General features: G+C 36.9%; 2 protein-coding genes and 1 pseudogene across 4 annotated transcripts; all 3 read right to left on the bottom strand.

The window, feature by feature from the left end:
- Positions 1–14,748: 14,748 nt before the first annotated feature.
- On the bottom strand, positions 14,749–21,850 carry LOC147388083 (oxygen-evolving enhancer protein 2, chloroplastic-like). Its single transcript, XM_086420787.1, has 4 exons — positions 21,527–21,850; positions 18,492–18,724; positions 16,995–17,045; positions 14,749–15,161 (listed from the first exon to the last, which is right to left on the bottom strand). Exons 1-4 carry the CDS (start codon positions 21,753–21,755, stop codon positions 14,901–14,903), a joined length of 774 nt encoding a protein of 257 aa, XP_086276913.1. The 5' UTR covers positions 21,756–21,850; the 3' UTR covers positions 14,749–14,900.
- Positions 21,851–30,847: 8,997 nt separating this feature from the next.
- LOC147388084 (protein FAR1-RELATED SEQUENCE 5 pseudogene) lies at positions 30,848–31,702 on the bottom strand (annotated as a pseudogene).
- A 5,197-nt stretch (positions 31,703–36,899) lies between these two features.
- Positions 36,900–99,039, bottom strand: RECA1 (recA DNA recombination family protein). 3 transcript variants are annotated; one of them, XM_086421074.1, is made up of 13 exons: positions 98,661–99,035; positions 93,624–93,715; positions 93,048–93,123; positions 90,251–90,313; positions 89,874–90,003; positions 68,401–68,486; positions 68,186–68,311; positions 67,533–67,637; positions 67,366–67,422; positions 64,178–64,240; positions 63,992–64,068; positions 41,775–41,847; positions 36,900–37,277 (listed from the first exon to the last, which is right to left on the bottom strand). In XM_086421074.1, the coding sequence occupies exons 1-13, from the start codon at positions 98,868–98,870 to the stop codon at positions 37,173–37,175; spliced, it is 1,263 nt and encodes a 420-aa protein (XP_086277200.1). In that variant the 5' UTR covers positions 98,871–99,035; the 3' UTR covers positions 36,900–37,172. The 3 variants fall into 3 exon arrangements, 2 of the variants coding, with proteins under 2 accessions (XP_086277200.1, XP_086277201.1); XR_015171328.1 differs by having other exon boundaries at positions 37,211–37,277; positions 63,992–64,073; positions 98,661–99,039; XM_086421075.1 differs by lacking the exons at positions 93,048–93,123; positions 93,624–93,715 and having other exon boundaries at positions 98,661–99,039.
- Between the last annotated feature and the right edge of the window lie 45,140 nt (positions 99,040–144,179).

Below are 144,179 nucleotides of genomic sequence, written 5' to 3' on the forward strand. Positions count from 1 at the left end.
TGATTTTGATCTAGTATGGAGGTAACCAACGGCTAAGCTTACTTTTGAGCCTGACCATAGGTTACCAATGGCTAGAAGGTTCTTTTTGCATGGTATTGTCGTAACCAATGGCCAGGCTTAATTTTTCACCTAGCTATAGGTCACCAATGGCTAGAAGGAATTGTCACAAGGTATGAAGGTGACCAACAGCCATAAGGAAATTTTACATTGGCCATTGGTCACCTAAAGCCAGTTCTGTTGGATAATTAGGAGGCCCATGTGCATTCAAATTTTTTAAGGGTTAATTATCCTTTAAACCTCATTTTAATTTCTTATTCCTAAAAAAAACCTTATTATTTTACTTTTCTATCCTTGTTTTACTTGCCTAAACAATATTTTGTCTTTCTTTGTAGTAATTAAACAAGTCATTTAACAAAGACCTTTGGTTAAATTGATCCCAACTTGAGGTCAATTACCCCACTAACCTTGGTTTGTTGAGACATATTAAATACAAATTACCCTTCTACCCCTTCTAAATTCTTCACCATTAAAAGAACTCCCATGGCATTCAATGTAATATGACCATTGTTCATAATTTTTGACTAATTTGTCTACAAAAAAAAAACTCTCTAAAACTTGTGCCTAATGACCAACCTATCCCTAATTTGTTAGAGATTTTCTTAAGAAAAATGACTAAAGAAATGAAAAACCTACTATCTAATTACATGTTATTTGGGCTGTTTCCTTCTCAATTGACTCAAGGTCAAGGTCTTAGGACATTTTTAACCTTCTTTAAGAATTTTCTATAACTTTTGAGATGTTTACCATCATACCCATTTATAATAAAGATTGGTAAGACCCAACAAGAGAATAAAGACCATCAAGGCCAAGGTTAGAAGATGAAAATGACTCTTTGCATGGAGATTTTATTGTAAATATTGACAACTTCAAGAATTGTGACAAGTTTATCCCCAAGGGTCTCCCAAATTCCTATAAATAAGACCCCTATTCAAGGCAAAAAAGAAAGGAAGAGGAGAAGAATCCAAATTTCTCTTCAAAAGAGAGAGGAGCTTAAGAAGCCAAAATTCTATCAAATACTCTCCTCTAAGCACTTTAGCCTAGCTAAACTTTTTTCAAATCCATTCCCAAACCTTCAAGAAACTCAAATCAAGAAGAAGAAGAAAAAAAAATCAAGTTGGGGTTAAACCCCCTTTCTCTCCTTCTAAACTCCCCCTTCTACTTATCCCCTTCTTTCATTTAAGCAAATTTATATTCATGTTTTCTTTAATTGTAATAATATAGATCTAAAGTTGTTTTGTAAGACTTTGAGGAAGAGAGTAAAATCTTCTAGAGGAAATTTCCTCCTATAAGCTCCTTAAGAGCACTAAAGTAGGTTTTATTTTCTTTCTTTGTTAATGCACTTTAAATTCATAGTGTAGATGTTCTAATTTACTTACTTTATTTGCACTTTATGTTTCCTAGAATAATAGTTCTTCTTGTTTTATCCACTTTGATGGCAATAGAGCTAGAGATAAAACCTTCCTTTGAGGTAATCTTATCTTGATAAAACCATTACATGCATATACCTTGGACACACTCACTTATAAAATGACTATATGCATGTAATGGTCTTATCAAGAGAAGATTAAACCAATAATAACATGTTCTCAAGTGAACACATAACCTTCAAAAAGAGCTTTGCATCCAAGAAGGTGAGATCCACATGGATTCTCACCAAATTCTTAGGCTCACAAAAAATTCTAACGAGCCACCTTCCCATTTTAGCTTGCTCATTGTCTCATTTTGTTATTTTTCTAAGATTAGACTATATATCTTTTAAAAATAGCCTTTGAATCCAAAATAAGGTGAAATCATCATGAATTCTCACCAAAATCCTAAGCTAACAAAAAATTCTAGCAAACACTTACTTTTAATAAAGGCTTGCTCATCATATCGATTTGTCCATTTTTCAAAATAAAATTATAGTTGATTTTTCTTAGTTTTCTTTCTTTTCAAAATCATGTTAATGTTTCAAAATCACACCTATGGTCATATATTGGTAACCATCTTATGATGGGTGGGACAAGGTGCCTAACACCTTCCTTATCTCTCAACCGAACCTCCTTACCATAGATTTCTAGAAAGACCATTCCACTTATCTTTTAGATATGTGAGTCACTACAAGCCAAAAATAGAATTTCAAAAAATCTTTTTCATAGTGTCCATTCACACTTTAATTGAATGGTGGCAACTCATAAACCTGTGTAGATGAACTCAAACTTTCTTACAGGTTTCGATGCCAACATATCTATAATGGCCCCACTAAGAAAATATGTCGCATTTCTGCTTCTATAGCTTCTGATTCATGTCCAAGCTCCAACCCCAAAAACCATTGAGATATCGAATGTAGCCTCAAGATTCAATATCTGACTTATACCAAGTAAAACGTTGCATGATTTTCTATACTAAACAAGTTATGGACAGTTTCAAGCCTGATCATGATAAGGAGAGTGACATAAAAATGGTTGACGCTCTGTATAAATCTCGTCTCCTAGGAGCACGCTAACTATTAAAGGATATTCACTTAAAGTTATCATATCTAGTGTTGTGTCCCTTTTTGTATCTTGTACTCTCAAAGGACCGATCATTGGTGTATGTACAACAAGTTTCAACCCTACAGATGGACTACTTTCTCTTCTTGAATGATCAATTATCATATATGGAGAAGCCAAAGTTACTTTCCCTTTTGAGAGAGATTTATAGGATAATCTACCTACCCTTCGTGCGATAAGCTCTTTTTGGAACGATGCATATTCCTTGAACCTTTGGGAAGAGTATCTTTGGTCATTCCTATGAAATAAAAAAATAATAATAAGGGTAAACATACTTATTTACAAATAATATGTCATGTCTCACTAAGTACTAGTGCCACATTGACTAAAAGTACATGCAAGTATGAAATGTAAATGTAAATCAAAAGGCATCATGCTCAATAGTGCTATGGTACCAATTGGCGTTGTTCGTCCCCAAGAACCACTAATAAACAACTATTTTGGAGACTGGCTAACCGGTGTACATATGTCTCTCATCATGTGGTTTCTTTAGCTAGATAGTGTTGTCCGTCCCTAAGTACCATTGATAAACAATTGTTTTGGAGATTGGCCAACCGAAGTGTACATATCTTTTATCATACAACATCTCTAGCCAATTGACATTGTTTGGCCCTAAACACCATTCATAACCAACTATTTTGGAGACTGGCTAACCAGTGTGTATATGTCTCTCATAGCACAACGTTTCTAACTAGTTGGTGTTGTTTGTCCCTAAGCACCATTGATAAATAGCTACTTTGGAGACTAGACAACCGGCATGTACATGTCACCCATCACACAACATTTCTAGCCAGTTGGCGTTGTCTATTCCCAAGCACCACTAATAATCAACTACTTTGGAGAGTATCCAATTGATATGTAATTACTATCATTACCTGGCATCTCTAGCTAGTTGACATTGTTCACCCTCGAGCACAACTGGTATACAACTGTTTCAAAGACTACTCAAATACTAGAAGAAGTGGCGAGTTGTAGCATTAATCTGTTGAAGAAGGGATGATTCATCCGACACACTATTGTGCATCAAATGCCACTTAAACTAGATGAAATTTATTGTTCAATTTTTTGATCCATTAAAAGTTTGGCACATTTGACGTAGATGATAGTGCATCACAGATCCTTGTGGTATTATGATGAAAATAATGGAAGTCATGAAAAGAAGCATATTAGAAAAATCTGGGTATTAAGAAACAAGAGTACCTAAAAAATTTTGACGGTCTTCTAAACAATAATGAAATTGAAATCTAAAATTATCTTTTTCGAGAAGTTCATGATCACGTAGTTATTCTCAAAGGCTCGAAGAAATTCACATATCCTACAAATCAAAATGTACTTAGAAACAAATTTTCCTTACAAAAAAAAAAAAGCAAAATTGCTTTGATTAAAAATAAAGTAGGTTCTCATATTTAATTACCAAATTATTTTAAGGAAGAGTTTCTCTAAAAAAACAAATTATATATTGAGGGGGCATGCTCTTGTTTTTGGTTAAAAACAAAAGTTTTAAAGTTTAGTCTCTGTTTTTGTTTTCAAAAATAAAAAATATATATATTTTAAAAAAACATTTTTTTCTTTTTAAGAACGAGGTATAGCCATATTTCTATTTTTAAATGAAAGAAAATCATAACGGGGTAGCCCTTATTTTATTTGCAAAAGAGTAAGGTTTCCCTTATTAACTTAATATGATGTCAAATCTTACTAAGGATTTTCTTTATCAAAGGTTTCATGATGGATGACTACCAAAACCCAAAATAAAAAACATTAGATTCTTAGAATTTATTCTCTACTTCTATATGGCTTCGGATCATGCTTTGGAAAACCACAATGTATGCTTGATGAGCCTATTATGTGCCTAATTGTAGATATGGGAGTGGAGTAGTTTTGAGTACATAAGATGTATAGAATATATCCCTGATAAGTGGTAGAATAGTTAAAATAGGTTGGGTGCATTGGATCATAATCTGTATTGTGGGAGAAGTTGAGCTGTGGGTTATGGGTAGTGTTTCTCTTGTATTTAAATTCATTGTGAGATTAATGAAAATAGGCAAAAAATTATTATTATTAAAAGTCCTTTGGGATTTGGAAACTAACCATCTCGAATCGGTTACTTTGGAGGTTCGATCACCCTCGAACAAGATCAATTTCTATTTTTTCTTCATCTTTTATTATTTTTGTGATTGGATCAAAGTATGTTCGTAACATTGGTATCAGAATGACAATCCTCACTTGGAAATTAAGTAGATGAATCATAAATTGAAGGAGTTTTGCGAGTTTATGTGTAAGGGTTTGAGGAAATGTTATCTCATAATCGAAGAATTTCCAAAAAATAATGAAGAAATTATTGGAAGCAGACAAACTATATTTTTTGTAGTCGATGACCCTATAAATGAGAACTTAGACGTAATTCAAGATCAACCTCCACAATCATTTTTTCAAAAATATGAGATAAATGCCAATGACAACCTCGTCAAAAATGCTGAAGATAATGAACATCAAAGATTTAATGAAAATGACAAAGGCGAAGTCAATATTCTTGAAAATATTCAAAAATTGACTTTATCCTCCCAATCGAATTCAAAACATATGTTATCAAGCCATTAATTATTTTCAAGAAGTGTCAAGACAACAACATCCAAAACAATCATTGCAAGGACATCATCAATTCCAAGAGATAAATAATTTGGGAGTTATGCATAAAGATGAATGTAACTAATTCCAATACCAATTGGGGTCCAGGAGGTTTCGACCTTGAGGACAAAGTCATTTTCAAGGAGGATGGAATGTTATGTGTCTAATTGTAGGGATGGGAGTAGAGTAGTATTAAGTACATATGATCTATAGAATATATTCCTGATAAGTGGCAGAATAGTAAAAATAGGTTTGGTGCCTGGGATCATTATCTCTATTGTGGGAGAAGTTGAGCTGTAGATTATAGGATAGTTCCCTGAATGAATAAGATAATGGGTAGTTAGGGTAGTGTTTCTCTTGTATTTAAATTCATTGTGAGATTAATGAAAATAGGTAGAGAATTATTAGTATTAAAAGTCCTTCAGGATTTAGAGACTAACCATCTCGAATCGGTTACTTTGGAGGTCCAATCTCCCTCGAAAGAGATCAATTTCTGATCTTTCTTCATGTTTTATTATTGTTGTGATTGGATCAAAGTAGGTTCGTAACATTGGTATCAGAGTGGTGATCCTCATATGGAAATTGAGTCGATGGATGATGAATTCATAGATTTTTGTGAATTTATGCGTGATGGTTTGAGGAAGTGTTGTTTCATAATCAGAGAATTTCTCAAAAAAATAAAGAAATTATTTGAAGAAGACATACTATATTTATTGGAGTCGACGACCTTATAAATAAAAATTTAGATGTGATCGAAAATCAACCTCCACAATCATTTTTCCAAAAATGTGAGATAAATGTCAATGACAACCTCGTTAAGTATGTTGAAGACAAAGAACATTAAAGATCTAATGAAGAGGACAAAAGGCGAAGTCAATATTCTTGAAAAATATTCAAAAATTGACTTTATCCTCCCTATCGAATTCAAAGCATATGTTATCAAGCCATTAATTATTTTCAAGAAGTGTCAAGACAACGACATCCAAAACGATTATCGTAAAAGCATCATCAATTCCAAGAGACAAATAGGCTGTGAGTTATGTGTAATGATGAAAGTAATTGATTCTGATATCAATTGGGATCCGGGAGGTTTCGACCTTGAGGACAAGGTCGTTTTCAAGGATGATGGAATGTTATATGCCTAATTGTAGGGATGTCAGTAGAGTAGTTTTGACTACAAATGATGTATAAAATATATTTCTGATAAGTAGTAGAAAAGTTAAAATAGGTTGGGTGCATGGGATCATAATCTGTATTATGAGAGAACCTGAGTTGTGGCTTACGGGAGTTCCTTGAATGAATAGGATAGTAGGTAGTTTGGAGAAGTGGGTAGTTAGGGTAGTGTTTCTCTTGTATTTAAATTCATTGTGAGATTAATGAAAATAGGCATAGAATTACTATTAGTAATAGTCCTTTTAGATTTGGAGACTAATCATCTCGAATCGGTTACTTTAGAGGTCCAATCTCCTTCAAATGAGATCAATTTCTATTCTTTCATCTTTTATTATTGTTGTGATTCGATCAAAGAAGGTTCGTAACATTGGTATCAAAGCGACGATCCTCATATGGAAATTGAGTCGATGGATGATGAATACAAGGAGTTTTGCGAGTTTATGCGTGATGGTTTGAGGAAATGTTGTCTCATAATCAAAGAATTTCTATAATAAAAAAATGAAGAAATTATTCGAAGAAGACAAACTATATTTATTGGAGTCGATGACCTTATAAATGAGAACTTAGATGTGATCGAAGATCAACCTCCACAATCATTTTTCCATAAATGTGAGATAAATGTCAATGACAACCTCATCAAGTATGCTAAAGATAAAGAACGTCAAAGATCAAATGGAGAGGACAAGGGCGAAGTCAATATTCTTGAAAAATATTCAAAATTTGACTTTATCCTCTCTATCGAATTCAAAGCATATGTCATCAAACCATTAATTATTTTCAAGAAGTGTCAAGACAATGACATCCAAAACGATAATTCAAGGACATCATCGATTCCAATAGACAAATAGTTTGGGAGTTATGTGTAAACATGAATGTAATTAATTCAAATATCAATTGGGATCCGGAAGATTTCGACCTTGAGGACAAAATCGTTTCCATAGTAGATCAGATCTTATCTAGGTAAAGCTACATCCTGGGATCTCGAGCTTCAAACATCCCATTGATGTGATTTATCACTAACTGCGAGTCACTGTAGACTATTGCCTTAAATACCCCCAGACTTGCTAAAGATTCAAGATCGAGTAGCATCGCCTCATATTTTTCCTCATTGTTCAAAGCTTCGAACCCCAATCTAACCACATTTTCTATTGTTGACCCATCTGGGGTGATCAACACTACTTCGACTTCTGATCCATTGAAATTGGACGATCCATCCACATAGGCCTTCCATCCTGGACCACCTTACAACTTTTGATCACCATCCACTTGTTCTAACTCTTCTACCAGTAGATCCGTTTTCTCTTCTACTGGGAAGTCTACCAAGAAATTAACTATCACTTGGCCCTTCAATGAGATTCTGGGTTTGAATTCAAACCCAAACTCTACTAGTTGCCTTGTCTATTTTGCCATTATTGTTCGATCCTTTCACTTTTCCTAATACAAACTTTAAGGAAAACTCTGTGATGACTTGCACTTGATGTACCTGAAAATACGATCGTAAGCGTAGCGCCATATAGACTATGGTTAATCCTACTTTCTCGAGTCTTGAGTAATGCATTTCTACATTCGTGGAAGTTTTGCTTAGAAAATAGATGGGTTGTTCTGTTGCTGTTCCGTTTTGGACCAAGATTGAGCTGAGTGCATGCTTTGAAGTGGCCAAGTACAATCCCAATTCTTCTCCTACTTTTGGCTTAGAAAGTATGGATGGTTTGCCGAGGTATCTCTTCAATTCTAAGAAAGTTTGCTCACATTCTTCTATCCATTCAAACTTGAAATTTTTTCGCAACAACTAGTACAAGGGCCTGCATCTATCAAAAGATTTGGCAATAAAAAGATTTAGGGCAGCTACTATCCTTGCCAGCTTTTGGACTTGCTTATGAGTCCTTGGGGAAGGCATTTTTAATGATGCTCTGATCTGATCTGTATTGACCTCGATTCCTCTCTTCGTGACTAGATAACCCAAGAATTTCCCTGAAGTTAATGCGAAAGTGTACTTCTCTGGGTTGAGCTTCATCCCCACTTTCCTTATTTGGGACAAGACTTCTTCTAAATCACTAACATGGTCTTCCTTCCTCTTGCTCTTGACCAGCAGGTCATCTATATATACTTCCGTTGTTCTTGCCCAACAGGTCTCTGAAAAGTTCTGTTACTAACCTTTGATTAGTAGCTCATGCATTCTTTAAGTAAAATGGCATCACTTTATAACAATAGAGCCCCTACTCTGTAATGAATGTTGTCTTCTCCTGATCTGCTGGGCTAAGTTATATCTAATTGTAACCTGAGTAGTCATCCATGAAGGACAACCTTTCGTGGTCGAAAATTACATCTACTAGCTGATCTATCTTTGGCATTGGAAAACTATCTTTGGGACAGTCCTTATTCAAGTTTGTGAAGTCTATAAAGACTCTAACCTTCCTATTCTTTCTAAGTACTACCACAATGTTCACTATCCATTTCGAGAACTGCACCTCCCTAATGAATCCAGCCTTGATCAATCTGCTCACCTTTTCATTCACCGCCTCATTGAACTATGGTACTAGTCTTATCGGTTTCTGTTTGACTGGTTTGAAAGTGGCCTCTACATTTAAGTGGTGGCAGATCACCTCCGGGATGATTCCTGGCATCTCTTCAATGGACTAGGCGAAAACATCCTGGTTCCTTTTCAAGTAGTCTGTTAACTCTTGCAACTCTCCTGACTCCAGCTCCACCTATACTCCAATCTGTTTTCCTTCTCCCACATCTATCATCTGAATGCCTTCTAGGCATAAGGGGTCCACCAAGCTTGATCTCCCCCCACTATAATTGCTATTGTTGGATTTTAGTCTCGGATGACTCTTCCCTGCCCAATGTGCACACTTGAGTTGTCACTTAATCGTCTCGCACGTCCCACATCCCTTGTGGCATGGGGAATCGAAAGACCTGGTAGTATGTAGATGGAACCGCCCGCATCTCATGGGTCCACCATCTTCCCAGAATGGTGATATATGGTGAACTCGCCTCAACAACCACAAACCTGGTCATCAGAGTTATGTTCCGCCTGCACAGGCAACATTATTTCCTCCCAAGGTTAATTGGATCTCTCATCAAATCCAATCAAAGGTGATCCCGTCGGGGTGAGCACATTCTTGCTGAGGCCCATTTTCAAGAAGGCCAAAGCATACAAAATATTTACAGAACTACCACTATCGATCAACACCCTTTTAAGTGTGAAACTACAGCTATACCACTAGCACGTCATAATGGGGCCTCACTACCCCTTCCAAGTCCTTCTTAGTGAACGCCAATGTTTGTTCCCTGTAGGGCCTATCTACTCTATAGGCCCATTCCTTGTTGTAAAGACATGTGCCAAGTGTTCAGTCCTTTTTCTTTTAATCCTTTCTCTAGCCCTATTCTGCCCTAATTTTCTATTCTTTCCTCTGAGGACAACATATATCACCACTGCCCTTCAGTAGCTAGCTAATCAACCCTATGGTTCCTGTCTCGAGGTGGATCCTCTAGTCTTCTGGGTAAATCTCTCAACCTGCCTTACTGCAAGCCTCTACAGGAATCTTCTCAAGGCTTGGCATCTATTGGTGGTGTGTGTCCGTGCTTTGTGATACTCACAGTACCTCTTGTCTCAGTTTACCTGATCTAGAGGAATAGGCGCAAGCCACTTAAAACATGGTTCATGTGCGAAGAGTGGGAAGATCTCGCTGGAAGGAAAACAAGATACGTCCTTCATTTTTTCCTCTCCCCATCTTGTTTGAACGGTCTTTTCTTGCCCTGCTACTGTGACTAATGCTATTTATTGGACTTTTCTACGGCATGTATGACCTTACTCTTCCTAATGAAACTCTGAGTGTTATCTTTTAAGCAAATGTACTTCTTATCTCTTTTGAACAATTCGCTCAGCGTTTCCGATCTTTTCTTCATAAGGGACCTATACAGCCCTGAGCCAGATGGTAAGGAATTTCTAAATGCCATCACAGCCGTTTTCTCATCACAACTCTCTAGGGACATCACTTCCTCTCTGAATCTCCTCGTGAACTCTCTGAGGCTCTTCCCAAATCTCAACTTCATGCTGAGAAGTGCATTGAATATCCACCACTCTTCCTATTGCCAATGTATCGTGTTATAAAGGCTATGCAAATCTCTTCGACCATATGGTAACTTGTGGAAGCACGTCAACGCGTTCCCCTACAAACTCGAAGGGAACAATCTACATAACAACATTTCCTTCTCTTCCCACAACGTGAGAATCTACCAGAAGTGGAAAAGATGTTCCACCAAGTCCTTCGTCCCTGAATAAGGGGTAAAACATGGCGGCACGAACTTCTTCGAGATCTCATTGGATAAGATTTCTACCATAAAGGGAGACTTCTGAATCTCCCGAACAGCTTGTGCTACCACCGTGCCTACATCGTCACTCCTCATCATCTCATTTTCCTTTCTAATCATCTCCCTGACCTCTTCTGGAGTCAAACCTATTATGGGCTTCGTACGAGTGGTTGCAGTAGCAACCTCTGTTTTGCCTTCTCCCGTAGGGATTAACAATAGTGGGCTCCCTTCCGTACTCGAGGCCTAATCATCCTTGCTTGCTGGCTAGGGTCTTTTGGTTAGCTATCTTGTCTCGCCGGTTATTGGTTATCGAGACGCTGACTCAAGTTTTGATTTTGTTCAACTAAGTCATCCATCTTCTTCTTATATCCTCTTGTTGTTTTCTCATGGCATTTAACATCGTCAAATGTTGTGCATCTTCATTTGTTCTTGTGGACCTCATTATTGTTTCAACTGAAATCAATCTGCTCTAGGTGTTCCCACAGACGGGGCCAGTTCTGTGCGGTTAGAATTCGGTGGACGACTTTAATGAATCCAACCACACTGATCCGAAGTCGTTTCTAGCACCTCCCCCCTACGGCAACGTGGTACTTGCCAAAATCACTCAGACGCTCAAGTTAAAGAAGTAAAGGAATTATCTAAGAAAACTGGTTAGACTCTAATCTTCCCAAAAAGATCCCCCTCAATAGTGCTTACTGTGTTATTTATCCTCCCTAGCTGTCCATAGGGTTTCCCTCTCTATAGGCTATAATCATAGGATATCTACTGACTCTACAAAACTGTTTACCTAATCGAGATCTCTTGGATTGATCGTACATAACTACACAGATCTCTTCCAGGATCTCTGGGATTGACATGCACGCATCAGTCTTACGGTTTCCGTATGATCTGGCCTGCCCTATTTGGCAGACCTAGTCTTGCTTAATGCTACGTTGCCTTGCTAGCCAGACTAGGGAAGTCCCCGCTCTAACCTGCGCTGCTTGTAAGGTAGCGTCTCGTATGCTAATCCATGCTTGGTACCATTTAACCGGTTTGGACACATGTACACTTTAGATTAATATGCAATTATTTCCCTTTACATTTATTATGGGGTGGGAGAATTGATTATGCGTTTGTTCAATTGTGTAGATCAAATATCAGAAGAAATAAACTGAACACCAAAAGACCAAGATAACTTTGCAATGGAAATAAGAGAGTCAAAGAAGGAACCCAACTAAGATTCAACCTCAAGTAAGCCAGCTTCACCGCAACGCAACAAGCACAGCTCACAACGCGGTAAAAGGTGATTGGTCCTAAAATTGCGTGAAAAAGTTACATGTGCGTGAAGCAATCCTCCAGTGGCGGTGTCTCAAAAAATGCCATTCCACAAGCTCTATTTTCGGTTTTAAATAGAACCTTTACCTAATGAGGAAAGGCCCCTTCCCCTTTAGTCTTTTGGTTCTTAGTCAATTATCTATTTTTTCCATTTTTAGAATAAGTTCTTCTTTATTTTTATGTAAGTTAATGTGAGAGTGTGTAATCCTAATTATATTTGATGGATACAAGTTTATTGCTTTTCATCTATCTTTATTTCTTACTTACAACGATCTTAGGCTAGTCTTCCTCCATTAAAGAGATGATAAGCATAGAGCAAGTCTGTGTTGCTGTTATTTATTTCATATCCTCTTGTTTTCAATTTAATGCTTATAGGTTCTCTTCAAGGCTTGTCCAACTCCAATGGATTAAGGATAGGGATGCCTTAATCTACAAAATATATTATCAAATAAATAAATTAAAATTATTAAAATGATATTATAAAAAATTAATAAAATGAGTTAACAAACCTGTAAGGCTATCGTGCATCCGTAAATGTAGTACACATCTTTACTTATTTGCTTGACAGTCATTTCAATCGAAAAAAGTAAATAATAAAAAATAACCCTTTCTAATGGATAGTTGTTAAATTTCACCATGTCATAAGAAAGGTGAACATACTTCCAATCTATGAAATTACTTGTATTCATCAATAAAAAGTCAACCAGAACATACAACATGGACAATTTAACAGACAAGTCGTTAGAGATATCACCCTCTATAACTTCTTCAATTTCGTTCATTTTTACCACTCTTCTAATCACAAGGAATATCCTTGAATACAATACTTCTTAAAGAAGAATCCCCATCATCAAAAGTAGAAGAAAGGGCTTTCAAGGTCTCCAAACGTAAGCCCTGGTATAAGGGTTATATCCATTTCAGATAGTGGAATCATAGTTTTTTCAATCTTAAACTTATCTGGAGCTAGATGAACCCTTAGTAGACCGTCGACAATATCTCCAACAAAAATAAGATTTTCGGGCATTTGAAAAAAATAAGAAAATCTTGATTGATTGAGCAACGACTTTCTTGCTTCGCTCAATCCGTTGTAGAATTTGACGATTTTTGTTATGCCACACTTACCATAGTCCTTGGGATTCTCTTTAGCAAAAAATATAGTTTATAACGAAGCGTAAAACAAATGCTTCAAAGTGCATTATTATTGTACAAAAGCACAAAGATATTATCAAAGTGCAACAATATTTTACAAAAGTCAAAACATTGTCCCAAAGCTTAAACGTCTCGGTCTAAATCCATTTAAATGTTGTACCAAAACACAAAAATATTTTTCCAAAGTGCAATAATATGTTCTCTTTGCTACTTCACATTAATGGAATAAACACTGAGGTATTGATTCAAACACTGATTTATTAATACTTTAATGGAAGATTAAATGTTTATAACAATAGTAAACCAAGAAAAACACAAAACATGGTTAACCCATAATACCCTAAACTCTACCTATTGATTTCTTTTTTTGGCGTCATCCTCCCCTGCTTCATCTTTTCCTTATCCATTTAAATGGTCCAGAAACACTCAAAAACCTTATTCAATCTAAGAAAATTTGAGTTCAAGCGGGAAAACAGAATGAAGAGAACATTGAAGATGAGAAGATGAGAAAATGAGATTAATTTGGGAGTTTTTTACCGAATGTGTAAAATATAGTGGGTAATGCACTTTCAGTAATTATTGGTAAAAAAAAATATAGTACACTTCGTTATAAAGGCACATTTCCATTTTTCAAATACATCTTCTTCTTTTTTGTATTTATGTTTTCAAACTTCTTCTGAAACATTTCTCCGTTTGAAACTCATTCTTTTCCATTTGAAATCTTCTCCTTCGTTTTCAATATTCTTCTTCGAAGTTACATCTTCTTCTCCTGTTGGTCTCAGTTCAGACCCCATCTCCTTTACACCTATGGGCTCCATTTCATTTAAGTCTTCTTTTATGTTTCTTTTTCAATGATTTCTTATTCTAATGAAAGCTTCAACGGAAATGGCGGTGAGGTGAGAAATATATTTTCTTTTGAAACAGTGTAATAATTACACCTTCAAAGAGTAGCAATAGCAATTTTAATGTCAAATCAAAGGTAAAAGGCATTTTAATCATAAGATATTATATTTTGTTAATGTGACAATTTTGGAGGGTAAAATGTCAATTTCAAAGAGATAGGGCTGAACTCTTAAGTTATGGCAGTTAAGAGCCCCAAACACTAAAAACCCCAAAATGATTGAAGAGTATGTTCTGATTTATCATGTGAAAATCTTTCAGCTATAGGATTCACTAACTCTTTAACTTTTAGGTTGGTCTAAAAAATCAGACATTAATCTTTGGTTACCGCTTTACCTCGGCAAGTGGAGCAATAATTTGGTGCAACGGGAATCCGAAAAGTATAAAAACATAATATATAACAGCTTCTAAATCTGAAAAAAAAAAAAATTAATAATAAAAAAAACCTAATTAAAATGATTTTTACTGATAATATGTTATTAGTTTTGAAAAAACCAATCAGAGGTTAAGATATACTTCCGCTTTGTTCATTAATATTGATTGAATTCCTTTTGTTCCTAGTTTTCATGTTTTTTTACAGCAAATAATTTCATAAATGTACCTTAGTTGTTAGATTTTTTTTATTCTCTTCATCAAGAAGCTTAAAGAAAGAGAATAAAGAATAAATAAAGCAAGAGAATGAGTTGTAAGTAATCTTATAAAATTCATAGAAGCTGCTACAAACCAACTCTTTCAAATTAAACATCCCTTAATTATATACTAACTAGCAGCTTAAGACAATTTTACATACAAAGGTTAAACATGCATACCCACATCTCTCTTAGCTCATTATTAAGCAACGTTAAAGGAAGTTGCAGCGCTTTCGACGAACTTCTTCGCTCCCTTGAACCATCTCTTGTCTCCGGCTTGTGCCTTGCAAATGTAGAGCTTTCCATCAGAAACAGTGGCTGTAATTAATTGATGTTTACCACCTTCGTCTCCATCCGCCGTCCTTGTCAAAACTGACAAATAGTAATATTGTTTCCCTCCCACCACTGGGGTTGAAGTCTCCAATATGTTTGCCGCAGCCACAATATTTGGATCAAAACCACCCTAAATATAATATATTTCCAATTTACAAACAGTACCATATCAATATAACATACGCACGTCTCAAGTCATGAAAAATAACTCAATAAAACATGCAGTCTCAACTGTTTAAATATGATGAAAATCCATTTATTTCACTCATCCCAGTTCAATTGTGAGTTTTGAACTTGGTGGGGATTCGACTTTTAAATTTATTATGTTTACTTGTTAAGATAATTTTAAAAGATAAAAACACTTTTATTTTATATTATTAATAGATAAATTAGTTCCAATGTATTAATACATCCAAAGAAAATTTTAAAATTTAAAAGATTTATTTAATATGCATTTTCTTCAAAAGTACAACACTCACATTTTTCTCATTATACTATCTATCTATATATATATGGGGGCGGATCATTGGACATTTGTAAAAACAATGGTTTTTTCAAAATATGGGTTAGAAGTTTTGGATTGAGCTGATTTTTTGTGAGGGTATGAGAAGTTCATCCTCACAAAAAATCAGTTCAATCTGAAACTTCCAAGTCCATCAAAAGTGGTTTACAAATTATTTGTAAAAAATCGACAATCCACATTCTAATTCACTTTTGATAGAGAAGTTTCAGATTGGAATGATTTTGTTTTAGGATGATTTTCTCATCATAGACAACATCCTCACAAAAAAATCAGCTCAATCCGAAACTTCTAACCCATATTTTGAAAAATTATTATTATTACATTGTTTTTACATATGTCCCATGATCCGTCCCCACACCCACACATACATATATGAGTTGTGCTGGGTGACAGTATTTACTATGATTCTCACAATCCTGACGTGGACATGCATACATAACCATAGATGGTTTTTACTCATATCGTGAGGAAACACATCAATGGTTATGTGTACATCCCACGTCAGACTTGTGAGAATCGCAGTAAATACTTTTTGTTATTTCAGCATTTTCCTACATCTATATATATATATATATATTTTTAAATCAAGTATTAAATATATTTTTCTACTTGAAAAATAAATAAATACAACTCCATAAGTGCAACTCCAACGTAGTGGCCATCCTATTCTCCATTCCCCCCTCAACTACTATTTTGGAGAGTCAAACCTCTTTTATGAGTCTCTAATGTAGCATCATCTCTCTCCCCATCTAAGAGAATGGTATTTTCAATAGTCATTTTGGAGGAGTTTGGGAATCTTCTTCATCCCTTCTCCACTTTTGAAAAGTCAATCCCCTTTTATAGGTCTCCAACCCACTATTCATCTCCTTCTCCATTTTGTGTTGAATTAAAAAAAAAATATTAATAGATAGTCATTTTGGATAGCATGGTTGGAGTGCATATTGTACGTATACCCCTTTGAATATCAAGATTGGCTATCCATAACACATGACTATCCATTATGGATAGTCATTTTAGATATTTCCCTTGGAGTTGCTCCAACACAACAGAGTTTCTAATCTTACTCGGTATAGTTATGAGTTGACTAGGCAAATATACTCATTGCCATTATAAGACCGCAATGGACTGAACATGGCAACATTTTGAGGGTTTTGTGGTGGTGGTTTCTACAATTTGTAAGGGCTTGAGAAGGCCAGTTTCTTCTCTATATGGGGTTTGGAAAGTCTATTAGGTTTCTCCAGTTAAAATTATTTTTCTAACCTAGGGTTAGGGTTAGGGTTATGGGGATGTTTATAATAAATCCCTCCTATCTGATCCCCATACCAATTTGGTATCAATCTTAACCAAACTCGATCCATTGATAATCCAATCCGATTTGATAAGGATCTGATTTAGTGCTCATATTTTTCTAGAATTAGATTGCTTGTATTTATAATTTACCTCAGACTCAGTCTTGCCAGAGTAAGCTTGTTTTCCGAGCAGATAATCCACCTGCATAGCACAAGGATTAATAAGCATAGTTAGCAATTCCGTGTATTTAAAACTTTGTTATTGAATAAATTTGAGTATGATTCGAAATACACATTCAACAATCCATTAAAAATTCAGCTAAAATGACACAAGAACAACAAAAATTTAATGTGAGAATGGTTCGAGGATAATTAGGATACTTTGAATATTAAATGATTAATGTTTTTAAATAATAAAAAAAGAATATTAATACTACACTAACTTCCTATAACAATGCCCCAAACACTCCATTGACATGGTGGTGTGCACAAGAGCAAGATGCTTTTCCTTCAAATACAATTGTTGTATGCTTGAGGAAAATCGATGATTCTCTGCATACAAAGTGCTATAGAAAGTGTTGTAGGATGTCAGCGTAGAACGGCTCAAATGGAAAAAAGTTAGGATCATTTTGATCTTTGGATATTAAGCAATAAAAGTTTGTGCAATAAATACCACAAACACTTTTATAGAAATGCCAATGAGATTTTCGATATTTACAAAAGTGATATTACACAGTACAAGTACTGAAGTACCCCTATCTCTTCAGCAAACGACATAACAACTAGGAATAAAATTGAAATAAAAAAGTATTGGAGTATGCTAACATCCCAATGACAAGATATATGGATTGCCAAAATGGCACTTCAACCCGCTAGTGTTCAGGGGTGGAGCCAGGATTTTACACACGTGGGCACAACTAAGTGGAAATATTTTTTGGGGAGCAATAATGACAGATTTTTTTATCCGCCATTGTAATCTATCGCAACAGCTCTTAAATCTATATGCAATTTAAAAATTCATGTGGGAGCAAGTGCCCCCATTGCCCCTATTGTAAATCTACTCCTACTAGTGTTTATAGTTTTGATCTAAGACTTTGAGAATGGATGATCATTAAGTCTCTATTATTATTATTATTATTATTTAAGTTCTTAAAATTTTATGATCTGTAACCATGTGGCACCCGATCATGTTTTTTGAGTGTCACATAGACATGTAGTCCATATAAATGGCTAGTCCCAATCCAATTTTCATTGGGACCTAAGATCCTCCAATACTTCATGTTAATATATACCATTTTTTTTAAAGGTATTTTGGTCTTTTTAGATATTTAACACTTGTCTCTTGCTAGAAGGGAAATGGTATTTTGATTTTTAAATATTAAACAATTGTTTGTAAAATAAATGTTAGAAATACTTTTGCAAACACTTTTGATATTTACAACAATGTCATGTACAAATACTAAAATATCCTTACCCTTTTTACAATAAGACAAAACAACATAATATCATTAGAAAAGAAAAAAAGTATTGGTGGATGCAAATGTGGTATTAAAGTATTAGATGTTACCATTTCCCTTCTTATTATGCAACATTATACATTATTGAAAAATAAATAAAATAATTAGGAAGAATGAAATTTTTTTTTTACCTTAGAAAGAAATTCCTCGGGTGAACCGAAGTCCGTGATGGATTTTTTGTCGGTTGGGGTGACCATGACACCAAGGTTACTGTTGGAGTCGAAGTTGTCCTCGTATCTGAGGACCTGCCCGGGGTACTCCACCTCCTTGCTTGGGTTCCATTTGGCCGGTATCAAAACCTTAAAACCGTTTCCATTATATGTCAAGAAGTCTGTATTCTCCTTCGGCTTACCAAAAACATTGGCTGCAATTCATTAAGGAGAGAACTTCAGCTTTGTGTGATTAGTGATAAAACCTGAACAATTGATTTCTTAAAATAATTTGCTTTGCATATGTATGATTTTAGAAAAATCGATTTTCTAAAAAGTCAAAATCCTAAGAAAATCTATTTTCTCACAAACTCTTTTTTGGTGTCTCATTTCACCTATCTATTTGCTTTGCATATATATATGTATGATAGTTAGATTTTAGTTTTGGTGGTGAGGATAATAGTGAGTCAATAATGAGGGGCATAAGATTCTGATTTCAAAATTCCCTTTTGATAGCAACATTAAAAGAATTAGGTCTTATTATGAGAAAATCAATTTTCTTACCTTAATGAGAAAATCATTTTTGGGAAAAAAATATGCAATTTTCGATTTTTTCAAAGGCCCACCCAAGAACTGGTCCCAAAATGAAAATTACAACGGTCTAAATCAACTGATCACTTAGTAATATTTATAATAAAAAAATTAATTTTGTGTCTTATATTTTTTCATTAATTTATTTATTTTATAAGAATTACTAGGAGTAAGGCTTGAAACACCTCAATGTTGGTATTTTATTTTAAAATATATTTTTAATAATAAAATAGAAGTTATGCCACAAAATGAAATCACAAACGTTAATCAACAATTTGTGACTAGGAAGATTCAACTAAATATATATTATTTATAAAAATTTAAGAAATATTTTAAATGAAAGAAAATATTTACTTTTCTCTCCACAGAAGTAGTATTAAAAAAATATCTTAAATTATTAAAATGCTCTTTTAAATTATTAGGGAAAATTATGAAAAAAATCCAAAAAAAAAAAAAATTATTTATCAAAAACAATCTAATTTTTATAAAATTAGAAAAAAGATACAAATCCGATTATTGAAAGACCGATTTTTCTCTCTCTTCACTTCTCTCTCCTCTTTCTCTCTTCTCTACATTTAAAAAAAAATCGAATTTTTTTTTAAATACCAGTCATTGAAAGATCGATTTTTCTCTCTCTTCACTTCTCTCTCCTCTTTCTCTCTCTTCTACATTTAAAAAAAAAAAACTTTCATTTATACAAGGAAACTTTAAATAAACTTTCATTTATACAATATTATATTATAAACATTTCCAATAAATATTGGTCCAGATATATATTCTAAATATTATTTATTTATTTATTTTAACAACATGTATATCCATTGTAGGGTAAATCCTCGGTTTGAATTTCTTTTCGAGTCCGGACTTACGTCCGATTAGGGGGACCGGATGAACCAGGGTCAGAGCCAAAGCATATGGGTCTCTCCCCTGGGCACGTGCAATACCCACACATCACCCTCACAGGTGGCCCTGATGAAATATTGCTCATATTGGATATCAAACACATAACCTACAGACTCTCATCGCTTTTTGGATCCGAAATTGTCATTTTAACAACACAGATATCTATTGTAGGGTAAATCCTTGGTTTGAATCTCGTTATGGAGTCCTGCCTTACATCCGACTAAGGGGACAGGATGAACCAAGGTCCGAGCCAAGGCATATGAGTCTCTCCCCTGGGCTGTCTATACATCACACATACTAGGTAAGTGAGGGGGAGCGCCTTCACAGGTGATCTTGAAGAAATATTGCTGACAATGGATATCAAAAACCTAACCTATAGACTGTCACCGCTTATTGGATCCAAAATTGCCATTGAATCCCCCCCATCGGAGTTAATGTATAAATGTTCTTGTACCAATAATTTCAGTAAAATATTCATCAATTTTGATAAAATAGCCTTATATAATGGATTTTACTAAAATAATTGAATATTTTATATAAAATATTGAATCAACTATAATTTTTTTATAATATATACTAGGAGTTGGCATGAACAAACGTACATGTATTATAAGAGTTTTTGATAATTAAAAAAGAGGGCTTCTATTGCCACATGAGCTTTTGTTAAATGTAGAGGAGAGAGAAAGAGGAAAGAGAAGTAAAGAAAGAGAAGAAACCGGTCTTTCAATGACCGGTATTTTAAAAAAAATCGATTTTTTTAAATGTAGAGGAGAGAGAAAGAGAGAGAGAGAAGTGAAGAGAGAGAAAAACCGATCTTTCAATAACTGCTATTTTAAAAAAATTCAATTTTTTCTTTTTAAATGTAGAGGAGAGAGAAAGAGGATAGAAAAGTGAAGAGAGAAAAAAACCTGTCTTTCAATGACCGGATTTGTATCTTTTTTCTAATTTTATAAAAATTAGATTGTTTTTTATAAATTTTTTTTTTTTTTTTTTTTTTTTTTTTCATAATTTTCCCAAATTATTATTAAGGCTCAGATTCTGAGAAGGGTATTTTTTGTAATTTAACCTTTTTCTAAAACTATTTCTTTAGGGGAATTTCACAATTTTTAACCAACGTTTTTATAAATCAGCCTAGTTTTTCAAAACATAAAAACACCAATGTCTACTCTGTTGAGTTAAGTCGACATTTTCCGAGTCAACTTGGTTGATTAAAAAAAATAATAATAAATTTATAAATATTTACTTTTCTTCCCCAGAAAAAATTAAATATCGGGATAACTCGGTCGAGTTTCTGAATGGACTCGGGACATTTTTTAACCTCATCCGAGTTGATCTAGGATCTGGTTCCATCGAACTTACGATGTCACTTGAAACCCCATCGATTAGCCTCAGAGAGAGAGAGAGAGAAATTCAATCTTGAATCCTATCTTTGTTATTAATTTATTATTAGAAATAAAATATCAAAAATAAATTATGGAGATTTTGATAATGTGTTTCCAGGTTAATTTAAGAAAATGAGTTACCAGCTTCTCCATAAGCCGCATCAGCAGGTGAGACCTTGGTGCCAATAGCTGCAGCCCCAATGAGTACTGTAAGAGCCAATCGACGAGAGATGACTTCATCATCCTCCTGCTTGTGGGCCCTAACAACTAGTTTAGTAGGCTTGATGCTTGACACGTATCGTGATGATGATGGCCTGGTGGCAGTAGTAGGTGCATGGTGGTGGAGAAAACATGCAGCAGTGGATGCCATTGAGCTTCTCTTCTCTCTCTCTCTCTGATTTTCTTTTGAGTCTAATAGTTTTGAGGGATTTTTGTGTGATTTGAGAGAAGGAAAATGTCTGGTTGGTTTTGGATTTGGATATAGATGTGGATGATGAAAAGATGACATTTTTGATTGGAGATAAGGTTTAACAGGTCTTCATTGGTACCACGTGGCACTATAGCACTTTATGTTCTAATTGCAATCTTTATGCTTTAAACTCGTTGAGTTCATTCAATTGTAAATTCAGTTGGATCGATGGGTTCAACTCAACTTAGTTGACTTGACTCAATTCATAGATAGAACCAATTTATTTATTTAGAAAATCTGGCCCAACCCGATGGGACAGTCGGTTTGGTCTAGATTTTAAAACAGAATAAATCATTTGAGTTAAATCACTTACTAGCCACCACCTAGAAATATATATATTATATATGGGAAGCGTTCGGCGCAAAACATTTTGACAAACATTTTGGCAAACATTTTAAAGCCGTAAGATTTAACGCAAATGAACGAATCAGATTCTATTTCACTGTTTTATAAAATTATACGTTAATTACAGCGTCGTCCCTAATTTTAAGCGTATTTAGTGCGACATCCCTCTTCCCTCTCAAACCGATCGAACGAGGGTCTGTTCCTTTCTCCTCTGTCGAACCCTCTCTCATTCTCACTCTCGAGTCTCTCTCTCTCTCTCTCTCTATCTCTATCTCACTCACTCTCTGTCACTCTCGTTCGAGCTCTCTTATTCTCGCAAACCCTCGCTCGAGCTCTCTTTCACGAACTCTCTCGATTTGATCTCGCTCTCGTTCTCACTCTCTCATCATCGCTCTCACGAATGACGAAGACTCCATCTCCCTCGCACAGGTACTCTCTCTCTCTCTCTCTCTGTTGGATTAATTTGAGTTTCGATTTAAGTTTTATCTCCTTGGATTAATTTGAGTTTCGATTTGATGAAGACAAAAAATCCGAAATTATTTAGGACTTTTTTTTATCTTCACTTTGGTAAATTAACAATAGACTGTGAACCTGATTGAATAACAATTTTTGTATTAATTTGAGTTTCTATTCTTTGATTTGAGAATATTTCAACTGTGAAATATTTCACATAAAAAATTCTGATTAATTGTTGTGTTTCTTGATTTTAATCGAGTGAGCAAGTGAAATTTGTTAGGTTCTCTATTGGTCCCAAGTAACCAACCAACAAGATCACAAACCCACAAACATAAATTTGAATTTAGTTTATCTACCAAACTCATAAATTTGAATTTAGGACTTTTTTTTATCTGATTTGAGAATATTTCATCTGTGAAATATTTCACATAAAAAATTATAAGGACTTGTTGTTGTGTTTCTTGATTTTAATCTCGTGAGCAGGCCTAGTATAAAAATTCCAGTTTTTTTTATTCTGATTTGAGAATTTTTTATTCCGATTTTTCATTCTAATTGTATATTTGTGATTTGTATATTCCGATTTCTCATTCACTTTGGTAAACTAATTCTACGAATCCATACTTGTACCTGGACGAATCACTTATTATTGAGAGATTAAGGTTTTGATTGTTATTTGGGGTTTATTTGATGCATCTGTTCTCACAGTGATCCACGTCATTTGTTAATGCATTTGATACACATTGATTTCTTTATCAATTTGAGGATCTATATTTTCTTGGTTGATTCTATTGATGATCTACATGTATTATCTGAACTAAAACTCTTAAATTTATGATTTTGATGTTTTTGACCCTTAATCGTGCAAAATTATGGTGTTTTTTATTTTTTTATTTTATATATTTGATTTTGAAAAGTTGGATTACTTTTCCTATTTCAAGGTTTGTTAGAAATAGCTGAAGCAAAGCCAGGTATGATGAAACCAGTGTTCAATTGAACATTCTTCAATTGTATATCACAACTGATTTTTTTCACAAATTCAATGAACTTTCCCTCAAAGTTGATATATTCGTTCCTACATTATATATAGAGCCTCAATGCCTTCATCTTCCTCAACCATCCCAAAAATACTTCATTAACCCTCAATGCGTAGAGAGATCAGGGATCATTTGGCAATTGGTAGAGTTATAGGGGATGTTATTGACCCTTTTAATAGAACTCTACCTATTAGAATCACTTATGGGACAAGAGAAGTTAACAATGGATGTGAGTTTAGACCCTCCGTTGTTGTGAACCAACCAAGAGTTGAGATTGGAGGGGAAGGCCTAATAACCTTTTACACACTAGTAAGGTTTCAGTTCCGATCCTCCCTCGACATGTGCCTGAATATACTTGTGATTTTGATAATTTGATCTGAATTTATTATTACATTCAGAGAATTACAATTCTCACATGGATATATAGTTGAGACTTTTTGAAGAGAATATATAGCAGCTCTTATATATCTTCCCTATTGTAATTATTGTTTGTGTTGAACCATATGTTATTGTCGTTTGAAGTGTTATAGAAATTATTATAATAATTCTTAAAATTTTGTGAAACCAATTTGTTTTGTCAGGTTTGCTATCAAAATGGGCAAATTTTATATTGTCTTTGTAGGGAGAAAGACCGGTTTATTTTCCACTTGGGAAGAATGTCACCAGTATGTGGATAGATATCCGTCAGCTTGTCACAAATCATTTTCATCTTACGAGGAAGTCAGAAGACACTTTATCAAAGATAGGCGTAATCGTGATATAGTTGAAGAAAAATTTCATGAAGTAGAGGATCAATTCCATGACTTGAAGCAAGAATTCGATGAAGTGAAGCATGTGGAGTTGAAGAAAAAATCCAATGTATTCAATAAATTGCATGTAATTTGTATAGTTATTTTTATATTGTCTTTGTTCATGGGTCTGTATTTTTTCTTTGAACGAAGTAGTTTTTAAGGGAATAATTGATTTTGGATCTTGATGAGTGAATATATATTGTATTACCTTTAGCTTATTTTATTTAAGTCTGACTTGATCTTGTTAAGTTCTTTTCTATTTTTAAACTTGATTAGAAGATCTATTTTAAGCCAAAAGTAGGGCAGAAATGAGTTGAATCACTGAACGGTTGGTAACAATGTTACATTCACCATCACTTTGCTACCCATAGAAAGCCAGTGGGATTTGTGACCATCTATTTAAATAGTTTTCATGAATGGCTTTTTAGCCTTTGGTACTTTGTATGAGATATGATAATTAAGATGAAAATGAATTTTGGTAACAATAGTTGGACAAATGGTTCAGTAGTTGTGCCACAAAAGTGTTGGGGGCTGAGGGCTTAATGCATATTACAACCACAAAAAAAAAAAAAAAAAAACATGACATGAGTAGTAAGCTTTTCAATACAAACAGAGATTAAAGCAAGAGTTGGATTCAAAGCTACAAGGTGTTAAAGCCCAAATGCCCAAATGCTTTTGTCTTCAACCTATACCTGCAAAAAAAAATCACAAATTCATATTCATATCCCATTCACATCCCATCCCATCCACTCTCATCCCCATCCATTCACATCCCATCCCATCCACTCTCATATCGAAGAATAATAAGATTTAAAAAAAAATATTTACTTATATAAATCAAAGTTATAAATCACATGTTGGAAGAATTCCTTAGATCATGTTCACATACATCAATGTAATGAAATCTGAAAAAAAAAATCCCACTTTCAATATTCCATTTCTCAGAAGATTGTGAGGTGCATACGGCATTAGCACCCACTACATGGGCAGATAGCTCTGCTGCACTTTGCAATATCACCAAAGCACGAGAAGATGGGCAGATGGGCAGCTTCACAGATCGACAAAGTTCAAATTGAAGTGCGAAAGTTAATTTGAAGTGCTTGGAGTCGTCAAGTTGGTCATCTGAGAGAGCATCCGTCGATGTCGTTGTTACAGGAAGCGATCGAACTCAAAATGAGACTAACAACTTATTGGAAGATTGTTGTGCAAAGGTTAGTTGATAATTTGGGACATCATCTTTTGTTCAGTGTTCAGACCCTTTCAGCCTCATCTTCCTCCCTTGCCCGGCCTATCCAGATGGCAAATTCAATTGCGATGCATGTGGACAACAAGGTGATGGCTTCTGCTACCATTGCAGCCCTTGCAAGCTTGACATTCACATGCAATGTACTTTCACGCCTTTTTCACTCAATCACACGTCCCACCTTCACCCTCTCAACCTCGCCTTCTGCCTACTAACCAAACCAAAACCTTCTCCTGCAATATATGCCAAACACTCGGGTCAAACCACTGGCTGTATCGATGCAACATATGTCAATTTGATGCCCACCTTTGTGTCCACCAATTTCACCAAAGCAGCTTGCATGAAATCATAATAACCAACCATAATATTCAATCATGGATGGTAAAATATAACTAAAAGTCATAATTATTACCCTATAAATAGAGCGTCCTTATAAATGATCTGGTAAAACAACTACATAAAACCAAAGAAATGGGAACAGCATATAGGATATGAAGGAACTGGGCTAAACCCACCAAAACATATAATAAAACATGAAGGATACATAAAAAAAGTGCTACACAATGGTCATTTCACCTGACTCAAAAAGCTCATTAACTCTTTAACCCCCTCTTTGAACCTGTCATCATCCAACCATCCAAATTTTGTAACTCGATAAAAGAGTTGAATCAGGGATCCAGTTACAAAAGGCTGCAAATCAGGTCCTCTTGTGGCCAAATAGTTTATCGGGTAGTTTCCTTCAGACAAAGTCCAGACAAATGAATTCAGAATAAGAGATAAATTAAAAGGAAATTTGTAAAGAAAACAATGTAGGTGCATGATCATGGATGTAATTTGTAAAGGTGATATGGCTATCTAACACAAACATCAAACAAATGATTTCCATCCCTAATGTATCCACAAAAAATTGATGAAACCCATGAAAAAGAAACATTTAACCAATAGAGTAGTCAGCCAAGAATTGCATGAAATGATATCTCCATCATACAAATGAAAAGAAAATAGGTTCAGCCCGTAATGGAAGCAACTTCCATGAATTTCATTCTAAAGCATACACCATGGACAAATATCTGTGAGCAGAAAGAGAATATTACGGATATCAAGCTAGAGCTGAAAAGAGAGGCTTTTCTCAGTCACTTTTTTCAGGTGATCAAGAATCCACTTTTAAAGAAGTCACTCCGTTCTCCTTTATCCACGTATATCCAAAACATATCTACAAATTTCCCACAAAATGGAGTGATAAGTTCAGCAAAAAAAATTTAAGACAACCGAGCAACAAGTACCATTTCAAATCCAAAAGATCAGACGGCTAACAAAGTTAAGGAGCAGAAATTAATAGTACTACCACTGGAAATGGTGGATTATTTACAAATGTACAGCACAGTATATTTCAATATGAAATTGTTCGATGTTACAATAGATGCTAAAAATACAAAAGAGAACTCAAGAGAAAAGGCCCATGAAGATAGTGAACAGAAAATCTCCGCCAAAATAGGAGCAATGGTCCAACAGGTCACAGCATCAATCTGAGAAGGAAAAAAAATTACAAGATAAAATATCAATACATATATATCTCTCAAGTTAAAGACTTCAAAATGTAGTTCATGGAAACTATTGATAGGTAGACCAATTGCGAGCGTCAAATGAAGGTGCCACAAGATTATAAAAAAAAATCATTCCATTTATGTGTAAAAAAATGTTTCTATATCACGGAAAACATAATCATTGTCCACTTGCCCCTAGCATGCATATCATATTGTCATGGTCTACCCAAAAATAAAATCCAAACATAGAAACTAGATCACACCATTTGTGTTTTTATAATGTTTTCCAATCTAAAAATAAAAAATAAAACAGGCGAAAAAATTATTATCTCATTGCCCAATTCACCTTAGAAAGCCCAATAAAAGTTTTGGACTGAATTTATTGAAATAACCGATGCAATCGAGACACGTAGTCCAAAGGCAGAAAAAAAAAAAAAACAATAGTTGTAATCCAGTCCGTGACGGTGCGAGACAGAGTAGATAAATTGAGATAGAAACAGAAGAAGAGTTAAATGATGCTGAGAAAGCTGCTGCACAGCAGCGAAATCTGCGGGAGTCCATGTGACCCATGACCACCCGCTTTACCCGGCAGCCCCCACATTTCTTATTACCCCATTAAGCCAAGCACTGAAAGGCAATGAAAGATAAAATTTTGCAAAAATTGTCTTGAGAAATTTTTAAGCAAGACCACCAAGAAAGCAATCCAATTGATTTTGACAAAGGCATAACAATGACGTTTCAAAGAAGAGAAAAAAAATGAGTGGACATCATAATGGGTAGGAGATAATAAGAATGTATTTTTATTTTATTTTTTTAAATGTTCCCTCAATAGTTTAATTGGATGGATATTTCTGAAATTTGGAGTTAAGGTAATTTTAAACAATTCATAGGGTGACACATGTCTTCTCGAGAGTCAGCTTGAGTCCAAGAAGACGTCGAACAGTGAGTCCGGAGAGGGCTATGACTAAAAGAATAATCTCATCCTTGTTGGGAAGGATATGATTCATGCAACAAAACTAAGAAGCCCAGCACAATGAGAATCATGGAATCATTATCTGTAATAATTATTAAAGTATGGTTTTAATTCAAATTCGGAACAGCTTGGACACCAAATAATCTCTATGGATGAAGTGATATCAGTACCTACAATGTACTATTCATAAAGTTCAAGGTAACAATAGCAGAAATTTGAACGTAAAGGCTGAATTTAATCATGCCAAGAACAACCTAAGAGGAGTTCAATCGACCCAATGCAGGAGATGCAACACATGCTGACAAGAGACAATGAAAACAAATGCAGGCAGGAATGAGTAAGCTAGAAGAAAGAAAAAGTAAAAAAGAGAGACAGAGAGATGTTACCAAGCCATTACTGTTGAATCCAAATGCACAGCTTGGAAGTTCACCTGCATATGTGTAAGCTGTGAAGGATAAGCCACTCGACAGTGTTGCCTTGATGAGATAGCTGCAAACTCCATAAATAGATATATTATACTCAGATTTGTGCTAGTGAGTTGTATTGTACCAAGCCAATTCATTCAAACTCATCCAAGTCGGCCACATAGAGAGTCCAGTATCACACTAGCAACGCAACTCATTTATTTACGTTTGTAAATCTAGGGCCAGAATGAATTAGAGCATTACGTGTGTTTGACCAGAGCAATGTTGGCATCTTCATTATGTGCTAAAATGGCCATGGAATCACTTGCAACAAGGTTTCAGGTTATAATACTGTTGACCAAGAAATTTGGGAAAAGACTTTATTTATTGATTTAATAAAACCACTTCTCCTACCAACATAAAGTACACAACACCTAGCATTGCAATATTCCAGCATACTGTTCTGCCAACACCTTTGATAACATCAACATTTGTTTGGGAGTTTAGCTCATTCATCCATAACGTGAGAACCATCTTACCGGATGCCTACTTAACCCTACAAAAGTTACCTAATGTGATACACCAGAGGAATCGCTAAACGGTTGAAGTTTGGATGAGATGATCATTGAGACTTTGAAGAGCTGAACAACATTGTTCAAACAAAACAAGTTGCCAAACCCAAGAATTGCGAAAAGGAATAGATGCTGATTTTCAGGTTTTTTAACAAATTAAATTTGCAAGGTTATCCAACAACAATATAAGAAACTGTAAAAGAATACACAAACTAGGGGTCCTACTTTGTGTAATTTGCTTCATCCAAAATATGCTAATAGTTCTAACTATTATAGAGATACTTTTCTTTTCCTTTTTCTTGATAAGTACTGCAGCAACCTTTTAAGTACAGGCTACTTTTCTATCCTTGATTTCCATCCAATGTTCTCTATATGCTTGCATAGTAACTCTTATGAATTATGACTAACATGGTTTCTCAGAGGTGCTACCGATGTTTGTCATATATAAGATTAATCAGTAACCAATTATAAGATTATATAAAAAACAAATATAACAGTTGACAAGAGAATGTATATATACTAAGAGATGAAGTACCTGTTCAAGTGTCTAACTCAATGGAGATGCCTCATGATCGCTTTCCATGTCCTGACCAAATTCTTGAATATCATCATTACCTATTAAAAAGAAAAATTATAAATAAGAATGTACAACAAAAATAAATGTTTGAAAGTGATATTTTTTCTTACAAAGATAATTTCACTTACCTTGGGTTGTAAAACTTGTATGTTTTCTATATGGATTTATAGGACATATTCGTTTGTGATGTCCAAATGCTTTACATGATGCACACTTTCGTTTCTTCTTTTGTTGGCTCAATTCAATACTACTTTTTAATCTACCTGTACATTCAACCTTTCCTTTGCCCTTCTCATCTTTCTTCCTACCCTTTGTTTGCGAGACATTTGGGTCCAAAAGTAACAACTGTGAGGCTTCAACTACAGCTGGGGATGCATCAACTACAACTTCATGTTCTAACATTTCATCACATTGAATTTCAGAAAGTTTTTTGGATAGTTCATTTAAAGTATTCGTAAAGATTTCATATATCTTCATTGAAGTTGATGCAAAACTAGCTAATGTAGTAGCTTGTTGACACATATTGCCAAATCTCAATGCAATTGGCGGTTCTTTCCCATTGATCATTACTGCTGAATCCATCACCCTAAATTTGTTTGCCCCTTTCCTCCATCTTCTAAGAATGAAGTGTGACGGTATACTATCAATGTCTAAACGAAAAAACACCTTTAGAAAATGTCGACATATTATTCCAACAAACTCAAATTTCTTACATTCACATGTACCCTCGTAAGTATCCAAATTTAACTTCAACACAAACTCCTTGGACTTACCAAACTTAGTTGTTATTCGATACGTATGAAATCTATCATCGATTCCCATTTTTTCAACTTTAAGTCGACTCACTTAGAGCCATTCTTCCCTGAGTTTCTCAAACATATTTTTAGTATACACTGTCGCAGCATGTTTGAGAAGTAACTCATCATTCTTCACACATCGAAACTTGTGTTCTGATTTAAAATCTTCATCGGTCTCATTTGTAACAAGTTTTTTCAATGCTTCCTCATACTTGACTACAAATTCTCTTAGATTTGTCTTCCATGTAACGAACCCATCAGAATGCATTAATGCTCTCACTACGGCCAGTAATATTCATGCCAGCAAAAAAACAACACCGATTATACACAGGCACCCAAAGACTCCGCAAATCAAATAATTGTTCAAGCCATTCATTTCCTTCCAATCCATGCTCTACAATCAAATTCTTCCAATTCTTTTCAAACTCTTCCCCCGTGTATGTCGACCAAATACACCTCTCCAATTTACTTTTGAAATCAGAAGATTCAAAGTATTTACAAGCCAACTTCTCAGGAAATTTTTTCATAATGTGACAAATGCAAAGGCGATGACGTGTGTTGGGAAAAACTTTAGCACTCGCATTCCTCATTGTCAAATCTTGATCGGTGATCATCGATATTGGATGACGTCCTCCCATAGCCTTGAGCCAAGTCTCAAATAACCATGAGAAAGTTGTCTCTGTCTCATCTTGTAGAAGAGCACACCCAAATTGTATAGACTGAAAGTGGTGGTTTACTCCAGTAAATGGAGCGAACGGCATATCATATTTGTTTGTCCAATAAGTCGTGTCGAATGTCACCACATCACCAAAATATTCATACGATAATCTAGACCTTGCATCCACCCAAAAGAAATTTGTTGCTCTCATCTCATCATCGCATTGTATTGCATAAAAGAATTGTGGATTTTCAGCCTGTTTTGTTATGAAATAATTCAATACTGACTGTGCATCCCCTACCTCCAACTCCCTATGCCTAACATTCCTCAAGTGATTGTAACAGTCCCTACCATCAAAACTAATTAGATCTCCGCCAAGAATGGTTGGCACTTTAGTGATTTGAATATTTTCTCTTCTGAATGTTTTCACTAGATCCTTAGCTACTGTAGGCATACAACGATTTGATCTCATCCTCATTCTCTTCGATGGTGTGACTACCTTGTGATTATGGCAATCGTCGAAAACGGATACTTTCCATTTTACGGTCTATTTGTTATCGTGTGTAACACGTATCATTGCCTTACAACCACATTTAACAATTGAAGAACCTATTATGTTTATCTTATTAGCATTTTCATTCACAATTGTTTCTTCAACATCTTTTTCTTTCGCCTTATATTTTCTTTGATGTGTACAAACATATGTCATTCCAGTTATCTCATTTGAATCTCGTCGACACTTAGAAGTTGTTTGAACACGAATGGAAAATCCTTCTTGATGCCCGTAATCTTCATAATACTTCTTGGCTTCTTCAATTGAATCGAAGATCATCCCCACATATGGAACATTCAACTTTTCAACATTTTTTGTAGGATTTTCGCAATCAACACGTTCTCCACTATCTACTTGATTTCTCGATGAAGATCCCATGGTTTCACCAATAGTCGCTTCCCCACACTTGTCAACGTCAATTGTATCGATAAAATATTTTCACTGATACATTAAATCACAATCAATGCATTAAAGGTAGATTCTTCTTAGTAATAATTACTTTTTGTCATAATGAAATCCATGATACCAAATATTTATCAATCAATTAGACAGGCCATAGGACAGACTATTAGATATCTAAAATCCGTTATAAATCGCTCAAAATCCTTATTCTCAAAAATATTTGATTGGATTTCATTATTTGATGCTGATTATAATTAAAAAATCACAACCACCACCCCCTTTACCTTTGATTCTAAGCTTCCATCCAACACTGCAAATATATATATAATCACCACCAACCCCATCTCCCAAGTCCTCCATTTCAATTCCTTTCAAACATCCCAATTCAAACATCCCTGTGGACACGGGATTTCGAATATTCTTCAAACATCCCTCCACTTTGGGGTGTTTTGGAGTCGCCACCATTCAAATTGGTAAAGGGGTGTGAATGGTCACCCGGATTTGTATTTTGAAAAATCATGTCATTTTGCCATTTTTTGTGACTCTCGTAAGATAAGGTGTATGGTCCAACCTTTGATTCGAAGGTAAGGGGGTCCATTTATGGAGTAGGGAAGGTGTTAGGCACCCTACTCCATCCACGTATGTGGTAACCTCGGATTCGGTCATTTTTAAAATAAAAGAAAATAAATGAAAAATAATTTGATGTGTGCCCTCAAGTGTGAGGGGCTTTGATATTGATTTAGTCCATTGAGGGCACCCTTATTGAAAAAGGGGCCCTTGAAGGACTCAAATCATTGTGTGTGTGCAAGGTGTAGAGAGAGGGGAGAGTAGAAGTGGGGGTTAGAGGGGATGGTCCTTTTTCAAACCCACCTTGTCCCAATCTTGATCTTCAAGACTTTTCTTGATGTTCTTCTTTTGAGTGGACTTGGACTTGCTTCCTTGATTTGCTTGAGAGAAGGTTGAGATTTGAGAGTGGTGTTGAGAGTAGAGTAGAGTAGAGAGTTGTAATTTTTTTTGTAGGATTATTTTTTTAAAATTTTCATTAGTTGTGGTGAAGGGAGAATGGAGGGGTTTTTATAGAGGTTGGAGAAGTATTTTGAGGGTATAATGGGGTGAATGAAGAGAATAATGGATAATGGCATGGGTTTGAGATGAGAGGGGTATGAAATTTGAGGGAGAAATAAGGGTAGTTTTGTAATGAGGGAAATAGGTTGTGTTTTAACCCAAATGGTTTGGATCTTACCCAAATCCATTTGGGTAGAGTGTTTGATGGGGTGAGATGAGTGATGGTTGATGGGTGTAAGAGAGTTGTTTGGAGAATGAGTGTTGAGATGGTTGAAGAGGTAAGGTGTTTGATTTGGGGGGATGGGTAGTGATTGGTTTGATTTTGAGAGGATTGAAGGGATGATGACATGTGGCAAATGGAGAGATGAAGAGATTGGTTGATTGGTGATGGTGGTTGGTTGATTAGAGAGAAGAGTATAGGGGTGATGGTGGGAGGTATGGGTTGAGGTGATTTTTGTGGGAGTGTTTTAAGGGAAAATGATGGATAGATATGGGTTGTGATGTGGGTGGTTGATAGTGTTAGAGAATGGGGAATAGGTTAGGGTGTATAGGGTATGGGTTGAGTTGTTGGTTGTTGATGATGAGAGGATGGGGAATAGGTTAGGTTAGGGTAGGGTTATGGGTTGAGTTGATTTTTGGAGGGAAGTGATGGAGTTGGTTGATGATGATGAGAGGATGGGTAATAGGTTAGGTTAGGGTAGGGTTATGGGTTGAGTTGATTTTTGGAGGGAAGTGATGGAGTTGGTTGATTAGATGAGGGAGGGGGAAGGGTGTGATGACATGTGTCATTTTTGTATTGAGTTGGTGATTGGTTTGATGAGATTGATAGGTTGGATTGGGTTTGGGTATTGAATTGGGCTTAGGTTATGAGTTGGGCTTAGGTTGGATGGGTTTATGATGGATTGGGTTTAGGTGGAATTGGGTTTATGATGGATTGGGTTTTGGGATGGATTGGATTTAGGTGGATTGGGTTTTGGGATGGATTGGATTTATAATGGATTGGGTTTTGGGATGGATTGGGTTTAGGTAGAATAGTATTGGGTTGAATTTAAGGATGTAGGAGGGTGGTGAGGTGTGTGGGTCCATGGGCCACGTGGGTGACCTCCGACATTTATTAGTTGAAAATAGATTGGGTTCTTGTAGGTTTGGGCCTCGGGGCCCATTCCAATTTTCGATTTTTGGGGCATCTTGCGTCGAGGGCCCGCTCAAATTCGGGTGTCTACAATCCCAATCAACACCTTTCATCCTTGTCGATTGAGATTTTTATATCCTCAATAAGTTGAAAACAGTTAATGTGATTTGTGTGGATGGTAAACATGGAATTAGGCATGGTGGGTGCCAATTTCATATAGTTACTATTTTTGTGCACGTCTGCTATTCCAAATCAGTATGTCATGAATTCTCATGTGTTTTAGCTAGGAGTCTGGTAGATAAACTAAATTCAAATTTATGTTTGTGGGTTTGTGATCTTATTGGTTGGTTACTTGGGACCAATAGAGAACCTAACAAATTTCACTTGCTCACTCGATTAAAATCAAGAAACACAACTAATCGGAATTTTTTATGTGAAATATTTCACAGTTGAAATATTCTCAAATCAAAGAATAGAAACTCAAATTAATACAAAAATTGTTATTCAATCAGATTCACAGTCTATTGTTAATTTACCAAAGTGAAGATAAAAAAAGCCCTAAATAATTTTGGATTTTTTGTCTTCATCAAATCGAAACTCAAATTAATCCAAGGAGATAAAGCTTAAATCGAAACTCAAATTAATCCAAGAGAGAGTACCTGTGCGAGGGAGATGGAGTCTTCGTCGTTCGTGCGAGTGATGATGAGAGAGTGAGAACGAGAGCGAGATCAAACCGAGAGAGTTCGCGAAAGAGAGCTCGAGCGAGGGTTTGCAAGAATGAGAGAGCTCGAACGAGAGTGAGAGAGTGAGTGAGATAGAGAGAGAGAGAGAGAGTGAGGTACTGTCGAGACTTGAGAGTGAGAATGAGAGAGTGAGGTACTGTTGAGACTCGAGAGTGAGAATGAGAGGGTTCGACAGAGGAGAAAGGGTTCAGTTCTGTCTAACAGAACCTTATGTCGTTCGATCGATTTGAAAGGGAAGAGGGATGTCGTACTAAATACGCTTAAAATGATGGATGGCGCTGTAATTAACGTATAATTTTATAAAACAGTGAAATAGAATCTGATCCGTTCATTTGCGTTAAATCGGACGGCGCCAAAATGTTTTGTGCTGAACATTTCCCATTATATATATATATATAACTTAAAAAATGAGTAGTGCTGTAGTTACCTCAAGCTGGAACCTCTCATATTGCACTATTCCTTAAAAATAGAATAATACATTAATTCACACTTTGTTGACATGGATATGTGTACGGAATTGTAAATATAGATGCATTTAATCGAGATTTATAAAAGTACAAAGCATCTATGGTTCAATTCCACGCCTAACAAAATGTGAAATCTAAAATCACCGCAGCACAGCACAGGCACGACTCGACTCGACTGGACTCCTAAAAATTCCAATTTGCATTCCATCGTTACAATTGTACTTCCCAAGGAATAAAAAGGTTACATTACTTCTTCCCTTCCGAGAAAAAATAAAATAAAAAATTATATTGGCTTGTAATAAAAATTCGGACGAGTTAACTAGAAAATTCCCCCAGATGATTAGAAACCGAGCGTAATTAATTAAGTGGTTATAGTTGAAAATTACAAAATTAACGCTGCATGACCACCCTATCCATTTGAGTCTTGATAATATAATATGACTTGTCAGGTGGCATATTCAATCGACTCCCTAATGTGGACAAAATTTGAAAATCGTAAATTTGTATGCCTTGGGATACATTGTTCCATCAAGATACACTTTTTTTTTATGAGAAAGTGCAATCATGTATCTCAAGGAGTACAGATCTAAACTTGTCCACTTCGGAGAATCGATTCAGTATGCCACCTGGCATGGCGAGTCATATTATCACAACTCAATTCATTTTAGATAATTTACCATTTCGAACAAAAACTAAAGTTGAGAAAAACACAAGGAATATAGTAATAGACAAACACCAATGCGGCTCATACTTAACAAATATTCTAATACAATACCAAAGCTGAAGAAAGTAGTAGTCAAAGAAAAGAAATACAAACAAGTAAATAGATTAGATTAAAACTTTAGGATTGGCAAGGACACATTGTTTGTGAACCTCAAAAGACTTCCCCTACTTGACTTGTACATCAATCCAACAAACTGCCAACATTTTAATCCTTCAATCCAAATATAGACAAACAACGTTATCACTATAATAATAGTTGTTCTAGTTTAGCTTTACCATTAGGTAGAATTATATTTATATTTTAATATCTATAAGACCAAAATACCCTTACTTTTTATCTAAAACACAACTAACAGTAGTATTATTGGAAAAGAAAAGTCTCCTACGATGCTAATATATATGATCCTGATGATGTAAACACAACACCCAGTCGAAAAACCATAAACTAGAAGTGTGCACCTACAGCATTGCCACTGCAACAAGTTAAACCACTAACTTAAAAATATATCTATAAAATAAAAAAAGAAAAAAGAGTAGCAGAAATGTTTCCAAAGGCCAGGACGATATAATTAACCTTGCTCGAAAAAATAAATAAGGATAAATTTTCAGATCATAGACAATATTTTGACTCAAAAACATTTCATTTCAGCAGCACTTTTGAGTTACAATGAATTAGATGAATGAATTTGTCCATGGTAACTCATCAACAAACCCACTCAACCCCAAATTCAAACATTTAATCACCGGGGAATATGGTTGCTGCTTTTTCGTATGATGAACATAATTCTAGGGAGACCACAGCACAGAAAATCTCAATAATTGCAGGATCAATCAGCTTCTCATCTCTCATCAAAGACTTGATCTTCATTTTCAAGCAATGGCGACTGCTTCATGTATGAGAGGCCTACTTGTCCAGTTACCTCTGCCATCTTTGATCGAACCACCTACCACATTAAAAGATGCACAATTCTTGAAACGAAAAAAAGGAAATTCCAGTTAAAAGAAACGGTATAAAGATACCAAAAAACATAAATGATGTGTTTTTTGACAGTTTATCATCTGTTTGGCAAAATCATTAAATTGAGTGGTGAACCCTATTGTTCGGCTCACATCCTAATTGCAAGCTTGCTCACTGTGATAATGTTGCATAAGCGTGTCAGTTGGTCTAGTGCTGTCAATGGATCAGATCAGACCGAAATCTGATCCATTCAGATCCGATAACTACCAGTTTAGATTGATGTTTCGGATTCCAATAAGATCTCTATCCGATATCTTATTGAATCAGATCTGGATCAACCATGTCCCAATCAGATAGGGACCTTATCCGAGAATATGTTAGAAATTATGTTATATATGTAATTTCTTTGTGGATGATGGGTTTTGAGCCTTATGACTAGGTAATGAGCTGGCACCAATGTCAGAGACATTATGAATGCATGAAGGACAAGATGGCATAAGCGCCAAAGCCTCTACCCGGCACCAACTCAATGACTCATGCTCAAGAAGCGCCAAAGGCCTTACTACCTTGTTCCCTCCACAAAATGTCAACCATAACCCTTCCGACAAGTGTCGGAACCTCCACTTGGGCCAACAAAATGTCACTCATAAGCGCCGAAGCTTCTACTCACCAAAATAATGAGTCATGCTCAAGAAGTGCCGAAGGCCTTACTACCTTGTTCCCTCTACAAAATATCACCTATAGCTCTTCCAACAAAGTCCTGACAAGTATGAAACGTGGAGTGATGTTTGTGGTCGTGCGAGATCGACATTGAAGGAGTGTTTGGGAGAGTGGATAAGAAAAGCAGAAAGACAAGTGGCAATAGTTGATTCCCTCTTGAGAGAGGGGCCTATAAATAGAGGGAAGGTAATAATGAAGAAGGGGCTCTCTCTCTTTGGGCAAGATCTCACCACTTCTCTCTCACTTGGCTCCCTCACTTGGCTCTCCTATCGAGTTTCATTATGTCTATCTCTAGCTTTGCTTCTCTCTCAAGGGGGGTTTCTCCCTTTCTCAAGTAATATTGTGACATTTTAATAATTTCAAGAATAGTGAATGGCTCTCCGGAGCCCGGGGACGTGGTCCGGCCTTTGTAGGAATCCCGTGGACAAACCTTTTGTATTGTGCTCTCTCTCTCTCTCCTCCTTAGTACTTACAAAACACTATGACTACGTCGACAAAGGCGGCATGAAACATTCAAGTTTTAGTTGAGGCGTCACTCTCTTAAGGCGCCATAGGCCATGATCGTACGGAGACAAGCAAAACCCTACACAATACCAATACCGAACGGCCATGAAACGTGGTTTAGGCAATGGTGGGACTACCCTAAGTACCACCTGGCACGTGACGTGCACAAAGACCTTAGCCTTCGTGTACATAATAAAAATTGGGTATCGACATTTACTGATTCCACTAGGAAGGGTAGTCAATGACAATCATGCGTCAGAACACATGAAGTCGTGCTAAAGCGTTTGTGAAGAAGATTTTGTCTAAGGAGACATGCCAAGGACCATGCTTCACAAGAAGGTACAATACAACAACGTCGCCTATGGAATACCGAACCCTATGACAATCCAAGGGATGGTCACGGCCACCAAAGAACCAAAGCCTTAGAACAGCAAAAAAAGGGGTCATGGCACCTTCGTTGTGTATAAAGATAACTTAGTCGATCACGGTAGCACCCAAACGACAGCCATGAGGCCTAAATCAGCCAAAGCGACACAAAAGGGGGTTACAACACCTTACCTATGTTTGGGGACGAGCTGGCTAGTCACGGCTGTAGTAGATCCTTGTCCCAAGACCTAAATCAAAGCAAGAAACTATGACAGATCTTAGCCCAAAGACGCAAGAAGTGATAATGCCTTCGTTGAAATAAAAAAATGAAATGGCGCTTCCGAGTGACTATTGCAAAATGGTCACAGCAGAAACATAAAGAAGATCTTGCAAGAGAAAAACCTTAATAGTCGATCACGATGCCCTAGGAGGGTGCACATTGAAGATCTAAGACAAATGAACCGATTGAGGTGAGGGATCTCCCGTCGCAATCAAAATCGAAGAAACAAGGGTGATTAAACGGATTGAAGGCTTTTCATTAGAGTTTCATTATTATGTTTTTTTACTTATTTCCATGTTTTATTGGCCTATGATCTTAGTATAATATTTAGGGGCAATTTAGTAACATAAGTTTATCTGTTATTTAAGTTTATTAAGATTGAAAAGTTAGGAGAGAGAAAGTTGAGAAAATTAGTTTATTTTATTTAGTATTTTAGTTTTATTAGGACTCTTGGTTGATTTTCCTTATTTATAGATTGTATTAGGGTTTATCGACAGAGAATGAATGAAATAAACAAAATTACATAAGTTTTTTGTTTTCTTTTGAATGTTGGTGTATTCAAGATGATTGATGCCATGGAAATCATTAGGATGATTCTAAGGAAAATATCATTTTTTTTCTTTAATCTTCTTCTTATCCTCTATCTTCTATTGCTTATTTGTGAAAGATTAAGAAACCATAAAGAAACATCTAATCCTTTTAAGAACCCAATACATAAATTTTGTTTTCTTGATTTTTTCAAGAAATCTTGAATTCTTGATTATTGACTTCTTGAAATCCATTTCTTGATTCTTCATTCTTGAAACCTACAAACTCATTTTATTTTATCATTAATCATTCCCCACTTTCTTTAACCCATACTTCATTAATCGTAATTTCAAAATGTGGAAAATCCAAGGTCAGGCCCAATCGTAATTTCTAAATGTTGTAATTGGAAAACTGTATTTTACATTTCAAAATATAGCTAATTGGTATTTTGGAAATCGTTTTCCTATTGTTGCCCATATCCTTAACCCAATCCCAACCAGATTTCCTTAAACCCCATATTTTCTCTTCTTCCCTCACCATCTTGCATCATTATTGTTACTTGAACTCAGTATTGGGTTCTTAGCCAATGACCAGTTTAAGCTAGATAAATGGTCACCCAATTGTGGTATGCTAAACCAGCCACAAAATCAAACAAAACGGTGGGATTCCACACCAGAGGTTAAGTATTAGAATAACGATTTGCCATAGTCAAAGTGGTTGTATCAGGGTATTTCTCAACACTCTTATCAATTACACCACCATGTTTGTATTATGTATCTTTTTATTGTATGCCGATAGATTGATGTTTTTACTTTGAAATCATGATAGAACTAATTGATAAATTTGGGGATCCAACTCAAAACCAATTTGCAATGAGTGGAGAGGCCTCGGAGCTTATAAGGAGAGAGACAAGGCAATTTGTGTCCGATGTGGGACTAAATTTACATGATAAGACTAAAGACTGATGTTTAATATATTTGTTTTATTGCTTTTGTTTCCATTTAATCTTTACTCGAATGTTATATTATTTTAAAACTTGCATGATTTAAATTTCAGTATGTTTATACGTTGCATGATATAAGTAGTTGATAGAACGACAAACTTTATGTTGGGTAACTCCCATTACTCACCCTACCATTCACACTTTCAGATCATATGACTATTGAGGAGCCAATCTTTGAGAATGAGATTTATGAGGTAGCAGAGTCTGAGTATGTTCATGAGCAGCCGCCTCCATCAGTTTGAGCGATTGTAGAGTTTACTAGTTGTTTTTTGTTTCAATTAGTGAGACTTGAGGATTTTGCATCACGGTTATGGTTGTTATTAGCTTTCGCACTTTGTTAGATTATTGGTATTTATATATTCCCGCTGTGTTATAACTGTGAAACATGATTTGTTAATTATTATTATATGTTAAAATGGGATGGGATAGTGTTGGATTTGGGGGTGTGGAAATATATTTGTTGAGATATATAAAGTTTATTTAGATCTTGTATATAAAATCGGGTCAATTCAAGCCAGATCCAATTGTTAATGGATCGGATCTGGATCTTAGTATTGAGATCCAATAAAAAAATCCGATCTGATCCTTATTGGATTGGTACCAAATCGACCCATGGTCCGATCCAGATCCTATCCATTAACAGCCCTAAGTTGGTCATTAAAACATGCAACCTGCATAATTGACACCAACATCGTTCGGTGCATCATGGTGTAGAGCTGATTATTCCATCGAATTTCAGTTTATGCCAAATCAGATTATGGAAGAAAACAAGTGATGTAAAGTGGGGTGAGTCCAAGAGCTACATTTATAGAAAAACAAGGATGTTATGTATCATAGGAGAATCCAACACGTTTTTGAACATTAATTGGATGATTTTAGGTGTCCATAAAAATGAAAAAATGTTTCATTCTAGACTTCTAATATAGAAAAGCTAAGGAATAGTCGAAAGATGCACAAGAAACGAAACAATGCCTAGTGAAAAAGAAGAGACACCAGAAGATTAGTGTGATCAAGTTAACAAAATAGATATCATGCTAAGATGAACTCAACCATGTATCGAAACAATACAAAATCATCAAAACCTTCTCTATGTCGCTGCACAGAAGAGGATCCTCTCTCAGGTACTGTAAAGCTTTGTCTCTACCCTGTCCCAACCTGTAAATAACCAAAAACATAAGACCAGATGAGCCAAGAGAGAGCATATATTACAGAAACAAATATTTATATCAATGTTGGTAAATTCAGGATGTTGATGACATAAATATGGGTTAGAAGCTCCACCAGCCAACCCATTATCCCGAAAATAGACTTGTTTAATAAGCCTTGTTCAAACATCTTTTTTTTATAAATATAAAAAATGAAATTTACTATGAAACAAAAAACAAAAACAAAACAAAAAAGGTACAGGGGGACCAAGAAGTCCAAGAGACCTACCTAGGATCAACAGAAATGAAATAAGTAATAACCTCATTTACAACAAAGTCCCACTTAAAAACAAAACCCTCAAAAATAGTCCCTTATGATCATTAAAAAGCTTTAGAAATGACTTTTCATATAAATGAACAGAGAAATAAGATTCATTCAGCCAACCCCAAATTTTAGGGACAAGGTTTGAATGCTTGACAGCAATGATGAATGAACTCCGAAAAGCTTTGACCAATAAAATGTGAGCGTAAAATAATGAGATAGTTCAAAAACTCTATTCCTTCTACTCCTTCCATAGAACCCAACGAACTATTTTAGGTCGGCTACTAAAGATATCTAATACCAACCCTAGTGAGATCCAACAAATCCCAAATTGACAAAAGAACCCCTAACTTCTCCATCCAGTCACAATGAAGCAGAAGATGATTTAACACATTCATCAATTGATTTACACATGAAGCAATGATTGACAATGATTTTTCCGATCAATCAAGTAATATAAATAAGAATTTATTTAGAAAAATAAATAAGTAGATGAGATAACTCTCCTCAAAAAGTCCAAACCCAGAGCACTGTATTCATGACTTGAAGTTTTCTAATTCCCCAATTCTCTTCATTTTTTCAGAGTATTCACAACCTTCCACTCAACCAAGTGATATGGATTCTTCTCAACGGAATTTGGGATGGAAAATAGGGATATATAGTGCCCAAGAATAGTACACAACAGGTTTTTTTATTAACATTCCCACCCCTTGGAAAGATATTTAGAATTCTAGGAAGCCAATTTCTTCCATATTTCATATCCCAATAGTCTTAGAATGATAACTAACTCTAAAACAAAGACCTAGACACATTATGGGAAAGGTCCTGATACCACAACCTAGAGAACAAGCCAAACACATTGCTCTTTGACATGTTGATTCTCACATCAGACAACCTAAAATCAAGCAGCTCAAGAAACTCAACCAAGTCTGAGAAGAGCCCATAGAAAGTACAATACCTTAGAAAACTACAAGTAGAAGATCTATGGACCTTCCAAATCAACCATGAAATATTAGAACATTTCTCCATGTAGTCCTAGAAGCATTCATCCTCTCACGCTTCTACAACCATAATAAAAAGAAAAGTTCACCTATCTTAGACCCCTAATACTTCATAAGTAACCAGTAGGATTAGGGGATCCATTTGCTAATATGGAAAAACAAGACTTTTTTTAATTCATTTCCTCCACGTTTTGCCAAAGCCCATCCTCCCAAATAGTAGTCCCCAAACCCATGATTTAAGAGAGGGGCAATGGGTTTGTTAATCTAGTACATCATCCTAGGCTTAAATGAACTGAGTATTAAGTCGATGTAATAAAGTTATCAACAAACCAAAGAATTTGTTCATGTCTTACAAAGGCCCATTGCCCATAAGAAATTGGGGAAGGTAACACACTATGAGAACCTCAATGCTAAACTCTTAACAATGATTTGGATTTCATACACACTGCCCACCAGACTAATGTGTCCAATCTGAATTTCCCTTGTTGCCTTGCCTCTTTGGAATGAGGACTATGAATGTGTGATTAAAGTAAAAATCCAACAAAATCTAACCTAGAACTCCATCGTTGCACTCATAAAATCATGGCTTAAGACTTCCCTACAATGGAAGCTATTCCTAGTAGAATCTAAAGACTATTGAAAAACATATACTTTTATTGGAAATAATCTAGATATTTCAGTATATTTCAGTCCTAATTGTTTTAGTAATAGCTTTTATTTTTCTGTTTCTTATGTGTAAGGGCATTTATGTCCATTAACTCTTTTATTAATATAAATATAATTAGAATTAAGAGAGAATTGTTAATCAGATTTATTAGCCCTAATTAGGCTATGTAAATATTACATAAGAGAATAAAGAAGTGAAAAGACTAAAATAACCCTACAGACTTATTTAACACTTCCCCTCAAGTTGGTGCGTGGATATCAACAATGCCCAACTTGGACAAGACATCTTCAAAGGAGGTTTTATTAACACCTTTAGTAAGAACATCAGCAAATTGTTGAGAGGTAGGAACAAAAGGAGTACAAATCTGTCCAGAAACTATCTTTTCTCTAATGAAAAGACGATCAACTTTTATGTGCTTCGTTCTGTCATGCTGAACCGGATTTGCAGCTATGTTAATAGCTGATTTATTATCGCAATATAGTAAGAAGGGGACCGGCACAGGAAGACATAAATCAGCTAGTAAGATTTTGAGCCACAACAACTCGCATACTCCAAGTGCCATGGCTCTATATTCTGACTCAGCACTCAACCGAGAAACCACATCCTGCTTCTTACTACGCCAAGTTACCAAGTTACCACCAACTTTAGTACAATACCTAGAAGTAGACCGTCTATCAGTCACTGAACCAGCATAATCTACATCTGTCCATGCCTCAATGTGAAGATGACCATGATTGTTGAATAAAATACCTCGACCAGGACATCCCTTAAGGTATCTAAGAATACGATAAACAGCAGCAAGATGAGATGTTCGAGGCGAATGCATAAACTGACTTACAACACTAACAATATAGGCAATGTCAAGGCAAGTTATAGACAAGTAGATCAATTTTCCCACAAGACGCTGATATTGGCCAATATCTGACACACACTCCCCCTCAGAATCAGCCAACCTGTGATTCTGCTCAATAGGAGCATCAGCTGGGCGAGATCCAAGCTGACCAGAGGCACTGAGTAAATCAAGAACATATTTACGCTGAGAAATAAATATACCAGACTGGGACCGGGCAACCTCAATACCCAGAAAATAGCGATGATGTCCAAGGTCCTTAATCTCAAATTGACGGCCTAAGTAAGTTTTGACCTCGGTAAGGCCATCGGCATCATCTCCAGTAAGAATAATATCATCCACATACACAATCAGAGCAAGAGTTTTGCCTCGGGAGTGACGCAAGAACAAGGTGTGATCAGCAGAACTCTGATGGAAACCAAACTGATGCATGGCCTTAGTGAAGCGCTCAGACCAAGCACGAGGAGACTGCTTCAGACCATAAAGAGACCGGCGAAGACGACAAACATGTGCAGGAGAAGCAGAAGGAAGAAACCCAGGAGGTTGGACCATATAGACTTCTTCCTGAAGATCACCATAGAGAAAAGCATTCTTGGCATCTAACTGAAAAAGAGACCATCCTCGGATAGCAGCAACAGAAAGGAGAACGCGAATGGTGGTCATCTTGGCAACCGGAGCAAAAGTTTCCTGATAATCAATCCCATAAGTCTTAGCATAACCTTTGGCCACCAGACGGGCCTTATAACGAGCAATGGAACCATCCGGATTATGCTTAAGCGTGAATACCCAGCGACAACCCACAGCTTTCCTTCCAGGCGGAAGAGACACAATTTCCCAAGTTTGAGTCTTGTCAAGAGCAGTCAACTCATCAATCATAGCTGCGCGCCACTCAGGATGAGCAATAGCATCTGCAACAATAGTAGGAAGAGAAACGGCGGAAACAGAAGCAAGAAAACTCCGATAGGAGGGTGAGAGTGCAGAGTTAGATATATAATTTGAAATGGGATAAGTACAAGTGCGCTTACCCTTACGAGTGGCAATAGGACGATCATCACAGGGAACAGACGGAGGCGGAGCTGGAGGCGAGGAGGCGAGCTGGTCGGACATAGAAGAGATGGGAGTATCACGTGGACGTCGAGCGTAAACCTGCAATGGAGGAGAGGATGAACTGACAGGGGGTGGAAAGGGAGGAACAAGCAGGGGAAGGGGAAATAAAGAAGGAAAATGATCATCAGGTGAATCTAGAAGAAACCACTCAGATTGAATGCCAATGGACCCATTATAATAAGGAGTATGCTCAAAAAAAGAAACATCTCGAGAAATGAAACGTCGTCGAGAAGGAGGATGAGAACAACGATATCCTTTCTGGGTAGAGGAATAACCCAGAAAGATACATTTGACGGCCTTAGGGTCAAGTTTAGAACGATTTTGATCAAGAATTTGAACAAAACAGACACACCCAAAAACACGCGGAGGAAGTGGAAACACGGGACTATCTGGAGAGAGCTTAGAGAAGGGTGTGACAAACTGAAGAACACTGGAGGGGGTCCGATTAATAAGATAAACAGCAGTAAAAACTGCATCAGCCCAATAGGATTGAGGCACGTTCATGCCCATCGAAATAGCACGGGCTAACTCTAGAATATGGCGATTTTTTCTTTCTGATCGGCCGTTCTGCTGAGGGGTCTTAACATTGGACATTTGATGCTCAATGCCAGACGCTAAACAAAGTTTCAGGACCTCACTATAGGTGTACTCAGTACCATGATCAGAACGGAAGGTCTTGATGGTACGACCAAATTGGGTTTGAACCATAGCAAGAAATTGCTTGAAGATCCCATAAACCTCACTCTTGTGTTTCATAAGATAAACCCAAGTGGTACGACTGTGATCATCAATGAACAAGACAAAATAGTGAAAACCAAGAGTGGATGTGACAGGGGAAGGACCCCACACATCAGAATGAATTAAATCAAACATAGCAGGTGTAGTAGGATTCATACTAATAGGATAAGAAGAACGTACATGTTTAGCTATTTGGCAAGTTTCACAAGAAAAATCAAGCACATTGTTATTATTAAATAAATTAGGGAACATGTGTTTCAAATATCCAAAAGAAATATGGCCTAAGCGTAAATGCCAACGCATTACAAGAGCCTTATTAGATTGACTACTAAGCTGAAGAGCAGAATGGGTGCTAGGGGAACTAGGAACATCCAGGAGATACAATCCATTCACTTCACGTCCAGTGCCAATCGTCCTCTTCGACTCCAGATCCTGAAAGACACAATGAGAAGAATAAAAGGTTACACTGCAGTTCAAATTTTTGGTAAGACTACTAACGAATACCAGGTTAGTAGTAGTAGTGTGTTAGTTAAGGATAAAGAGGATGTAACAGGTAAAAGACCTTGACCACCAACCGGGGTTGGGCTTGATGGTAAGACTGGGTGTGCTCCCCAGGTCTTGTCTTCGAATCCCCTTCCCACCACCTTGTGTGGCACTTAATGGGTTTGGGTTCGTCCCCTTAAAACTCGTATGGGGTTGGTCATGCGGGGCCCCCAAGGGAGATTAGTCTGTCACGCTTACTTGAGAGTGTTGATGGAATACTCCCTCGGTTAAAAAAAAAAAAAAAAAAAAAAAAAAAGACCTTGACCAGCTATGGAAGACAAAGAACCATCAGCCAGGTGAACCTTGCGATGACCAGAGCAAACACTATAGGTTTGAAAAAGGGAAGACATACCGGTCATGTTATCTGAGGCACCAGAATCAATGATCCATGGTGAGGAAGTGGTGAAAACACTATTTACAGATGCAAAAGTACCTGAGTGAACGAAGGTAGAAACCGGCTGAGATGAAGTCTCTATCTGATTGAAGAATTTTCTGAACTTGTCAAGCTCAGCTTGGGATAGAGATACCGAATCTGATGAGGATGTAGTAACTAAAAGAGGTGCTGAATCAGTAGTCGACTGAGAAACTATATGAGCTGAAGATCGTTGAGACTGTTTACGTTGCTGATTAGGATGACCATGAAGTGCATAACATCGAGCTTTCACATGACCTAACTTTCCACAATGATCACACTTATGTCGTTGACGAGTAGGCATAGACCCACTGGGGGGTTGTGGAGAAGATAGGCGAGTAAACATAGCAGAATGATCCCCTGAAGAATGAGGTATGATAGCTGCACGACGACTCTCATCCGCTAAGACATATAAATAAGCAGACCCAAGTAATCTGAACAATTCGGTCCAGAATCTCCCTGTAAATCTTGAATCTCTGTCACTGACAATGTTCTTGGGCACACCCCAATACTTGATGACATGCTTGAGGAACAAGTGCGCTATTTCTTCTGCTGAGCAATATGTAGAGATCGGTATAAATGTAGCATATTTGGAGAAACGGTCCACAACCACAAGGATGGACCCATACTCTGCAACCTTCGACAAACCTGTGACAAAGTCCATAGAAACACTTTCCCAAGGCCTTTGGGGGACTGGAAGCGGTTCCAGCAGCCCGATAGGTTTGTCGCGCTCGATCTTGTCTTGCTGGCAAATGAGGCAGGTCCTCACATAATCTAACACATCATCACGGATGTTCGGCCAGTAGTATCCTCGCTCCAAGAGAGCTAATGTACGGCGCCAGCCCGGATGGCCAGCCCATGGAGTGTCGTGACACTCCCTCATCAGTTCTCGTCTTAGCCCGTCCGCACGTGGAACAAACATGCGGCTCTTGGTGGTATATAACAACCCATCCCGAAGCCAGAAACGGCGTGCTTTCCCCTTCTGCACCATATCCAATATGGCCTTCGCCTGGGGATCACTGTTCAAACCATTCTGAATTCTCTGCTGTAAAGTGCTGGTAACTTGAGAAACTTGTCGCTGAAGTGCTGCTAGCTCTGCTTTGCGACTCAAGGCATCGGCCACGTTATTGTTCTTTCCTGGCTTGTAATCCAAGGCCAAGTCGAACTCTGCGAGGAATTCTTGCCAACGAGCCTGTTTCGGTTGTCAACTTCTTCTGAGTCAGGAAATGGCTCACAGCCACATTATCAGTCTTCACATGAACCTGTGATCCTAACAAATAATGTCTCCAAACTCTCAAACAGTGGACGACGGCTAACAACTCTTTCTCCTGTGCGGTATAGCGTCTCTCAGCATCATTGAGCTTCCGACTTTCATAAGCAAGCGGATGCCCATCCTGTAACAACACTCCTCCAATAGCAAAGTCAGATGCATCTGTCTGAACTTCAAACGGCTTGGTGATGTCGGGTAGAGCTAAGACTGGGTCTTGCATAACAGCAAGCTTGAGGTCTTCAAACGCCTCATTACACTTGTCCGACCAGGACCAAGTGTGATCTTTCTTCAACAGGTCTGTGAGAGGTGCGGCTCTTTTGGAATAACCTTGGACGAAACGCCTATAATAGTTCACAAGACCGAGGAATGACCTGAGTTCTGTGACAGTAGAAGGGGTTTTCCATTCATCAATAGCTCGCACTTTCTCCATGTCCATCCGGATCTGTCCATTACCCACAACATGGCCAAGAAACATAATCTGCTCTTGGGCGAATGAACACTTCTCTAGCTTAACATACAACTGATTGTCGCGAAGCACTTGGAATACCTTGCGTAAATGTTGAACGTGCTCTTCTAAGGTAGAACTGTATACCACAATGTCATCGAGATATACCACAACAAACTTGTCGAGGTACGGTCTGAAGAGGTCGTTCATCAAGGTGCAGAATGTCGCAGGTGCGTTCGTAAGGCCAAAAGGCATAACTAAGAACTCATAAGCACCATACCTGGTAGAACAGGTAGTTTTCGGCTCATCTCCATCTGCAACCCGTACTTGATAGTACCCTGATCTCAAAGCGAAGGAAAATGATCCATACCCAATAAATGAACTCGCGCATACTCAAATTCGTCCCGAAGACCTGCTAGAAACTGAAAAACCCGATTCTTATCCAAAATTGACGAATATAATGTCTCATCAAGAGGATCCTTCCAAGCATAGGATGAGGAATAGAAAGTCAGCTCTTTCCACCGAGCACGTAACTGTGAGATATAAGTGATAACTGAAGAGTCTCCTTGGGAAAGACGAGAAATCTCACGTTCCAAATTGAATATCCTAACATTATTCTGACGTTGTGAGTAAATACTCTTTGCGGAATCCCATATCTGTTTTGTTGTCGAGGAAAACATAAAACCAGCCGCAATATGTAGTTACATAGAAGTAACCACAAGAACGGACCATAGAATCATTAGCAAACCAATGGGAGTAAGAACTATCAGTCTGTGCAGGTTGTTTGTCTGTCCCAGTTAGGTAACCGATTTTCCCTTTTCCACCAATGAACATTTCAACTGATCGTGCCCAAAGGAGATAATTAGGACCATCTAATTTTACGGTAGTGATCTGAATACCTGGAAAATCGGTTGAGTGAGATGAAGAACCACTCGATCCATTATTAGTACCAGTAATCGAGGAAGAAGATGTCTCTGAGGCCATCAAATAATCTGAGTACTCTAGTTGGACGATAATTCGAGTAAAATTAGGGCACAACTCCCTAGAATAAAGTGACCGCAGCACCCTAAAGGTGACAATACACGATCGGAAGAGACGTGAAGGCTGATTAACCACTGCTGAGGGTTACCTAAGCGGTCATTCTCTCAAGCATAGAGACTCAAGAAGTAATATTGCTGTTAGAACAAATCCAAACAGCACCTTGCTGTAATCAAATGCCTCCGTAGGTATTCAAAAACACTGTTGCCACTCCCAAATAGCTCTTACGATCAAAAAATAAGAAAAAATCTACTGCTGTGATCTCAAGACTTATAACACAACATATCAGTCACCTATTAACGTCAGCTGCTGAAAAAACAATCACTTGTTGTGATTAAAAAACTAATCAGAGTCACCCACTACTGTCGCACAAGGTAAAACATCGCTGGCTGTGATTGAAAACATCCAAACAGTTACCCACTAGTGTCGCACAGGGCAGAGAGGCCACCTAGAGGTGTCGCCTGCTCCAAACACAGCACCTGCTATGATCGTAAGGCTCAAACAGTCGCCTATTAGCGTCATTCGAGGCAGAACAACCACTCACTGTTGTTGCCTATTAAGAAACTCTCTTCTACTGTGATCGCAGGGGTCAAACAAGGCTATGTTGGGTGTCGCAGGGCTTAAACAAAGTCATTGTGGGTGTCGCTGATATCAAATAACACCATAGTTGTGAATACAGCCTGATCGCAGGCTCTCTACAGATGTTAATCCCTATCACATGCTTCGATTAAGGGTTTACTGAGATGGAGAACCCCCGCAGGGGTGATCTGAGTTGAAAAACGTGACGTTAAGGTGTTGTTTGAATGAAGAATAGATCGATGGGATTTGTTGCAGAAGAAGTTCGATGAAGGTAGAGAAAGAGGCTCTGATACCAAATTAGAATTAAGAGAGAATTGTTAATCAGATTTATTAGCCCTAATTAGGCTATGTAAGTATTACATAAGAGAATAAAGAAGTGAAAAGACTAAAATAACCCTACAAACTTATTTAACAAATATATACCAAGCCCTCAGAAAGAAACTTGACAATTACTTTCTTCAATTCTTCTTGGTATCAGAGCCCAAGGATTTTCGTCCCCCCTTCGGTTCCCCTCTTTGCTTTTCACCCCTTCTTCCTTTTTATCTTCTCCCCTTTATTTCCTAGGCCTTGAGACCTACTAATCTAGAGCAAGTTCGTTAGACCTTCTCCCCTTCGGGGACCTTTTTTTCCTTTTGTTTCTTATTCCCTTTATCGCATGTTGCGATAGTGATTTGATCACATGCTGCGATAGTTTTATGCGCTGTGTCTCTTACCCTACGATAGGGTTTCTGCCTTTGATAGGCTTTTTCTATTCGTTTTTTTACTCTGCGTTAAGATTTCTCCCCAAGATTATCCCTTGTTTTTTGCCTTTGAAGAGTTGTAGCAGCAACTGCAAGGATTATAGAAGCTTGCGATAGCACCTAGGGTGCCTTTGAAGACCAACGACAGTAGCAACAAGGCTTGCGATAGCAACAAGGTCTGTGGGTAGCAACAGAGTCTGTGGGTGCCTTTGGAAACCTGCAGCAGCAACTACATAGCTTGTGGAAGTTGCAACAATGTCTGTGGGTGTCTTTGGAGACCTGCGGCAACAACTGCATAACCTGTGGAAGCTTGTGACAGCACCTAGGATGCTTTTGAAGATCTGCGATAGCAGCAGCAGTGGTTTTTGGAATGTTTGTGGTGTGTTTGAAAACCTTGCAATAGCAACAACAGAGTGTGGTGTTCGGCGATTTTGTTACTACGAGATTTTTCTTTAGGTCCATTTTTTTGTGAACTATAATTATTCGTTGTTTTGTAGCATATTCCCTCTCGGGTCTCAAAGTCCACGTAGACCTCCCTTCAAACCAAAGCAATGACTTCAGAGCAAGCAACCACGACTTCCAATACTATTCTTGGGGCTAATTCTTCAGCCCAATGTATTATCACTACTCTTCTCGATGGTCGGAACTTTCAGTCATGGTCTCGATCTGTGCAACTTTATTTGGGCAGTAGAGGGAAATTTGGATGGCTCTCAGGCACTATTACTAAACCACTCCTTACTGATCTCAAATTGGAATCATAAGAGATTGACAACTGCACTATCCTTGGGTGACTATTTAACTCCGTGGAGCAACGCATCTATACCATGTTCATGTACCATGAAATTGTTTCATCTTTGTGGTCAGCACTTACTCAAACATATGCATGTCAGGAATGACTCGAGGATTTATGAGCTTTATCAAGAAATTGCCCAGGCTACCCAAAGGACTCAAAGCGTAACTGATTACTTTGGATTTCTTCATTCACGTTGGGAGTAACTTTCTCATTATGAGTCTATGATTGAGTTGTCTATAAAGGCAACCGAGTTTGTGATTAAGAAGATTGCTCGACATCAGACCTACCAATGAAGAAGGAGGATCAAATTCATGCTCACTCACTCATCTTTGACTATGGCCTCATTTACTACGCCTCCAAGTACATCCTCTGTTTTTCATGTCACTCAGTCTGGCCTCCTCTGACATGGGTTATTGATTATGGTGCCTTTGATCACATGGTCGGTGAGTCTAACCATTTTAATTCTTCTAATTTTCCTACCACTCATAGGGAGGCTCACTTTGCTGATAGATCTCCTACACCTATCCACAACAAGGGTATCATCCATTTGTCCTCTGGGATATTCCTAGATTCTATGCTTCATGTCTCACCTATTTCTTAATATTTTGTCTGTGAATAGTATTACAAAATCTCTAAATTACTCAGTTACTTTTTTTCTTACTCAGTATTTTTCAGGACCTAACTTCGGAGAGGATTTTTGACAAGGGGTATGAGAGGGATGGGTTATATTTGTTTAGATCTCAACCTATTGTTGTTTCGACTTTTGTGCTTCTGTCCTCTAGGAGCCACACGTTTTTATCTCAGACTCTAAATTTATGACATGCTCGCTTAAGACATGCCAATTTTCAGCACTTATGTTTTTTATTCCCTATTTTAAAAACTATTTGTAGTGGATACAAATTTCAGTGATTTGTGTATGAATTTTCTAAACATACACGTACTTCTTATATTCCTCGTATGCATAGATATTATGTTACATTTATATATGAATATTCTCATTGTACTTAGGTTTATCTGATGCGTTCTCGTTCTGAGGTACTCCCTATTTTTGTTCATTATCTTAAAATGATTCAGACTCAGTACAATATCACTATTAAATCTCTTAGATCTAATAATTTTTATTTTATTTTATTTTTTTTTGGGGGGGGGGGGGGGGGGGGGGAATATATATCTGATAAGCATGGTATGCTTCACCAATTGACTTGTCCTTATACTTCTGAGCAGAACGGGGTGGCAAAACGCAAGAATCACCACCTCATAGACATTATCCGTTGTCTTCTTCAAGGAATACATGTTCCTAAGGCATATTGGAATATGACCGCGTTCTGAGTCGCACCTTAGAGGGACAGGTGTCTTCTTCAACCTGATAGCATTCCCTTCCCCATTACACCTAAAGTCTTTGGGTGCACGTGTTGTGTTCAGGATAGGACTCCCAATCACACAAAATTGGATGACAAAGTATTTAGTGCATTTTCTTGGATTACTCCTCTATGTTAAAGGGGTATCAGTGTTATGATCTGGTTTCTCACCGTGTCATACACTCTTAATGTTACTTTCTTTGAAATGTTTCATACTTTTGTGCCACATCTACTTTGTAAGATTCTTCTACTTTGCACGACCCGTCTCCTATAATGTTGCCTTTTTGCAATCTTTTCTCCATCATCACGGACACTTAAAGTCTACACTCGTTGCCCTCACCCTTCTCCACACTTGCCAACCTCTTCCTTGGATTCAGGTATATCATTTCCTACCTCTACACATACTTGTTCTTATCCCTTCTATTTCTGACTCTCATTTGCCTATTGTCATTCACAAAGGTAAGCGGAGGAGTGTGACTGATCATCCTATTACCTAGTTTGTTTCCTATCAGGGTATTTCTTCCTCTTATCAAGCCTACCTTGCAGCCACTGATTCTGTTCGACTTCCTCGGTCTGTATCAAAGACTTTGCGAGACTCTCAGTGGACTAAAGCTATGACTGCTGAGATGAATGTTTTGCAGAAAAATAAAACCTGGGAGCTCATTACCTTCCATCTGGGGAAAGGACCGTTGGTTGTAAATGGGTCTTCACTGTGAAATATATCGCCAATGGCATTTTTGATCGATATAAGGCATGCCTAGTTTCTAAGGGATTTACACAGGCTCTAGGAAAAGATTTTGGTGCCACGATTGCTCCTATTGACAAACTTTCCACTATTCGACTTCTTATCTCTTTAGTTGCGTGTCACTTCTGACTAGGGGTGCAACTTGGTTCGAGTTGGTTCAGTTTAGAACAAAATCGGAACCGAACTAATCAAGGTCAGTTCCATTATATGAGAACCAGAACCAAACCGATTTGGTCTAAACCCAAACCGACCTTAATTCGGTTTCTTTCGATTCGGTTCCATGGTTGCAAAAAAGGTTTTTCTTACACAAATTTATCAATAAAATTAGGTAAACACATGAATTATGAAAAATTAAAAACCCAAGAAAAAACTATGAGATCACATGAAAATTAGATTAATTTAAAAAAGAAAAAATTGAGTTTCTAAAAATTATCGAAAAAATTAATTTTTCTCCAAAACTACAAAACCCATCCCAAAACAAAATGGGTTTCCATGAGCTAACCTACAGCCGCACTCCCGCAGTCGCATGCCCCTCAGCCGCACGCTGAGAGAGAGAGAAGGAAGACCCACCGGCCACCGGAGTTGAGAGGTAACTTGCAACTGCACGCCTGCAGTCGCACGTCCACAGTCGCACGCCTGCAGCCGCAAGCAGAGAGCGAGAAAGAGAAGACCCGCCGGCCACCGGAGTTGACAAGTAAATTGCAGCTGATGCTCGCAGTCTCATGCCCGCAGCCGCACGCAGAAAGAGAGACCGGTTGCCAAAGTTGAGAGACAGCGCACAGCCCGCAGCCGCACCTCAGCACAAAAGACGATAGAGAAAGTAGAAGGAAAAATGAAAGAAAGAAAAACAATAGGATTTTAAAAACGAAAAAAAAATATATATTTTATTTAAAAATAATAGTTGGTTGGGTTTTTGGTTTGGTTCGATTTTTTATTAAGTCTGAACCGAGAACAAAATCGAATCCATTGGTTCTTCATTTTTTAAACCCGAAATCAAATTGTTATTAATTTAAACCGAACCAAACCAATCCAAAATACACGGTTTGGTTTGGTTCTCGGTTTGAACCAAATTAACTTGCACCCCTACTTCTGACCACTTCACCAACTCGATGTGAAGAACGCCTTTCTAAATAGTGATTTAATTGAAATTATTTATATGGACCCTCCTCCTGGGTTTTGTCTTCAGGGGGAAGATTCTGGGAAGGTATGTTACCTTCTTAAATCTTTGTATGGCCTGAAGTATTCCCGAAAGCCTGGTTTTAGTGATTTTCTGAGGATATTTTATCTATAGAGCTTTCTAGATGCCACTCAAATCATACTTGCTTTGTTTATTGAGGAGTGGATGGTCATTGCACATATTGTCTTAGTTTATGTGGATGATATTATCGTAACTGGAGATGATGCACAGTGAATTGACAGAGTTAAGACGTTATTGGGTAGTGATTTTGAAACTAAGGACTTGTGTCCACTTAAGTACTTCTTGGGGAAAGAAATGGCCCCTCTCATTGTGATATTTCGCTATCCTAGGACAAATACACATTTGACCTACTTCAAGATACTAGAATGCTTGGTTGTCGTCCTATCTCATCTCCAATGCATCAAAATCATCTTCATGCCAAATCTGATGATCTTTTATCGGATTCTTCTTCGTATCAAAGACTTGTAAATCGTCTGATTTGTCTAACACTAGACCGGATTTATCCTTTACAGTTAATGTGGTCAGTCGGTTCATGCATACTCCACATATTTCTCATCTTGATGTCATTTATTGTATTCTTCGTTACTTGAAGTCGCGACCTAGTCTTGGCCTTTCTACTCTTCCACTGCTCAGCCACATTTGTCATGTTTCACAGATGCTGATTATGTTGGTTCTCTTACAGATAAAAGATCTACCTCTAATTTATGTACTTTCTAAGGTGATAACCTAATCTCGTAGAAAAGTAAGAAACAGAATGTGGTTTCTCGTTCTTCTGCTGAAGCTGAGTATCGTGTTATGACCCTAAACATATGTGAGCTTATTTGACTTCGATCTTTGCTGACAGACTTGGGATTTCCTATTTCCGGTTCCACTACTTTGTTTTGTGACAACAAGTCTGCTATCATGTTTCTAACTCAGTTATTCACTAAAGAATTAAGCATATTGAGGTTGATGTTCACTTTCTCAAAGAGAAAGTTCGATCTAGTGATCTTCAGACAATCTTTGTACCTTCTTCATATCAACTTGCCGACATGCTTACGAAGTTTGTTGGTCCTTCTATCACTAATTCTCATCTAGTCAAGCTGGATTTAGTTCATATATTTTCCCTAGCTTGAAAGGGAGTATTGGAAATAATCTAGTTATTTCAGTATATTCCAATCCTAGTTGTTTTGGTAATAGCTTTTATTTTTCTATTTTTTGTGTAAGGGCATTTATGTCTATTAACTCCTTTATTAATATAAATACCTACCAAGCTCTCAAAAAGAGACTTGACAATTACTTTCTTCAATTCTTTTTTTACAAAGGACATCAAGACATCAACACATATGAACTAAGAAAAGAGCCCCGCCACTATCATTGTGGATGGATGATCTCTATGGTGGTCCAATTCGAGGTTTCATGGACCATTAGAGTTGAACACCCCATTTACATAACACGTGGAAGACCCCCCATTGGGAAGATGCAATTAGATGCTTTTATAGAGCATGGAGGATCCATTAAGACACATTTTAGAATAATTTCTATACAGTTTTAATTAATTATTGATTAATTGGTCATAGTATGATCTAATCTTGGTCATTGATTTGTTTTAATGGCTTAAGTCTAGGTTTTAGAAAGCCTATAAATACTTTATGTAAAGATTTTATTACAGACTGATACAGATTATTTTGAGTTATCCAACGAATGTATGGTATGAATCCAAACTTGGTGTGATTCCAAGGTAGATTGCTTATTTTCTTCAAATCTCCTCTCCTCCTTCTACATTTATTTTCTATTAAAATTATTGATTTACCTAACCCTAGACTGGCCGAATTGCTCTAAACCTAGAACTACTGCAGCCAATCCCTCCTATAATCGTCTATACCTTAACCAAACAATAATATACACCCATGCAACCTAACTGGACACTAGTCCTACCCTATACACCTAACCAAAACCTGTTCTACACCTAATTCTATACCAACAGAACCTATTCCAACCACAAACCCTAACTGAATTGTTCTATAACCCAATAAACGCAAGCCAATCCTCTTTATACCCCTCTGAACCCCCAATCAAACCACCTAAACCTAAGTATACCCCAACAAAAACCTTCATTAACCTAATCCTTAACCTAAAAAACACGACCCAATAACACCTTAACTCTGTCAATCCACTGTGCTTCATCTCCAATCTCAATAATATCATCCACATAAACAAAGACAATAGTGCAACAACCATCCATTTATCGACGAACAAAGTAAATATGATCTGAGTCGCATTTGAAAAACTCCATAGATAAAATAACCTCAGAAAATCGTTGAAACCAAGCCCATGGGAAATACTTCAGGCCATACAGGGATTTAAGAAGACGGCATAGCTTCCCAGAATACTCCTCTTGAAGACGAAACCCAGGAGAATGATCCATATAAATAACCTCCGTCAAATCACCATTTAGAAAAGCATTCTTCACATCAAGTTAGTGAACTAGCCAAGAGTTACACGCAGCTAAAGAGATAAGTCAAACAATGGAGAGTTTGACAGCAACTCAAGTTGGCAGCTAGAACCATCTGATCTGTAGCTAGAGCAGAAAAAATGCCAAGGACCTGAGTCTGAGAAGGAACAATACGACAACGCTCATCACTATCAATGGTTGCAAATATCTCAAATAAAGGAGGTAAAGGAGTAGTATTAAGGATCTGGGTCCGAAATACCTCAAACTCAGGACGTAAACCCATGTGAAACTGGTATGTCTGCTGTCAAGCAATCCTTTTAACCACAAACTCAGTTGCTTCTGCAGATAACTCAGGCATAGACTCATAATGTGAAAGTTCCTCCCAACAGGACTGAAGAAACCCAAAATAATTAGCTACACTCTGTGTTCCTTGGGTAGCCTGGGCAATGTCTCGATAAAGCTCATAGATCCGTAAGTCATTCCTAGTGTAAGCATATGTCTGAGTGAGGGCTAACCAAAGAGATGGAACAGTTTCGTGATACATAAACATGGTATAGATCCGCTGCTCCATTGAATTAAATAGCCATCCAAGAATAGTGCAGTTATTGATCTCCCATTGTTCAAATTTGATATCAATGAAGGGTGGTTTAGTGACGGTACCCAAAAACCATCCAGATTTACCTCTACTACCCAAATAAAATCGCACAAATTGAGACTAGAACTGGAAATTCCGACCATCTATTAGGGCATTGGTTATACACTGGACTAAGGAATTTGCCCCAAGGGTTGTGGTAGAATCCTTAGTCTCGTGAATTGTCATCATTGTACACTATGAACAACAACAAACTTTGGATCGAAAGGAGATCTCCCGTAGTAGTACTATCGAAGGTCAGCCAAAAGAACCTTTGTTACTGTCGTATACATCCACTGCTGTTGTCACAAGGCAAAAAAATTGCTATTGATTGCTGTCGACAACATAAAAAACAATCACTGCTGTTGTCGTAGGGCACCAAACTGCTAATGATCGTTATCGACAACACCAAAACAGCCACTGCTGCTGTCGTAGGGCTCCAAACTGCTAATGATCGTTGTAGGCAACACCAAAACAGCCACTGCTACTGTCGTAGGGCACCAAACTGCTAATGAATGTTGTTGGCAGCACCAAAACAGTTACTACTACTATCGTAGGACACCGGTACTAGCTTAGTTGCTATCATATACCCCTATGTAGCCACTGTTGCTATCATAGGGCCAAAAAGTTGCTAACAGATGTTGTCACAGCACCCAAAACAACAACTGTTGTTGTAGGGTAGAAACGATGCTAATAGAGGCTATCGCAGTACCTAGAACATCAACTGTTGTTGTCGTAGGGCAGAAACGATGCAAATAGAAGTTATTGCAGAACCAAAAACCATAAAGGTTGCAAACTGTTGTTGTCGCAACAGCAAAAAACAGCAACTATTGTTGTTGTTGGGCAAGAAAGATGTCAACAATTGCTATCACACAGCCAAAAAACAACCACAGTTGTTATCGTAAGGCAAAAAATATATTTAATTTGGATGAACAAACCCTAACAAATGAGGTTTTTCTAGATTAGGGTTTAGTGAATAAAGAGTAGAAGAATGAGAGGAATCAAGGAGGGAGGGTGAAATTCCTTGGCTTTAATACCAAGAAGAATTTGAGAAGAATAATCATCAAGTCTCAATCTGAGAGCTTTGTAGGAATTTATAATAATAAAAGAGTCAAAAGACAAAACTGCCCTTACAAATAAGAAATAAATAAAAACTATTACTAAAATAATAACTAAGACTAAACTAACAACTAAATTATTTCTAATAAAAAGAACTAAGCATATTGAGGTTGATGTTCACTTTCTCAAGAAGAAAATTCGATCTGGTGATCTTCAAACAGTTTTTGTACCTTCTTCAGATTAGCTTGCCGACATGCTTACGAAGTCGGTTGGTCCTTATATCACTAATTCTCATCTAGTCAAGCTAAGTTTAGTTCATATATTTTCCCTAGCTTGAGAGGGAGTATTGAAAATAATCTAGTTATTTCAATCCTAGTTGTTTTGGTAATAGCTTTTATTCTTCTATTTCTTATGTGTAAGGGCATTTATGTCCATTAACTCTTTTATTAATATAAATACTTGCCAAGCTCTTAGAAAGAAACTTGACAATTACTTCTTCAATTCTTCTTTTACTGATGAAGACATCAGGACATCAACGCATAGGAACTAAGAGAAGAACCCCGTCACTATCATTGTGGATGGATGATCTCTATGTATTGGAATAATCTAGTTAGTTGTTATTTTAATTATAATTACTTTAGTAGTGATAGTCTTTTATTTATTTCTTACTTGTAAGGACTTTTCAATAATTTGACTCTTTTAATTAATATAAATTCTTACAAAGCTCTCACAAAGAGACTTGACAATTATTCTTCTCAAATTATTCTTGGTATCAGAGCCAAGGAATTTGGCCCCCCTCTCCTCTCTCCTCCTTGGTTCCTCTCCTTCTTCTCTATATATACTAAACCCTAACCTAGAGTTAGCCTCATTCAATCTTCTCCCCTTCGGGGGTCTTTTACTATTTTTTCTATCACATGCTACAGTAGTGCACTGTGTTTCTACCCTATGTTAGAGTTTCTGTAAAAATTCACTACGATAACTGTTTAAGATGTGCGACAGTAGTAGGAACAGTTTCTGGACTGTTTGAGGGTTTACAATTTAGGTTCTAGTCTTCCTGTGGAGACCTGCGATAGCAGCAGAACTCTTTGGATTGCTTATAACTACTGTGGGTTGCCGACAGCAACAAGACTGTTGTGTGGGTGTTACAGCAGATCTGTTGGTGTTGTGACAACATCAGAAATGTTGTTTAGGCTGTTGTGGAGACCTACGATAGCAGCAGGTTTGTTGTTTGGCTATTTTGGGCTGCTATGGAGACCTGCAAAAGCAGCAGGCTGCTGTTTGGGACCTGTTGTTTGTTGTTTGGTTGTTTTGGGTTGTTGTGGAAACCTGCAATAGTAACAGGATTATTGTTTGGGACCTGCGACAACAGCAAAACTGCTGTGTGGACTGTGTAAAAGCCCTGCGATAGTTCTGCTACCCTTTCTACCTGTGGTTTATTCCACTTAGGGCCAATACTACAAGAGATCTCCCCTCAAACCAAAGTTACTTCCTTTCTAGCAAGTAATGACGACAAATCCAGAGTCTTAAGGATTCTAATCCGACTCTTGGGGCAATTTTTTCAGCCCAACACATCACCACTGCTCTTCTTGATGGTCAGTTTTCTGAGGTTATTCTTTCTATGGAGTTTTCTAGATGTCACTCAGATCATACTTATATTCATCGAAGAGTGGATGGTCATTGTACCATTGTTTTAATCTACGTGGAGGACATCATTGTAACTAGAGATGATGCACAGTGGATTGACAGAGTTAAGACACTATTGTGTCTTGTTTTTGAGGTTAAGGACTTAAGTCCACTCAAGTACTTCTTGGAGATAGAAGTGACCCGCTCTCGCCGTGGTATATCGCTATCTCAACGTAAATACACATTGGATCTTCTTAAAAACACTAGGATGCTTGGTTGTCATCCAGCTTCTTCTCTTATGAATCAGAATCATCATCTTGAAGTTGATTCTAGCGATCTTTTATCGGATCCCTCTTCTTATCAAAGACTTTCAGGTCGTCTGATTTATTTGACTAACACTAGACCGGACTTGTCCTTTGCAATCAATATGGTCAATCAATTCATGCATACTCCGCGTACTTCTCATCTTAATGTAGTTTATCGCATTCTTCGCTAGTTGAAGTCATGTCTTAGTCTTGGATTTTTCTATTCTCCACTGCTCAATCGCATTTATCCTGTTTTACAGATGCTGATATGTTGACTCTCTTACAGATAGGAGATCTACCACTAGTTTTTGTACATTTTATGATAATAATCTTATCTCGTGGAAAAGTAAGAAACAGAATGTGATATCTCATTATTCTGCTGAAGCTGAGTATCGTGTTATGGCCCTTAATACATATGAACTAATTTGGTTTCGATCTTTACTGGCAGAGTTGGGTTTTTCTTGTTTTTGGTTCTTCTACTATATTTTGTGATAACAAGCATGTTATTATGTTTGCTTTTGACTCCGTTCTTCATGAAAGAACTAAGCATATTGAGGTAGATATTCACTTTCTCAGGGAGAAAGTTTGATTTGGTGACCTTTAGACAGTCTTCGTTCCATCTTCAGATCAACTTGCCGATATGCTTACGAAGTCTTTTGGTTCGTCTATCACTAATTCTCACCTTGTCAAACTAGGTTTAGTTCATATATTCGCCCCAGCTTGAGGGGGAGTATTGGAATAATTTAGTTAGTTGCTATTTTAGTCATAATTACTTAGTAGTAAGTCTTTTATTTATTTCTTACTTAGAAGGGCTTTTCTGTAATTTGACTCTTTTATTAATATAAATTCCTGCAAAAGCTTTGACAAAGAGACTTGACAATTATTCTTCTCAAAGTCTTCCCTATGTTAGCTCAATTCAAGGTTTCATGGAGCGTTAGAGTTGAACCTCCCATTTATATGACACTTGGAAGACCCCCCCCCCCATTGGGAAGATGCTTTTATAAAGCATGGAGGATCCATTAGGACACATTTTAGAATAATTTCTATACAGTTTTAATTAATTATTGATTAATTGGTCATAGTATGATCTAATCTTGGTCATTGATTTGTTTTAATGGCTGAGATTAAGTCTAGATTTTAGAAAGTCTATAAATACTTTATGTAAAGATTTTATTACGGATTAATACAGATTATTTTGAGTTATCCAACGAATGCATGGTATGAATCCAAACTTGGTGTGATTCCAAAGTAGAGTACTTATTTTCTTTGAATCTCCTCTCTTTCTCCTTCTTCATCTTTTTTCTATTAAAATTGTTGATTTACCTAACCCTAGACCTGGCCGAACTGCTCTAAACCTAGAACTACTGCAGCCAATCCCTCCTATAATCGTCTGTACCTAAACCAAACAATAATATACACCCATGCAGCCTAACTGGACACTAGTCCTACCTCATACACCAAACCAAAACCTGTTCTACACCCACTTCTATACCAACAGAACCTATCCCAGCCACAAACCCTAACTGAACTGTTCTATAACCCAATAAACCCTAGCCGATCCTCCTTATACCCCTTTGAACCCCCAATCAAACCACCTAAACGTAAGTATACCCCAACCAAAACCTTCACTATCCCTAATTCTTCCACATAAACCATAATTCAGCCCCAATTCATCCCCTCTAGTCCCGTTCCAACAATTTTTCTTATGATTGAATCAAAATATTGCTGCTGGAACTTATTCACTAAATCTGGATTTTAATCTAACTCAATTTGCACCTCATCACCATTAGATATCACTATTTGGGCACCTAAACCTCTTCTCGAAATCCTTAAAAGTATAAAGGGAGATCCAATTGTTATTGGTTTGGAACCCTAGACTAGGGAAGTAAAGGTCTTCCATTGGAAAACCCTCTACTTAATATTTTAGGGATCCAACGTTGTGGAACTATGATTTGGGTCATGTATTGACTTGTAATTGTTTTTTAGAATTTTCAGAATAATTTGTGGTAGATTTAGCTCTTATTTTATATTTAGAATTTCTCTTGGTAATTGTAATTTGATCTCAATCTCATCATATTAGGTTAGTTGCATAGTGCTGCATCATTTATTGTTGGAGATACTACAGTTGAACGGATGGCTAGGATTTTCAGGTGGGGGACTTATCTTTTGGCTCATACACTATCCAGAACAATAAGCACACATACACACACACATGACAGAGACTCGTCATTCCTCTCAGTAGAATACAATATTAAAATAGCAATGCAAGGTGTGGTTGAATGTGTATGAGACAAACCTCTGATCCCCGTAGCTATACCAAGAACCCTTCTTTACTATTATGTCCATCATCTCAGCACAGTCCAAAATGCAACCCTGCACTACAAGTCAGTCAGACATTATATAATAAAGTATGGGTTTTGAACAGAAAATTAAAAATAAAAAAGGAAAATAAATAAAAATCTTATTTTGATACCATACTAACCAGTTTGCTCACTCCTTCCCCAAATATAATCTCAAACTCGGCTTGCTTGTAGGGCCTTGACACCTAAACATAAATTAGTGAGGAAAAAAAAAACTTGCTATTTTACATGGGAACATACACTACGAGAAAATGAAGGACTGGTAGATTGGATGGTAAATGGATTAGTTTTTTCCTAGTTCTCATAGTGTCCAGCACAGGATCCATCTAATGGTGGATCCTAATTGCCTGACATGTGTGCCAAATGTTGGGCAAGGAGGACAGTTCCTTGTAGTTCTCCTGTCGTGATGCAAGTATTATATTCCTCAAAATAAAAATAAATCATCAGTTAGTCAGATAAAACTTGTAGGATCACATACTTGATTACAAAATTCTTTATAAATTTGCATGGTGATATAAACATATAAATTGAATTATTGGTGACATTTAAAATGGGATTTATATGGGCGTGATGGAAAATTTATCTAGGAGATGCAATATCATGAAAACAATGCTTCAAAAATGTGAGAAACTGCATTTCTAGAAGGATTTGAATTGTCAAAAGGGATACAATATGGAAATTCTGCCAAAAAGCCAAGAGAGAGCTTTGAGTTTGATGGAAGGAAGAATAAATGGATTGACCAGTAAAAGGTTTCCTTTTAATGATATTTTTCTTTTGTTACACTTTAGGTCTTTGTGAATTTTTCTATCGTTACTTTAATTCTTCCGTAAATCAATGGAGGAAAGAAACGCTGAGTGTTGCAACGCAAAAATAAAAAATAAAAAAGTCGAGGACTGGAATAAATGGTCCTTGTGAATAATGCAATAACAGAGATATCAACCAACCTATTAACTAGACTAGACCACTTAGACGGAAGGATTCTTGGACTGGACTGAATTACCTTAAGAAAGGCCCAAGGACAGACATGAACAAGCATATTGATTTCTTACTCAAGCAAGCCAAGGTACCTGTGCATACCATTTTACCCTTCGCACTGACCTCTATCATATGGCTTTAGGAAATTTCAGACTTTATCAAGGTCATGAACTTGTTTAATGAAAAGTATTGACTATTGAGAATGTACTCTTTGAAACAATTATCATCACATTGGATGATGTTAAATAGATTCATTCAAATGGAAAAAGAATTTCGTTACACTATTTTTCAAACAAAAAAAGAGAAATGAAACAATTGAGAATCTTCCAAGATCTTAGCCAGAGATTGATAGTTTGATTACTCTTCCACTTCTCAATCTTATTTTTAATTAGTTTATTTTTTATTCCTCAATGGTTTCTATATTTTAATGTAAATTATTTTAGAAATCACCTATCAGAAAATTTATTTTTTACACTTTTTCTCAATACCTTAATTTTTACAAGCCCTTGCAAATTAGAAAATTTTATTTCATGTTTATCTTCACTCATTTGAACCAAGCTTTAAGAATTATTACCATAATGAATCCATGTCAATCAAAGTTAAGTGATAAGAAGGCAAGGCTTGGAAAGGGTGTCTTCATGAAATCACGCATTACAACAATGCACCTAGTTCTTGGGCTTAGACCCATAGCTCGGTAGGCTTATACAATATAAAGCAATTGAAATCATGGGTTCAAGGGCAGCTTACCCATCCTAAGAAGTAAAAAAAAGAAAAAAAGACAACCACACTAGTTGTAGGGAAGAGTAGGCAAGCGTCTCATCCTTGCATATAAGAAAATATAATCTAAATGTAACCGTAATCACAGTATAGAAGAAGATAAAATATAGACCCATCAGTTGATTCGTTCCAATTCATGGGTTTAATCCAGTATAAGTATCAGAAAAGGACGGGATTGTTGTCTTGACAAACATGAATAGAAATATCTTTATCAATAGTTTCGATTTAAAGGTTTTTAATTAGAAAAAAAACTGTTTGTCTACTAGGAAACGAGGGACTTTGAGAAGTAAATGGTGGAAATTGGTTTGTATCTGAGTTACCTAGCATGTCCCTAAGCAATAAAATAGGAAAGAGGTATGGATGACAAGCTTTTTTGTGAAGGAGATAGAAATGCCAAAAATAGGTAAATATAGTAGAAGAGAAAGATAACTTGATACTGCCATAAGTCTCAAGGTGTGACAAGGGAACCCAAGGAAGTAATAAGGCACAACACAAGCCATTTGACAACCTATACATAAGTTGGGTATAAAAGAGGGTAAGAAAGGAACTTCCAAATTTGCAAGAGGGAGAGAGAGAGAGAGACTAAATCAACGTAAATGCTTCAAGAGAGAAGACGTGAAAGTCTTAGGAAGGGACAAGGCTATTTAGAAAAGGTGACAGGATTATTTTCAATTAAAAAATTATTACATTAATACCACGAGGGCATACAACTAGAATGAAATGCTAATTTGAGAGAGACCATATGGAATTTAAACTTTTGTAAGATTAGGCTTCCAGATGAATGAAGTTTTGCTTTTATTATGGGATTTAACTTATAAGACACAAAAATGATTTATGCGATAGTGTGGTGGAGAAAAGGTTAAAACAATAAATAAGAATATTAGATAATCAAGTCAGCTTCATGCCAAGAAAGTCAATTATCAAAGCTATCTTCTTATATAGAAAAATTAAGTAGAAACTTAATCCTTATTAACTTTGAAAGCCTCATGATCGAGTCCCTAGAGTGTTTTTTATGGGTATTAGGGAAAATAAATGGAGCCCTAGGAGCATGTATTGACATTACTAAAGTTGAGCACGTTAAAGTTGTAATTAATTGGCAGTGAAAAAGTTTGGCAATTGCCTCAAGCCCATATCTTTTTGTACTAGTTATAGATGAATTAACTATTCATTTTCAAAGAAAGGTCCCTCTTGATCTATTATTTGAGTAGTTTATTTGCAAACGAAGTTCTTGGTTGACGACAATTTAGAGCTAACAAAATTAGAAGTATGGAGAGATAACTGCACATCTGTCGATTCACAATCTATATTCTCCTTCAATGTTGATGTGATCAAGTCTCATGAGGTACAAATAATGAACCTAAACATATCAGTGTACATGATATATTGTATAAAAGCACATGATAACTAATATGAAAATCATACACCCATTGCTGCATATAAATATTATTTTGTCAAAATTATTGAAAATAATGTAGGATCTAAAAATTTTGTGTAGGTTTTGCTGCAAGAGCCGATGACAAGTGACATCCAAGTTAGTTTTCAGTAACATTAGGTTTACCTTGCTTTTTTGCACTCTTACACGAACCTTAACACCGATATCTTCATCCCCCTTAACCTGTATCAGCATAGGACTATCTATTGAGTGGGTTTCCAATAAAGAAGATTTATATGAATCAAAAATTAATGGGCATATTAAACATTTCAAGCAGGTATCTTTGGGCTTACAGACTTTATCTTCCCCATAGAACGTATCTCGAGACGAAGTGATGCAAAGAACTTCAAGGCAATCCCTCCACTGGTGACTTCAGGATTCCCATAAAACACACCTATCTAACAAAATCCACAAAAGTAACCGATACTATTGGTCTTTGGAGAAACTATTGTAGCTAAAATGGGAAAATAAAGAAGAAAAACACTTTCCTTACTAAGTTAGTAAGCAAAGTTTCCTGACCACATCACCTTGTGGCATCCAAAAACATGATCTAATGCCACAGTGATGTAGGGGACATAATTCTAAGAACTTTGAAAAAAAATGTTAAAAAGTTATTATTCACCGAATTTTAATTTTAAATTTGGGAGTTCAGTAGCCGTCCATTTCAACACCTTGGATCAAGCTCAATTTTATTTATTTATTTATTTTTTTTAATCTGAGTTTTTTCATGAAGATAGAAGGCTGTGGTGCTGGATTGCCAATGTGGTGGTGATCAATGACGGCCAATGACCCTCAGTAAGATTTCAAATCTTACTAAGTTAGTCAAGCTAGCCTGACTCAATAAAGATTTCAAATCCTACCCATTGGGGTAGACCCTAAGCAGAATCTACAAACTGTCCTTAGGGTTTACTTAATAGGCATTTTTGTCTTTTAAAACTGAAAATACCTTATATCTTATTTGATTCAAGAAAATGAGAGTACATCCAGCTTTAGAGGCATTTCCTGACATTTTACGTAATGCTTGGCTCATAAGACGTGCTTGTAAACCAATTTGCTGCATCCCAATCTCCCCCTGAACAAGAATCCCCAGATAAAAGGTTTCAGAAACTGGATATTATTGTCTCTCTCTAATAAACTAAAACACCCATCAGAAGAGCTTACTTCAATTTCAGCTCTTGGAGTTAGAGCTGAAACAGAATCCACACAAATGAGATCTATGGCACCAGATCTACACATACGATCTGCAGCTGCAATGAAAGAATGTTAGTAAAACCATAATAAAAATATGAATAATTGATGAATAAAAAAATTATTGAAAGAAAGCATGGTCGAGGTGACCAAAACCGTGAACAGAGAGAACAAGCATGAAAAAGAAGAAAGGAAAAAACAGATCAAAGGAAGCTCAGGGCCTGTTCGTTTGGGCTTCTGTGGGTAGCTTTTTCGGCTTTTTTCACTTTTAAGCCCAAAAAGCCAATGGACTGCTGTTTGTTTGGGCTTTTATTGATCCTGCAGATTTGAAAAGAAGCCCAAAACAGCTCCTACGTGAAGTCATCCAAGAGATGCTTCGCGAAATGGCTTTTGCGCAAAGCTAAAGAACGTAAAACAGCTCAAGTGAAGTTACAGGAATAACCTTCATCTTTAATGAATTTTCCAGTCAAACTCAACGTAAAAAAAAAAGGAAAAACTCGTTAACAGTTGCTGTGAGGAGCAAAGCTCGACGATTTTAGGGCATCACAACATCAACGACTTTCCAAGGTATTCTTCTCTTTCAATTTCTGTTTTTCTTGCTCAAACACAAACCTCTCTCAACCTCCCTCACTGAAAAAGCCGTCGCCTTCACCATCGTCCTCACCTCCTTCACTCACTAACAGCCAACCTCCTTCACTCACCAACAGCCATCCCCCTCACCATCGCACTCACCTTCACCTCTTTCAGTCACCAACAACCATCACCCTCACCTCCTTCACTCATCAATTCCAGCCGCTTTTGCCCATTGAGTAAAAGTGGGTTGATGCCCACATCGCTCTGCAAGCTCTCCATGGAGACTTTCCAACTTCAATACGTCTTGCATTATATGCATATCCATAACAGAGATATGGATAACTAAGAAATTTTGGTTTTTTTTTCCAAATTTTGATTTAGTAATTTTTTTCAAACACCTTTTATTTTCTAACTTACCAAACAATGGTGTTTCAAATTAGAAACTTGTTCGATTTTGTTACGAATTAGCTTCGAATTAGAGACTTATTTTCTAACTTACCAAACGATCTTGTTATTGAGTTTAGTCCCACATGGGACACAAATTGCCTTCTCTCTCCTTATAAGATCCTAGGCCTCTCCACTAATTGCCAATTGGTTTTAAGTTGGACCCCCAAATTCATCATGGTATCAAAGCGGGCCTTTCTCTCCTCCATGTCACCAAATTCGTATCTCCACGTGTTTTGGCCCAGTCCAGCCCACACGTGCGGGGGCATGTTGAGTTTAGTCTCACACAGGGACACAAATTGCCTTGTCTCTCTCCTTATAAGATCATGTGCCGCGCTACTCATTGCCAATTGGTTTTGAGTTGGACCCCCAAAGGTATCACTTGTTACCAATTTCCTTTTATTTTCTAACTTACCAAACAATGTTGTACATAAATCTATCTATAATTTCCATATTTTTCTTTAATTTGGCTTGTAATCCAATATTAGAAGAAACCTCTTGATTTGCCACAAAATATCAACATATCTCCGCAAGGTCATCGCTCTTGAATCATCGAATGCATTGGCGAAACGGGTTCCTTCCCTTGATCCACCCATGCTATCCAATTCTACACCAAACCCAACTTTGCATATCGAGTCCAATGTCGATTTCATAAACAGATCCTACCATTGAAACAAGAAAAATCATAAAATTTTTATGTTTCATCACAAATAAATTTGCGAGATAAAGATAGATTACATGGTATATTAAATTCAGACTTACTTGAAGATCGAATGATCGATTACATAATTTCTAGATTTTGCTGCTCTTTTTGATATTTTTAACATTTATTACATATGATTAAAATAAATTAATTTGGATTCTTCATTTGGTTTATATTTAGAATGGGAAAATTAATGCAATTTTTGAGAAATAATAAAATCTCTATTTCATAACATCTCTCATTAAGTTATTAGCGTGTTCTTAGATTAGTTGGATACTTTGATGGATAAAACAAGTTTAATGGCTAGATTTTGTTATGAAGTGTTTTTCTCAAATGGCGAGACAAAAAATAACAAAACCAAAAGAAATAGAGTCAAAAATCGATTCCACAAGACGGACACCCCAGTTGCATAGGATTTGGGTTGATATATGCGTAGAATTGGTTAAGAAGAGAAAAAGACCCAGTACTTCATTTAATGTATCGGGGTATTCATCTCTAATCAAGCAATTCCAGCCAAAGATTGGGTTTTGTTACACTAAGAAGTAACATAAGAATCACTGAGATAAAACTAAAGGTATTTGGGCTAGATGGATTAAGCTAAAAGCATGTAGTGGTGTGGGTTACAATGATGTTAACAATAAGGTATTGCCAAGCGATGACTGGTGGGACTCTTGGTCGGAGGTAATTTTCGATTAGATTACAAAATAGGAATGTCACCTTTACCTATTCAAACTTATAAAACAAGTTTATTTATTTTATAGAAAAATAAAATTGACACACAATGGCGTTATGAGGGACTGGAACATGTTGAAGAGTTGGACATACTATTTGGAGGGACCTATGTATTGAAGAGTATATTACAAGTTCTTCTAAGCCCGGTGTGCGTCTATCTACTGGGTCATCTGGAGCAGTTGAGTATGAGCTTCAAGATGATGATGTTCCTGAATCCACCAAAGTCCCAACCATTAGGTACCCAACCACCTATGGATATGTCTCCTGATGTTGATGTTAATGGTATCGTTACATTTATTGCACTATCGCGCAAAAGATCTGGAGGTACCCCAGATTGAGCATTTGTTAAAACAATTTCGTTAAAGATGAGTGCGAGTAGTACACCACATCCTCCACTACCACCTGCACCACCTGGTAGCATTAGGGAGTGTATTGATTTGTTGGATGCAACAACAGAAATCATCCCTAATAGTGATCGTTATCGGTTTGCACTGAAATTATTCAGTATAAAGGAGTACAGGCAAATTTGGTGCATGTTGCAAACAAATGAACACCGTGTTGGGTGGTTGGATAGCGAGATGGAGGATGCTCAAGTTCTTCGTTCTAAGTAATATTTGTGTGTTTTCTCTATGTTTGTTTATTGCCATCCTTCATTGATGGTTATGACTATATACCACTATGGTGGTATTAACAATACCCATTTTATTTTTTGTGCTATGTGCGGATTGGGTAATATTAGGTTATGTGGTGAATGTTAAACATATCCATTTTGTTATCTATGTTATTTGAATGTTATGGTTTGAATTTATATAATTTGTAGTTATGTACTTATACAGACTTATGGATTCTGATGATGATATTTCCACTCATGACAGTATGTCCACCCACGATGATATGTCCAGAAATGATGAAGTTCATGACGTGAATACCGTAAATTATGATCTATCGTTAGATATTTTGGTAACAGGTGCCATTATTGAAATCCTCGGAGAAAAACCCTCGTGTAGACACCCTAATTTACACAAACCCGTTAGGAAAATCCAAATTTTCTTGAATTGATTCCAACTAAGAACTCAAGCCTTTCAATGAGCCCGCATTGCCACGTGGCATCATTTTCATGCATACTTTTCACCTACCACTTCACCTTTACACATCATTCTCCTACTCACTCTCCCAAAAGTATTTTTGTTCTCTCATTGGTCTATTTCAAAAATATACTTCTACCTTTGCTTTATGAGTTATTTACAAATGAATCAAGATCTACTTTTCACTTACCATTCCACCTTTACATATGTCACTCTCCTATTCACCCTCCCAAAAGTACTTTTTGTTCTCTCATCTTTATTTACCAAAAAACAAGATATCAAAAAATATTTTTTGAATTTCTTCACAAATGTCATCTTTACCCTCATACAAATGAAAAATCCAAAAATAAATAACCTAAACCTCATGTCCATTCTTTTTATTTTTAGGGTTGGACCATTTAATCCCCAAAAGTCCTCCAAAAACTCTATAAATACCCTCACTTCCTATGAACAATTCATGCTCTCAAACCCCCATTTTCTCAACCTAAAACTCTACCAAAATCCATACTCATTCTCTCATCTTCTAATTTCAACTCACTCAACCCTCAACCATTTCACTCAACTCTCAAAACTACCTCTCAAAATTCAAGACCACCAAGGGACAAGGTGGGGTTAAGATGTAGTTTATTTGTTTTAAAGCTTGCATCTTCTCCTTCTAACCCTCTACTTTATTTTCTTTTTAGAAATCCCTTAGGATGTAATGCACACCCTCTCCCATCCCCGGTAGATTAGATTAAGGTTCGATCGAAAGGATGGGGGTTGAAGCCGTCTTTACCTTAAACTCATGCATCATGTTGTACACAATGCACACACTCACCTATGCATGGCAATGATGAAGAAATGCGTCACCCCCTTGATAGGGTGAAACACTAAGTTTCTAGCCATGCATACATGCATTAAGGTTGTGGTCTTAAGGGAACTCCATCATGGAGTCTCTCTAAAGCTCAGACCTACATTCATATTCATAAATTTAATGTGACTACATGGGTCATTCTTTTCCATAGAATGCCCTTAATGTCACTTTGAAATCAAAACCCTTTGTAAAGGGAACATTTCACTCCAATGCACACACCACCCTTGTCATGCATTCTCATGATTTTAGTATTTATGTTCTTAAGTTTACAAAAATAATGGCCAAGCAAGGTAACCAACCACCTTTGGTGGAAAGGATGGGGTGCCTAACACCTTCCCCATCTTCTAACCAGACCTCCTTACCTAGATTTTTGGTAGACCATACATTTTCCATGTACGAGAGTCACTACAATGCCATAAAAAATGGTTTTCAAAAAATATATTCGGGTGCCAATTCACACCCATTTCTAAAAAGGAATGGTGGCGACTCCAAACAATGTAGCATTGAGGTTCATGGTGAACATTTTATGTCTACACCTCGCTTTTGCAAAAATCAAACACCACTGGAAGAGAAACCCCAACGACAACATAATGATCTCAAAAATACGGACTCTCCTTAGCCTCGAACACCCTCGCATTCCTTTCCTTCCACACACACATAGTGCAAAAGGGACAATACTCCACAATCTTCCCTTGAAATCTACGAAGTCGTGACCCAATTATGGCCAACTCTCAGAAACCACCCAAATGGTCTCAAGAAGGCACATAGAAACCCCAAACAGGCCAAGGAAATGAGACCAAATTTTTTACCCCACCTCACAATGCAATAAGGCATGATTCTCCGACTCCTCATCACATTATCCATAATAAGAATTTTTCCCTTAATAACTGCCCAAATAAATAAAGAGATCGTAGATGGAATTGAGAGACCCATATATCTGCTACAAAAAAAATCTCAACATTGTTACAAGACAAAGTGTAGAAGTAATTGTTCTCATCCATGAGTTGTATTATTTCTTGTAATTGATTTCCCTGTAATCCTTTTAAATGTAATCGATCACTGTACAAGATCGTGTTGGGAAGTCTCTTACTTGAAGAAAACACATCAAAGTCAAAATTTGTTGAAGATCAAGCTCAAAGGTGACAAGAAAAATGAAAGACTAAATCGAGATCGACACATACCGAAAAATAGAATTCAGAAAAAGGTTAGTGTGTGTGTTCCTAGTCGGTCGACCGACTCATGTACGGTCAACCGAACCCGAAACTCGTAGACTTCTCTAGTTTTGTTACTCAAGCGACCGAACCCGAAAGTTGGGTACCTTCATTTCCACTCACTCGAGCGACTGAGTCGATTTGGTCGACTGAACCTGAAACTTGTGAACCTTTTTTTTTACTCACTCGGGCAACCAAGACTGTTCAATCGACTGAACCCGAAAGTCTCAGAGCTCTTAAGTTTGCTCGCTTGGTCGACCCAAACTTGTTCGGTCAACCGAGCACTAAAATTTCAATCGTGTGACCTTTTCTCATTCTATTTCAAACAATAAATTTTTTGAGAAAGACTTGGTCTTTGGGTATTTTCAAAATTGATGACTCCTTCAAGAGTCTATCCTTGTTTGTTAAAATTTCTTATTCAAACATTATTCCCTTTTCTCTTCTATAAATAGGAGAAATCTTTCAGAGAAGATCATCAAGCAAAAAAAAGAAAAACGAAAAAACACAATTAGATCTGAGTAAAAGCCCTTGGGTTCCTCTATCCTTCTTTCTTCTTCTCTGATCATTTTCTTAATAATATTGAGTTTGAGAAAGTGAGAGTTGCTCTATTTTCTCAATTTATTTTATAGAGATTTCTCATTGTGAAATCTCGGCACAGCTCGGCTTAAAATCCCAAGCATAGTGTTGTGGTGGTATGCTCGTCTTTCTGTGTAAATGGTTGTAATCCGAAAACATTAAATAAAAAGACATCAACTCAAGTTGTTGAGCTTTCCAAGAGTGGAGTAGGGGCCTAGGTCACCGAACCACTATAAATATGTGCCTCTTGTGTGGTTTGAATTTCACTAAACTCTACTAATGTTTATGATTTCTGAATATCTGATAGTTTGTATGTTGTAATTGCTTGGTTGATTTTTGTTAAATAAATCTTAATGTCCTTTGTAGTCTTTTAATGTCTTTTTTAGTCTTTTCCTCTACTTAGATTATGTAATAGCTTTAAAGCCTAATTAGGGATAATTAATATAATTAATCTTTCTCTCATTCTTCAACTTGGTATCAGAGCCTGGTTTTCTCCACCTCTATCGAACTCCAACTTCTTCTTCTGCTACAAACTTCATCGACCCATTCTTCCTTAAAACAACCCCTACACCTCTCGTCTTCAACTCATATCAACCCTACGGGGGTTCTCTGTCGCTACAAACCCTAATCGCAACATGTGATAGAGAGTTAAAGTTTGTTTAAAGCCTGCGATGTGGCTGTACTCACAGCAACGATGCTGTTTAGGATCTACGACACCCAAGGTGGCTGTATCTCAGCCCTGCGACACCCAAGGTGACTATAGTTAGGCCTTGCGACACCCAAGGTAGCACCCTCGACATGTGCAATCACAGCAGGGAGTTCTTTTCCATTTTTTCGACACATTAGGTGGCTGCTCTGTGTTGTGCGACACAATAGGTGGCTGTCTGAGCCTTATGACCACAGTAGGGGGTTGGTTTTTGAGCAGGTGACACCAATAGGTGGCTGCCCTGCCCTATGCGACACAGCAGGTGGCTGTTTTCTCGTTCTTGTGGCTGTTTTTTTTATCTTTTTTTAGCAGATGACACCAATAGGTGGCTGCTCTGCCTTGTGAAACACAACAAGTGGCAGTTGTTTGATTTTTTTATTACCGTAGTGGTTATATGAGGGTGCGGACAGTGTTTTTGAACATCTACAGAACTTTTTGATCACAACTGGGCATTGTTTGGACTTGTTCTTACATTAGTCTTGCTCTTTGATTCCCTACACTTGCGGTAATGATTACTTGGGTCACCCACAGCAGTGGTTAATCAGCCTTTACAGCTATTTCGATCGTGCATTGTCACCTTTAGGGTGCTGCGATCATTTTATTCTAGGGAGTCGTGCCCTCATCTTACTTGAACTCTCTTCAAACCAAAGTACTCGGATTATTTGATGGCCTCTGAGTCGTCCTCTTCCTCGATCACTGGTAATAATAATGGATCGAGTGGTCTTCCTTTTCATTCAACCGACTTTCCAAGCATTCAAATCACTATCGTGAAATTAGATGGTCCTAACTATCTCCTTTGGGCAAGATCAGTTGAAATGTTCATTGGTGGAAAAGGGAAGATTGGTTACCTCACAGGGGCGGACAAACAACCTGCACAGACCAACAGTTCTTACTCCCATTGGTTTGCTAATGATTCTATGATCCGTTCTTGGCTGGTTACATCTATGCAACCACACATTGCTACCGATTTTATATTCTCCTCGACAGCAAAACAGATATGGGATTCCGCAAAGAGCATTTACTCGCAACATCAAAACAATGTCCAGATTTTTAACCTAGAATGTGAGATTTCTTGTTTCTCGCAAGGTGACTCTTCTGTTACTACCTATATATCACAGCTACGTGCTCGGTGGGAAGAGTTGACATTTTATTCCACGACCTACGCCTAGAAGGACCCTCTTGATGAGACATTGTATGCGTCAATTCTAGACAAGAATCGGGTTTTTCAGTTTCTAGCGGGTCTACGGGATGAGTTTGAGTATGCAAGAATTCATTTATTGGGTATGGATCCGTTTCCGTCTCTCCAGACTGCATATTCTTATGTCTTAGCTGATGAGAGTCATCGCGCAGCTATCCTACCTCCTTCTTCAAGAGATCACTCCGCTATGCTTGCTCGCCTACCTTCTCCACAGCCACCCAGTGGATCTCTGCCTACCCGTCACCAACATAAGTGTGATCATTGTGGAAAGTTGGGTCATGTGAAGGCTCGTTGTTATGCACTTCATGGTCGTCCTAATCAGAACCGTCAACAATCCCAACGATCTTCAGCTCATGTAGTCTCTCACCAGACAACTGATTTAGCACATCCTTCAGTTACTACCTCCTCATCGGATTCGGTATCTCTATCCCAAGCCGAGCTTGACAAGTTTAGGAAATTCTTCAATCAGATGGAGACCTCATCTTAGCCGGTTTCTACCTTCGCTCACCCAAGTACCTTTGCATCTGCACATAGTGTTTCTACCACTTCCTCACCATGGATCATTGATTCTGGTGCCTCAGATAACATGACCGGTACGTCCTCCTTTTTTAAAACCTATAGTGTTTGTTCTGGTCATCACAAAGTTCGCCTGGCTGATGGTTCTTTGTCTTCTATAGCTGGTCACAGTCATTTTCCTGTTACATCTTCATTATCCCTAAATAACACACTACATGTTCCTCAACTTACTACTAACCTTATATCTGTTAGTAGTCTTACCAAAAATTTGAACTGCAGTGTAACATTTTACCCTTCTCATTGTGTCTTTCAGGATCTAGGGTCGAAGAGGACGATTGGAACTAGACGTGAAGTGAATGGATTGTATCTCTTGGACGTACCTAGTTCACCTAGCACCCATTCTGTTTTTCAACTTAGTAGTAGTAATAGTAGTCAGCCTAATAAGGCTCTTGTAATGCATTGGCACTTCCACTGAGGCCATATTTCTTTTGGTTATTTGAAATACACGTTCCCTGCTTTATTTAATAATAACAAGTTGGTTGATTTTTCTTGTGAAACCTGCCAATTAGCTGAACATGTGCGTTCCTCTTATCCTATTACTATGAATTCTACTGCACCTATTTTATTTGACCTAATTCATTCAAATGTGTGGGGTCCTTCCCTAGTCACATCCACTCATGGTTTTCGCTATTTTGTCTAATTCATCGATGATCACGGTCGTACTACTTAAGTCTATCTTATGAAACACAAAAATGAAGTTTGTGGGATCTTAAAGCAATTTCTTGCTATGGTTCATACCCAATTTGGATATACAGTCAAGACCTTCCGTTCTGATCATGGATCTGAGTATACCTATAGTAAGGTCTTAAAACTTTGTTTAGAGTTTGGCATTGAGCATCAAATGTCTAATGTTAAGACCCCTCAGCAGAATAGTCGTTCAGAACGAAAAAATCGTCATATTCTAGAGTTAGCCCGTGCCATCTCTATTGGTATGAACGTGCCACAATCCTATTGGGCCGATGCAGTTCATACTGCTATATACCTTATTAATCGCACCCTCCCGGGTTCTTCAATTTGCCATGCGACTCTCAACTATGTCCGGATCGTCCCATGTTTCCCCTGTCTCCGCGTGTGTTTGGGTGAGTCTGTTTTGTTCAAATTATTGACCAAACTCGTACTAAACTTGACCCCTAAGGCCGTCAAATGTAATTTTTTGGGTTATTCCTCTACTCAGAAAGGTTATCATTATTACCATCCTCCTTCTCGATGGCGTTTTATTTCTCAAGATGTTTCATTTTTTGATATACCCCATACTACAATGGGTCCGTTGGCATTCAATCTGAGTGGTTTCCTCTAGATTCCCCTGATGATCCCTTCCCTGTCCCCTTTCCTCTTCCCTTACCTGTCCCTCCATCTCCACCCCCTGTCAGTTTGTCACCTCTTTCCCTGCAAGTTAACTCTTGACATCCACGTGATACTACCATCACTCCTATGCCAGACCAGCTCGTCTCCTCGCCTCCAGCTCCGCCACCTTCTGTTCCCTATGATGAACGTCCTATTGTCACTCGTAAGGGTAAGCGCACTTGTACTTATCCCATTTCTAATTATGTATCTGATTATACACTCTCACCCTCCTATCGGAGTTTTTTTGCTTTTGTTTCCACTATTTCTCTTCCTGCTACTGTTACATATGCAATTACCCATCCTGAATGGCGAGCAGCTATGATTAATGAGTTGACTGCTCTTGAAAAGACTCAAACTTGGGAAATTGTTCCTCTCCCACCTGGAAGGAAAGCTGTGGGATGTCGCTGGGTATTCACCCTTAAGCATAATCCGAATGGTTCTATTGCTCGTTACAAGGCCCGTTTGGTGGCCAAGGGTTATGCTCAGACTTATGGAATCGATTATGAAGAGACATTTGCTCCGGTTGTCAAAATGACCACCATTCGCGTTCTCCTTTCTATTGCCGCTATTAGAGGCTAACCTCTCTATCAGCTAGATGTCAAGAATGCATTTCTAAATGGTGATCTTCAAGAAGAAGTTTATATGGTCCAACCTCCTGGATTCCTTTCATCTGTGTCTCCTACCCATGTCTGTTGCCTTCGCCGTTCGCTTTACGGACTGAAGCAATCTCCTCGTGCATGGTCTGAGTGCTTTATTATGGCCATGCATCAGTTTGGATTCCATCAAAGTTCTGCTGATCACACTCTGTTTTTGCGTCACTCTCAGGGTAGAATTGTTGCTCTAATTGTTTATGTGGATGATATTGTTATTACTGGAGATGATGATGCTGGCATTACCGAGGTAAAAACTTGCTTAGGCCGTCAATTTGAGATTAAGGACCTTGGATATGTTCTTGATTTACTCAGTGCCTCTGGTCAGCTTGGATCTCGCCCAGCTGATGCTCCTATTGAGCAGAATCACAGGTTGGCTGATTCTGAAGGGGAGTGTGTGTCAGATATTGGTCAGTATCAGCGTCTTGTGGGAAAATTGATCTATTTGTCTATGACTCGCCCTGACATTGCCTATGTTGTTAGTGTTGTAAGTCAGTTTATGCACTCGCCTCGAACATCTCGTCTTACTGCAGTTTATCGTATTCTTAGATATCTTAAGGGATGTCCTGGTCGAGGTATTTTGTTCAGTAATCATGGTCATCTTTGTGTTAAGGCATGGACAGATGCAGATTATGCTGGTTCAGTGACTGATAGACGATCTACTTTTGGGTACTATACTAAAATTGGTGGCAACTTGGTAACGTGGCGCAGCAAGAAGCAGGATGTAATTTCTCGGTCGAGTGCTGAGTCAGAATACAAAGCTATGGCACTTGGAGTGTGTGAGTTGTTGTGGCTCAAGATCTTACTAGCTGACTTGTGTCTTCCTGTGCCAGTCCCATTTTTACTATATTGCGATAATAAATCGGCTATTAACATAGCGGCAAATCCGGTTCAGCATGACAGAACGAAGCATATTGAAGTTGATCGTCATTTCATTAAAGAAAAGATTGCTTCTGGACAGATTTGTACTCATTTTGTTCTTACATCTCAACAACTCACTAATGTTCTTACCAAAGGTGTTAGCAAAACCATCTTTGAAGGCATCCTATCCAAGTTGGGCGTTGTCAATATCCACGCACCAACTTGAGGGGGAGTGTTAAATAAGTCTTAATGTCCTTTGTAGTCTTTTAATGTCTTTTTTAGTCTTTTCCTCTACTTAGATTATGTAATAGCTTTAAAGCCTAATTAGGGCTAATTAATAAAATTAATCTTTCTCTCATTCTTCAACTATTTTTAAGTGGCTTGATAAGTTAAATTAGCAGAAAACCTACTCCCCCCCCCCCCTCTCTAGGTGTTTTTTAAAGATATTTCACAAAGCATGATAAATGGATCGAACTAAGAACCACCCCTTCTTCTCAAGCACCCAAACTCTAGCATCTTCACCTTCCAAGTAAATGTCCAATGAATCTAACACATTGGCTAATCTTGCAATGGACTCCAATTCCCAATCATTAAAAGCTTTTCTAAAACCAAAATCCCACACTACTGCTTGAGTTAACGAAGCAATGAAGTCAATAACTAAAGCTTTTTTCTTCAAAGAAAGAGTGAATAACCCTGGAAATTGATCCTTAAGAGAAACAAGACCACACCACCGATCTTCCCAAAACTTTATACTAGTATCACTCTAAACCTTAAACCTTTCCATTTTTTAAGAGAGAACTTTTTGAATGCCTTCCCAAACAATACAGCCATAGGATGCACAAGCTGGACCGCACGAGCTAACAAACAATAGTACTATCACCGTCTTGTGCGAGTAGCTATCATTCATACATTTCACCTTCTTTCATCACCATCAAAACAGTTTTGCCTCGCCTATCAAAATCGCCCCCACCCGTGCTCTTAGAACTCAGCCACAATGACTCTCCTCCATAAGTAGAAGTCTTCACACCCAAAATACCACCACCACTTTCCTAAAATAACCTGATTCATTTTCCCAAGGTTGTGAAACCCAAGACCATTGTTCTTTTTGGATTGACAAATGCATTTCTATTTAACCAAGTGAAATTTCCTATTCCACACCTTATCATGCCATAGAAAGTCTCTGAAAAAACTTGTTCAATTTTAACTCCACGCTCTTGGTGATCGAGAATAGACAAATGTAGTAAACTAACATGCTGGACAAGATGTTCATGATTAATTTTACCCCATTTTTGACAAGTACCAAGCCTTCCATGCCAAAAGTCTCTTAACCCTCTCTTTCCAGGACCAAAATCCTAAATGGTTTTACTATCATACGAAGCACATAGAGGCACGCTGAGGTAGAAAGAAGGGAAAGTACTTGCTTGGCAACCTGAAGTCGTCCCAAACACCTCTAAGTTGTGTACATTCCCAAAAGCAAAGACCTTAACTTTTCCGAAAATTCATCGAAATACCAGAAAGACTAGAAACAAACAAGAATACCGCTCAAAAATTGAAGTTGCTGAAATGATGCATCCATGAAGAACAGGGTATCATCTCCAAATTGAAGATGAGATACGATTAGACCCCCCCCCCAACCGGAAATATCCTTATTCAGCACTGCCAAAGACCTTTCTTCCAAGAGCCTCTGTCACTGTCTTGGTCACCTAGAACTTCTGGAAAAAAAAAAAAAAAAAACAGCTAGGCACCCATATTTCAAAATCAAGAATGTGGAGGAGGAAACACACTTCATCACCCATTTAATCCAAGTTTGGCGAAAACCTATCCGCACCAATAGGTATCTCAAGTAGCTCCAGCTAAGGTGATCATAAGCCTTCTCCAAGTCCACTTTGTATACTACCCCTGGAATGCAAGAACTAAACCACTAATCAATCTACTCAAAGGGAAGAATAGCCCACAAGTATCTCTTTCTACTAGAGAAAACATTACGAGTTCACCCTATAAACAAGGACATGACCTCCAATGGGAATACCCAAACCAGATGAAAAAGGGAGAGACAAATGAGACCAAACACAAGCTGAGAATGGGCAATAAATGAGTATGTGACTCCATGACTCCCTGTTCCTTTTGCAAAGGAAGCAAAAGTTTGGAATTGAAAAACCTCGTTTAATCAAATTGTCAAAAGTGAGAATTCTCCCAAAGGAAGTCGTCCAAATGAAATAACAAATTTTTGACAACACAAGGGGTGACCAAACTGCAGCTGCTGGGAAGAGTAAATTAAAAGAAGGCAAAAGAGCTTTTGGACAGAGAAACTTTTGTCCTTACTCACAGACCACTCTTTTCGGTCCACCTCGATCCAAAGGAAATGTAGGAATTGGTGAAATCAATGAGTGGTGCAACCTCATTGACTTCCTAGTCGTTCAAATTTCTCTTACAACATAACTCATATGAGAGATCTTACACATTACGAATCAGACATTCATGCATTGTTAATAACTTCTACAAAAAAAAGAGCATAGAAGGGGGTATTGAAGAGACAAAAATTGGTTGCCGCACAGCCTAACCTCACAAACTCTCACCCTATTGCATTTTCCCACCTTAAGGATAATCTCCTTATTTATTTATTTTTTGATAAATATAAAGATTTTATAAATATCAAAAGAAGGAGAATACAAAAGAGGCCGAGAGAGCCCCCAAAACGGAAAGCAAAAACAGAGAAGACAAAAACAACATCCTACTAGTTACATAAGCTATCCCATCTAAATACAAAGTCCTCGAAAGAAAACACAGAGAAATCCTTGCTCAACTTCGCTCAGAAAAGCAGCAACCCTAAAATCTCCATGTACACTGAATGTGAATTGTTCTCCTTGCTTTGGAACACCCTTTTGTTTCTCTCTTTCCAAAGACCTCAACCTATGGGTGAAGGAAGGATAGCCCAAAGGTGCCTTTTTCTATGTGACAATTTTAAATCCCTTTCCAAACACTACAACCATAGGATGATCTTACCTCCCCGCTCTCCCACCCAAACTTTTTCTCCCTGTACTTTGCCTATATTACCCTTCTCCACAAGCTTCTTCTCTCCTCCCCAAGCCACCATAGACATTGGCCCAAAAGGGTCGTATTCATCCTTCTCAAACCCTTAATCCCTAGACCTCCATTCTTCTTTGGGGAGCAAATCATCTTCCACTTGATTGAATGAAAATTCTGCTTCCCTTCCTTAATACTCCACTAGAAATCCCTCACCAATTTGTCTAATTTGACCTCCACAGACTTCCAAGGTCGAGAAAAGCAAAAGGAAGTAAAGAGGGGGATGCTTGCAAGAGTACTCTTGATCATAGTATTAAATTTCGACATATTTCCACGAAATATTTCTATTTGCACAAGTTCCGACACGAAATTTAACTGACAATTTCTTTTTGTATATATTTCGGTGGAAATTACTATTCATTTCATGAAATATTTCAATGAATAGTGAATTTCGACCAGAATTATCATTTTTTAGGTATAAATATGCAATATTTCAATGAATAGTAAATTTCAACCGAAATATTTTCTTTTTTGAAAAAAACTTATAATTGCTTTTAGGACGAACTTGTAAATTACACATAGTATTTACTAATAAAAATTGCATAGAACATTCATCCATTAGTATAAATGAATTATGATTAGTTAGTTATATATATCATCTTATTTTAATGTATTCTAAGCATATTAGTACGTTTATATTTTGATGACTTCATGGGTTTTATTTTAACGCCTATTTTATCGTTTCCTACAGGGTTAATGAAAATTTCAACAATATTTTTGTCATTTCCAAAATTTGTATTCATTTCCACATTCATCAAAATATTTCCATGTGATAACCCCAAATGACACTCATCTAGATAGGCGGGTCACTTTCCGATTCTTGATTTTCGTTATCAAGAATGTTCTTGAAACACATGCGAGACCCGTTGATTGAGACAAGCAAACAAGCGAACAAAGAACTTGTAATTTAATTATTTCATGTTACTTGATTGGTTATACAACTATTAATCTCAAAAGGAATGATTATACAATCATAACTATGTCTTTCAATAATTCCTCGAGATATGTGCGAGGATTAGATATAAATTAAAGGTTAACCAGGAAATTAACCAAGCGAATAAACATCACCAATGATTACCCCTCAAAAATAAAGGAAAAAAAAAAAACTACTTAGGATGGATTTTAAGATCACCTAGATCGAAGTTGAAACAAATCTCAAGGAATTACCTCAAGATACATGCAACAACAAAAAAAATCAGATCTGATCGGGTGTGACAAATAGAAAGATATAGATAAATCAAGCAAGAGAGACTATTAGATCGCGTAAATCAGACCTTGAGGCATTGTCTCAAGTTTTGCATAAATACTTGTAAAACAATCCTTGATTGGAGCATCATTGATCAGATCGAACTACACCATTGTGTAGATCATGTCGAATAGATGAAAATCGACTATTGGATTGCCAAAATCGGACTCAAAACTAGCCCGGAAGAGCAATCCAAAATCTCATCCATCTAGAGTAACTTTGTATGTTACTATATGTAATATACAATAAAAAATATGTTCCTTACCACCTCAAATTGATGGCTTACATCAGCAACATCATTGTTGCAAATTATTACATATGGTCTTACATGTAAGACTTGGTTGCCATGTGTCCAACCCACCTACCATGCATCCAATCACACTTGTCACTTAAAAATTGAACCCTCGCATTTCTATCCACCTCACCATAGCTGCCACATCAAATGTCCATTCAAAGACACCATGTCTTTAGCTAAGAGACAAGTGTCTAGTTAACCCCCATGCATTACCCCTAGTAAGAACTTAACTTGACAATGGTTGCTTTAAACTTTAACCAATCCCAACCACCCCTTAACTAGGGTGAAATTATAATTAATCTTAGTTAACTAACTTGACCCTAGTTAGTTTATCTCCACCCACGATTAAATCTCAGCCCAATCTATATGATCCTATGCAAGAACTTTTTTCAACTTGACCCCCTCTACTTAGTCCATTTGGCTCAATATTGCCACCTCAATTCATAGTTCTCTCCCTTATATAAAAATTAGGTAAATCTCTGTCTCTACTCTTTCATGCATTCTCAATTGCCTAAGCATCTCTAGAGACCTCTCATCCCCCTTAATTACCTTCACAAATCTTCATAACTGAAGTCTATTGTATACGACTCTTCTAAAACTCTTCTCTCAACACCATTAAGAAGTTCTAAAGAACTCTTGAAGAAAAAAATCAATAACCTTCTTATGTCACCTAGTTGGGTATTTACGAAGAAGTCTCCATTTAATACTTATTAAGGTAAGTGGTTTCCCACTACTACATATTCTTCTATCTTTTTCATTTTCTTTTAGCCAATTCTTATTCCTACACCATTCTTGCTTATTAGGTTCTCCCTTCACTTAGAAACTATAACATCAACTCTTCTAAGAGAGTCCACCTTCAAGCATTCTTGAAGAGGAACACATACAACCTTAAATAAGGTCTATTAGTAAAGGAAACTTTAGCTAGAATATGAATTACAGACATTCATACTTAATAAAGTCTTTTTGTATTTCAGCCCCAAAAGAACTCAAGGTGGTAGAGCTAGAGCACGGAACCAAGACCGATGAATGGGGGTTTTGCGAGTTGTGCTTGCGGTTTGAGAAGGTATGTTCTTCCTTCTCACCCTAGGTAGGCCACCCGGCATGTTTCTAAAATACTTGTATTGCTGATTTTAAAACTAATAGTTTTTAAAATCTACTTCATTCAATTTACTTGACATAGGAGAAAAAGATAGTGTGTTTTATATTTCATTTGCCATATGTAGAACGATTTTCTTGGCTTAATTATACATGACTTGGTTAATTGATATGAATCATTAGAGAAGAAAGTTTCATCCTTAAATGTTTATATACTTCTAAATTATGGACTGTTTTCACCATCTTATTAGACACTAGGAACATAATTATTCGAAGAAAACATCACTAGAAATCTTACAACCTACCTCTCATAATTATTATGTAATATTTCTGTTTTATAATATGGAAGTAAATCTTTGTTACCATGAATTGTTAATATGAAGTGTGTATGTTTTATTAACCACAAAGTTCTCAATATTTTTGTTTTGCTATATAAATATACATCATTTTACCATGAAATGCTTATGTTATATTATTACCTAGAAAGCTCTCAAATATTTCTGTTTTACATCATACAAATACCTCATTTTTATTATAAAAAAAACTCTGTTTTGTGACATTGATTTATAATCTAGAACCATCTTATCTCACCCATGAAAGGTTTTATTTTGTAAATCTTAGTAATGTTTCCTATTTACCATAAGAAATTTATAATTTATAACTTAAAAAGCTCTTGTGTTTACTATGAGATATCATGTTTAGTAACGTAAGAATATCTCATTTTCTTATCAAATGTTACTGTCTTGGAAACAAAGAAACCACTTCTATTTTCAAAGTCATCTATGATATAAGTATGGGCATTTACTAAGTATGTATAGATAGATGACTGTTGTGATGTGTACTCATCACATGGATACCCAGTGATGTAGTTTAGGAGTGATATGGTGGACGAGCAATCTTGGATATGGATAATACATTATTTATGATTATAAACGGGATATTCAGTGAGTACATCAAGATGAAACACGACATTAGAATTGACGAACAATTTCTAGGTATCCATGGAACGAGTTGTACTGTTTTATTTCCGTGTTTTGATTTTCGTTTTAACAAACCGAAATTAAAACAATTATTATATCGTTGATTTAACATCTCACAGGATTTCTAGCAAATAAAACACATACTTATATTATTTTAGTATAATTAGCGAGCCGGAAAAGGACTGTGAAACTACCTTGCAGGTAATTTCTTGGCTCTTTCGGAAACGAGGAATTACCTAAGATGTCGATGGATTTGACTTACTCCCTGGTGGTATGGGACGCTGTGGAGATGGTCACTCCCAACGAAGTCTAGGAAGTACTGGTTATATCTTTTCCGATAAACCTTGATTTTGGTTGTAAAGAGTTTGAGGTCAGTAGCTAGAGGGATTCGAGAATGCAATTATGCCTGATAGGCATTAGACGCAAGGTTTACACCTGGTTTACACATGGATTCATCATAGACTGTAGTCGTCGAATGGTTGACTGTCATTAGGTTTAATTGGGTCGTTGACCCTATTGTCAAACAACCACCTGGGCCGGAAAAGATAGCATATTGCGAATGACCCAACAGTTACCACGCTAGATCAAAAAACCAGGGCAGGTAAAGACGCCCGACCCATGTTAAAAGGCCAACGATGTTAAGATCCCTCATCAAAAAATTAATAAGACCCCAGTTCCATTCTACGCCGGTACATAGTAGAACTCTACACAACAAACAAGTTGGTTTTGATCGGAAAATCAATCGCAAGATTGGACCCACTAGAGATACCCCTTACCTCATGTATTTTAATGTGATGTTGTATGCATATTTATTGTCATTATATAACTATAACTGAACTAAAATTAATTGATAATCATTGCAACGCTTTAGATATGCGATTATCATGAGATTTACTTGTTTTCTTCTATTAGTAGATGACATATAGTAGATGCATTTAAACATAGTTAGACATAATTCTCGATTTATGCATCATAATTTTCATAAATAAAATTCATTTCACACACCGTATTTTAAGGACACAAAACTCAAAAACTAGATTATTTTCTCACCTCTGGGTGACTAACTTAGAGTTAGTCAGTACGTGTTGGGCGACTTTGTCGCTCATACCATTTTTTTCCACCTTTCTAGTTTCCTTATAGAGTACACCTTCTTGGTGGAGGAGTACATTGAGGAGCCGTACTGAGAGCCGGAGCCAAAGTCGGACCCTGATTCAGAGGTCGTTCCTTAAGGAGCCATCTACTTTCCCTGACCATAGGTCTTTTGTTAGATGTTGGGATGTTTTTTGTTTATTTATGTATATTATCCTTCAGGACGGACTTAGTTTCTTATTTTTACCATATCCTATATACTACTCTTTTGTTATCGCTATGATATGCTATGTCACTGAACATCTATATATGATAGTATCACCTATGCTTTAGATAAAATTCTTGTGTTACAAATTACTAACTTGTAGAATAATTAATTCTTTCTATTGCTAAGTAATTTGAAATTTCTTTGGGTAGAAAGGTCCTTGAGTTACCTCAACTCTCGACCCATACCTTGGGAATCACAGGAGTCCCAGGGCGTGGTATCTAGACCAATAAGCCTTAAGTGTTAGCGGATCTCTCCCTCATAGAGTATTGAGGTTTATGCTCAAGTTTCGGGTTTGGGGTGGGGTCGAGTATCCCCAAATATGTTGCCAAGTCAACGTATAGTTTAATTTGGAGCATGACATTTCATTTCCAGACAAACCAAAATAGACACCAAAATTGAAATTTAATACCTTGCTCTTTTTTTTTGATAAATAAATTTAATACCTTGCTCTTGATTAATGTTAACTTCCCCCCTTTCGAAAGATACCTTACTTTCTATGAACTCAACCTCTTTTCTAGCCAATTAAACCCATGATCCCAAATCCTACCACTATTGTAGGGAACATCAAGCGGGAGGACTAAATAAGAGGATGGAAGAGACTAAGAACGACACCCCAAGATGGCTGCCAAACTAGGTAGATCCATGGTTGGCCCAACCCCCAACAGCTTACTTTTTTAAGATTAATATGCAGACCCAAGATAGCCTCAAAGCAACACAAAACAGCTCCCAAATATCTCATCTGATCTCTAGAATCCTTAAGAAAAACAATTGTCTCGTCCACAAACTGGAGATGAGAAAATAATGGAGCATCCTCCTTAACCCTGAATCCCAATAAAACCCCTAAGTGAACTGCTCAGCTGATAAGTCTACCCAATGCCTCCCTAACTAAAACAAATAAAACCTGAGAAAGAGGGTCACCCTGTCTCAACCCTCTAGAACCCCTAAACCATTTCTAATGAGGGTCGCCTATCTTAACCCTGGGTTATTCTACCACCAACTCATTCCTCATGAGCAGAATTGGTAGCACTGAAGTCACCACCCAGAAACCAAGGCAAATCCCATTGATCCATGATATCATCCAGTTCATCCCAAAAATGAGACCTTAGACATCTGTCATTTGAATCAGACTCCAATATGCACCCAACTGAATGAATTAACCCTACTATTGCATAATAGGCATATAGAGTAAACTTAGATTAGTGACTTTTACACCACGTTTGAATTCATATCACCACAACTTCTACAACGTTGTACGTCTTTCAGTGCCCTCTCCTCAACTGACTCCCTTTTTTTAGTTTCATGGAGAATAGAATTGCCAATCTTAACCTTCTTAACTAAATGTTTAAGAGGTGTCTCCCATATTCTCTACACTAAGTTTTGTTTTATGGACTGGATGAAGGTAAGAGGTCAGACACCTAAAGGAACCAAAAATGGTAAGAACTGAAGCACAATGAACTGAAAAACAAAGGTTAGGTTCATAAGTATCGAAACATTGTATACCTATCGAACATATCATACAGCACGTTAGGAAAGCATATGATACATTAAGACTGAAATGTTGTCAATATGTTTTCAAAGTGTTCAAGCTCAAATGGACACTAAAGGCGAGTGGGAGGTTGGACATGTAAAGAGCAAAGAATACTAAATATTAAAACAAAATAAGCTGAAAAACATGGTTAGGTTCATAACATATCACACGGCACATTATCAAACATTATGATAAATTGTAATACATAGGGACATGTATCATAAGCTGCATTGTGATCATCAATATTTTAAGCATGCATGATCGAAAACATTATCATTTCAACCCAAGTACTACCACATCATTCCCCAGGAGAAAAGAATATATTTTTAGATAAGAAAAGAAGAATTACTTTCTAATGCCATTTCCCCATTATCAGGTTGGCACACAATTAAATTTTCTATGTCCACTCCCAAAGCCCTAGAGTATGCAGGATCAAAAGCATGCTCTGCATCAACAAGCATGGCATTGCCTCCTAGCTTCTGCATATTCACCATATAAGTACTGCAGGTTAGTTTGTAGGAAGATTAACATTATTAAGAGAGACTCTATTGGCACACCAGCTTTTACTGACCACACATCAATCCTTTTGAAATTAGATGGTAGTCTACGTATAGATTAGTGTACTATAACTAAAAGTTGACGTGTTAATAGAAGTTCTCATAATAGGAAGTGCTTCTTTGTAGATTGGAATCAAAGCACGTATGACAATCCAGACAACTACAATACCTGTACTTCTGCAATCGCATGAAGTGCTAGGGTGGTCTTTCCACTACTCTCTGGACCAAAGATCTGAAAAGCCAAGAGTGTAAATTTTATAGACCATTAGGAGCCAAAATTTCTCTTTATATGATAATATATTCTGAAAGGTATGGATGTTCATGTAATAACATAACCAAAATACATTCAGTTCATGAAGACTCGAATACTCAAATTAGTTATTAACAAACTTGGGTCACCTTGAGAAACAGAAAGAGATGTACATTTATATTCAGATATCAGCACCTAAAGTTCTTTAGAAAAACCTCAAATTAAACAACTTGAAGATTTTTTTTCCTTTTATTCGTTTGGCATGTAACAAGTTGAAGTAACCAGACTAGAAGATTCCATCTAAATATAAATTCATAGAAAAAACACCCCTTGAACTCCTTCTATACTGAGGACCAAGATTACAGGAGGGCTCTGGTCTATAAAACAACTGTCTAGTGTCTGCACATGCCAAGTGGAAGAATCTTCCAAAGTACCCTCCCTTTCTTGGAGAAAGATTTTGTAGATCAGCTTCCAAATAGATTCTTCACCATATATGGTACTATCCATCGCATGGTAAAGCTCAAGAAGAAATCTGAGCATACTGAGCAAGCAAAATTGTAACATATAAGGCTATAAACATATGGTCCACACATTAATCAAAGAATTTCTACACAATGCATATTGAGGACATTGAAGACTCGGCATGTAAGATGATCGATGGGAGCATCTTGCATACAATTGCAGTCCATTAAGAAAAAGTAAGAACAAGCTATCTTTGATGGAATTGGGAGTCTTCGAAATTACCTTAGCTTGAAAATGAACAAAGTATGGATGAGCAATTTCCACATAAAGAGTTTTAACACTCTCCTATCCAAACTACAAGGGATCCATGTTCTCAAGAGAGGTGATCAGTAGATTGACCTCCTAATCATTAAGATTTCTTCTAATGCCAATGTCATATGGATGTTTTGTGTCGCCAATCTCCACACTAGTATATGAAGGTTCCTCTAGATCTGATAAGGAATACATTGATGGGAAATCAAGCCTCAACAAAGATTCCCCAATCCACAATCCTCCCAAAGTCAAATTGAGTTACCATAGCCCACACTGTTCCAAACTCCAATGCCATGCATTTCTATATATATTTGGAAGTGTAATGAAAATTTTATTAAAAAGCGATAGTCGAGGAGACCAAATATACCCAACCAGGAAGTTACCGCTCCTGATTACAAACAAATACCATCTAAATAAATTCTTCAAAGAAAACACCCTTGAACTTCTAAAACATCTTGCCCCCAAAAGATAAAAACCTCAAAATGCTAATTACAATCTCCTTGAACGACTGCTCAATACCATCAAACATGCGAGAATTTCTCTCCTTCCATAGCCCCCAGCAAACTACAAAAGGTAGCAAATACCATAGGATCCTCTCTATTCCTCGAAAGGCCTGATTTGGCTAATTCTCAAATAGAGAGAGAACTGAGAAAGGGAAACATCCAGAAAGATGAAATAATGACATAAAAATGAGACCACCCCATGAGCAGTGACAAAATGGATTAGGATGTGATTAACCTACTTTCCGGAATATTTGCAAAAGGAGCAAAAGTAGACAAAAATTATGCCGTATGCCACAACAGATAAGGTTGTCAAAACTTAGGATTTTGTTTGCAGCTGTAGACCAAGTGAAAAAAAGCAACCTTTGACGAGATTTTTTGGCTCCAAATGGCAGTCACTGGATATTTTGAATAAGATCGGTCTTGAATTAAGGAGTTATAAAATGATTCAACCGAAAAACCTTATACCTCGAGTTTACCCAAATTATCACACCGTCCACCCGTGGGGATATGGAGGAATGGGACAGTTGATTCATGAGTCAAACCACCTGAATTATTTCATATTCATTGAAGTTTCTGAAGGCAAGATCACAAAGAACTACTCCCCCAAATGCATCATGAACCTATGAATTGGGTGTTGTTCCATAAACGATAGAGTACACAAACAAGGATATTGTTCCTACAAAGGTGTCATGCTACACTAACTATCCTCCTAGAATCGAACTTTATTGCCTTCCCACACACTAAACGATATCCGTTTCCTGAACTTCTGTTAATACTACAGAGCCCCTTCCAGACCACGCAAACTTCCCAAGCCTAAATTTTCTCTTAATGATTCTTCCCCACGTATTTTGATATTCTACCCCAAACCTCCATAACCATTTTCCTCGCAGCACCATGTTCACTTCTTTGAACTTACAGATACCCAATCCCCTTGATCTTTGGGCTTCTAAATAGCTTTGCACTTCACCAAATGGAGTGAATTGATAATATATGGATTCCACTGTGCCAATTTTTTATCCATCATATCATGCTATAGCATAAACTGTCGATTGGAAATTTGGTTATATGACCTTTAAGGCTAATTGCTATCATTGATAAGGACTCGAGAAACACTTAGACCTAATAGAATACAAATGGGTAGTATGTGCTTTCTGGTTTTAGGCACTAAATTAGATTGTCATGTTCATCCAACTAGATTGATTTTTGGTATACAAATATGTCCAACCCCCTTGCATGCGCACCACATGTATTGGAATGCCATTGGCAGGTTATCATTACAACCAACCTGAAAAATACATTAAATCTCCTCGCACATCAAATTTCTCTAAGATCATATAAGCGAGATGATGCCAAGTTTAATATGCAACACATCAAAAAGAATTAACCACTGTAGTTTGTATGTTAAATGAACAAATATGTATAAAACATAAAGAGCGTACCTCTACAATTCTCCCTTTGGGGAGACCACCACCTAGAGCATAGTCTAATGTCAAACAGCCACTTGGAAAAGTTTCACTGCAATATCGATATGATTTATGAATTTGATTCTTCCTTCTGGCCAAATTATGCATGAGATGTGATATAATGCAACACCTCATCATGGTGCAAAACAAAAGTCATGGAAGTTGGATGGTGCGCAAACAAGCGGAAAGGAGCACCAAAACCTGAGTCTGTTCTTGCTTTTGCATGATGTGGGTCTGTCTGTTGCGCAGAACACCCACCCATGATACAAGGATGAAAAGGTTAAGAGCCCATTTGGATACACATGAAAAATTAACTTTTTTACTTTTGAAAGTTGAAAAGTAAAAAAAGTTTATTTGGATTCATTTTACATAACTACTTCTAAAAAGTAAAAAAACCTTAACTTTTAAAAAGTAAAAGGAAACTACTTTCTCCTTTCAAAAAGCTACTTTCTCATAAAGCTACTTTCTTCCAAGATAATTTCTACTTTGAATCCCAACAGGCTCTAAATAACGTGCACATTAAAAAGAATGAAATTGAGGACAAACACATACACCAGAGCTCCGCCAGCACTGCCTAATCTAGTTACACTTCCTTTTCCAAATGAGTTGTTTATGTCATTCATTGCTGCTTCCAGTGCTTTTTGCTGAAACAAGTCAAAGACAAGATCTGAGGTGGTAAATGAGATAATTAATAAGCACATAACGTGAACCATGTTTATTTTGAAGAGTAGTTTCACATCAAATAAGCTTGTGGAAAGGTGCAGAGACAACTCTGCTTTACTTTGGCAAACTGAGTACTGAAATTAAGTTATGGCTCGTAAAGCTACTACCCACTAGTTGATAAGAGCTGGTACTTCATAATGATCCACATCAGAATCATAGAACTTTCTTGAAAACCCAGGTTGGGATTGACATCTTCCAAGAAAACCCCAAATCAAGATTTACATCTTTCAAGTGAAATATAAGTTTGTATAACATCTTAAAAGCAAAACTAAGCTACAAAATACATCTATTGCATTAAACTAGTTTGACCTCATATTTTTCTACTAAAACTCAAGTTAGGAATCAAGATTTAATTTACTGGATGAAATCCAAGTTCACTTCATATCTCAAGCAGAAACAACCAATCTTAATCTTAAAATAATAAAATTTCTAATTCGAAAATAACTCTTCTAGTAACCTTAAATCCCTAATAATAAACTTCTAAAACAAGTAGGGCTCAAAATAACCTAAATCATATATATATATATATATATATATATTATATATAGGGTGGCATTCTTTTGACAAAATCCTAGACAACATTCTAGACAAAGCATTTTGTCTTATATGGGCTAAAAATTTCAGAATGGGCTGAATTTTTGTGAGGATGATCTCTATGATGAGAAAATCATCCTCACAAAAAATCAGCAAATTCTGAAATTTCTGACCCTAGTTTATAAGATGAAGAATCGTGAACCATCAATTTTTACCGTTAGTTTGTAACCACTTTTCATGGGGTTAGAAGTTTCAGAATTGGCTGATTTTTTGTGAGAATGATCTACTGACGATAGAGATCATCCTCACAAAAAATCATTCCATTCAGAAACTTTTTAGCCATATAAGACAAAACTTGGTCTAGAATGTTGGCTAGGATTTTGTCAAAAGAACGCTATATATATATATATATATATATATATATGTATTAGGAATAGCAAAGAGGAATGATTGGCAAGGAAGTGATAGAAAGAGCAAACCAAGAAAACACCATCACAGTTGTCGTCCCATTTCCAACAATTCTCCTCTTCTGGATTAATCAAAATGAGAAAGGTACACGATATGCGTCTTGATATAAGATCAACTTCCCAGTCATTTACTTTTCCTCTAAAACCAAACTCACATGCCATTCTTGACCTAATCCAATCTAAAATTAGTTATTTTCAATGATTTTTTATCTGATAAAGCAAACAAAGATGAAAACTGCACCTTGAGAGACATTTCCCCCCCCCCCCAACTTTAAAGATGATTTTCTTATGAAAGTTTGGAAGGACCTTAATGGTACCTTTCCAAAGAAAATAGCCATAGGAGGATTAAACTATCCCACCCAAACTCCTTCTCCCAAAACTTGTCGAAAATGACATTCCTCTACAAGCTATTATGATCAACACAGAATCTCCATAGCCATTTTCCCAAGAGCATCAAATTCATGATCCTCAATTTCCTAATTCCTAAATCCCCTTGCCTTCTTGACAAGCAAATGTGCTTCTAGCAAACTAGGTGAAACTTCATTTTGCGCTATCATGACATAAGAAATCTTGGAATAATTTTTCTAGATTTAAGCTCTACAGTTCTCAATACAATAAAAACAGTGATGTTAATATGATGGTGATGGTGATAATGATCCATGTTAGCAATCTACCATTTAATAAGCAAAAAAAAAAGAAACCAAAGAAAGTATTATTTGTCCAAATTATTAAGCTATTCAGAATAATTCGTTTATTCTAAGTAAAAAAAGAATAATGCACGTTTTACGAATTTTTGTAAATTCAATAAAAAAAAATATTATTGTAACGTGTTGTATGTTATAAACTGTAAGTTGTAGCATGTAACACAAGTCCAACTTTGAAGCAACCACGCTTCAAAAATTTTGAGGAACCCATCCTTTTAGGTTTTCATCTTTTCAAGAACAATAACCTACCCCTCTACATTTATTTGAGACACCACCTTAATCTTTCAAACTTATGATTTGCCCCTTTGAGTTTGATATTTTTTTTATAAACTAATGAAAAATAACTTTGATGCCCTCATTATTATTGGAATAATATAGTTTATTATCAATTTTCTATTTATTTTTATGTAAGGGCATTTATGTCCATTCACAAATTAATTCATATAAATATCTACCAGCTCTCATTATGAGACTTGATAATTCTCTTTTTACAATTCTTCATGGTACCAGAACCTTAGAGAACCCATCGACTCCTCCTTAGGTTCTTCCACTTTGGTTTTGGAATCTTGAAGTTTCATCTCCTTTCCTCTCTTTTCTCATCCCATCTATCTTTTAAACCTTGAGATCAAATTAAACTAATAATAGCTTCGTTAGAGAATCTCCCCTTTGGGGGTTCTTTTTTTTCTTTTTGGTTTGAGATACCTTGATCGCATGATGCAATAAAGATGATTGTTCGATAACAAAAGAGGTTGATGTCCACTTTCTCAAGGAGAAAGTCCGATCTAGTGTTCTTTCAATAGTATTTGTGTTTACTTCAGATCAACTTGCCGACATGCTCACGAAGTCTGTTGGTCCATCTATCATTAACTCACACCTTGTCAAGCTGAGTTTGGTTGATATATTTGCCCCAGCTTAAGGGGAAGTATTGGAATAATGTAGTTTATTATTAGTTTTCTATTTATTTCTATGTAAGGGTATTTATGTCCATTCACACATTAATTAATATAAATATTTGTCAAACTCTCATTATGAGACTTGACAATTCTCTTTTTACAATTCTTCTATTATCACCACTATATCATCACCTTCACCATCACCATTGCCATTAACATCACCATCATATTACCGAATTGTTGGTCTTTGAATTTTTGAAATGGGTATATAATATAACATTTTCTGTTTAAAGAACTTTAGACCGAATTTTTTCAACCTAAAATCGAATAGAACTCGAGTTTTCACATATTAAATTTTTTGTCGTACTCCGAATTGCTGACAAAGATAATGATGGCAATGATAATGAGAGCATTGAGATTATTTTTCATTGGTTTATAAAAGTAGACTAAAGTCAAAGGGCCAATCATCAGTTTGGAAGATTAAGGTGGTATCTCAAATAAATGTAAAGGGGCAAAAAATTATTTTTTTAAAGATGAAAGACACATTTGTCACCTAAAAAGGTGGTTTCCTCCAACATTTTGAAGCATAACCGCATCAAACCCAGACTTGTGTTGCACATTATAACTAGCGAGTTTACAGTTTACAACATACAACACACTACAATAGTGTTGTTTTTTTATATAGAATTTTATAAAAATTCATAAAAATGCGTATTGTTCTCTTTTTTACTTAAAATGCACGAATTATTCTGAATAATTCAATAATTTAGACAAATAATACTTTCCTTGAAAAAAAAATTTGTGAATTAAAAAAGAGATTGCTAACAAGGATCACAACCCCTAACCTCCGTCAAAAAGAGCAAAACTCAAAGTGGACACTAAACAAGGCAACCCCCATCCTAATGTAAAAGGGATGGGGGGAGGTAACAAGATGCAATATTATCTATCACCAACCTTACTATGTTAACATACATACTAACTTAGGCATCACAGTAGAATTGTAGGCACCCTGCCAAAGTGAATGAGTGATTGAAGAAGGTGACCGGAAGACCCTTGTTGATTGTTCCACAAGTCAAGATGTTGAATGATGTTTTTCCCCACACTAGGACTCTAACTCAATGTATGTGACATTATGGTCAAACATCTAAAAGAAGAGCTCCTAAATTCTTTTCTTATTTATTTTTTGTTGTTTGGTTGACTCGTTTTTTATTTTGATATCAATTTATAGATTTTTTTAATTCAAGGCTGATCACTTGCACCAACTCATAGAGGCCTGCTATTAGCCTCGCACTCTTTACAACATTTGCCTGAAAAGAGACTTACATTTTGCATACTGAAACCCAATTCGTCCAAGCAAAGCCCAATTGAGTATGTTACGTCATTAGATTACCCATTGTAACTCATTCAAAACCCAAGTTTGGTTTTTAATGTTGACCCATAAATAATCAAGTTACAAAGATTATTAAACATGGATTTTACCAACTCATTCCTTCTTTGGGTAGGTAAGTGAAATAGAGCTTGTCATAGTCACATTGAACCCACCTCTTGCATCCTTTTCTTCTAGAAACAAAATTCTTAGTGCTAGTCGGTTCAATTTACCTATCTTAGAACTCTTTGACTTCATTTGGGTGGTCCCAAACTCGGTTTTGTCTATTCCAAAGTTGGAATCAATCCTTGTTCTCTGGGAGGAAGAAAATTTTGTGGAGTATTGTACCATTTGCAATGTGTTTGGGGATCTGGTAGGAGAGGAACAGAAGAGTTTTCTAAGGGGTGGAATCCTCAACGTGGGAGATCATATTAAATAACCTAGGGTTGTTATTTATTTATTTTTTTGTAAACTCTTTTTTGACTTCAGAGGTCTTCTCTTTGAAGAGTTTGTATTTAGGTGGGAGTCTATGTGCCCGACCTAGCTTTTTTTCTTTACTTCCTTTGCTTTTACATTTGTCCTCTAGACTGCTGCCTGAAGTACATTCTTCTATAATTTTTTTTCTGAAATAAATCTATACTTATAAAAAAAATCATCTGTTTTTGTAACAAAAGCTTGTTTCACACTAGGATTAACTGCATTTTACACATTTCAGATGTATTTACTCACTTTTAAATGACATTTAAACGTTCATTTGACATGTCAACCAACTCAACAATGGGCTTGAGACCCAGTTTCTCTAATAGAAACATTAAAAACCCGAGATGGATTGTTGTAAATTTGAAATTTCAGAGTCTGAGAAGGAATTTATAAAAGGAAAATTTAGAAGTTGAGATAATTACTCGGTCGATGAAACGTGGATCGGTCTCTCCAGAAAGAGCTCCATTGCCCTTCGCTTCGAACTCGCAGAGGACCCTCGCTTGCTTTCCTCCATTGAACACTGGCCATGAGCGGAGGCGAGAGATAGGGAACCGAAGAGGCGGGAAATGGAGAGTTGGGTGAGTTTGAAAGTGAAAACAATGATGGGTTTTCAGAGGGAAGAACGCCTCCATCTTTGAGAGAAAGGAAGAGTAGGGGGGAAGCTCTCGAGTTTCCTGCACAAATCAAATGATGCTTAAGCACCCCTGGTGAGGAATTCCTATTCTAAGCAGGATGAAGGGCAATTTAGTCATTTTACAAAAATTGAGAGACCACGGTGACCTGAATCGGTTTTCGAACATGGTTTTTGATCGAGACGGTCTATCCATCTATATATATAATATATATAGGGAAATGTTCAGCACCCTAAGTTTTACCACACACTTTAACAAACGTTTTTTGTCCTACATGGGTTAGAAGTTTTGGAATGAGCTGATTTTTGGTGAGGATGATCTCTATGATTAGAAGATCATCCTCCCTAAAAATCAGCCAGCCCATTCCGAAATGTTTAGCCCCATGTTTACACGTTGAAAAATCGTGGACCGTCCATTTTTTGTAAATCAATTTTGATGGGGTTAGAAGTTTTGGAATGAGCTGATTTTTGGTGAGGATGATCTCCTCACCATAGAGATCATCCTCACCAAAAATCAGCTCATTCGAAACTTCTAACCCATGTAAGACAAAACGCGTTTGTTAAAGTGTGTGGTAAAACTAAGGGTGCCGAACGGGACCCATATATATATGGGAAATGTTCAGCACCCTTAAGTTTTACCACACACTTTAACAAACGTTTTTTGTCCTACATGGGTTAGAAGTTTTGGAATGGGCTGATTTTTGGTGAGGATGATCTCTATGATTAGAAATCATCCTCCCCAAAAATCAGCCCATTCTGAAATGTTTAGCCCCATGTTACACGTTGAAAAATCGTGGACCGTCCATTTTTTTTGTAACCATTTTTGATGGGGTTAGAAGTTTTGGAATGAGCTGATTTTTGGTGAGGATGATCTCCTCACCATAGAGATCATCCTCACCAAAAATCAGCCCATTCCAAAACTTCTAACCCATGTAAGACAAAACACGTTTGTTAAAATGTGTGGTAAAGCTTAGGGTGCTGAACGGGACCCTATATATATATATATATAGGGTGGCGTTCGCGGGCTAACTTTTTGGCAAACGGTTTGGCAAACATTTGTTAACCATTAGATAAAACGTAATCTGACGGACAAGATCGAATATCACACTAACGTTATAAAATTTACAATTTTACAGCGCCGTCCCTACACTTTTACTATATTTCGTGCGACCTCCCTCTCCTCTTTAAAACCGAGAGAACAGAACAAAGTTCTGTTTCTCTTCGAAGAGAACTCTCTGGTTCTCTCTTCTCACTCGCTCTCACCCTCTCTCTCACTCTCGCTGCCTCTCTCTCTCTCTCTCTCTCTCTCTCTCTCTCTCTCTCTCTCTCTCGCTGCCTCTCTCTTTCTCTCTATCTCTCTCTCACTTACTCATGCTGATGAAAACCCTCGCACTGAAACCCATTGACGAAACATGAATGGCTGACCTTGCTGCAACTCCATCGACGAACACATGAACGGCTGACCTCGTTGCAACTCCATCGACGAAACATGAACGTTGAAACCCTCTCTCTCACATGAACACGAACGCTGCAACTACCTCACCCTCGCACGATCTCATTTCGCTGCAAAACTCTTCTCTAGGGTTTCGGCTGCAATTAAGTTCGAAGAGAGACGATGGAGAGAGAGTTCTTGACGATGGAGAGAGAGAGAACTCCCTGTTATGTTCGATCGGGTTTTAAAAGAGGAGGGAGGAAACACTAATTATTATGAAAGAGAGGGATGGCGCGGTAAATAAGTTATAGTTTTATAACTTAACCGATCAGCTGTTATTTTGAATCTGGTCCGTCCGATTATCCTATATCCAACGATTGAAAAAAGTTTGCCAATCCGTTTGCCAAATCGTTAGCCAGCGAACGCCCCCCATATATATATATATATATATATATAGGGTCACGTTCAAAGGACAACCATTTCTACACACATATAGACAACGTGTTTTGTCTTATATGGGTAAAATTGTTTGGAATGGACTGATTTTTTGTGAGGATGATCTCTGTGATGAGGAGATCATCCTTGCCAAAAATCAGCTCATTATGAAACTTCTAGACCGTCCAATTTTTGTTGAAAAAATTATAGACCGTCCAATTTTTGTAAATCAATTTTGATGGGGTTACAAGTTTTGGAATGGGATGATTTTTTGCCAGGATGATCCCCTCATCACAGAGATCATCCTCACAAAAAATCAGTCCATTCCAAACATTTTTGGCCCATATAAGACAAAACACGTTGTCTATATGTGTGTAGTAGAATGGTTGTCCTTTGAACCTGACCCATATATATATATATAGGGTCCCGTTCAACACCCTAAGCTTTACCACACACTTTAACAAACGCGTTTTGTCTTACATGGGTTAGAAGTTTTGGAATGGGCTGATTTTTGGTGAGGATGATCTCTATGATTAGAAGATCATCCTCCCCAAAAATCAGCCCATTCCGAAATGTTTAGCCCCATGTTTACACGTTGAAAAATCGTGGACCGTCCATTTTTTGTAAATCAATTTTGATGGGGTTAGAAGTTTTGGAATGAGCTGATTTTTGGTGAGGATGATCTCCTCACCATAGAGATCATCCTCACCAAAAATCAGCTCATTCCGAAACTTCTAACCCATGTAAGACAAAACGCGTTTGTTAAAGTGTGTGGTAAAACTAAGGGTGCCGAACGGGACCCTATATATATATAATATATATAGGGAAATGTTTCAGCAACAAACAATTTGGCAAAATATTTTTCAAAAACATGGGTTAGAGGTTTTGTAATGGGCTGATTTTTGGTGAGGATGATCTCTACGGTGAGGAGATCATCATCACCAAAAATCAGCCCATTCCAAAATTTCTAACCCCATAAAAAATGGTTTACAAAAAATGGACGGTCCACGATTTTTCAACTTGTAAATTGGGGCTAGAAGTTTTGGAATGGGCTGATTTTTGGTGAGGATGATCTCCTCACCGTAGAGATCATCCTCACCAAAAATCAGCTAATTCCAAAACCTCTAACCCATGTTTTGAAAAATGTTTTGCCAAAATGTTTGTCAAAATGTTTGTTGCTGAACGGGACCCTATATATATGGGCTGATTTTTGGTGAGGATGATCTTTACGGTGAGGAGATCATCATCACAAAAATCAGCCCATTCCAAAACTTCTAACCCCATCAAAAATGGTTTACAAAAAATGGACGGTCCACGATTTTTCAACTTGTAAACATGAGGCTAGAAGTTTTGGAATGGGTTGATTTTTGGTGAGGATAATCTCCTCACCGTAGAGATCATCCTCACTAAAAATCAGCCCATTCCAAAACTTTTAACCCATGTAGGACAAAAATGGTTGGCTAAAATGTTGGCAAAAATGTTTGGTGCTGAACGGGACCCTATACAATTCCCAACTTACACCCACGTTGTTGAAGCCCTCAAGCCCAGTTCCGTGGAAGTCCCGCGTGTCATAGGATCATCTATTGCTTGTAATGCACCATATTGCTTTTGTAACGCGTTACCCCATGTAATTCAATATTATATCAACAAAGTTGCTTCCGAGCTTTGTCTCGTTTACTTGTTTGCTAGCTATGTTTGGTGTGTACGATCTTATTTACAGGCTTGCAAGTAGATTTGACCCCCTTGCACCGCATGACCTCGCTTCGAAAGAAATACAGCCGTGACAGTTGGTATATAGGGTCCCGTTCAGAACCAAACATTTTGGCCAACATTTTAGCCAACCATTTTTGTCCTACATGGGTTAGAAGTTTTGGAATGGGCTGATTTTTGGTGAGGATGATCTCTACCGTGAGGAGATCATCCTCACCAAAAATCAGCCAACATTTTAGCCAACCATTTTTGTCCTACATGGGTTAAAAGTTTTGGAATGGGCTGATTTTTAGTGAGGATGATCTCTACGGTGAGGAGATCATCCTCACCAAAAATCAGCCCATTCCAAAACTTCTAGCCCCATGTTTACAAGTTGAAAAATCGTGGACCGTCCATTTTTTGTAAACCATTTTTTATGGGGTTAGAAGTTTTGGAATGGGTTGATTTTTGGTGATGATGATATCCTTACCATAGAGATCATCCTCACCAAAAATTAGCCAATTCCAAAACTTCTAACCCATGTTTTGCCAAAATGTTTGCCACAATGTTTGTTGTCGAACATTTCCCATATATGTATATACAGGAAATCATCCTCACCAAAAATCAACCCATTCCAAAACTTCTAACCCATGTTTTGATAAATGTTTTGCCAAATATATGGCAAAACATTTTTCAAAACATGGGTTAGAAGTTTTGGAATGGGCTGATTTTTTGTGAGGATGATCTCTACAGTGAGGAGATCATCATCACAAAAAATTAGCGCATTCCAAAACTTCTAACCCCATCAAAAATGGTTTACAAAAAATGGACGGTCCACAATTTTTCAACTTGTAAATATGGGGCTACTCATAAAGCTACAACGTGTTTTGTCTTATATGGGCAAAAATATTTGGAATGAGCTGATTTTTTTTTAGGATGATCTCTATGGCGAGGAGATCATCCTTGCCAAAAATCAGCCCATTATGAAACTTTAGCCCCATGTTTACAAGTTGAAAAATTTTAGACCGTCCAATTTTGTTAATCACTTTTGATGGGGTTAGAAGTTTTGGAATGTAATGATTTTTTGCAAGGATGATCCCCTCACCACAGAGATCATTCTCACAAAAAATCATCCCATTATGAACATTTTTAACCATATAAGACAAAAACATTGTAGCTTTATGAGTAGCTTTATGCGTCTATGGAACCCGACATATATATATATGGTTTAGGATCCGTATACACATAAAGCTACAACGTGTTTTGTCTTATACGGGTAAAAATATTTGGAATAGGCTGATTTTTTGTGAGGATGATCTCTATGACGAGGAGATCATCCTTGCCAAAAATCAACCTATTATGAAACTTCTAGCCCCATGTTTACAAGTTGAAAATTTTTAGACCATCCAATTTTTGTAAATCACTTTTGATGGGGTTAGAAGTTTTGGAATGGAATGATTTTTTGCAAGGATGATCCCCTCACCATAGAGATCATCCTCACAAAAAATCAGCCCATTCCGAACCTTTTTAACCATATAAGACAAAAACGTTGTAGCTTTATGAGTAGCTTTATGTGTCCACGAAACCCAAACCTATATATATATATGGGAAATGTTCAACACCCAACAATTTGCCCAACATGTTTTGTCCTACATGGGTTAGAAGTTTTGGAACGGGCATCTTCACCAAAAATTAGCCCATTTCAAAACTTCTAACCCTTTGTCGGACAAAATATGTTGGGCAAAATGTTGGGTATATATATATATATTTTCTAACTGACTGTCTGAAATATACCCAACGTCTTAATCGATCCAAACCGATCTCTAATCTGAAAAAATATGAAAGATGGGATTTTTGGATTGAAATCTTATATCCAAAACAATTTCGAATCTACCACAATCCAATCCGAAAGAAACCTGATCCGACCATATTTTAATCATTTTTTTATTATTCCTAATTTCATATAAAATACATATGGATAAGATGTTTAAGTCTTTTTGGTTTCCCTCAATATTTGTAATTGGAAAGTAGATTTTTAAAAAATTTACATGATTTTATATTTTTTAAGCATTGATCATTTGAAAATAAGGCATGTTTTCGGTTCGGTTTGGATCGAATCGATTTTGGATTAATGATGAAATAAAACAGATCGGATTCGACTCACATATCCATTAATCCGTTTGGATCAGATCAGGTACATGTTTAAAAAAAATTGGATCGATATTGGAGTGGTATTGATCCGGTACATATCCAACCTTGTTGCCAGCCCATTTTGTGTCCGTCTAATCTGACAACCCGTCACTCGATTGTTGTGGATCCTTAATGATGAACATCGAATATCCGAAAAGTTGAAAACTTATAAGAAATCATCTCCCAATTTTTTCAAATTTCTTCCTAGCTCTCAAAGTTTCTCAATGATTTTATGTCTCTCTCTTCTTGGCACATTTGACTAAAAATTATGAACGCATAAGATCGTCACCACCTTTACGCTTGATTTAGCAAATCGTACACTTAAAACCACAATTTGAAAAAACTTGGAGACTTCGTAATGTTAAGAAAATGAGATCTCGAGTTTTAAAAATAATCACATTGGGACTGAAAGAAGCATCTTATCGAAATTCACACTGTAAACACCCAAATTTAACCGGGCCCTCGATGCAAAATACCCCAAAAATCAAAAAAATTGAAATGAGTTCTGAAGCCCAAACCAACAAAAATCCAATGTATTTTGTCATTCTTTTTCAATAAATGGCCCAAGGCTTCTCACGTAGCCCACAGACCAAAAACCCACCTCCCCACTCCTTTATATTCCTCAATCCAACCTAAACCCATCATCTAAACCCATTTAAATTAACCCTATCCATTAATACACCTAAGCCCAACCTACAACCTGAAACTCAATCATTCTTTAATCCAATCCATTACCAAAGCCTAAAGCCCAACTCATTACTCAAATCCAACTCAACCCAACCCAACATCACAACCAATCACAACAATCATCAAGGTGAGACACATGTTACAACCTCAACTCACCTCCCTCATCCCTAACCTATCCCATCACCTTTTCTTTAAATAACATCTACCCACACCTCCAACCTACACCTCCCCCCTAGCCTACCATATCCATTATTTCAAATCAAATACTTACAACCTACACCTCCCCCTAATTTGCCCTATCCATTATCTCAAATCAAACACTTACAATTTACATCTCCCCCTAATCTACCCTCATCATTCCCTATAAAACCTACATCTACAATCTAAATTTACACCCCTCCTCTCAAATCAAACACTCATTCTCTCCCATTAATTTATCTAAACTCCTAATCTCCACACATCTTGCCATATGTCACCATCTCTCTCATCCTCCCAACCACCCTCTTACACCTTCCATTCTCTTAAATCAAATACCACTCAATCACAACCACCATCTTAGACACCCATCATCTCATCTCACCAAACACTCCACCCAAATGGGTTGGGTAGGATCCAAATAATTTGGGTCAAAAATCACTCATTTAACCTTCTTACACAAATACCCTTCAATCCTCTCTAATTTACCCACATACCTCTCTTAAACCCTACACCATTCTATCATTTCCATCATTTCACCTAACTTTACCCCTAAAAATAACTCCTAAATCCTATAAAAAAACCCCCCATTCCCAATTCACAACCCCTAATGAAAATTTGAAAAAGTACCCTCTAAAAATTACAACTCTCTCTACTCTCAACTCACCTCAACTCTCAACCTTCAATACTCAACTCTCAATTTTCTCTCAACCCTTTCTGTAGACATGAGAAATGTTCACTTTTGAACCTCAACGCTACGTGGTTTGGAGTCGCCACCATTCTTTTTTGTAAATGGGTGTAAATGGGCACCCGAATCGATTATTTTGAAAACCATTTTTTTATGACATTGTAGTGACTCTCAATCATGGAAAATGTATGGTTTTGCTAAAATCTAAGTAAGGGGATTCGATTAGAGAATGGGGAAGGTGTTAAGCACCCCATTCTCTCCACCTAAGGTGGTTACCTTTAGATTTGGCCATTTTTAGAAAAAATTAAAATAACAAGTAGAATGCATGAGATGCGTGAAGTGGGTGGGTGCACATAGTGGGTATGTGCCTCATTAAAAGAGAATTTAATATTAGTGTGGACATAAGGAATATCCTATAGAAAAGGGTATCCCATGGAGTCAATACACTTTTGCATGAGTTGAAATGTTGGTTTATGATTTTAGAGAAGTTTCATGAAAGGAGTTCTCTTAGATCTATAACCTTAATGCATGCATGTTTAGCTAGAAACTTAGTATTTTAACCCCATCAAGAGAGTTACACATTTCTTCATCATAGTCAACATGTGTGATATGTGTGCATAGTGTACATTATGATGCATGATATAAGAATGGATTAAAAAAGGGCTTCAACCTCCATCCTTTCGACCAAACCGCCTCAAGCATTCCATGCCCAAGGTTGATGTTCAATCTACTCGGGATGAAGGGGGTTTCTCCATTACATCCTAAAGGCTTCTAAAAATAAAAAAAAGAGGGATAGAAGAAGAAGATGCAAGTTAAAAGATAAATAAATAACTATTATCCCACCTTGTCCCTTTTGGAAGTCTTGAAATAACTTGAGCTTGAGTAATGGACTTGAGAGTTGAAGGATATAGTTGAGGGTTGAGAGAGTTGAGGGTTGAGAGGTGAGAGATGAGTAGAGAATTTGGTAGAGTTTTAGGTTGAGAGATGGGGGTTTGAGAGCATGCCTTGTTCATAGAAAATGAGGGTATTTATAGAGTTTTTGGAGAACTTTTGGGGATAAAGTGGTCCAACCCTAAAAATAATGAGAATGGACATAAGGTTTAGGTAATTTCTTTTTGGATTTTTCATTTGTATGGGGGTAAAGATGACATTTGTGAAGAAACCCTAAAAGCATTCTTTGGTCCTTGGTTTTTTGATAAATAGAGGTGAGAGAACAAAAGGACTTTTGGGAGGATGAATAAGGGAGTGAAATGTGTAAAGGTGGAGTGGTAGGTAAAAAGTAGACCTTGGTTCATTTGTAAATAACACATAAAGCATGGGTGGAAGTGTATTTTTGAAATGGACCAATGGGAGAACAAAAGTACTTTTGGGAAGGTGAATGGGAGCATGACATGTGTAAAGGTGAAGTGGTAGGTGAAAAGTAGCCCTTGGTTCATTTGTAAATAACATATAAAGCATGGGTGGAAATATATTTTTGAAATGGACCAATGGGAGAACAAAAGTACTTTTGGGAGGGTGAATGGGAGCATGACATGTGTAAAGGTGAAGTGATAGGTGAAAAGTAGCCCTTGATTCATTTGTAAATAACTCATAAAGCAAAGGTGGGAGTGTATTTTTGAAATGGACTAATGGGAGAACTCCATGTATGTACTTGAAGATTTTCACCTTTTGAGGGTATGATTGGAAGTTCTCTAAACTTTATAAATTATTACCAAAGACCAAATAACTTTTTTGGTTTGACTAAACTTTTTGAGAAGGGCATTATTGAGTTTTTACAAGAGGGAAGTTGACCCTCCAATTAGATGATGCATTGGGTATTGGGGGCTTATGAGGTATCAACATGTGTCATCTTGTGAAGGGGTGAGAGAATGGGCTTGGAGTGGGCTTGGTGTTGGGCTTGGGTTTGGGTTAGGATATGGACTTGGGTTTGGACTTAGAATAGACTTGACTTTGGGTTAGGATATGGACTTGGGTTAGGTTAGAGGAGGAAATGGACCTTGGTTATGGTATGGGTGATGGAACGGTGAATGGAAAATAGTTACGGGTTAGAGACAAGGTTGAGCATGCAAATTATATGACATGATGTATGTATGCATGTATGCATGAAAATGATGCCACGTGGCAATGCGGGTCCATTGAGAGGCTTGAGTCTAACTCGGAATCAATTCGAGGAGAATTGAATTTTCTTAACGGGTTTGTGCAAATTGGGGTGTCTACAGCTGCCCCTCTTTACAGGAGTTGCTTGCAAAGAACTGCAAAGAAAAAATTAGACCCTTTATTTGCACGAATCCGAAATAATTTATTGCATGATGATTAAAAATGTCGGATGGATTGAAGATGTGGCTACCCAAGCACGGGGTCTGACAGGGTTAGCCTTTTTGAAACCCTTGACTTCGTGGCACGAAGCTCGTTTGAAATCTTGGATATATATATATATTTTTGAAAGTGATCGATGTTTTAAATCATGCAATGCAATTTTGAGATATTTTTCTTTTCCCCTTTTAATTCTAAATTTCAAACTTCCATCTTCCCTTTTCATGGAAGTTACAGGATCGTCTTGAGAGAGCTTAACGTAGCGTGATTGTCCTTGAGAGAGACTCGCATGATGGTATGATATTTGAGTATTTGGTGTGTCATTGTGTCTCGGATATGGAGAGAATCATTGTTGACCAAGCTGCTCAGATCGAAGCCTTAAAGGATGACTTGATGCCTATTACGCTTTCCAGGGAAATGCTTGAGTGGCTCTTTGCCCGCTATTCCTTCTTGTACCTTGCTTTTAATGAGAATGATGTAGCACTATTTGAAATGAATGAAATAGGTTTTTTACATAGTGGCCTCAGATATATCTACTGCTTTCGAAAATACTTGATTTTAAAAAAAAAGTCCTAGATTCTTCGTCATAAGCCAAAAATAGTAATTTTGATGGTGCATTTTTTTTTTTTAGGTTTTAAAAGATTGCCTTTGTCGAATAATCTGTGACAGACTGTGTTTGAAAACTCTGAAAGTTAACGATCATGGTGCCTTTGCCAAATGTCGAGGATACAAGTGTCAGCTAATCCTTAGCCTCTTTAGAGTCATCCCTGAGATTGAGAATTTTGACTGAGTTATCTTAGTTGCATCTGTTGGAACATTGAGGATTTCGAGATTTTTGCCGTTCACAGTTTATACTCTTGCGGGCCAGGAGTTGTTTTTTTATTTTTTGTTTGTTTTTTTTTTTTTTTTGATTTTTTGATTTTTGTTTTTTGTTTTTTTTCATTTTTGCCCCTGGCGCCAATTACGGTTTTCACCAGACCCGATTTTCACATTTTTGCGCATCGACGCCCTTTTTGGGTTTTCATCGTGCCGGTGGTTTTGATCTTGCCATAGCCTGATTTTTTTACTCACAGTGCCCTGACGGGTTTTCACCATGCCCTTTCAGTCTATGCTTACTTTATAGATTTTCACTTTGAATACCTCCTTGATTTCTCTGTGCCCCTCATGGCTTGGTGACTCAAGTTGAGCTACGAGATCGAACACTCTACTCTTCTAGTGGCGCTATTTCTTGAGTAACAAATCTGGACTCCCCTCTCGAGTTCCTCCGACAATTTTCATGGTACGGTGACTCAAGTTGAGCTTCGAGATTAATGACTCTACACTTCGAGTTGCTCTTTTTTTTCGAATATTCGATCTGGTCTCCCCTCTCGGGTCTTCCAACGACTTTGGTAGCTTGAAATCTGACTTAAGTAGTAAAATCAATTATACCCTGACGATGTTTTTCATGACATGCTTCCACCGTGATCGAGTTACCTTGAGTCATTCCTTGATCTGAAAGGACTTTAAATGGACACTCCGGTGTACATTGAGGTTTGAATAATGGGTATCCGAAAAAATACCTACCAACCCGCATGCATCGAAACGTAAATAATAGACATAGGACACTAATTTTCAAAATTGAATGTGTATCCATCCCATGCTCATATGTGATGCAATTTTCATTTTTTTAGCCCACGAAAGCAAGTTGTATAGATTATAGGTCATTTTTCCTTTTGTGTTCCTTGTATATCCCTCAAGGTAAAGGGGGAAATCTACATTTTATTTATGTTTGTATCATAAAAAAAAAAAATTTGTTGCCCAAGCCAAAAACCAAAGGCAATGTGTCTAAAAGCAAAAACAAATAAACAAAAAAATTAAATTTTTTTTTTTCAAAAATTAAGGTTTTGGTCCATATTTGAAACATGGACCAGCCTAAAAGTGTTAGGTCTATACATAAAAAACAGACCCTAAAAAAATTAAAAAAAATAATTTTTTTTTTGCTCATTTTATTCCTTACATAGTCTTGACAACTTTTCTTCTGGACTTTATTTTTATTTTAAGTTTTAAGGCTTGAAAATGATTGAATGACTCACTTTACCGTTAAACTCAAGACCTACCACTTAGAATTGATCCTGCTCAAAATTGATTTCTTCCAATGCAACACCCTATCGATCTTGATCATAATTAAACACATTATCATCTCTCACTGAGTATCAATTTCAAAAATGGGTCCACGACCCATATCCATGTCCAAATAGGTTCATGACCCATATCCACTTTTAAAATGGGTCCACGACCTATATCCACTTCAAAAATGGGTCCACGACCCATTTCCATTCTAAATGGGTCCATGACCCATATCTACTTTTAAAATGGGTCCACAACCCGTATCCAATTTTAAAATGGGTCCACGACCCATATTCGTTTCCAAATGGGTCCATGACCCATATCCACTTTTAAAATGGGTCCACGACTCATATCCATTTTAAAATGGGTCCACGACCCATATTCGCTTCCAAATGGGTCCACGACCCATATCCACTTTAAAATGGGTCCATGACATCCACTTCCAATTGGATCCATGACCCATATTCACTTCGAAAATGGATCCACAATCCATATCCATCTCAAACTGGGTCTATGACCCATAATCCATCCAACCAGATCCACGATCCACATACATTTCAAACTGGGTCCACGACCTGCATCCTTCGATTTCGATCCAAACCATGACTCGTATGTCATCCATCAAGATTAACAATAGGGTGATCAATTTAAATGAATTCAACTATTTTAATAAAAAAATAAAAAAATCATTAAAGCACTAATTACAATTCTTAATCAAAGTCGGTGTCTAAGAATGATCTTACCCTGTTGATATGAGGAGGATAGACTACATCTATTCAAGGAAAGAAAGTGATTTAAGAGTGTCATTGTGTGCCGCCTCTTCCTTGGAGATCTGACTGGCCGATCTTGATTTCAGAGAATTGGATTGGAGGCTAACAAAAAAGATACTTTTTCAATTTGACTTGTTTCAATGATCTATTTTTTGAAAATATTTTATCGACTCCGTGTCGATGCCAGCTTCGTGTTGATGTAATTTCTTCTTCAAAATGCTTTACTGACTCCGTGTCGATGCCAGCTCCGTGCTGATGTAATTTTTTTTAAAAATATTTTACCGACTTCGTGTCGATGCCAGCTCCGTGTTGAGGTAATTTCTTTTCAAAATGCTTTACCGACTCCGTATCGAAGCCAGCTCCATACTGAGGTAATTTCTTTTCAAAATGCTTTACCGACTATGTGTCGATGCCAGCTCCGTGCTGAGGTAATTTCTTTTCAAAATGCTTTACCGACTCCGTGTCGATGCCAGCTCCGTGCTGATGTAATTTCTTTTCAAAATACTTTACTGACTCCGTGTCGATGCTAGCTCCGTGCCGATGTAATTTCCTTTTAAAATGTTTTACCGATTCTGTGTCGATGCCAGCTCCGTGCTGATGTAATTTCTTTTCAAAATGCTTTACCGACTTTGTGTCGATGCCAACTTTAACTGATGTAATTCTTTTTCTTAAATATTTTATCGACTCCGTGTCGATGCCAGCTCTAGCTGATGTAATTCTTTAAAAAAAATAAAAAAAATGGTTTACCGACTCCATGTCAATGCCAGCTTCGTGCTAATGTAATTTCTTTTTAAAATGTTTTATCGACTTCGTGTCGATGCTAGCTCTATGCTAATGTAATTTTTTTTCAAAATGCTTTATCGACTCCGTGTCAATGCCAGCTCCGTGCTGATGTAATTTTTTTTAAAAAATATCTTATCGACTCTGTGTCGATGCCAGTTCCGTGCTAATATAATTTTTTTTTCAAAATGCTTTACCGACTCCGTGTCGATGCCAGCTCCGTGCTGATGTAATTTTTTTTCAAAATATCTTACCAACTCCGTGTCGATACCAGCTCCATGCTGATGTAATTTCTTTTCCAAAATACTTTATCGACTCTGTGTCGATGCATGCTCCATGCTAATATAATTTCTTCTTCAAAATGCTTTACCGACTCCGTGTCGATGCCAGCTCTGTGTTGATGTAATTTCTTTGCAAAATGTTTTACCGACTTAGTGCCAATGCTAGCCCCTACTGATGTAATTCTTTTTCTTAAATGTTTTACCGACTTTGTGTTCATGCCAGCTCCGGCTGATGTAATTTTTTTTCAAAATGTGCTTCCAACTCCCTCACCGGCTGTATCGCAAGTATTCGTTCCAAAGTATCATCCCAAACGAGGGGTTGTTTATCCCCTTTTGTTGCGTAGGCACACATGGTGTCCCACGCTTTGTGGAATTTTACATCAATTTGCTTTCCATCAAATTATGGGAAGGTCTCTTTTATTTTTTTCGTGGTCGTGTACCTGGATGCATTTTGGGTCTCAACAGGGATATGAAAGTGAAAGCCCCCCTCTTCATGGGTTTCGCTAGCGATAATTACTCTTTTGCAATTGAAACAGCTTAAGCCCTTTTTAAAGCTTCGCTCTGACTAAGGTCCCTATTTTCTATATGACTTAAGGTGATGAACACCCAAGCTCTAAAGGTAGATGCTTTTCCTGTCATTCTCATTCTATCCTACTTCTCATTTTTGGAGCAATTCAAATGATATAAAACCCTATCTAAAATTAGGGTTTGTGCGTTTCATTCCCGCTTTCCCTAAGGCCTTCCTCGTTCTATTTCTAGCTTAGGTGGTCCCCCTCGGAGGGCCTCAGGGCATACCCCCGGAGGGCACCCGGCCGAACGTTGGCTTTCGTGAGAGGTAGTTTGTAGTTTGTGGTACTGAAGTCCAGGTCAAGTAAGCTTCAGGAGTTAAACTTTGTTTTCTGAAGATAGGTTCTCAATGAGAGCATGTGAAAGCGCCCTCGATCCGCGGGATGCGCGGATCTATTTTTGACCTTTGAGGTTTGGGAGTCGCCACCTAGTTATTACGGTCTAGAAATAGAATATAGACTCGAAACGGATAAATCAACTAATCTACTACAAAAAATATGGGTCCAGGGATCACGTTACGAGGTTGAAAAGTGTTAAGCACCAACCTCGCCCGGCCAATGCTGGTCTCTACTTATCCCAAATAAAACTACATTGCTAACAAAAAGACCTAGATAAAAAAAATAAAAGAATTTTACCTTCGAACGCAACGATTCTATTCCCCCAGATCTGATTAAATCGCTCCTTGCTTCGTTCTGTCTCCGGATCTGATTTCTGATCTCCGAGGCAAGGTATCTCTTTCTTAGATCTAGATTCTTCGAATTTGTTTACGGATTTCTAGGTGTTTTTCAAGCTAAAATCGAAGTATGGGTGTTAGGTAAGGAGTTATGACTTCAAAACTTGGGTTTATGGGAGGTTAGGAAAGCTTTTTGACCTACTTCTCTTGGGGTTTATTATTTGATACCAAAATAGGGTGTGGAGGCTCCTATTTATAGATTTTTTAAGTGTTTGTTTAGATAAAATTAGTGTTTAATTATAATTCTTTTAGTTAGAGTTATATTTTAATTAGAATTATTTTAAGTAGAGTTATATTTTAGTTAAAATTCTACTAAATAGAGTTATTATTTAATTAGGATTGTTAAATAGAATTATTATTTAATTAGAACTCTATTAGAGTTTTGACTTTTGGTCTTATTTGATTGACTTTAAGATTTTGACTTTAGTCTTACTTGGTTGACTTTTAATATCTTGACTTTAGTCTTACTTAATTGATTTTAATTTTGACTTTGGTCTTACTTGATTGACTTTAATATCTTAAATTTAGTCTTACTTGATTGACTTTAATTTTTTGGAGAAAACCCCTCTATTATATTTTTAATTCTTTGGACCCCCAAATGGAGGGGTCATTAAATAAATATCTTGGCAACCATCAATAATTTTGCCTGAGAGCCTGATTGATCGATTTTTTTTTTTAAATTTTAAATTAATTTTATTAATATTTCACTTTAATTACTTAATGTTTTATTTATTAATTTCAAAATTTTTAATTATAAAAATTGTAAAATTACCGTTTTGCCCTCGGAGAGGACTTTTGTGTTTCAAGTCGGTTATTGATGTTCTAGGATGTTTTAGAATCAATTTTTCATAAGGAATTCAATGGAAATATTGTTTTGTGTCATTTATGAAATTTTGTGTGTGGAATGGTCGTGAACTTTATGAGGGGCATTTTCGTAATTTTGTCGAATTCTATGAAAATTGGCGAAATGATTTATTTGGTTTTGATTTGTTATTTTATGTGTTTGAATGGGTTTTCCTAAGCGTCACGTAGGCTCTAAGGATATTTTAAGATTAGGGGTATTTTGGTAATTTAGTCATTTTTAGTGATTTTTATCGTGAAGCTTCTTTTTATCTGAAAAATGATGATTTCTAAGTTTCTGGGGTTATATTTTCCTATCGTAGCGCGGTTTCTACAGTTTTGTCAGTTCGAGATACCTCATCCGGATTTTTGAAACATATCTAGTAACAAAATAAAGCATTGGAATAAACATCCATCATTGGGAACCGTTGCGATCGGGTTGACGAGTTGATTAATCAGGCGGATGCAAAAATGGGGTGTCTACAGCGTGTCGTGATGTGGGTAGGGGCACCCGCAACACGACTAAGCGAAAGGGTAGTATTTGTAGTTCCCCTTGAGTTGAGTTGCTTAGCTTTCTTGAGTTAGGAAAGGTAATGTAGCGAAGCGCTTCCTTTGAAGAAGTCCGAGCGTAACGTTGAGCTAGGTAGTGTAGCGAAGGGCTTCCTTTGAAGAAGCCCGAGCGTAACGTTGAGCTCTAGTAGTTTCCCTTCTCTCTATCTATCTCATTTTTCTCCTTTCTTTTTGCACTTCCTTTTCACTTCATTTTCTACTAACTAGTTTATCTTTCTAACATTATTTACGTAATATCTGTGTCAAAACTTGTGAAATGCTATCTTAAAGTGTCTTCTGTACTCGGTGTGATGGACCTCCGTCTAGCCCTAGTAACGGAGGTCGCATTATCAGTTTATCCGTTGTTTTCACAGGTGAAGAGCATTATCATTTCTCATTTTTTCGTCTTCTTCCAAGTGCTGTGTCCTGTCGCAAGATCAGTTGTTATCTGTCGTAAGATCGGTTGTTACCTATCGCAAGCTCGGTTATTCTTGTGGCCTCTTTCTTTCCTTGTATTAATTCGTTGCCCGCCACATTTGCGTGTCCTCCAATGTCTCCCCCATTCGCAACTTAAATTGCTTTTATTTATTGGGGTTAGCATATGACTCGTGAAATTCATTTTTGACTTCACTTGCTATAATCTTGTGCCTAATTAACATGCAACGTGGTGGTTTGAGGCTTATCATGATTATTATCTTAATATAGAGAAATAGGTACAAAAATCAAGATAAATATCCGAAAAATGTGCGTATAATTGAGTGTTTGGAGACACTTATCACACCCCCAAACTTACCTTTTTCTAGTCCCTAGAAAATAAAACTGCCACTTTCGCAGGTACCTCGACTGCATTTAGCGAATGCAGCAAGCCCTTGAACCGCTAGGTTACCCCTAGTGGACGAGTTTGACTCGTGAGGGTTTGCAGAAAATATACCCACAAAATTTGAAAATAACTTTGAAGTAAAAATAGTAAAAATCAAAACTTATATTGAAAAGCGCAAGTCTTTTTTTTGGTTTTGTCAATCAATTAGAAGTACTGCTTGGTATAGAGTCCCAACCCTTATTTCTCTACGACAAAACTTAGACTTAAATTGACCTTTGAGCGATAGTGATTCTAACTTAGAAATTTAAGAGATTCGATTTCCCAAAATGAGTTTCAACCTTTTAACTACTCAAGAATAACTAGAGTAACTTAGGGTTTAATTCTAAACTTAGCATCCTGTCTGGGGTAGTAAGAAGTGTGGATATTCACTTTAATACCTCTAAGGGATTTTATCTGTGATATTTCAGTATACTCACATTTTTACACTTGATGGTTTTCACCCTACTAAAACTTTACATACACTTTTGGATCTTTGACTCTTTTTTTTTTTTTTTTAAATATTACTTCTTCACTATTTTTCTAAGAAAAATAGGCAGCCCTTTTCAAAGTACCCAGTCTAATTCAATGGTTGTTGTACAAGGTGTATACAATCCAGTTCTGTTTTTCTTCTAATCAACCAACCAATTGAACAAGAAAGTCAAAGTTCATCAAACCTAGTTTTTCCTTAAACTTTAGGTAGAAAGAAGGTAGCAAGCTCTTTTAATACAATCTAGACTCTTGGTAACCTTATTAGAAGTGACTATAAACCAAAAGATAACTTTGCTCTAATTTTTGCCTAAGAGAAACATAAATGGGGACTTTAGATCATAGCTTCCAATGAAAGACTGATTAAATATTTTCACTAAGTGCTTAAAAGATACAAGCTAAGACTTTGTGAAAAATACAACAAAGTTGCCAACCAAATATTTTTCAATTTTTTTTTTTGTATAAAAGAAGAAAATAATAAGTGGAAATCCAACCCATACAACCTCAAACTTAAACATTATATTGTCCTCAATATTTCAACATATACATGCAAAGGTAAAATTGAAATTGACAAAATGAAATGAAGTGGGTTAGATAGCACCTGAGAAAGACCTTATAGTCCTGTTGATATTTAACACAATGTCCCTTGAAGTGCATGGATTGCCTCCTAGAAGCGCTAAGTTTAACGTCTTTAGCTAGACGAAAACATAGTTAATTTTGATAGACGGGATCATCGAGAAAAAGAACTTCCTCTTGCGGAACATACTCGAGAAACGGTTTGAGACGTTGGCCATTCACTTTGAAAGTGGATCCGTCCTTAGGATTAAGGACTTCAACAACACCATGGGGGTAGACTGTTTGGATAATATATGGGCCAGTCCATCGAGACTTAAGTTTTCTTGGAAAAAGGTGGAGTCTATTATCATACAACAAAACTCTTTGATTAGGAATGAAATTCTTTCTAAGAATGTGCCTATCGTAAAAGAATTTGGTACGCTCTTTGTACCTTTTGGCACAATCATACGAGTCATTTCTAATATCTTCTAACTCGTCTAGTTGTAACTTTCGCTTCTCACCGACTTTATCAAAATCAAAGTTGAGGCGCTTGATCGCCCAATATGCACGATGTTTTAGATCTACAGGGAGATGACAGGCCTTGCCAAAAACTAACCTGTAAGGAGACATCCCTATGGGTGTCTTGAATGCAGTCCTATAAGCCCAGAGTGAATCACTCAATCTCAAAGACCAATCTTTCCTTGAAGGATTGACTATTTTTTCTAAGATAGTCTTTATTTCCTTATTAGAAATCTCTACTTGCCCACTTGTTTGTGGGTGGTAAGGTGTGGCAACTTTATGCTTTATGAGGTATTTCTTAATCAACGCAGCAAATATCTTGTTGCAAAAATGCGAGCCACCATCACTTATGATAGCTCGTGGAGTACCAAATCTTGAAAAAATCGTCTCCTTGATGAATTTTATCACAACCTTGTGATTGTTAGTTCTACATGCCACAGCTTCGACCCATTTTGACACATAGTCAACGGCAAGTAGGATGTATTGGTAACCCTGGAAGATAGGAAAGGGTCCCATGAAGTCTATACCCCACACGTCAAAAATTTCGATGATCAGGATAGGATTTTGAGGCATTTCATTTCTCTTAGAGATTTTTCCTAATCTCTGACATCTATCACAAGATTTGCTAAACTCGTGGGCATCACGAAAAATACTAGGCCAGAAAAAACCGCATTGTAAGATTTTCATGGTGGTCTTCTTACCACTGAAGTGCCCTCCGCAGGCATGATTATGGCAAAACTCTAGGATACTGACTTGCTCACAGGTTGAAATACAACGTCTAATGATTTGATCGGGACAATACTTAAATAAGTATGGTTCATCCCAGAAATACCATTTTGTTTTTGACAGAAGACGAAGTTTCTCTTGACTAGTCATTTCGACTAGGAATTGACCTGTAACTAGGTAGTTGACAATGTCCGCATACCATGGAGCATTGGCTTGAGAGATTTGTATAAGTTGTTCATCGGGAAAGGATTCAGAGATGGGTAAGGATTCCTCGGATGGCTTGTTAACTATCCTAGACAAGTGATCAGCTACAACATTTTCTGCACCTTTTTTGTCTCGGATCTCGAGATCAAACTCTTGTAGAAGTAGAATCCAACGGATTAACCTTGATTTAGCATCTTTCTTAGATAGAAAGTACTTCAATGCTGCGTGGTCTGTGTAGATTACAACTTTAGATCCTATGAGGTAGGGACGGAATTTTTTAACGGCATAGACCACTGCTAGCATTTCCTTCTCCGTTGTAGAGTAGTTAAGCTGAGCATCGTTAAGGGTTTTACTAGCATATTGGATAACATGAGGTTGTTTTTCAATTCGCTGACCCAAAATAGCGCCTATTGCATAATCTGAAGCGTCGCACATAACTTCGAATGGAATGCTCCAGTTTGGAGGTTGAATAATGGGTGCCGAGGTTAACTCGGACTTGAGCTTGTTGAACGCAGAGAGACATGACTCTAAAAAGTCGAAAGGAACATCCTTTCCCAATAGCTCACATAAAGGCTTCGAGATTTTCCCGAAATCTTTAATGAATCTACGATAAAAACCCGCATGGCCTAGGAATGACCTAATTTCTTTGACCGTTCTAGGAGGTGGTAATTTTTCAATTAGACCTACCTTTGCCTTATCTACCTCAATCCCTTTAGCAGAAACAATGTGCCCTAGCACAATCCCCGATGTTACTATGAAATGGTATTTTTCCCAATTGAGGACTAGATTGACCTCTTTGCAACGTTGAATGACCAAAGTCAAGTGATGGAGACATTCCTCAAAACTTGGTTCGAAAATTGAAAAATCGTCCATGAACACTTCGAGATATCTTTCTAGCATGTCGAAAAATATACTCATCATGCACCGTTGAAAAGTAGCGGGTGCATTGCACAATCCAAAAGGCATGCGACGATACGCGAAAGTTCCAAAGGGACAGGTGAACGTTGTTTTCTCTTGATCGATTGGAGCAACAGGTATTTGGTTGTACCCGGAATAACCATCTAAGAAGTAATAATAAGAATGTCCTGCTAGACGCTCTAACATTTGATCAATAAAAGGTAAGGGGAAATGATCCTTATGAGTCATCGAGTTGAGTTTCCTATAATCGATACACACTCTCCATCCATTTTGGACTCGAGTGGGGATTAATTCGTTGTCTTGGTTCACTACCACAGTGATACCAGATTTCTTAGGAACTACTTGTATATGACTCACCCAACGACTGTCAGAGATAGGATAGATAATACCCGCATCTAGCAATTTCATCACTTCCATCCGAACCACGTCTTTCATGACAGGATTTAGTCGTCTCTGAGGTTCTAAGGAAGGTTTAGCAAAATCCTCTAAACGAATGTGGTGCATCACCACAGATGGACTAATTCCCTTGATGTCAGCTATGCTCTAACCAATGGCTTCTTGATGTTCCCTTAATACTCCTAACAACTTTTCCTCTTGCACTTCATTGAGGTGAGAGGAAATGATCACGGGCAATGTTTGATTCTTGCCAAGAAATGCATATCTCAAAGTCTCTGGAAGAGACTTGAGTTCCAATTTTGGAGGCTCGACATGAGAAGGAACAAGATTAGATGTGCGCACAGGAAGACTTTCAGCTTTTGCGTGCCACCGCACAGAATCTAAGAGTGGAACAGATTCAAGCAAAGCATTGATTTCGCTTATAGACTCTTCTACGTCCAAGTCAAGGCCAAAGTGAGCCAAACATTTCGTTAGGGGATCAGAGTACCCTAATTCTTGATACGTTTGATTGACTAACGTATCTATCATGTTCACTTCCTCCATACCATCATCTACATCAATTCCTTGGAAATTGTGGAAGACGTTCAGTTTCACTTTCATATCCCCAAATGCTAAAGTAATAATTCCTTTTATACAACGAATGACTGCGTCAGACGTGGCTAAGAATGGACGTCCTAAGATGATAGGAATATGACTGTTCGAATTGATGACTGGCTCTGTGTCTAAGACAACAAAGTCAACAGGAAAATAGAAATCTTTGACTTTAACTATCACGTCCTTTGGAATTTTTATGGACCTATCGGCTAGACTCAACGTGATATCTGTGGGTTTCAAAACCTCCAAACCTAATTGTTTATAAACCGAATATGGTAAAAGGTTCACACTGGCCCCTAAGTCTAAGAGACATTTTTCGACCACTTGATTTCCAATATGAATAGAAATTGTCGGACATCCAGGATCCTTAAATTTTGGTGCAATCGTTTGTTGGATAAGTGACGAAGCTTGGGCTGCCATAATAGCTTCCCGAGGAAATGGTGTTTTCCTTTTAGCTGTGGTCAAATCCTTTAAGAATTTCGTATAAGAAGGTATCTGCTTAATGGCATCTATGAATGGGATATTGATATGCACATTTTGAAAGACTTCTAAGACACCCTCAAATTACTTACATTTTTTAGAATCTCTAAAGTGATGGGAAAATGGAGCTTTTAGAATTGGCAAAATGATAGGAGGATTTTCCAAATCTTTCTCTTTCTCTATTGGAGACTCTATGACTTCTTTTTGAACTTTGTCCTTTCCTAGGACTTTTTCTCCCATGTCAATAAGTTGGACCTTGTTGTCCACCTTTTTTCCCGAACGCAAGGTGTGGATAGCTTGGACTGAGTCTTGTGGAGCTCCAGAATGGCTTCCTACTTCATATTGACCTTTTGATCTGTTTAGAATCAAAGGTTGACCTCTAGGGTTAGGGATAGTCTGACTAGGAAATTGACCTTTCTCTCTCCCACTCAAGGAAAGAGCTAACTGTCCCAACTGAACTTCCATCTTAGCTATGGATTGCGCAGTGACCTGGTTAATCTGAGTTTGATTTTGATGGGTTTGCTGTTGAGTTTGGATGAACTACTGTTGTTACCTCATCAACTCGGCAATCATAGATTCTAAGGACGACTGTTGTTGGGCAGGCTGCTGGTAATTGGTCATGGGATCTGGTATGATGGCTCTGCAATCGGTAGATTATTGGGGTTGATAAGGGACTTGAGGAACAATGGCTTGGTTTGTGGAAGAACCAGATTGCCTAGGAAAACTCCTATTGTAACCTGACGGACCACTAGATTGAATAGGTTCGTTCTGTCTGTATGAGAAATTAGGATGAAACCTATTATCTGGGTGATACGTTTGGCTAAAAGAGTTTGGAGTTGGCTTCTTAAAAGCACTATAGCCATTAATCGCATTTTCTTGTTCAACTTTGATTTGAGGCAAGGTGGGACAACACTCGACCAAATGGTCATTACCGTCGCATATGACACACAAAGAACTCGGTTCGACAGTCACTTGCGAAATTGTACGAGGGTCTAAGTGAGGTTTGGATGCTGAGATGGTAAAGGCATCTAACTTCTTCGTGAGATTATTCATCCCACTCACTAGACTACACATGACATTTTTGAGATCAGGGTCTGCCTTCATCTCATACATGCTTGTCTTCCTAACCGGATCGTCTCTATCAAATTCTTCTTGGTTAATACTCCAGTTTTGAGCACTCTCAGCTAACTCTACGAGGAAATCGTACGCTTGGTTGGGAGTCTGGTTCATGAACTGACCCTTATGCATTGACTCGACTAAGGTACGTTGATTCATTGTTAATCCTCTATAAAAACTTTGCACCAACTGTGCTTTGTCAATGCCATGGTGTGAGCACTTGACTAATAAATCATTGAATCTTTCCCAAGTTTGGGAAAATTCATCATCAGGACGAGCTCTAAAATTTCTAATAGAGTCCTTCATTTTCTCAGTTTTGGCCACGGGGTAGAATTTGGCCATAAATTTTTTGATAGAACATCCCAAGTAGATATGGAATTGGGTGTTAGGGAGTTCAACCACGCAGCTGCATGGTCTTCCAAGGATAACGGGTACAGAATAAGCTTGATACTCTCCTCATCTAGATTTTGATTTCTAAAAGTTTGACATATAGTCAAGAATCGATTAAGATGGGTGTAAGGTTGTTCACGCTCTAAACCGTGGAACTTAGGGAGCATATTGATGGTGGCAGTCCTAATTTCAAACTTAGGTGCATTGTTCAACGGTAAAACAGTGCATGTGGGAGGAGATGCGGAAGCTGGAGCGAAGAGCTCATTGAGAGTTCGCTCTCGATCACCCATCATAATTACTGATGGTGTCTTGCGTATCCTACTGATGGTACGTTCGATCTCAGGATCAAATGGTTCTAACACGTTATTTTGTGAACGTCTACCAAGCATACAAATCACACAGTCGATTAAACAATCACGAAAAGAAAAGACTAGACCTAGATAGGTTTCCTAAAGCTAGACAGCTCCTAACTGGGTAGAAATAGCGCAACTAGCCTTCCAACTCGATTATATGAAGTCAAGTTTGAATCATTCTGATCTCCAGATCGGAGGAGGCGCATAATGCATAAGCAAGAGCACGCTTAAATACTTTCCTTTCTTGAATAGATTGAGTCTATCCCCTCAAAGGGCAAGATCTTACTAGATACAAAAATGACCAAGAAGCACAATTGGCACAACTTGAAGCGGAATTTCTCCTATTGAGCTCGTGGGCCCTATAGTCAAGTCTAATTGATTTTAATTAATTTGATTGGATGACTAGTGAATTGATTATCCTAATTAGAGCAAGGAATTGGTAATGACTTCCAATCCTTATCTTATCATGCCATCCCTAGGAGAGGGGTGCTCTTTACTACTTAATTAACTATTCCAAGTGTGTGCAAATTGGAAAAATAATATACAAAGGCAAGGAGTAACCCACTAGCAAAGAGAGGCGTGGGTGTTTCGGGATTACCTCCCGTGCTAGACGGGGTGAAGACGGTTTGAGTCGACTTAGGCCACCAACTCCAATTTTGGTGTGCGAACCTAAGGAGCCGTGACGGTATTGTCCACCCGTCGTCTTTCCTTAGTCTATTACAATCCAAGCCTTCTTGGATAATTAATAAAAATTACAAGAAATCCTATACAAGAATTTCTAAAACAGAAAAATAAACCTAACTAAAGATTAAAGGAAATTGAAAGAAAAGAAGAAAAAAAAATGTTCACCTACAAGAAGCAAAACATAAATGTCAGCAGAAATGATAGTAAATGGACTCAAAAACAGAATCTGACTTACCGTAATCTTGCTGACTTTGTCACATTTTATAGAAAATTTCGTTCTACCCCAAATCGATATACACTAATAGATAATCGGAGATCGGAGTAGAAAGTTACAGTCAGTTTAAATTCTGCTGTCAAGGGTGAAAAAGAAAACGGGAATGACTTTTTTTTTTTTCAATGCTTTTTTCTTCTTTCTTCTCTCTTAAAATCTCAATAACACTTGAACTTATAGAAAGAAACCAAAAGAAAAAAGAAAATAAAATAAAAATGAAAAAAATAAATAAATTTTAAATCAAAACTTACCACTACTACCTTTACCTTTCCCCGGCAGCGGCGCCAAAATTCTGATGAGACTATCATTCTTCTTTTCACCGGAGTTAATAATAATCTTACGTTTACTTTACTTGTGGGACAAGTAGGGGATCGAACCAAGAGAAAGGAGGAATAGAGTTAAGCTAAGAAGATAAAATTCAAATTAACTAAAAGGAATTAAAACATTTTTCTTTGTATTTTTGAACTTATAGAAAATGTAAAATTACTAGAAAAGAAACTAAAGTAATGGAATTAAAAGCAAGTAAACTTATGAAATTAAAACACCATTAAAGGTGGATCTACCTAGAACATGTTGATGAGCAATTCTTAGTTTCAAGCCTTTTTATAACTCAATCGTAAGGGTTTGGTGTTAGCTTCTTAGATCAGAAAGTTTTGCAAATGAAATGAAATAAGGGAACATAAACAAAGTAGAATTCTTTGAAAACTTCCTACTACCAATTATCTAGTTTAAGCATACTTTATCTTGATCTAATCTAAGCATAAAGTATATATATTAAGAATAATAGGTGTAAGAAACTTAAAGAGAATTCATAAGCATTTTAAATAAAAGAAAGGCATGAAATTAAAAATAACACAAGAACTTGTTCTAGGCTTTTCCACTCTCCAATGGAGGGGAACTTAGCCTAATGTCATTGCAAGAGAGAGAAGATAAGAGATGAAAGAACTTTTATTCATTTCATGGAGAAAATTACAACTTCTTCTTCTTCTACTTCTTACAAGACTAATTAGCCAAAAGGAAATAACTAGAAAATGAAAATACAAAAAATAAGAGAATAGGCAAAGAGCCTTAGATTAAAGGAGTCTTGGATAAGAGAACCAAGATGGGACCCTTTCTCTAGAAATGAAGGCTCTATTTATAGAGAAAAATGTGTGTAGAAGAGTCTAAAAGTAGCCTCCACTTTTCTTTGCACAAAAAGATAAAAGAGGAGAATATGAGTTAAGGATTAGGGCATTCCAAAGTGTTAGGGAATTCCAAAGTGGGCCCAAATGCTTTTGCCTTGAGATTTTGATTTCAAATTGTTGATTTTCTGCACAAGAAACACACGTAATTAGATTTATCTAGTAAATGAATTTATTTATATATAATTAAGCCTAATTAACATGCAACGTGGTAGTTTGAGGCTTATCATGATTATTATCTTAATATAGAGAAATAGGTACAAAAATCAAGATAAATATCCAAAAAATGTGCGTATAATTGAGTGTTTGGAGAAACTCATCAGTGGCCTCTTTCTTTCCTTGTATTAATTCGTTGCCCGCCACATTTGCGTGTCCTCCAATGTGTCCCCCATTCGCAACTTAAATTGCTTTTATTTATTGGGGTTAGCATATGACTCGTGAAATTCATTTTTGACTTCACTTGCTATAATCTTGTGCCTAATTTTTCGTTTGCTTTTATTCTCGCTCTACTCGAGAGTGGGGTATACGGGTAAATGTTGCCCCATCTTCCCCTCAATCTCATACACGATGAGTGGTATGGCGGCGTAGTCGACACACGTTTTTGATTTGAATCTCTATACTTTTATGACTAGTGGCCAATTCTCCTCTTGACAAAAGGAGGGCATGTCCTAGGTATGGCTTGTATCTTCTGTGGTTTTTCCCCACAGGCTTATGGTCTTCTTGTGCACTCTTCGCCTTTTCCCTCTCTTGTTCCCCTTCGGCTGTGGCTTCGTAAGAGGGATTATAGAATATTCGATCATGGATAGGCTCACATGGTTATCTTCCTCTGTCACCCAGGCGTTCCATTTTACTTTAATTGGCATTTTAATTATGAATGCGGGCGTATCTTTAGGCTCAGTTTCGCCCTGGAAATTGTGGCAGCAAACCAGAGTGGGTTGCATAATTGCAATTTTCCCGAGCTAGGTTCGAAAGACGCCGTCCAAAACCACAGGTAGCTTTTCCTTGTCTCTCTTGGGTCTTCGGTTCCCCCACCACGGTTCCTTTATGAGTTGGTGAGCCTCCAATATCCTTTTTGAGTTCATATCGGTAGGTTTCCGCTTTAGGAGGATATATCCCTTCTCCGCGTTGTATCTTAAACTCATGTCCCGTGTTTTAGTGTCTCTTTGGGCAAAGGGGCTATTTTTTATTCTTCATTCTATGCATCCGTACAGGGTAGCTATGATCCTATCTTGGTCCAAGCTTTCTAATTGTGAATGAAATCTCATTCGATGAAACCTCTCCCTAAATGCGCCTCCACTTAAGAAGGACCTTGACAAAAGGTTTGCAATCAACACAACAGGTACATTTGTTTTTTTGATGAAGACTATCGAATATTTGGAATCGAGCTTGCACTCCTACCCATCGAGCATTTTTAGCATGGTGTTAGAAAAGGCGGTTCCCGCTTCAGTTGCCAAATGGAAGGTGCTGTTTTATTCAGGTTCATGAAACTCATTGAAAACCCAGAGATCGTAAAAGTTGTTTGCCTCCAAGAAATCATTCACCCTGGAACTGGTGAAGTATATTTTCAGTACCTTGGCTAGACAGTGAAAGATTAGAGTTTTTTGCGTACTAGGCTCTCCGTACAGGAAAAGTCGCTTGGTTTTTACGGGTCTGTAGAAGCAGAGTTGACAGGCGATCCAATCGAGCAAAAGATATTTTTCCCCCAATTTCTCAATATCGTACTCCTTCGGTAGGTTGTGTTCATTAAGGTATTTGCAAATTCGTTCCAAGACAGTTGACTTTCTTTCGACTGCGATCTTTAGATCCATATAGGTCGCTTTTACCGAAGAATGTGTGGTTAAGCACCTTTTAAAAATTCAAAAAAATTAAAAATCTTTCAAAATTCAAAAAAATAAAAAACTCTGCAAAATTCAAAAAAATTAAATATTTCCAAAAATTTTAAAAAATCAGAAATTTTCAAAATACCAAAGGTTTTCAAAGAATTTCTTCAGTTTAATGAGCCTTGTGATAGAACAGAGTATAAAAGCGATAAATACGACTTTGACCTCGAACTTGACTTTGATCTCATGGGAATCGAAGAAGAGTCAAAGGAAGAGGTTGAGTATACTCCAAAAGAAATCAAAGAACTTATAGAGTGTCACGAGAAGGGTGTTCAGCCAAATATAGAAGATACAAACTCAGTGAACCTGCACATCGAAGATGACCCATGGATCGTCAAAATCGGAGCCCTATTGAGGATTGAACAGAAAGAAAATATGAAAAGGTTCTTACAACAGTACCAAGATGTCTTCGCATGGTCCTATCAAGACATGCCTGGTTTAGACACAGGTTTAGTTGTCCACAAGTTAACTATCAGATCGGGAAGCAAGCCAGTCAAGCAGAAATTACGAAGATTAAAACCAAAATGGATACTTAAGGTCAAGGATGAAGTAATGAAGCAGTTCCAAGCAGGGATTCTCGTGGTATCCACCTACCCTGAATGGCTCGCTAACGTCGTTCCTGTAACAAAGAAGGACGAAAAAGTGTGCATGTGTGTAGATTACCGAGATCTGAACAGAGTCAGTCCTAAAGACGACTTTCTATTATCACACATCGATACCCTGGTCGGCAATATAGTGGGGCATGATATGTTTTTGTTCAAGGATGGATTCTCGGGTTACAATCAGATAAAAATGGTGGAAGAGAACCAAGAGAAGACTGCGTTCATCACTCCTTGGGGCACCTTTCACTATAAGGTCATGCCATTCAATCTCAAGAATGTCGGGACAACTTACCAACGAGCCATGAATGCCTTATTTCATGACATGATCCACAAGAAGATAGAAATATACGTGGATGACATGTTAGTTAAATCAAATCTCGACGAGGATCATCTGGTAAACTTGAAGAAACTGTTTGATCGATTAAGGAAGTATAGTTTAAGACTTAAGCAGGCAAAATGTGTATTTGGGGCCACGTCAGGAAAGCTATTGGGGTTCATTGTTAGTAGAAGAGGCATCGAAATCGATCTAGTTAAAACGAAGTATATTATAAACATAGAGCTACCCAAATCAGAGAAAGAGATCAGGGGATTCCTAGAAAGAATTCAGTACATTAGTCGGTTCATCGTACAACTAACGCAGATCTGTGAGCCAGTATTCAAACTACTGAAGAAGAATGAGCCGAAAGAATGGAATGAAGACTGTCAAGAAGTTTTCGACAAGATTAAGAGATACCTGCTTAATCCATCAATTTTAGTTCCACCTACACTAGGTCGACCTCTATTGATGTATCTTTCCGTGCAAGAAAACTCCATGGGCTGTGTACTGGGGCAACATGATGAAACTGGCCAAAAAGACCGAGCCATCTATTACTTTAGCAAGAAGTTTACAAGTTATGAGGTGAATTATTCGACCCTTGAAAAGACGTGTTGTGCCCTCGTCTGGGCATCACAACGACTATGTTACTACTTGCTTAGTTATTTGACTATGCTCATTGCTCAAATGGACCCTTTAAAGTATTTATTTGAGAAGTCGATACTCACAAGACGCACCGCAAAATGACAACTACTGTTATCGAAATTCGACATCACTTATGTCACTCAAAAAGACATTAAAGGACAAGCCATTGCTAACCACTTAGCAGAACACCCTTTACCCGACTATGAGCCATTAAAGACAAATTTTCCTGATGAAGCCATTTTGTTTGTCGAAGCTGAAAACAATGATTAAGACAAAAGTTGGAAGATGTACTTTGATGGAGCAGTAAATAAAAAAGAAAACAGAATTGGGGCAGTCCTGGTCAAGCTAGACGAAACTTATATCCCCATTGTAGTCAGATTAAGGTTTCAGTGTTCCAACAATGAAGCCGAATATGAAGCATGCATTGTGGGGTTGAAAGCAACAATCGACATCGAAATGGATGAAATAGATGTATTTGGAGACTCAAGTCTGGTAGTCTACCAGACAACGGGAGAATGAAAAACCCGAGAGTAGAGACTAGTTCCTTATCATAAGTATTTTGAGGATCGAAGTTCCAATTTCACTCGAATCTCATTCACTTTTATGTCGAGGGCTAAGAACCAATTTGTAGATGCATTGGCCACTCTTGTTTCAATGATTAGCTTCTCTGAAGATACCATCATCGACCCTCTTGAGATTGATATTTAAGATGAACCAGCATATTGTCTGCCAGTGGAGGTGGAAGAGCCAGAAGAAAAGCTATGGTATGCAGACATCAAGGCATTTATGGAAGATTGAACTTTCCCACCCGATGCCACAACAACTGATCGAAAGGCCATTCAGAGATTGGCAGGACAATTCTTCTTGAGTAGTGGAGTCTTATACAAGAAATCACACCACGAGGTCCTCCTCAGGTGTGTAACAGAAATAGAAGCTCAACATTTAATCGATATCGTGCATGGGGGAGTTTGTGAGCCTCACATGAACGGACATATGCTCGCAAAGAAGATTATGAGAATGAGTTACTAATAGATGACTATAGAGAGCGACGAGTATCAACATGTTCGAAAGTGTCACTTGTGTCAAATCTATGCCAACAAGATTAATGTGCTACATTCAGAATTGCACAATATGACTTCTCCCTGGCTTTTCTCACTCTGGGGCATGGATGTCATTGGCCATATCAATCCTCAAGCTTTCAATGGGTATCGCTTCATCTTGGTCGCCATCGACTACTTTACGAAATGGGTAGAAGCAACATCTTACGCCAATGTTACAAGGGGCAATGTCTTGAAGTTTGTGAAGAACATCATATGTCGGTATGGCCTCCCAAGCAGGATAGTAACCGATAATGCCAAAAATCTCAAGAACAATGACATGTCTAAGATGTGCAAGGATTTTCAGATCACCCATTACAACTTAGTCATTTACAGACCAAAGATGAATGGAGTAGTTGAAGCTGCTAACAAAAACATCAAGAAGTTCATCGAGAAAATGACTATCACTTACAAGGATTGGCACGAGATGTTATCCTTCACTCTACACACTTATCGAACGTCAATCCGAACCTCGATCGGGACAACGCCCTATTCATTGGTATACGGAATGGAAGCAATCCTGCCTGTTGCTGTCGAATGCTCTCCCTTCGGATCTTAAAAGAAGTTGAATTAGATGAGATGTGTCCAAACCTGATTCAATCAGTTGAACTTAATAGAAGATAAACGTCTTTCGACAATTTGTCACGGTCAAACTTATCAACAGAGAATATCACGTGCTTATAATAAGAAGGTTTGACCTCGAGAATTTGTACCTGTAGACACCCCATTTTTTGCATTCGCTTGATTAATCAATTCGTTAATCCGATTGCAACGGTTCCCAATGATGGATGATAATTCCAATGCTTTATTTGTTACTAGATATGTTTCAGAAATTCATATGAGGTATCTCAAACAAATAAAATTAAAGAAACCACGCTACGCTATGAAAATATAGCCCAAAAAACATTGAAATCATCATTTCACAAATAAAAAAAAGCTTTACGATAAAAATTACTAAAATACCCCTAACTTCAAAACATCCCTAGAGCCTACATAACGCTTAGAAAAATCATTTCAAACACATAAAACGATAAATTGAAATCAAATAAATTATTTCGCCAATTTTCACAAAATTTGATAAAATTACGAAAATGCCCCTCATAAAGTTCACGATCATTTAGCATAAAAAATTTCATAAATGACACAAACCAATATTCTCATTGAATTCCTTATGAAAAATCGATTCCAAAACATATTGGAACATTGAAAAATGACTTAAAACGCAAAAAGTCCACCCCGAAGGTAAAACGGTAATTTTACAATTTTAAGAATTAAATTTTTTGAAATTAATAATTAAAACATTAATTAATGTAAAGTGAAATCATAATTAAAATTAAAGTCAATCAAGTAAGACTTAAGTCAAAATCTTGAAATCAAGTAAGAATTAAGTCAAAATCATAAAATCAAATCAATCTAATATAATCAAAATCAAATCCTAACCCTAATAGAATTCTAATTAAAGTATAAAAATATTTAAAAGAATTCTAATTAAATTCTAAAACTATTTAAAAGAATTCTAATTAAACTCTAAAACTATCCAATAGAATTCTAATTTAACTCTAAAACTATCCAATAGAATTCTAATTAAACTCTAAAACTATTTAAAAGAATTCTAATCAAATACTAACTCTATTTAAAAGAAACATAATCTAACTCTAACTCTATTTAAAAATCTCTTAAAAAAATCTATAAATAGGGGTTTCTACAACTTATTTTCGTATAAAAAAGGAAATCCTAGAAAAAGTAGGTCAAAAAGTCTCCCTAACCTTCCCAAAACCCTAATTTTGAAGTCCTAACTCCTTACTTAACATTCATACCTCAATTTTAGTTCAAAAAATACCCAAAACACCTTGAAATCCATAAAAAAATTAGAAAACTCACAGATCTAAGAAGAAGATACCTCAACTTAGAGATCAGAAATCAGATCCGATGACGATCGAATAACAAGGAAATATATATGAGGATATTCTCCACCAGTGCTGAGGGAATCATTGTAATCTGCGAGGTAATTTTCTTTTTATTTTATTATTATTATTATTTGTTATTTTTTGGTCTATTATGCAATGTAATCATTTTTGGAAATTAGTAGAGACCGGCATTTGCCGAGCGGGATTGGTGCCTAACACCTTCAAACTGTAATGTGATCCCTGGACCCGTATTTTCTTTTGTAGATTAGTGTTATTTGCCTTTTAGAGTCAATATTCTGTTCGTAGACTGTAATAACTAGGTGGTGACTCCCAAACCTCAAAAATAAAAAATGGATCTGTGCACCCCACGGATCGAGGACGCTTTCAGTGGCGACTCTGTTGGGAATTATTGAGGGTCAAATTTGAAAAGCCCCAAGTATGGGAGCATTGCCAAATTGACCAAATTTTTATTGTATTTTATTTTGGTTTATTTGTTTAGTTAGTTTGGCTTGATTGTAGATCATTTGTTTGATTTTTGAGTATTCTAGTTTGTTTGTTTGCTCTCTAATCCAATCAAGGGTCGCTTGTGATGATCCTAAATAATTTAAGATTTCAAAGATTAATTAGAAAATGATGGAATGATCCTAAAAAATAGCACTTAAGCATGGTGCTCCGATAGTAAAAACGTTTTTTTCCTCTTTCTATCTTCTTCTCCATATGTGTGTTGAAAGGGGCAGCAAAGAGAAACGCTTTTCTCTATCTCTCTATCTCTCTCTCTCTCTCTTTATTGATTCTCGTTAATGATGATTTCGAGAATTCTAATTTGGATTTTAATAATCTCAACAATGGCATCGAAGCATCTCATAAGGTTTACCTAGAATACCAATTTGTAATCTAGAATTGTTGTTGAATGAAGGTTGGGACAACAATGTTAAAACATTTTTACAGAACATTCTAGTAAGAATTAAGTCTGGGCACCTGTTAATAAAATGTAGATCTCATCAAGTAGATTAATTTAGAACCTAAATTCACTCAATTTCGTTATCGAGAGCCTTGGATATCATCGATGCAAGTTTGGATTAATCAATAAATCTGGAATTATTGCTGAAAGAAAGTTGGGATAGCAATATTAAAACATTTTTACAGAACAATCTAATTAGAATTAGGTCTAAGCACCTGTTAATGAAACGTAAATCCCATCGAGTAGATTAATTTAGAACCTGAATTCACTTGATTTCATTATCGAGAGCCTTAGATATCATCGATGCAAGTTCGGATTGTATTTTTTCTAATTCATAGAAAATCCGAATTTATTTAGTGTTAGCACAGTTAATGTTCCTGATTTATTTTGTGAGAGCAAGCTCATTTGACACTAGGATCTTTCTCTTTGATTTTATTTTGGGAAATAATTTCTAATTTTTTTTTTATAATTAAAAAAAAAGAAGGGGTTCATCGCTCCTTATCCCTACAACCATCATCATATCATCAATTCAATATTTGTTAGAATCTTGATTTATGTTGGATCACCTAAAGTGATCCTTGATGAACCATAGATAAAAACAAAAATAAAAATGAAAAAAAATAAAAAAAATAAAAAATAAAAAATAAAAAATAAAAAAATAAAAAGTAAAATAAATTTGTGCTTGTTTCAATATTGGATCTGATTGATTATTCCTTGTGTTATACTGATTAATCGCTTATCTGACATGCCATGATCTTGTTTGATATATATTTTTTATGTGCATACCTTGGTCTTAATTTTTGATGTTATGGGATATCTATATTTTTTGGTTTGATATGGCCTACAGACCCATTTATTTGAAAAAAAAAACGCCCCAGGCACACTCCACCCTGTATTGCACACACCACAAGCATGTTACTATTTTGCACACTTGCATGTCCCAATATAGCCAACGTGACACTAGTGCGTGTCCCGGTTTCTTCGGAGATGCGACGTCACTCATGAAAATCACAACTCCAGTCACTTACCTTAAGGTATATCAAACTAGGGCATCAGTACCATCTGATCAAGTGACTTTGAAAAAGTATATCGATGCACCCGGGCTGGAGCGACCTGAGCCTTTGACCTATTGTAACCCGCATAGTCACATGTCCCGATTGCCAATGTGGTACTAGTACGTGGTCGGTCCCCTCGTGGGATGCCAAATCAGTTATGAAAGCTACAACTCTTGACTCGTACCCATAGGTATATTAAAGATAATATAAATACATCAACTGTACTTCTTGATCAAAATTAGTGCCTAAGCGAGATCCTGCTCTGATGTACTACGGTACTAAAAGGATAAACTACGTCTATTCTAGAAAAGAGGTGAATTAAGAATGCCTTTGCTCAAGTATCGTGCACCACCTCTGATCTAGGGATTAAACTGGCTGCTTTTGACTTTAGAGAAGTGAGTTGAAGTTTTAGATTATCACCTATACGGTATATCAAACCAAGTCACCACGTACCGTCTGATTGAGTACGCTCGAAAGGTATATAGGTACACTTGGGAAAGGGTGGCTAGATAAATTGCATTGCACGTAGTAAACCTAGAGTCTAGAAGCCTTCCTATAAGTCACGACCTGAACTGACTATGGGTGTTCTGGGTTGCTCTATTTAATCCAACCAACAGGTAAATGGGTGGACTGATCCAGATTGTTCAAACTAAACCCACTACATTGGTCTGACCCAATCAGTAAAATGTACCGATCAATTTGAATCAATTAAACTAGTTGGCCCAATTGACAAATGGATCAAATTGATCAATACCAAATCAGTTGGACTAATTGATTTCACTTTTAAAGATCCAAACCACTTTATATAGAAAGATTCGATTTTAGGATCCAATTAATTTGTCTGATCAAAGGTTTTAATCCCAATCAGGGGTAGACCCGCGTCTAACATTTCTTACTTTCTTGGTCACCATAGACTTATAGTGCATTTGGATTCAATATTTATCACCGGACTTAGGCTATTCTATATCGAAACTTTAATTATGTGGTTAAGAGTCAAACCTTTAGAGTCAATGGTTAACCTTGGTTTATTTCCAATCAGGTGATAATTGGTCCCAAATGTTCTAAACCTCTATCTGTACTACTTTGGGTCCGTGAAAAAAGTCATCTTTCTAGAGGATCATTGTCAAGTAGTCAGTCTTTGCCACAAGAAGAAATGAGTACCATGGATGAATCTGCGCTCCGTTAGATTTTAGAATCTTTTCAAGTACAAATTATTGCTTCTGTCCAAACACAAATTGAATCCTTGAAAATTGAAAAGGGAAAAGATAAAACTATAGAACCTCAGGATGTGTTTGACCTTGTCGAAAACCAAGAAGATGATCAATTACACGTCGACTCTATCTTAGCTCATCGAATAACTCAGGTTGAAACTGCTTTGAAGAATATCAAAGACCTTGATGATCTTACTCTTGAATTAATGGCAATGACGTTATTTCCTATGGTCTGTCTGCTAGAGAAGTTCACAATGCCAGACATGAAAAAATTTGATGGGATTGGATGTCTTAGGACTCAATTGAAAGTTTATGTCGGCATTATGCAATCTCAGGGTTTGAGTAAAGAACATATGGCACAACTTTTTCAAAGAAACCTTACAAGTCCTGTCTTACGCTGGCTAATGTCATTGGATTCATCTCAGGTAAGAACATGGCATGAATTGATGAAGGAGTTTATTGGTCGGTATTCATTCAACATGGATATTGAACTCACAAGAAGAGATCTAGAAACTACTAAACAGAAGCCCGGGGAAACTTTCACTGAGTTCATTGCTCGATGGAGAGCTAAAACTGCTCAATTGTGAGACTGACCTCAGGAGAAGGAACAAGTCAAGATCATCCTCAAGAATCTCACTCCAAATTATGCCAAGTACTTGATGCCTTAGAACATTCCCACTTTTCAATCCCTCATTGAGGCTGGAAATCAAGTTAATGATGCCTATTCTTCGGGACTTTTTAGTAACTCATCTGAGTCAAAACCCAAACATTTCAAATCTAATGTCAATTCCTTACAAGTAGCCAACACCTTTTTCGCACTATCTCCTCAAGCTACTCAGCCCTCACAAGCCAAGCCTAGGAGACAATTTGCCAATCTTCGAATGTCCCTTAGTGTTGCTTATCAAAAATTGATGAAAAGGGGATTGCTGACACCTTTACAACTTAAGCCTTTGCCTAATCCTCGTCCTCCAAATATGGACAGTGGGAAATTTTGTGAATTCCATCAAATGCCCGGTCATGTTCTTGATAGGTGCATTACATTCCATCATACTTTCCAATACCTTATTGAGCAAGGAAAAGTCATCATACTCGCCCTACTACTCCCAATGTTAAGACTAACCCTTTGCCTACCTTTCAAAATCAACTCCCTCCTACTCTAAACCTAATATCCATATCCAAATCCGATTCAGTTGATCTAGGTTCCTTCATTCACCCAATTGATTTTAATAGTGCGTTCGCTTCATGCCAGAATGAGCTCAATTACCCTAAGGCAGTGGTAGAACTAAAGAACAGAGAGATTATTGAAGCAACGGGTTGTCCAGCATATGATAGGCTTGAATTGAAATATGAAAAGATAGTAAAAGTAGGCAAGTTGAAGTCATCCATTGAAGATAACCGAAGTGGCATAGACCCTAGAATTGTGTCCCTTCATTCAGAATGATGTCGTCTTTTTTATGTCTTCTTAGTTTTTTTAGCTTCAGTTGTGTCAGTCTTTGTGTTCAGTTAGTCATCTTTAATTTTGGGCTTTAGTCAGGTTTGTCAGTTTATGTTTCTTTTTATTCTAATAAATAAAGAAACTTTTGATTATCATGTGTGAAATAATGATGTGAACATAAAATCTAACATGAGAAATGACTTAAAGCTCACTAATCAAATTTGATAAATATTGAAATTGAAGAGTATACTCAAAAAGTGCAAATGGGTATTACGTTATCTTCAGGAGAACATGAGAGAATAATAACTTACTTGAGAAATTGAACAACGTTTCTACATGGTCTCATGAGGATAGATTGTACCAAAATATATCAAGGCATAAAGTCGAGGGTAAACTTCAAGATCAAAGATTATCTATTAAGAATGATGTAGTTGAAACCATAACAAATGTGACAAGACCTACAAGAAGGGATCCATCATGTTTTCACTCAGAGAAAAGAGTTATCATTCACAAAAGAACATGAGATTTTCTTCGAAGTTTGGAAATGGTTGAATGAGTCAATGTCAAAAACAAAGAATTTAATTACACTCAACTTCTCAAAAGAAGACTAAAGATCACTCATTCTCAAAAAAAGACTGAAGATTGCTTCTTCTTAGAAAAAGATTGAAGATTACTCCTTCTCAGAAGAAGACTGAAGATTACTCCTTCTCAGAAGAAGACTGAAGATTATTCCTTCTCAAAAGAAGACCTTACTCGACAAAGCAATCAAGACATCGAGTTTCTAAAATCTTAACCAAATCAACTAGTATTTCACCAAATGAGGTCTTCTTTGATCGAATCATTTTCCTATCTTACCAAGAAAAAGATAACCTTCTAGCCCCTTGCAGCCTTTAAAAAATTAATAGCCTATCCTTTCTAAACCACACTAACCAACCTCGGGAGGGATATTTTCGTATGAACTACGTTTTGACCTGATCTTAAAAGAAAAAAAGAAATATTTGGGGTACGTAGGCAACCTAAGAAGTTACTTCAGGCCCGGTCACGCAAAGAATATGTGTATTCTCTTAAGAAAAGTGTCATCTAAAATGAAAATCCCCTATTAAAAGGTTCAAAAGAAGAGAATGCCAAACTAGGGGCATTACAAAAAATTGACAGAAAAAAAAGAATGCTAAACTAGGGGCATTAGAAAAAAAGAGTCAAAAGAATTTATAGAAAATAATGACAAAAAAGAGAATATTAGACTAGGGGCATTTTGGAAAGTCGAGCCTTTTACCATTTCTTTCTAAATCATGTCCTAAGCCCACCTATTAAGTCCTCTTAAATGTTAATTGATTCGGTTAAGGTGTAGGGAACCAATAAGCTATCGAGTTGAATATTCAAGATCATCGAGAAAAAAGAGAAGCCCGCCAAGTCGAAAACCCGAAAAGGCGACTTAGGCAAAGTTATGACATAACCATAAAAAAGAAATCCTGTGAGGTTGAAAACCTAAAAAGGCAATTTAGGCAAAAATCAAGGCATCATCAGAAAAAGAAAAACAAAGCCCGCTAGATTGAAAACTTGAAGAGGCGATTTAGGAAAAAATTAAGGCATCATCAAATTAGAGGAAATGTCTCATCAAGAAGAAAAATTCAGAAGGAAGCTGTAGACACCCCATTTTTGCATCTGCCTAATTCGACAATTCGTCACCCGATTTTGGTGGATTCCTAATGATGAATATAAAGGAACTCGAAGGCTTGTGAGTACTACTTGATTCTTTCCGTTTCTAGTCTTTTCATCCCCCCTACTCGTCACGATTCAATATAGAAAGTTACGCACGCTTAGGACCGCTACATTTTACATCCAACTTAGCAAGCATGCACGCATAGGTTCGCTACACAGTTCGATAAGTTAGAGACTTCGTTACACTAGGAAAATATAACTTTGAAACTTAGAAATAATCACATAGGGATTGAAAGAAACTTCACGCTGAAATCCCTAAAAATCTGTAAAAATCATAAAAATGAAGAAAATACCCTTCATAAATTTTGGATCTCCGAAAAATCTCGAAAGTACCTCTATTGCACTCAGAATGTGATTTCGAGCCTAACAGGACCCAAATCGATGAAAACAGAGAAAATTGTAAAATCTATTAAAAAATCATCAAAACGATGAAAATGCCCCTTATAAATTTTAGACCCCCGAAAAATTTCGAAAGTACCTCCATTGCACTCAGAATGTGATTTCGAGTCTAACGGGACCCAAATCGATGAAAACAGAGAAATTTGAAGAAAATCTATAAAAAATTATAAAAATGACCAAAACGCCCCTTAACATCCAACTCCAACATAGAGACCTTGATCCCTAGGAAAATAAAGTTCAAATAAAAAAATTAACCAAAATAAAATTCAAATCGAAAATTTAACAAAAAAAAAACCAATTTAAAATCCAAATCAAATTCAAATCGAAAATCAAATTGAAAATCTAATCCAAATTAAAAAATCGATAAGTTAAAAATTAAAATCCAATGAAAATTAAAAAAAAAAATAATAATAAAAATGACTCGATCGATTAAAATTTCATTAAAATCAAAATCAAAAGTAATTGATCAATTAAAAGTCAAATTAAAATCAAATTGAAATCACTCAACCAATTAAAATGTAAAAATAAAATTAAATGGAATCGATCAACCAATCAAAATCGAACCGATCAACCCATCGAAACAAGATAAAATCAACCAATAAATAATAAAATTCAAATTAAATTTTAATCTAAGAATTAAAATTCAAAATTTAAAGTCAAATACAAATTCAAATGTAATTTAAAATTCAAATCAAACTGTCGACAATCTCAAACAAATCAACCAATTAGAATTTAGCGACAATAGACTACCGTAGTACGAGTAGCGTGGGATTCCTCTCTCATTCTATTAAAAGAAAAATAAAATTTAATATAAAAAAAAATTTCAAAAAAAAAATAATAATAAGAAGAAACCAAAGGCCTGTGTGGATTGACTTCTATAAGTACTTCTGACTTTTGCGGGGAGTCAGAAGCACTTTAAAGGTGTTTGGATAAATAACTCCCAGAAAAAACTACTTTACTGTGGAGTCATTTTAGTGCTTTTTCACGGAGTACGAATGGTGCTACTTCTCTAAACTACTCTTGTGTGGAGCCACAAAACATTGTCAAAATGACGAGACTAAGACAAGTATGCCCTTCATAAATTTTGAAAATTACAAACCTACCCTCAAAAAGGCAATTGGAATAATATTATATTACTATTCATTGATATGGTGGTAGCCTTTTGGTGTAACATTTGGGACAAGTATACCCTCATAAATTTTAAACATTACAAGCATACCCTAAAGAATGCAATTGCACTAATACTATATTATTATCCATTGATGTGGTGGTAGCTTTTTGGTGTAGTATTTGGGATAATTATGCCCCTCATAAATTTTAAAAATTACAAGTATACCCTCAAAAATACAATTAAATAATATTTTATTATTATCCATTGATGTGGTGGTAGCCTTATAGTGTAGCAGTTGAATTTGGATTTCTACCTCTCCCAAACACTCAATGATTTATCCATAAGCATTCCAACCATGGTTGAAATTTTCTTATTGCAAGATTGATGTGAATAATATTACACACAAATTTATTATCCATTGATATGGTGAAAACTTTTTCGTATTTTTAGTGGTTGTATATATTTGCTCACAAGATCTTTTATTTGTTTATAATTGTTGGGTGTTTATATTAGTTTTTATAAATAAAAACAATAACTTTTATTTCTTTTGAGGAATAATTTGTTGAGTTATAATGTTAAAAATAATAACTGATACTTATAAGGGCATTTTGATCATTTTAACAAAATCTAAAATAGTTTCTAAACACAAAACTCTATCAAAAGTACTTCTCACAGTACTTTCCAGAACCTGCATCCAAACACACAACAGTTATCCACCTACTCCAGACAGTACTTCAAAAAGTACTTATGAAAGTACTTATGTTCAAAGTACTTCTGGCTCCTGTATCCACACAGACCCCAAGTTTCTTCTTCTTCCCCATATGTTCCTCTTCTTCTTCTCCAACTGCTCTCTTCACCCACACAGCACCCACGTTCTTCCCCACTTCTTCTCCAACTCTCTCCATCACTCTCCACTCCAACGCACCCCCTCTCCCATGACCCCACGGTGCTCTCTTTCTCTTTCTTTCTATCTCTATCTCTCTCCCATGTTCACGTAGGGCAACAACTACCCCCACGTTGGACAGCAACCAGGCTGCATCTTTTTCCTTCCAAATATGTCCATAAATAGCTTGCTGTCCCAAGTTTTAAGGGGAGGAGGAAAAAAAGAGAGAAAAGATAACAAAGTTCTTCTTTTGGTGACCATTAAAAAAAACAGCAACTTTAGTTCCGAGAACTCTTGGATCTCTCCATTTTCTTCTCTCTCAGGCTCTTCATCTTCTTCTCTCTTAGTCTCTCTATTTTTCTCTCTCCCACATGATCAACACCCTTTTCTCCCCCACGTTTTGGAGCAAAAACCAGCAGCCATTATAGCCCTCATTTCATCCCTAAAAACGTCCAAAATAGAGTCCAATCAACACCCTTTTCTTCCCCACATTTTGGAGCAAAACCAACAGCCATGGTAGCCCTCCTTTCATCTCTAAAAATGTCCAAAAACAGAGCCCAATCAACACCTTTTCTTCTCCACGTTTTGGAATAAAAACAACCACCAATGCAGCCTCTTTCCATCTTTGAAAACGTCCAAAAATAGTAGCTATCAAGCCCTCCTTCCATCTTCACATTGCTGCCCTCTGTTGTGCCTCCAAAAAATCTGCAAATTCAACCCATTGTTGCTCTCTTTTGTGCCTAAAAAAAAAATAGCAACTCTCAGTTTTCTTTTCCATTCTCTGTTCTCCTCTCTCAGCCTTCATTACCATTAATGCTCTCATCATTTCAGCACATCTTTCCCCCCCAAAAAAATATGCAACGCCCCCTTGCTGTAACGCCATACCTTCATAGTCCATCACAACAAGCCATAACAACCCCTTCATCTTTTTTATTGTCCATCACGATAGCCCATACTCTTTCAAGACATCATTGTAGTACCATTACAACACCCATAAGGATCTCCCTCTCTTTATTTTCGTTTCTTGTGTACCCGTAACAGCAAGTACTTGCGAGTTTTCGAATTGGACATGAAGGAATCCATTCGATACTGGTTCATGCTATAAGTAAGTTTTTTTTTTATATATTTTTTTTATTTCTCATTGCGTACCGATAGGATTAGAAAAGTTTTTTTTGCTTTCTTTGTATATTGTTTCTATTTTATTTTTTTATTTTTTTATTTATTTATCTTCGCATATTCATCGGGTTAAAATATTTGTTTTAGATGCGTTTCTAATTTCTTTCAAAAATTTTATTTTATTTTTTTTTTTTTTTTGTTTATTTTCACATATCAATAGGATAAGATAATATGTATATTGTTAATTTGTTTATTGATAGGTTTAGAAAATTTTTTAATTGCCTTTGTTTTATTTTATTTTTATTTGTATTTATTTATTTATTTCATACTGGATCGCATTTTTTAATGTATTTGAATCAATTCACCGATTTTCGAGGTATGCGCGGCGTCATTGCAATCTTTACAATGCCAAACTATTATTGGATCGATTCGCTTATTTTTTCCTTTTTGAATTAATCGATTAACTTGCTAATATTAAGATGATGGACTAGCTCATTGTTGATATTTATTAGGTCGATTTGTCGATTTTTGAGGTTATTGGGTCAACTAATTAATGTTGAGCTACTCAATAAAAATTAACGGTGTACATGAGAGATAAAAAAAAAAATCGATTTTCACAATAAAAATTGCGAGCCGACTCACTGATTTTTGTGGATATTAGAAATTTGATTCGATTTTTTTAAAATAAATTAGGCACGTGGGTTAAATCATCGATTTAATATACGTGGCGATTCCAAAAAAATTAGGATTCTTTTGATTAAGAAATTGCGAGTTGACTCGCTGGTTTTGGGGACATTGAAAATTTGAATCAATTTTATTTTAAAATTAGGCACGTGGGTTAACTCACTGATTTAATACACGTGACATTTCAAAAATCGAATTTCTTTGATAGAAAATATGTGAGTCAACTCACTGATTTTAATGCACGTGGCAAAAATCGAATTTCTTTGATAAAAAAAAAAATGAGTCGACTCGTTGATTTTAATGCATGTGGCAATTTAATAAAAAAAATCGAATTTCTTTGATAAAATGTCGTCATTGAGCCAATTCACTAATGTTGTATACGTGGCATTGAAAATCGATTTCATATTATCCAAAATGTGACCGAATTGATCCATTAATTTTTGGCGCCACGTAAACCTTATTAAATCGTGGGATTGATTTATGCAATTCGAGAATCCATGTAATTATTTTTGCCGTAGGATTTGTTTAGTAAATCCGATGCGATTTGATGATGATTGGACCCTAGTTTGACTTTTAGTCTTTGAATGTTGATCGTAGGATATTTTTGGATCGTATTAGAAACTGATCATCTTGATCAGGCGGGTTCGGTGCCTAACACCTTCCGAAACTCGTAATCTGACCCCTTACCCATCTCTCTGATCCGTGGACCGACCCATATCCTTTTGGAGTTAATTTTGGTTCCTAGACCTAAACTAGGTGGCAACTCCCTATTCATTTAAAATCCCTGAGACACGTAGATTAGACCCCTATCTACTTTTTAGAGGGATGGCCGGGGGTCGAGGCAATTTCAGTGGTGACTCCACTGGGGACATTTAGGGTCAAACTTGATCTGATCCAAGACTATCCTTAGGTTGACTTTTTCCTCGAGTCAACCCAGTTGACTCAATGAAACTCTTAGATTAGGCTAGATTTTGTCCTTTCTTTCATTGGCATGTGATTAGATATATTCAATTATTTATCTCTGTTGATTGGTTTGATGATTGGATGTATTTAATTTGAATGGTTGGATATTTGCGAAAAACGCCCCGGGCACACTTTGTCCTTTTGCACACACTCACGAGCATGCATATGTATATTTGCATCATGTCATGTCCTTATAAACCCAGTAGCTGGATCTAAGCTAACTTGGTCCTTCGGGACACGGGGGACGCCCGTGAACGCTACAATTTCAGTACAGTACCTTTAGGTATATCAAACTGGAGCACCACGTACTGCTTGACCAGGTAAAACTAGAATAGTATATCGGTGTTTCGGGTTGAAGTGACCTAAGCTTCGTCCTAACCTAGCCTCAATCATATAGAAAGCCTAGAACTTAGGTGCGATCCTACTAGGATACGACTCGAATCGACCATAAGTACTCCCGGGTTGCTTTTCTCTAAACTAACCAAAAGGTAAGTGAGTGGACCGATCCACACCGCTCAAATGGAACCCGCAATATCGGTCCAACCCAATAATTGTAATTGAAAAGTTGTGTTGACCAATCATTTTTCAACCCATTAGCCCAATGGGTAAGTCGATCTTTCGGATCAATATACAAGTCGATCGAGTTAATTGGTTCAATTAAATGTCAATGAGGTGATATATTATTTTTTGAATCCATTGGATAGAATCGGTCCAAATGTGATAACTGAACTTTTTTTTTCTGACCAATTCTATTCAATGGATCAGACCTTTCTTTAAATTAAAGTGGTTGAATCACATTAAAGATCGTACCAAAAAATGGACGTGGCTTGTAATGAGAGTTAGTTTCTTGGTTAGATGGCTCATGGTGATATACAATTGTTGATGGAAAGAGCTTTAGATGTGTTCACCACCGTCGAAAAGTACAATTTTGGTGCATATGGACTTCAAAGCGTATTCTCTCTCGAGTCAGTAACTGTCAATTGGAACCTCTTATATGCCGCGACCAATTTCTGGGACCCAAATTACCACGTATTTCGTTTTGGTTCAGTCACACTTTATCCAACTCATGAAGATTATTGTAATATTATGGGGATAAGCACATTGGGTCCGATGATTCGTCATCCATCGAAATCGAAATTCACAAAAGAACTCTCAAAAGGGTTAGGAGTTAAGCCAAAAAAAATAAAAAGATTTACAGACCACGGTTTACTAAACATGCGGAGACTCCTAGAAGTACACCAAACTCCTGAACAAGAAAATCCTAGGGATTTCACTCCAGAACCTCACAGGAAGGCCAGGGATTTTACTTTATATCTGGGGGTATTGTCAACATATTTTCTGG

Source organism: Akebia trifoliata, chromosome 13 (assembly GCF_017979445.1).
Source record: "Akebia trifoliata isolate Shusen 1 chromosome 13, ASM1797944v1, whole genome shotgun sequence".
NCBI classification, from domain to species: domain Eukaryota; kingdom Viridiplantae; phylum Streptophyta; class Magnoliopsida; order Ranunculales; family Lardizabalaceae; genus Akebia; species Akebia trifoliata.

Excerpts from the sequence above, each read along its gene's own strand:
- LOC147388083 (XM_086420787.1), bottom strand. The coding sequence starts at position 21,755 with ATGGCATCCACTGCTGCATGTTTTCTCCACCACCATGCACCTACTACT. Across the intron at positions 18,725-21,526 it reads TGCGGCTTATGGAGAAGCTG|CCAATGTTTTTGGTAAGCCG; the intron begins GTAACTCATTTT and ends AATGAATTGCAG. Across the intron at positions 17,046-18,491 it reads CCGAGGAATTTCTTTCTAAG|GTGGATTATCTGCTCGGAAA; the intron begins GTAAAAAAAAAA and ends TGTGCTATGCAG.
- RECA1 (XM_086421074.1), bottom strand. The coding sequence starts at position 98,870 with ATGGAGGCGTTCTTCCCTCTGAAAACCCATCATTGTTTTCACTTTCAA. Across the intron at positions 90,314-93,047 it reads CCAAAGGGAGAATTGTAGAG|ATCTTTGGTCCAGAGAGTAG; the intron begins GTACGCTCTTTA and ends TTGGCTTTTCAG. Across the intron at positions 90,004-90,250 it reads ATGCGATTGCAGAAGTACAG|AAGCTAGGAGGCAATGCCAT; the intron begins GTATTGTAGTTG and ends GTGAATATGCAG.